Below are 144,179 nucleotides of genomic sequence, written 5' to 3'. Positions count from 1 at the left end.
AATCATGTGGATGAATTCTGTGGAAGGGATGTTGAAAAGTGTCTCTACTGTGAGGGAAATCTACACGATCTCTTGATATGTCCCGCGTACAAACAGCGCTAGGAGAAACTGAAACGTTCCCTACAGGGACGGTCTAAGCGATCTTTCGCAGAAATGCTACAGATAGCTGCGCTAGCGGTCTCTACAGAAATCTACACTAACTTGTCTACTAAAGAAGGCGACTCTGATGAACCCCAGAAGACATCTTCTGCTGTGCCTAGAAGCAATAGATAGAGGAGAAACATTCTCTTTCCTAAACTGCGTTGTAAATGCCAGAAGGTGTCTCTTCGAGGTCTTCCAAAAATAACTACTCGTGGAAGTGGTAGTACAGCTTCCTAAAAACCGTCAATATGAAGATTTAGCTGCCCCTATTATTTTTCTTATCATTCTTAGAAGTACCCTTTTCTGCCTGTACCGTACACCAACGATGGTTTTATGCGACTTCAAGCTGACACGAAACATCTCTATCGACTGAGTTTTCAATAGAGACGCTGTAGCTTTCATTCGAGACTCGATTTGAGAAAGTCGAGTAAAACATTTCTGAGAAGCAGATATGGATTCAAATCAGAAACTTTATCATTTTCCCGAAGCTTGCGAGTCCGTTGAAGGTACCCAAAGGGGTCAATGTGGGTTTGATTTGGCATCAGGGAATAGAGTGATAAGCGACGTAAATACAGTCGTGATTCGATGGTTGGACACTTTTTAACTAGACCGCTTTTTAGTTGGACCTCCGCTAGTTGGACCATTGTCCAACTAAAAAGCATCTGAATGCCAAAATCTTATGTCAAATTTACTTTGCCAATCAATCTGACAATATTTAGAGATGTGAACAGATGCATTTACACTGTCAATATCTCTTCTGGAGAGTTTTTGACATTTGTCTGACGGTCCAACTAGCAAATCAAATTCGTTAGTTGGACAAGGCTGTGGCCCAACCAGCGAATCACGACTGTAGATGGAATCAATATTTTGATGGTATACAATATTTATTAACATTGTTTTGTGTTGCATTTGGCGAGATCTTTAGCTACTTTAGGATATTTGACCCGAATCACAAAACATATTCACCAGCAACCGTGCTTATTGGAAGGAATACGAAAATTTAATTAGAAAAATACTTTTATTTACTTGATTTATCTCTTGGCTTGTTAATGATCAATTCTGGAAGATATCGTGTGCTTTCAATTGAAAACAAAAATCAAATTTTGATAGTGTTTTTGGAGTTAAAATAGTTGAAAAGTGAAATAAAAGTTTAGTTTGCATCGAACACAAGAGAGGAATGCGAGGTCGCGGATAGTGCATTTGGATAGAAAATAGTTCCAATTATCTGTTTCAACAACATAACCACAGACTAGCGGACAAAACACTCGAATACAATTCTCCGTCCGCTTCAACGGTCATTTTAAATATATTTTTAGTTGGGACTGTGGTCGCATTTGAGATTAGGGCGCCAAACACGGGACCTACAGCACAAACATCACACACGTAACGCGGTGTGTTGCCGATCCGCATCTGAACCGTGCTGCAAAATCATCTGGAGAAACCCCAGCCGGCGTGAGGAAGACCGCCCGACGTCCCAATACATGATGCTTCCTGATGAAGACTGTGCGAGTCTCTAATCCTTACCGATAATTCACCCCCCCCCCCCCTGTCACCTATATCCCAAAACGTATGTGCCCTCTGTCTTTTCTAGTTTTAGTTGCTCTATATGTAACTCGTTAAGAAACGCCTAACAGTACTACTACTCCTAAAAATAATCTCTAATTAACTCCCCCCCCCCCTAATCTTACTAAAATTGAATCCCTCTATCTAATTATTCCTAGTTTAAATATGATTAAAAAATGTTCCGCTTAGTTAATAATCACTCACACACAGAAAAAAATGTCCACACCTGTATCCGACTTGACTTCCACCAATATTTCTAACCAAACATGTCAAATGGTCCTAAGTGAAAATGACAGTTTTTCTTTGTTTACTTTCTCTTTCGCTAATAACTCGTCCGTTCATACGTTTGTTAATTAACTCTTAGCTTAATATACTAGTCGAAATCAACGTTTTTCGATATATCCTGTAACAATATTGAAAAGTTTTATGTTTTTTACACCGTAATAATCGAAAGAGAAAGTAAACATAGAGAGGCTCTCATTTGCACTTAGGACCATTTGACATGTTTGTCGAGGTTTGATTGAAATCGGCAAACGAGTGGAATATATCCCAGTAAAGTTCAGTCGGTAATGAGCCGGAATTCCGGCATGTTCCAGCTTGCATTCCGGCTCCAGTGACACAACCGATTCTAGTTAGAATCGGTTGTGTCACTGAAGCCGGAATACTAACTGGAACCAGCCGGAATTCCGGCTCATTTCCGGCTGAACTTTACCGAGATAGTGCATTTCTTGACAAAGTTTTTTTGCATGGAAGATTGCATGCAAAAGTTGCGGCTTGGTTTTATGCTGTGGCCCCCCATTATTGGTCACTGCACAGTGACGTTATGCATTAAATGTGACAGGTGGTGGTCCTATCATGGGATTCACTAGTTGGACCGACTGACAAATGTCAATAACTCTCCAAAGAAGACGGCAGTGTAAAAGATTGTTAGAAAGATTGTCAAAGTAAATTTGACATGAGATTTTGGCGTTCAGATGCTTTTTAGTTGGACAATGGTCCAACTAGCGGAGGTCCAACTAAAAAGCGGTCAAGTTAAAGCGCTCTTTAACTGGACGACTGTATTCGTATTCTAAAAATGATATATTGGGAAGCATTTGAAATACATTGGGAACCATGTTTTTGGAAGTATAAATGTTGTCTAGAGCGCCTTTCAATTAAATTGTGCTATTCCCTACTGTGGGAAACTGTATATGAAAGATCTAATAAGTGAACTAATTATTTGTTTATCAATTACTTCTAGGGTTCTCTGAATCAGTAAGTAGTTGTGCTCTAAATTTTCTTGGCAATTAATTATTAGCACTAAGCTTATTTTAATGGAATCCAAATTTGTTAAGTACAAACTCTAAACAAAAGGACCAGCACTTGTCAAATTTGTGAGGTTAAGGTATTTCATACAATGATCAATTACCGATAGGCAAACAACCGTCTAAGAGCGGTTGGTTTCAAAATCGTCCAATAAAGGACGTTCGTTGGACCAATTTGGACAACGTCCAAATAACCGTTCAACAAACGTCCATCGTTGGACTCGTGTTGAACGATTTTGAAACAATTTTTTAGACGTCTCAGTGGAAAGCCGGTTGCATACCGCGCGGATGCAGACCTGACACAGAATGCAGATTTTCAATACACAGTACTGATTTCATAAAAAAAATTGACAGCCATTTGGTGGACCCTTTCTGCAGCCGTTTTCATTAACAATGGTACTTTCTTCAATAAATTATTGTGAAATGAACCATAACATTTTCCATGTTCAAAATTTGGAACCGGTAAATACACAGATTATGTCAAAGCAATAATTTTAAATTTCCTTTTAATGCTTGAGTTTATTAAAGACATTATTTCAAACTTATGAATGCTCATCAATTATCAAAATTCTTTTTCTTCATTAAATACAGACAAATACAGATTTTGTTACAACAAGCTTTTCAACAATATCATCTGGCAGCTCTGCTGGGGCCTCTCGCATCAAAACAACCCAGTGACAACTTGACAGATAGTGCTTGTTTCATATATGTACCACCAATTTGATGGTGGCACTAGTATGCCTTCTCTGTACGAGTACCACGAACAACAACACGAAAAAGTTTCAAGAGAAAAGCGTGCTTCGTTGCGTGTGTTATGAACGCCGTCAATGCGGCTAGAACAACATTTAGAAAAAGCGTATTCTAAAATGTGGATAAAGAAAGCCATTATTAGAGAACAAATTTATTCCTGATTGGAAACCGTCAGCAAAGTTACATAAATCTTATTATAAATTTAGCTGGAAGTCGTTGTTTTTTAGCAACCGGCTCTCTTCCTTCCTAAAAATGTTTTGGTTTTCTTGTTGTGTGAAGTTTGTAATCGGTAAATATAAAACCATATAAATAGAACACCAATATAAATGAAACATAAATGAAAACATTCTGGCCAATGAAAGTAAATCACCAAGCTTAACAATTCGTGAACATGCGATGTCTTGATTCAAGTTCATTAAGAAGGTCAAGAATTCTAATATTTTGATCGGGAGAATAAACAATATATGTAGGATTTTCTACACATTTAGCAAAATTGGTTTTGAATAAAATTTGTGTGCTTTTATCAGAATTCTGGCAGCAAACCGGCAGTGCTCGGTTTCAGCAAGAATGCTGCCAGGAATGTAAAATTTTGTTCGACTCCGGCCAGAGTTTTGTTCGACTTTTGCAATAATTCTGTCCGGAAGATGTTGCGATGGTTTTGGTATGGATCCCTTCAGAGTTATTTTAGCATTTCACTCGGCTCTACCGGAGGATTTCATTCTTTAGATGTTGATTAGTTTCGGAAGATTTTCGGAAATCCCAACATAAGTGGTAGTGGCTCGATTTTGAAAGTAATCTTCTTGTATTTCCGAAAATCGATTATTTTCTTTCGGATTGTTTAAATTCCAAATAGCATCTATGTTTCTGTTTAGATATAGGGGAATGGGGACAGTTTCTAATGTGAACAGCGAAATAAATTTGATGTTAGAAATGCTTAAATTGTTTATTGTTTAGATATGGAAAATTGTAAATGGGATGAGCCTGTTTCAAATTTTGTTCCATTCGAGCCGCCATGACATCACCAAATCACCACAAAATTTGCTTATGAGTCCAATATATGGGAGCTGTCAAGTTGTCCCCGGACTGCATCAAAATGTCAATCCACTCCTCCGTAAAAACAGGGTGACCAGCAAGACCGAGTTTAGGACTGCTACCGATTATCAGAAAATCAGGCGGGACTGCCGATGTTTTTTGCACATTATTGTTGCCATAGGGCGCCGCCGACTCTAGAACTAGTTTTTCGCTTCTGTTAGGCATAAAATCCTACAAATCCAACAATATTAAAAACCTACCAAAACATTTAGTGAATCCAGTGAAAATAAAAAGATAAATCTAGTCACTCTGTGCATAAGTTTTGTTTATCTTTTGGCACAGTTATGGAATGAGTTCTTGAATGAAGAACTTTTGCTTTCAGCACCAGAGCGAGTAAAGGCGCTTTAACTTAGGCTTATTAGCCATGGCAAGGAGTAAATCCCTCTGACCCATTCCCAAGGACCAAAGGAGTGACATTAACCTTCTTAGCCAAGTCATTCCCAACGATATATCCCAATATCCTATAAACTGAAACGGTCGGTACGGTTGTCCACTAGAGATGGTCGGGTTCGGGTTTTTGGACCCGAAACCCGGACCCGACCCGAACCCGACGGGTTTCGGGTCGGGTTTGGGTTCTGTAAATTTAAGCTTCTCGGGTTCGGGTCGGGTTCCGGGTTTTCAAACTTCAAATTCTCGGGTTCGGGTCGGGTCTGGGTTTATGAAATTTTGAACTTTCGGGCTCGGGTCGGGTTCGGGTTTTTCAAATTAGGAATTATCGGGGTCGGGTCAGGTTCGGGTTTGAACAAAACAACCCATCCATTTCATGACACTGTTTGCGTCTATACACAAAACGCAGTCTTTTTGTAATAGTGAATTATGCTTCGAAATACGAATGGATGACACATATAACCGTACCAAATGTTAGCACCTCTGAATCGCTAGAATTCGTCGTATTTTCTGGTGCTCAAATATTGTATTTTTTCATTCTAGCATAAAATTCCGTCTCTTCAGATTCGCAAACTGCCTGAATTATTTAATTTTTTAAACGAACATTGATGAAAGATCATTCAACAATACGTGTTTCACATCTAAAATCTCTTTGCGTATTATTTTTCATGATAGTTATAATAAACCACGTCAACAGGAATTTATCGGAAAATATCGGTTCAACTTTCTATAATGGAATATAAATTTCTACAAGTACTTTAAAACCGATACTTAGGCCGCGGCGACTTTTTCTCTACGTAAACGGTTTTGTGGGGTACATTCGTACCCCAGAACGAAACTCGCTCTAGTATGTCTAATTTTTATTAAATTTATAATTAAATTGGACAGTTTTATTCTAAAATCATTCGTAAAGTAACATGTTTAAAAATATTCTTGTTTTGGCAATTTAATTAGGTAATATTTCATTTTGTATAGAACAAGTCTTTAAAATACGTCAACATTCTCTTTTTTTCTTCATATTGCTATAACTCCGGTAGTTTCAAATCGATTTTGACCATTTATACGACGTTGTAAAGCTTATTAAATTTCCTTTTGAACAATTTTTTTTCAAAAACCGGTCAAAAAGTATATTTATTTCGATGCTTTTTTAAAACCAAACGCCAATACAAACGTTAAAAATACAGCAATATGCAGTAACAGAGATGAAACAGGAAGGCGTCGAAGAAAAAGGTAGAGCCGGTGCATTGTACGTGTATATAAAGTAAGTATGTTCCAGAGCCTGGGCTGCAGAAGATAACGAATCGAATGATGCGTCTTGCATACTATATACAAATCATATTCACGAATGTATTTTGACTCTTTCATCCGCAAAAGCAAAAAATACGATCCAAACGCATTTTCTAGTTACTTTGCTATAGTGCTTTGTTATACCAAATAATAGATACTATTATTCGGCTGAGTTGGAACTCCTACAACTTTACACAAGTTTCTCGCTTACTATGTATCGATATTTTGCTTTTAAAAAAAGATATAATTTTTTTTTTTGAATTATGTGCACATGACAAAACACTAACGCAAACGGTTTTGTGGGGTACATTTGTTCCCCAAACAAACATAAGGCAAGCACTGTTAAATTGGTCAAATGAAACAAATAGGTTGTACCTGCCTTCACGGAAGTTTAATAATCAAATTGGTTTATGATAAAGATTTCTTGCAATTCTTGCAATAAACTGTAACGGAAAAATAAGGATTTGGACTCATAAATTTGGTGGTACTTTGGTGTCATTATGGCAGCTCAAATTTAAAAAGGGCACATTATTTTTTTAAAAGCAGATAGTTTAGGCCAAATTTATTTTCTAGAAACTGTCTTTGTTCCATCAGACCTAAACCTAGCTTCACTTCCGCCAGGTTTCGTTGTTCATGACACTAATATGGTGATGGGATAATAGCACCATTATCAAATCAGTGGTACATATATGATACAAGCACTTTCTGTCAGATTGTTCCCGGGCTGAGCTGTTGCAGGATCCGGATTCCTTCATGAAAATACATGAATTTCCACGAACTTAACGAAATGATCGCAAAAATTTTGTGTGTTCTGTTGAAGCCATTAACGGATTTTTAAGTTTGGAGTCGTTCTGAGAGCTCCATTGGAGATGTCGAAGCATCTCTATTGGCGCGCATACCGTATAATCTGAAGCATAACATAACGTCAGAAAATGATCGATACCCTTCGATGCAGGTTTGACCGTTCCAACCAGTAACGTGGGTGACGTCATGTAAACTGTCGAATACGAATTGCCAATTGCCATAGCTTAATTTCTGATAAAAAATCTTAATTCTGATAAAAAATCAGAAATTTTGGTTAATTACGACGGGCAAGGTTGTTGGAAACTGTGACCATTAAGCTTTCTGTTTCCCCATGAGTTGGCCGCCGATTTAACTTAATTTCCGGTTAAGATATCAATGATTTATCAAGTTTCTCAGCACGTTACAAATTTGACGTTCAATAATAGTTAATATAAATGCGGATTCTACTCGGTAGTGATTTGTTTTTCCAAATGCAGATATAACTCAATGCGTATGGTGCTACTTCAGATTCGAGTGATTCTACTATTCTTAGATGAGTCAAGGGTCAAGATCGGGTGCCTAGAATTAAAAATCTTCGAGAACTTTGGTTGATTCACCGTATTAGCAAGTTGGATTCGGATCGGGCTTCTCAAATTTTAAATTTTCGGGTTCGGGTCGGGTTCGGGTTTTCAAATTTTAAAATTCTCGGGTCGGGTCGGGTTCGGGTTTTACAAAATTTTCATTCTCGGGTACGGGTCGGGTTCGGGTTTTTAAGTTTTAAAATGTTCGGGCTCGGGTCGGGTTCGGGTTTTTCAAATTTTATAATTTCGGGCTCGGGTCGGGTTCGGGTTTTTAAATTTTCATGCGCTCGGGCTCGAGTCGGGTTCGGGTTCGAAAAAATTGAAACCCGACCATCTCTATTGTCCACGTTTCTTCCTCATTCAAGATTCAAAACGATTCGTTAGTTAAATTAATCATTAAATGAATAAATTAATTGCCGTATAGTTTTGAAACACCTTTTAACCCAACTCTGCACAGTAGGCCTGGCCGTTTTAATATTTGCGACAAATTACACATAATATGCTTCAAATATTAATGTTGACAAGAAAAACACTAAAGAATAACTGCGGTGTTTTCCAGGATGCTTTTCAATGCTGGCTGTGTAAGGGTTAGAATAGAATAGAATAGAATAGAACAACTTTTGTTTTCAGCACTTTTTTAAAGTAGTTCAACATAAATGAATTTTTTTCTTGGTTGCAGAAGGTGTGAGTGGTTGGTGATCGCTGACCGGTAATCCGTGTAAAAATGGCAAAAAAAGTGCGGGTGGATTTGATTTGTGTGGATGTGCATGCTTTGTGTGAATGTGCACTAGCTCATATTTTATAATAATTATTGATGTTTAGGGAACATTACGATTTATTTGAGCAAGATAACCAAGATATAAAGGTGATTTGTTTTGCATTTCGACACCTCCTCCTATTGGGTAAAATAAAGTAATTAAGTAAGGAAATAAGACAAAATAAGAAGTTACTACCCCATCCGCTGTTCACAGATTCCGCTTTATCGTAAATGTACCGAAGTTTAATATGAAACCGTTCTCAGTCTTTAGATAGCGCTTTCCATTCATCATGTGTGAGATCACCAGCCTTTTGAGTTTTATAGGGCGTACTGCCCAGATCGTATTGTCCACCAAGACATATCCTGATGTTTTTCCTTGCCTACTAACACAATTCCTTTCCCATCATTCTCGTAGAGAATAGCCTTGGTCGATGTCGGCGTCGTTATTGACCAGTTTATTAAAGTATTGAATCAGTAAACATGCACAGTGAGAATGCTTTATTTATCCCAAGTAACATTCTGTTGGTTCGTTGTGCATTTTTATTCATTCGGTCAATCACGATGTGCAACTACGTGCAGTCTACTTAAGCTAAGCTAAGCCAATGATCAATTCTGTGTTTTGTAAATGAAAAATAACAATAACAACAAATATTCAACGAATTAGGAATTTTTTTTTGAGAATATTAAAGAAAATCAATGAATATGGCAACTTTGTCACTAAGCAAAAGGTACAGATTATGGTGTTTTATTTTGTAGAACAGTGTTATTTTTTATAAATAGCATAAAATATCAAAAGATTATCTAGCAAAAACTTAAATCACTCATACCCCATTAGCAATAGCTATTCACTTTCTTCAGCAAAAATACGCCCCTATGTTTGGTTCAACTATTTGAATTGTTTCCTATATTTTTAAAATTTTGTAAATACCCAGTTTTTAAGAAAAACTAATGAAAAAACACCAAAAATTAAACTTTTTACCAACTTTTAAAGGCTCTGCCACTCTTATAATCCACAATTTGTACAAACTAATTAACCAAACTTCTCCATTTGGATCTCCAGAAAAATAAAAAAATTCTGAAAAAAATCTAAGACAGTTCAGGAGCACTTCAACAAGCATGAATTTGATATTTTACCCAAAATCGGCCCATTTTACAAAAAAATCAAAATTCGCCACTAGTAGGGAGCGTTTTAACAAATTCACTCCAAAGAAGAAAGTGGTCCTGCTACCCAAACTTTTCATTTAAGAAGTGAGCCCGATGACTTTTTTAACATGATGTCATTTTGGGACACCCTAGTACAGATTCCATAACACAGGCTTTTCCGCGGATAGGAAGGACGGGATTAAATATAAAGAGTCCCGTTAACGTGGTATGTAAACGGCCTCTTAAGTGTTTATTCAAATCAGTGAAACAGTTTCATATGATTTTTTTCGGTCCCATCTTAACGTGAAATAGATATTTTAGCTGTTATAATACTTGGAGTCATGTAAAGCCTTTAATCCAGCATCAGTATCATAACCGGCAAGAAATATGTAGGTATCGCAATAGGATGACAAAACTTTTGCAATAACCGGCCTAAATGTGGCTCTAAACAGTTTTAGCGATAGCCCGTAATTCACTACCAAACTGGTTAGGATCCCTATTTTGAAACCGCCATTCTGTCAGCCAATTTCCCGCCAGATCCTACCGCGTCATCCGCACATGTGCGCTATTTTGAAACGCAATATCAATATGTATCGACAGCAGGTGTAGTAGCTTCACACACAACAGTGTACCTTTCCGCCGGGTCCAACCTGATAACCTCCAACCATTGAGCAACATCGAACCAGCATCCGAACACTGCTACTACTGGTGTCCCATTTCATTCGTACAGCCCGAGAGACAGATCCCATCGGATACTATGAAGTTATAAAGCGATAGCCTGCCGAAAAACCACCTACCGGCTAGCGATGGTATTGAACTGGAAACTGACAAACGGCCGGACCGGAATGGACGGGCGGTCAAACGAACCGATGGCGATTGGCATTTTTGTGATCAACATCGATTCCAGCGAGAAGGAAGAAAAGCAGCAATGATGGTCCAATTTCACGCGTTTTCTGCTCGCCCAGAAATCCACTTCCCGATTTCACAATTTCCGCTCGGTCGGTTGGCGGCGGCGCCGGTGACGGTTTGGGTCGAACCAGTTGCGTATACATATGGTGCTCTGGTTTTGATGGAATTTGTAGTCGAATTCAGTTTGGTTAAATGGTTACTATTTAAAGAAAAATTGAATCCCTAAAAACCAACTCCCAAAACTCCCGCCGATAATTTTCCGGCTACGCCATTGAGTGGACGGGGAGACCACTTGGTGAAAATGGGTCTCGGCGGACGTGCCAACCAACAGACAGGACGAGAGTTTCAAATTAATTTTTCTTCGATTGTGTCTATTTGTCGTTACTGATGCTGGCACCAAATCAAACAATGATTTCATGGGCACACAAAACGGTCCGTTTAGCCGGAGGCAAACAAAAGATGCTCCGAGTGGGTTGATGGTGGGGATTCAAAAATAGCGTCGCGGTAAATAAAGATAGAGAAGAACTTGGAGAACGACTTTTTATCTTGATTTAGAGTTGTTTTTGAAGGAAGTGGTAAATGGACAAAATTAAAGCTGTTTAATTCTGTTTTCGAGTAGTTGGAACAAAAGGTCTCCGATTGGCAGTGGATCTACCTCCCAGCTAAATTCAACCGGACTTTCCACACCCGGTAAGCATTTAGAATTTGACCGACTTGGCAAAGTGATTTGTGCTGTTTTCTATCTATAAGAACCAGATTAAATCAACGAGATAATACGAGGCGCTTGTGATGCAAATCGGAGTGTGCCTGAATATACAATTCTTATTAAAGTGAAGTCATCCAGATTAAGAGGGGGGATAAAATCGAGTTAACAAATGTTCCGCTTTTGAGCGTTATTTGAATGACAAAACTTCCGCTACTTAAGGTGATATTGTAATGGATCGGGCCTGTTCTGACTGGAGAATTTCTCCGTCAAAGTTCAAACAAGCTTCTTGGCAAAGAATTCTCCATTAGATTTTAATAACGATAGCAGAAACATGATACTTTCAAATATTTCCACAAGAAAAATCAACAAGAATGACTCTGACTGTAGAAGCTTCATAATACCGACTGCTTTATGGAGGGTGGCGATCCACCAACAAATACAGGGTGTTACGATCATAAATTGGCCAAACAAGAATTTGTTTTAATAGGTTAAACTTTTTGTTAAAAAATCAAATTATTTATCTTTTGCAAGTTCAATTCATACAGAATAAATAAAAAATACTCTATCACGCTTCCTTTTTTTCCATTTGGGTTCGTTCTAAGCGTGCTCAGTGCGCTGAAAGTCAAGTCTTAAAAAGTTATGCGATCTGAGGTTTCTGGGGAGTACATTGATATTGATTTGTGAGAGGCCATATGGAGCATCAATTTGGCCAGTCAATATTTTTCCTTCATATCGAGCAGATGACAGCGATCGATGTAAGGTGAGTTACGCCGCGGAAAATTTCTAAGAGTAAAGCGGATGAATCTTGCTTGCACTCTGTTTCAATTCTGTTAGTCCAAATGCTCGTATAAAAACACCAAATGGCTGCTGAAGCTTCCAGAACAGATCGTAAAAGTGAATAATACAGTACCCGCAAACAATTTGGATCAGTAAACTCGCTAGCGATTTTTATTATGAAGCCATGATTTCTATTTGCCTGTGATATATCGTGAGAGTGGTCGGTAAAGGCTGGGTAATGCGTAAGACAGAGCCTCTTCCCAGCAACTCTTATCCCTCCCCGTGGTACTGGCCGGGAACTACGAACAACCTTAGGGAAGATCGGGTAACCAACCCCGGTGGGAACTTTGGTCATAGGCTTACAGGGAAGGGTTTGCTGCTGCAAGCCTGAGCGCCTGAGCGTCTGATCTCCATGAGGAGCGGTTCAAAACAGCGTTTGTTCCAGAGGGGGAACAACTTGACAGCTCCTATACAAATCGTTGAAACCACTTTATTTGGGTCTGTGGGTCTAAAATGGCGGATCAATTTTTATTCAAGAACAATTTTTAAAAAAAAAGCGTAAACTTGTTCACAGTGAAAATTTTCTTGTTCAATTTTTTTTACTTTCGATAATTCATTTTTGAAGACTTTTTGGGCGTTTGGTGTTGTTTTGTTATAAAAATGCATCTTTGTTCCGATGCATTATTTTTAAATGATTCATGATTTTTTGGAATCATCAGCATACAAACAAGTGGCGCTTATACTAGTTAGTGAGCACCTTTTTTTAGTCTTAAGATATTAGTTAGTTATATTTGTATTGCAATGTAAAAAACACACACAATGATACTGGACTGTTTTGCTCCCTCTCCGATAAAAAATGAACTGTCATCACTTCTGAATTTCGTGGAAACCTTTGCACCGTACATGTCGCAGCACCTATCAGTTAGATGCTCTACCTTCAGAAATAAACAGTCGAAGTCAATCCTGCCTTTGTTAAATGCGAAGTGAAAAATGATAAATGTATTTAAAGATTAACGACAAACTTTCGAGAATTGTCATATGCGAAAGATATTTCAAGGGCAATGGGAGAGGAAAAAGTTCACACTAGAAATCAAATCAAATCATGCATTTTATATTTACATTCGGCACAATTTGTAATCCTTAACTTGTTTGTATTTATCTTAAATTATTACGCTGTTTTGAAATGATAATCTTGATTATCTCTTCCGAATGTAAATAAAGAAAACAAGTTCGTAAAAGACGTCACGAAATTATTTTCTCGCATAGAAATTTACAGTATCGCAATTAGTGGACGGCGTTCTATGGTGGCGACATCATTCGAAACACGGTGGTTTCAAGCAACTCAGGCTAAACGTCAAGTTGCGGGAGGGTTGGTTTGTTCCCCATGTTAGGGGCGGCTGATCATCGTCCGAGTGCCAGTGAAAGACTCTAAGCTCACCTTTGCCCTATGGTTCTCCAGAAAGTTAGGGGGTTGGTGTCAGGCCTTGCGAACCCAGCCGTAAAAACCAATTGCAGCGAAAAGTCAACAAGATAAGAATGCGAACCGATACCAATGGCGACGACGACCACTGCGACGAAAAGGGACTAACGATTGGAAGCTCGGAACGTGGAACTGCAGATCTCTCAACTCCATCGGGAGCACCCGCGTACTCGCCGATGTTCTCAAGGACCGCGGGTTCGGAATCGTAGCGCTGCAGGAGATGTGTTGGACAGGATCCATGGTGCGAACGTTTAGAGGTAATCATACCATCTACCAGAGCTACGGCAACACACATGAGCTAGAGACAGCTTTTATTGTGATGGGAGATATGCAAAGGCGCGTGATCGATTGGTGGCCGATCGACGAAAGAATGTGCAGGTTGAGGATCAAAGGCCGTTTCTTCAACATCAGCATAATAAACGTGCACAGCCCTCACTCCGGAAGCACCGATGTTGACAAAGACGGTTTCTACGCGCAGCTCTATCGAGAATACGACCGCTGTCCAAGCCACGACGTTAAGATCATCATTGGGGACTTAAACGCTCAGGTAGGCCAGGAGGAGGAATTCAGACCAACGATTGGAAAGTTCAGCGCTCACCTGCTGACGAATGAGAACGGCCTTCGACTCATTGATTTCGCCGCCTCCAAGAACATTGCCATTCGTAGCACCTTCTTCCAGCACAGCGTCCCTTATCGTTACACCTGGAGATACAGACGGAATCGCAAACTATCCGTCATTAATCATGTAACGGTACCGACGGCCACCTCGGTACGATCTGGAGCGACTGAAGCAACCAGATGTCGCCACTGCATACGCGCAACACCTCGAGGCAGCGTTGCCGGACGAGAGAGAGAGAGAGAGAGAGAGAGAGCTCGACGTGGCCCCTCTAGAGGACTGCTGGAGGACAGTAAAAGCAGCCATCAACAACCTAGCTGAAGACATTGTCGGATACGAGGAACGGAGACGACGGAACGATGGGTTCGACGAGGAGTGCAGAGCGGTTTTGGAGGAGAAGAATGCAGTGCGAGCGGTCATGCTGCGGCATGGAACCCGACAGAATGTGGAACGATACAAACAGAAGCGGAGGCAGCAGATATGCTTCTTCCGGGAGAAAAACCCCGCCTGGAAGAAGCGGAGTGCGAGGAAATAGAACTGCTGGACTGTTCTCAAGATACACGAAAGTTCTACCAGATGCTCAACGCATCCTGCAAAGGCTTCGTGTCGCAAGCCGAAACATGTAGGGATAAGGACGGGAGCCAGCTGACGGACAACCGTGAGGTGATCGAAAGGTGGAAGCAGTACTTCGACGAGCACCTGAACGGCGAGGAGAATGTAGCTACAGATGACCAAGGCAACGGAGGCTTTGACTACGTCAGTGCAGTTGAGAACGGGAATGAGCCAACTCCCACGTTGAGGGAAGTTAAGGATGCCATCCAACAGCTCAAGAACAACAAAGCAGCTGGCAAAGATGGTATCGCAGCAGAACTCATCAAGTTGGGCCCAGAAAAGTTGGCCACTTGTCTGCACCGGTTAGTAGTCAGGATCTGGGAAACCGAACAGCTACCGGAGTGGAAAGAAGGGGTGATCTGCCCCATTCACAGGAAAGACGACCATCTGGAGTGTGAGAACTTCCGAGCGATCACCATTTTGAATGCCGCCTACAAAGTGCTATCCCAGATCATCTTCCGTCGTCTATCACCTAAAGTAAATGAGTTCGTGGGAAGTTATCAAGCCGGCTTCATCGATGACCGGTCGACAACGGACCAGATCTTCACCGTACGGCAAATCCTCCAGAAATGCCGTGAATACCTGGGACCGCATCACCTGTTCATCGACTTCAAGGCGGAATACTACAGTATCGGCCGTGACCGTGGACGAAAACAGCTTTCCCGGGAAGCTGACTCGACTGATCAAAGCAACGATGGACGGTGTACAAAACAGCGCAAGGATTTCGGGTGAACTTTCCAGTACATTCTAATCTCGACGGGGACTGAGACAAGGTGATGGACTCTCGTGTCTACTATTCAACATCACTCTGGACGGTGTGATGCGACGAGCCGGGCTCAACAGCCGGGGCACGATCTTCACGAAATTCGGCCAATTTGTATGCTTCGCGGACGACATGGACATTATCGCCCGAACATTTGGAACGGTGGCAGACCTGTACACCCGCCTGAAACGCGAAGCAGCGAAGGACGAACTGGTGGTAAATGCGTCCAAAACAAAGTATATGCTGGTAGACGGAACCGAAAACAATAGGATCCGGCTAGGAAACAGCGTTACGATCGACGGGGATACCTTCGAGGTAGTAGAGGATTTTGTCTACCTATGATCCTTATTAACGGCTGACAATAACGTGAGCCGTGAAATCCGAAGACGCATCATCAGTGGAAGTCAGGCCTACTATGGGCTCCAGAAGCAACTGCGGTCAAGAAAGATTCAGCCCTGCACCGAATGCACCATGTACAAAACGCTTATAAGACCGGTGGTTCTCTACGGGCACGAGACTTGGATCATGCTCGAGAAGGACCTGCAAGCGCTAGGAGTTTTCGAGCGACGGGTGCTAAGGACAATCTTCGGCGGTGTGCAGGAGAACGGTGTGTGGCGGCGAAGGATGAACCACGAGCTCGCTGCATTCTATGGCGAACCCAGTATTCAAAAGGTGGCCAAAGCTGGAAGGATACGGTGGGCAGGGTATGTTGCAAAAATGCCAGACAACAATCCTGCAAAGATGGTGTTTGCTAATGATCCGGTTGGTACAAGAAGGCTAGGAGCGCAGAGAGCACGATGGGCGGACCAGGTGGAACGTGATTTGGCGAGTATTGGGCGTAACCGTCGTTGGAAAGCTGCAGCTACAGATCGAGTATTGTGGAGGCAAATTGTTGATTCAGTGTTATCATGAAATTGGTGTTGAACTAAATAAATGAATGAATGAATATCGTGAGAGTAATGGTTTCTGAATGTCAGTTGCGAGTCCAGGAGTACACCAAGGAGCGATTGTCCGGCGATGTCGTAGCTCCAGAGAATTGAAATTTTTCTGTGTTTTTGTGTCCTGTGTTTTTGTGTTCTGTGTTTTTGTGTCCAAATGCTCTATAATTGCGAATTTCATTCGTAATTATAGAGCATTTGGACACGCGGGGAGCCAACAAGTGGCGAATTTAGCAGTTCCAGAAAGCATCTAGATATCGTTGAAGTTCGATACAGTCCTCTATTGAACGCACAATGAGGAATAGTTTGAGATCGTATACAAGTTTGCACCCTAAAGGTATTACATAGCAAACGTCATCGAAGTATAAAAAGAAAAGTAACGGTTCGACATTGCTCCCTTGAGGTGCACCCGACAAGTTGATGAAGTTACATGATTCGTTACTTCGTAAATTCACAGACAGAGTATGATATACGAGATATGATTCAAGCCACCTTGTGAAATTTGATGGAGCGCCCAGCCGCTCGATCTTGGCCAGAAGAAGAGAGTGGTCCACACTATTGAAAGCAGCTTTAAGATCAGTGTATACATTGTCTACCTGTGGCCCATTCTCGATGTTTTTAATGCAGTGCGAGGTAAATTTGGCTAAATTTGTGGTCATTGATCTGCCTGCAAAAAAGCCCTGTTGGACCTTCGATATATATGCTTTGATCTCACGAGAGAACATATTTCCTATTAGGCTCTCAAACAACTTTTATCCAGTGCAGAGCGAGGTTATGCCACGGTAATTCGTAATACTTTGCTTATCGTCTTTTTCAAAAACTGAAAACATTACCGATATTTTCCAACAAGCGGAATACACTGATTCCGACAGCTACTTACTTACTCCGACGGCGATTGGTTGAAAATTAGTCGTAGAGGTGTAGGTTTTCAGTATAATAGAAATAATTCTACCTGGCCTCAACGATGTAGGGGACTTTGATTTGCTTATGGTAGCTAGAATCACGGTGTCTTTTTTCAACAACTTTTGGGCAAAAAAAATCAGCATCACTGAAACTTCAGGATATGAAAAAAGGAACTATCCCCTTTCATTTCCAACCAATTATAAAATGATTCAGGCGGACCTGCAAGCGCTGTATATCTCGTAAAGTTGAACAAGTGACAATGTGGTCAACCAAATATAAAATAATCTGTCGATGGGTTTAGAGCAACATTTTTTTTAATTTTTTTTCGTGAAATCATAGGTTTTATATTAGAACTAGTTCACATATCTACCCCTAGATGATGCTTTAGACATTCGAACAACACGAAAAGTGAGAATCTGATAGACAATTTAATTGTCTACAACTTCGTTAACAACTGGAAATCGATCTGAAATCATCCGGAAAAGTTGTTTAAGATTTTGACTAGGTTTTGTCTAAGTTAGTTTAACAGGAGCCCCAGTGATTTTTAAGTCAATTTCCACTCACTTATTTTATATGTCAATAGTTGTGTTTAGTTGAACAGTGCATTCAGAGGAATTGGAGGGCCTGTGAAGCTTTTTCAACAGCTACATCCACATCAATCGCGAAATTTAGGAAAGTCCAGCCTTCCAGTCGAATACCTGTGTTGAGCTATGAAGCATGCTCAGTAGACTGCCCAGAAAAATAATGAATTTTTGAATACGCAATCGGCCCACCCCTGAGTCGATTCCGGGTCCCACCAGGAGTACTTGCACCAAATTTGAAGCAAATCGGAGAAGTCTAGCTACCGGACCAACGTACCAGAAGTTTGTATGGGATTTTTCGACAATTTACATGGCGAAAACCCAATAGTTCGCATTTTTGCTGCTAGGTGGTACTGCGTGCATCGTATTATCAAGTGAAAAGTTAGTGTTGGCGCCCTCTATGTGATAACAGGTGGAACTAAAATTTGCTAACCAACATATGACTCGTATTATTTACTATAATTCTTCTGAACATACTATTGAGCTAAACCTAACCATTATCTCACAAAAATGCATAGTTCGTGTGAATCGAGTACTGATACACAACCATGCACTGCTAGGCCCCATGCAAAACTGACTCAGACATCACTTCGTTAAATGTTTAATAACTTCTTTTAACAAAGCTGAATTCACTAGCAGTCTTCGACAAAGTTGTAGACAATTAAATTATCTTTCTTATTTTCACTTACAGCACTGTAAGTGAAAATAAGAAAGATAATTTAATTGTCTACAACTTTGTCGAAGACTGCTAGTGAATTCAGCTTTGTTAAAAGAAGTTATTAAACATTTAACGAAGTGATGTCTGAGTCAGTTTTGCATGGGGCCTAGCAGTGCATGGTTGTGTATCAGTACTCGATTCACACGAACTATGCATTTTTGTGAGATAATGGTTAGGTTTAGCTCAATAGTATGTTCAGAAGAATTATAGTAAATAATACGAGTCATATGTTGGTTAGCAAATTTTAGTTCCACCTGTTATCACATAGAGGGCGCCAACACTAACTTTTCAACGGTAAGTGATAGAAATTAGGTGTCTTCCACAAAGTTGTAGAACAGGCATTTTGCAATAATTCTTCCGAACATTTCGATGCTCTATCTCTCTTCTATGAAAAGTTAGTGTTAGCGCCCTCTATACGGTCACAGGTGGAGCTGAATTTTTCTAAGCAAAACATAACTCGTATTATATGCTATATTTCTTCTGAACATACTATTGAGCTAAACTTAACCATTATCTCACAAAAATGTATAGTTCGTGTGAATCGAGTACTGATACACAACCATGCACTGCTAGGCCCCATGCAAAACTGACTCAGACATCACTTCGTTAAATGTTTAATAACTTCTTTTAACAAACCTGAATTCACTAGCAGTCTTCGACAAAGCTGTAGACAATTAAATTATTTTTCTTATTTTCACTTACAGTGATAATACGATGCATACAGTGCCACCTAACGGCGAAAATGCGACCAAGTGGGTTTTCTCCATGTAAATTGTCGAAAAACCCCATACAAACTTCAAGTACGTTGGTCCGGTAGCTAGACTTGTTCGATTTGCTTCAAATTTGGTACAAGTACTCCTGGTGGGACCCGGAATCGACTCAGGGGTGGGCCGATAGGTGTCATTTTTTTCCTGTCACTCTAATTGCTCAATACAGATATTCCGTCCAATAAGGTATTATTCGCCCTCGAAAAGGTTGATTCAGAAGGGTCTGGGAAAGCATACCCGGAGGGAGTAATAAGTCCAGGTTGGTTATAATCGCTAAAAAGTAGATGTGCCGAGTTGGGTTCAATGGAAGTTGCGATGCCTATGTGCTTCGAATAACTGCTACATCACTTGTGGACTCGGGGGAATATTTATTACACCCACACAGATATTAGTATCGAGACCACGAATATTTACCCAGAGTTGTTCGAGATTGTGAGTGTTATGTTTACATTGGGATGAGCGTCGGTTAGAGACAGCAATGAGCACACCACCACCACGTTTCTCCTGGTACTGCTAGGAACGCGTAGTGCGTAGTCCTCTCACGTTCTGATGGTAGATTTTAAGATGTCGCTGCAAGTAGCCTCCTGGCGTTTAAACGATTGAAAATTGAGTGGCGGTGGTGGAAGCAAATATCTGTAATCGGGGTGAGTTTTCAACGGGTGCAGCATCTGTATATCCCTCTTCGGAAGAATATATACATTCATTGTATTTACCTGAGCAAACGAATACAGAAGTTCCATGTTCTTGGAATTGATCCGACTTGTTTAGAGCATTGTTATTTAACCGGAAAATGACGCTATCGTGTCCCTGAAGTTCCGTGGTAGAAAAATGGTTGTCGGTGACGGAGTCAAGCTGATTCAATTGTAGACCAAATTCATATTTCACCATATCTCGAATAGTTTTGGAAGGACATATACCCTCCTCAGCTTTACGCGACCGGAAAGTGTTCGGCAGTGACATCGTGATACTTTAAAATTCTATACGGGAAAAAAATTCGAGACGTCTTTTACAAACTTTTCTTCTTTGTTTACATTGGGACGAGATCATGGTAATCATTTCAAAATAGCGTAATAATTTAATGTAAATTCAAATAAGTTAATTCGTCATTGTGGTTCGTTCATATCATGCTTACAAAAAGTGCTGAGTATAAGATGAAAATTGGATGAGTTGATTTGAGTGCGCTTCTGGTGTAACGGGTGTTCAATGAAAAATGAGAATGATTTCAATACCTTTCTGTAATTAAAGTAAAGAGCGTAAATTTTTTTCTCTCCAAAATAATTGCTCTCTGGACTTCCTAGAAATGGGTGGCATATTTCTTTTCGCTTGGGAGCTGTCAGTTAAATCGAAGATGGCATTGAAACAGCAAGCACTCCGCGAGCGTGTTGTACGGTTTTACGAAACGCATGGTCATCGTGGAAAAAATCTAACGATAGACACCTTTCGAAATGAAAACGTGCCCGTGAGTACAGTTTACCGGATCCTGGCATCCCAGAGTGTGGAACGGAAGGCCGGTAGTGGCCGGGCGGCGAAAATAATGACGAAGAAAGCGTTGAAAAAGCTGTTCGACAAGGACGGAACGAGTTTGCGTGGCGCGGCCGAAAATATCACTGCTCCCATACCTTGATTTACCGAACGGTCAAGATGAAGGCAGAAGCGGATCCAGAAAAAAAATCGGAGGGGTCCGAAATTTTGATTTTAAAATGTTCATTGTACAATTCGTGATAAGAAATGACCTTATTTAATAAAAATCAGTTTTGGTGGTCGAATCTGGTCTGGAATGATTATGAGTTTTGAACGAATTAAAATAGAAAGTAGGGGAACATGGGGAGACTTGACCAGGTTTTCAGCTAAAACTGCATAAATCTCTAAAAAAGCCTTCAATCCCCCAAAAATCATTCAGATATAATGCACAAAGTTATTGCGCGTCTTCATGATTTTTTGCAGAATTTTTAATTTAATTTTTGAAAAGTTACAAAAGTTTTTCTGTGATCGTTTTTCTGGTCAAGTCTCCCCATTGCGGGGAGACTTGACCAAGGCGTGGGGAGACTTGACCAAGAGAATTTTGAAAAATCATAACAAAAAATAATGACATAAAACATACTGTAATTATTTTTTCCCTATTGTCGAGATCCTTAGGTAGCAGTAGAAAAATATAAAAGGGTTGCATTTGATAAATTTTGATGTTTTTAAATGCATTTCTTTTTAAGGATTAACTGTACTGCTTGCATTGCATGTTCATACGTCACGAAATCAGTCCTACTATTGCTAACTTTTCTTACAAATTTTAAAATATAAAGACTAATGTTTGGAGTGGGATTTTTTTATGGCGTGATTAACATTAACAGTAGATACCAAAGCATAATAAATATTAGGAATTTTGTATCTTTCTTCGGCTGATCGCCACTTGGTTAAGTCTCCCCATAAAATCTTGGTCAAGTCTCCCCATCATTAGTTATTGCGTTCAATTTCATGCGAATTCTAGTAATAACTATTCCAATGTTCCAGTTTATGTAAAATCATTTCACTGCTTCACAAGGATTAAGATGGTGTATTAGTCCTTTAATAGTAATAAGTAGTCGAGTAGATATGTCCATACAAAGTTTGATAAAAAATTACATCATTTAATGCAAATTTATTAATCACGTAATATTTTCTGCAAGGAAAGGATTTTTTACTCCAAACTTTCAAAATTACCTTAAGGGATCGAAACAAGCATAAAAATGTTTTTGAAAAAAAATTAAGAATCGAATAGAAGACGCCATAGCCGAAAATAGAATTTTGCGCTTGGTCAAGTCTCCCCATGTTCCCCTATTTTCAAATTTCTCAACGAGTTAAAAAATTTCGGAGGGGTCCAGACCCCCAAGACCCTCCCCCTGGATCCGCCACTAGATGGAGGACATCATCTGTCGGAAGAAAACTCTATCCCCGTATACACGGACGAGCAGATAGCGATCGTGAAATCGCAGTGCCGGTGGATGACGAAGAACTATCGCAGGACGTCGTTCGTGCTGGACGACGAAAGTTACTTTCCGCTCTCGAAGACCCACATAATAAGAAAAGACAGCTAATATTCCAGCGACAAGTCGGCCACACCCCCCGAAGTAAAATATAAGTTTAAGTATAATTTTGAAAAAATAGTTATGCTCTACATCACCATATCGGACAGAGGGATTTCAAAGCCGTGGTTCAAGCCGACCGGTCTGGCCATCAATCAATAAGTGTACCAGGAGGAGTGTCTTGAAAAAAAAAATTCTTCTGCCGTTCTTAAAGGAGCATCATGCGGATGGGAAGTACGTCTTTTGGCCGGTCTTCTCATTACGCCAAGAAGACGCTGGAGTATCTTGAGAAAAAAAGGGTACCGTACGGGCAGAAAGAAAGGAACCCGACCAACTTGTGCCAGTGCTTGAGGGACCATCCATAAATGACGTAGCATTATATGGGGGAGGGGGGAGTATTGTATTTTATGATGATGTGTGACGACAGGGGGGTAGGTGATCTTGTCATGCTACGTAGCTTTTTTAAAGGGGAATAACTATCATCGTTTTTTACTTTTCTTTTTGAAAATTTTGCGAGGACAAGGGGGGGGGGGTAGAGTTACCGTCAAGCTACGTAATTACCAGTGGGGTATTTAGAAGTTTGTGACGAAATGCTACGATGGGGGAGGGGGGGGGGTGTTAAAAATCGCTCAAAAATGCTACGTCATTTATGGATGGTCCCTCAGGATTTTTTCGGTTCCCTCAGTGGCCTAGTATAGTAAAATAATTGGCGGACCAAGGATACGAAGCAGTTGACCACCAGGATCCGGAATTGTATCCAGAAGATGAACGTCAGTGCCGTCCAACGTTCTTGTGAGAGCATTGCGACTAAGTTGCGTCGTTTGAATGACCAGGACCCCTTCCCCAATATTCCTTGACGTTCTTTTTAAAGAATAAACTTTATGTTTTTAATAAAAAAATACTGAATTCGTTGATTTTTTTGTATTTAAATTACATGACTGAAAAAATTCCCGTTAGTGTATAGGGGAACCCGGGGCTATTCGGACCTACTTAAGCAAATCGCCCTTTTAGGTGAATAGATGTGAAAAAATTACCAGTCGAAGGTCCTAATTGTTAGTTTGAAACCTCAGCTACATTTTGGTACCATGAAAGGTTCATTTGCACCACAGCAGCGCTACGCGACAATTTGCAAACTTCTACGTTTTTCAATCCGTCATTTTTCTTTAATTGTTTTACAATGGAATTATGTTGACTTATGAAATATTTACAAGAGACACTCCTTAAGAAGAAAAAAAATAAATTGCTTTACAAAAACTTGATCTGGTAAGTCACAGCTGTCGATTGGCGGCCCATGTATTTTCTTTGCTGTGGCGTGTGCAATGGTGTGCGCAGCCGCAAGCCGCTGAACGGTGGTTGACGGAATAGAGTGTCTGAATAGCCCCGTACGCTCATTTCGCATAGAACTGGTGAGCGTCTCGAAAATATCTGTTTTCACCCAAACAAAAATCATTCCATTAAATAGAAGCCTCAAGCTTTCCAAAATACTTACTTTTTATTTTCTTCACTTTTATTTATTGCTTTAATCGCGGTTTTATCATTATAATAATTTTTGTTCTGAGGATTTCAAAAAAATGAAACACGTTGTATTTCCTTTCTACAAAGAACAAAGAATCAAATTCAGCTCTGAAAAATAATGTTTTGGAATAACGGTTTCACGAATATGTACGATAGTCAGAAAGTCTTGCTATTTTCTGAGAAATCGAGGGGGTCTGAATTACCCCCACTGTCTTAATAGCCCCGGGTCCCCCTAATATAAGTTATGTTTTGGCTTGAAAATTTTAATTTTAAATGTTGCCGCATAGTGGGCATCAATATTAATTTTTCAAAAATAGAAAAGAATACGGACGTGCTCAGAAGAATTACTCTAGAATATCTGTCCCATACCTCTGTAGAAGACATCAAATTTCTATCTCTCCTCGTTAAAAGGTTAATATGGGCGCAGAAAATTTTAGTTCCACATGTCACCGTATAACATGTGGAACTAAAATTTTTTAACCGAAACATGACATACTATATACCAAAATGCTTCTAAACATAATATTCGGCTAAATCTGTCCATTATTTCACAAAAATGTAGAGTTGATGGGAATTGAGTTCTGATACACCGCCATTGCTAGGCCCCATGTAAAACTAACTCAGAAATCACATCGTTGAAAGCCTCTTCCAACAAAGTCAGATTGGCTGGTAGTCAGTGATAATATGATGCATGCAGTGCCACCCATCAGTGAAAATGCGATCTGGTGGGTTTTCTCCACACAAATTATCGAAAAATCCCATACAAACTTCAGGCAAGTTATTCGGGAGCTAGACTTGTTCAATTTGATTCAAATTTGAAGCAAGCACTCCTGGTGGGACTAGGAAACGACTTAAGGGTGGGCCAATTGAGTTTACGAATATTCATTATTCTTCTGGGCAGTCTATTGCTACCCACACATCTTTAGAATAAGGGATGTAAAGGTTTTTTTAATGAACGATGAAAACAAATGAATCAAGTTAAAGTTCACCAACTTTCGATCCTAATACCCTTTAACGCAAATACCAATCCTATTCGTTAAGCTCCAGTTGAAAATGTGAAAGGCTTATGGGATCTTCTTCGCCTATTTCCAGCACAGAATATTCATCATAACTAAGCACTCAAAGCCGCAGAAACCTCATTCACTCTAGCGACCAACAGAAACGACGAAAATAATTGCACTCTGGCTCAAAATGGTGAACCCCAAGACAAAAGGCGAAATTTTTCATTAAGCCTTATGAAATACCTTGAGGACAGTCGGACTGGGTTGGGATCGTTTCTTCTTCTTCTTTTTATTCATACAGTATGAATGTTTGATTATGTTTATAGAACGGGTACTATCTTACCGACCACCCACCACCCGTTTCAACAACGGGACCACACCACTAACTGACTGCCCAAATGGTGGTGCGCCAGCCTCTTTCTGTGTCACCGCGACCCACCAGAGTTTTTCAGTGGATGCAAACGAGTATGGCCGCGATGGCGCAATTTGGGAAAATGCCCTTATGAATATTGCAGAGTGTTTTCGCAGGTTAGGTTGGATAAAGGAACGGGCTGGGCTGAGCTGGGATTTGAGTTACGGTTCTACGTTGGTATGCTGGCGTTTTTTTTCAGCCCTACGATGAAACGGGCATTTATGTATATCAAATTGCGTTAATGGGGACTCGCTGTTAATGTACGTATGAAGACACACATACACACATAAATGGGCTAGAGAATACTGCACAAATGTAGACGATTTTAGAGCAATGAAAACTGTGCTATACAATTATCTCTCGGAAAATTTCGGTGAAAGGTTGAGAAAAGTTTGAAAAATTTATTATGATGATTAAGTTCTTCTTGCTATTGGAAGGCAAAATTCTCCATTCCATTATTTTAGCGAATATAACTTAAGCGGGTTTGTCGGAAAGCTATGTTCTGTTGCAATCATAGCTGCATTCATTGGGTAAAAGGGAAGGGAATTCATACACGTAGTCTCAGTGGGGAGAGGGTCAGGGATGCCACATTGAAATCTGTGTTTGCGTTACGTTGCGTTGCGTAAGCACGGTATACTTCGTAGATTGCAGACTGATGACTCTCATTTCCAGCCAGACTACTTGAGGAGCATTGTTTGGGAATAATGAGAATTTATTTTTGTGCATAAGAAGTTTGAATAGTTTATTGACTAGGATACGTAAATGTTCGCAATGAGATGGTGTTTAACCTCTGGATAACCGTTTATCGAGAGTTTGTTTCATCGAAAACAACTTGAACTCCGGACAGCCGGCTGTCGGGACTGTTGTCGACAATATAAAATGGACCATAAATTATTGATTTAATTTAATTGATTTATTGACCTAAAAGTGAGCCAATGAATATGACAATAAAACGTATGTTCTTCGTGCTGGTATGACTGCTGCGAATTGATAGCTGGCTTCTGATTCTTCTCGAGAAACTATCAATTCCCATTTTTTTCACTCAGACAATACCATGCGTATTCCTCACGCACATTAAATTCCCAGTGGATTAGTTCCCTATTTGGTCAAATAAACACTAAACAAACAAATAAATTAGTTTGCTTTGTCCAAAGAGATGTCAGCTAGATTGGCATCAACCGGCGGATACGTGTTCCCTTGCAATACCATCAAATCAAAGTACATTTAAAATTACATACGACACGCTATGTGCAATTCTGAATATAATGAATAATAATAATATAATTATTTGCAATAAAATAAGATCAGAAAAATTAGTTGAATAACCAAGGTAGTTCATTTTCAAAGATAGCACTGTTGATGAATCACCTTACAAAATAGGTGATAAGGGACGCGGACGAAAATAGTTGACCACCGCCGATGCCACATTGAAATCTGTGTTTGAGTTTAAAAAAAATCTTCTTACCATCTGTGATGCAACCGGAAAATAATCTGTGCATAGATTCCAAAAAAAATTGTGAAAAATCGCAATATTCCTAAAAATCTGTGTATATCTGTGAAGCTTTCATCAAAATGCCAAAAATCTGTCATCTGTGATAAAGAATCTGTGACCAAAAGTTATGAAATGAATCTGTGACATGACGGAAAAATCGGTGGATATTATGACCCTGGAGGGGGGATTTAGACACGTAGTCTGATAGCGGGTTATGCACTGTTGGACGAGCCCGGACTTAAGTCCACATATGAAGGTAGCACAATATCCGCGAAATTTTAGGTTTTTTGAACGGAAAATAAATTTTTGGCAGCTTTTAGAGGGTTGTTTTTGCCTAGTTTGATCATAGGAACTTTTTCGAAAACAGTTGGTTTTTAAGGATTCATTACTTCAACAAAACTGTACATTTGAATAAATTACAATGTAAAAACACCAAAAATAAGCCCATAGTTGGTTTATTTATTGTTTTGATGACTGTTTGTTATGATGTTTTATTTATTATGAATTTCTAATCCCATTTAAGAACAACGACTCCCGCGATCACACTATACTCATTCGGAAGCTTTTAATTTTCTCTTTAAAATGAGCCAATATTATAAAAAAAAACTGCCAATGAAGACGCATGCCTATTACTCCTATCAATGTAATCACTTTACAGCTAAAATAATGCCAGAAATACAAGCACAACTTTCAAATAACGTTGAGAGGATGCTCTGCTAGGCTTTCACTAGTGAACAAAAGAGAGGAGCTGAGAGGAAAGAGTGGTTGGTAAATGGTAAAAGTATTCAGATAGTTTAAAATTCAGGTATGTACGGGCGTAGGAGCTTCGCAATCGCGTGTATCATCGCGAAAGACTCGATCATTTGCACGCTAACGTGTTCGATCGCGTGTGGGTTTGTATGTCGCGTGTGCCAACGTGTATGTAACTTCGCATGTATAAATTCGATTTTATAACCATTAGCCTCTCGCGTATTCGCGTGTTTTTGGATGATCGATCGCGCACCGTAAATCTGATGCTTAATTTTCGGTGTATTGTTCAGGTGCTAGAAGAAAGTGTGAGTTCTTCCATATCACTAGACTTCCCGGTCATGCCGCCATGGAACGTGTTGTCTAGTGAATATGAACGGATTTTTGATTTGTCCTAAGTTGCTAGAACAGAGACTAAAGATTTCCGGACGTGACCGATTCATGATCGCGCGAAGCCTTTAACCTTCTTCAGGTTAAACGAGAACTTTTGTAACGATTAAGGTGTTAGCGGGTCATATTGACTTCGATTTGAAACCCAGTTTAAAGACATGTTTTAGTCAAATCTATATGAACTTGTACCCAAATTGTTTGTAAGACTTTCAATTTTCAGTTTCTGGTAAATATAATCATTTTAACCTGATTGACCAGTGGGAATCGGTGCCGAATGGGGTCATGTTTGGCATACGTAGATGTATGCAGAACCGTCATCATAAATCGCTGGTTTATTGATAGAATACTAATAATTAACACAAACAAACGTAATGAGAATGTATATATCAAATTTGTACATAATACTACAGATCTTTCCAGAGAACTACAGACTTCCAGATCCAGTTCCGGATCTTCCGGAAGGTCACTACGTTACCAATGGAGTCTTCACTTTAGTCACAAATACGAATTTATGTGAATGATTTTCCGAAAACTATTTTCGAAAAAATCCAAGAGTTCTATGACAAGGTTCATGAATCGGTCTGTTCCACATCTGTTCCAGATCTTCCGAAATGTCATTATGTAGCCAAACAAAAACATGTGTAGGTTATAAATACGAACTGATGAGAATTCAAGAAACACTAAAAAAAACCTGGTTCTAAGACCAACTCTAAGAATTGATTAGTTCAGCGAGTGTTTCGGATTTTCCGGATGGTCATTATGTGACCAATAAGATCAATTTTTCACTCGAAGCTACGAATTTATACCAATTCAACGAGAACAAATGTTTTCGAAAAAACTTCAGAATTCTAGAACTAGATTCATGAATTAGCCAATTATACGAATGTTCCGGATCTTTCTGACGGGTGATTTTCACGTAGAATCCAGGGTCAGTATTTGAATCAAAGTATTGATATCATTTTAGATAGGATTTTACATAAGCTTTCTAAAATATTAAAAAGCTTTGCGATCAGTTTCATTGATGGACCACAGTGTCGCTTGTTCAGTATTTATTGTACCGCCGGAATCGGTATCGGAACCGTAATGCGGAACACCCAAGATCGGTCGTATCATGTTCAAAACTGTCATCTGTATTTTTTTTAATTTTTTTGTATGTGTTTATTGTTAGTATTCTGTCAATAAACCTGTGTTTTAGAATGACGATTCTGTATGCATCCTTGTATGCCAAACATGATCCCATTCCCACTGGCCAACCAGACCAGAAACGGTAATATTTACCAGAAACTGAAAATTAAAACTCTAACAAACAATTTGGGCACAAGTTCATATAGATTCGGCTGAAATTGTGTTTTAAAACTGAGTTCGAAATCGGGGTCAATATGACCCGTTAACACCGTATTCGTAGCTTGTTTTGTATAGCCCTTCAGGAATGTCCGAAAATTCTGAACTCTATTGAAAATCGTTGCTCTCCATGAAAGAGGAAAAGTCAAGAAATTCAAAACTTCTAGGTGCAAAATTTAAAAAGTTATCACAGTTTGAATGTTAATTTTGGGTCATATTGACCCCAACACCTAAAGAAGGTTAAGACAGCGTTTTCAACTTCGTAAGTACAAAAACGCTCACCTTATTACCGGGGTGCTATCAAGTTTGCGCGATGGCATGCGTAGGTGTATGTATGATCGCGAAAGACTTAAGCGTTTGTATGTTAACGTGTTTGTCGCGTGTACTCGCATGTATGTGACTTTGCGTGTATAAAATAGATTTTGTAACTGTGTGGCTATTCACACGCGATTCTTAGATGGTCACGCGGACCGTCATTCTGATATTTAGTTTTCGGTGTACGGATCACATTCTGACAGGGAGTGGGTCAACCCATATCACTAGAGATGCCGGTCATGTCGCTATGGAACGTGTTGTTCGGTGGATATGAGAGCTTTCTTTTTCTTTAATGGTCCAATTGAAGGCATGGGCCTAGTAGACTGGTGGTACCGAGGATAGACTTCCGGAAGTGACCGATTCATAGTCGCGCGAGCGCGTGAGTTTGAAGATTAACGCTTGATACCGCGTTTGAAAAGGAAACGTGCTGAGACATTCACTTTATCACCGGAATGTTATCATGTTGGCGAGAACGCGGGTGTAGGTTGCGTGGATGATCGCGAGGGGCGCAAGCATTTGTATGTTAACGTGTTTATGGCATATGTGTGACTTCGTGTGTGTAAATTAGATTTTATAACCGGGTGTACATTCACATATTCGCGTGTGATTTTAGATGATCGCACGCAAAACAATGAATCTAATACCGTAAACCGGGGTGACACTGATCACTTTTCGAAGTAATCATTACATATTTTTAGACGCAACTCATTTTTTACAAGTTTAATATTTTTAAAACATATACTGATGTATGGAGAACAAGATTGGATGGTTTTACCTAAAATTGTCCGCTTACAGCTATTTTTCCAAAAATGATTTCAAGTTGAAGTCCGTTTTCGTATTCCGGGGTGACTTTGATAACCTGCATGTTCACCCACATTAAGTTATTGATGTCAGTGTTTTTCATTCAAATGTTCGTTTAAACTAATTTTGGAAAGATACTCATTGTTAAATAGATGTTAATTGGTATGACACAAAGTATGTCAATGTACTGTAAAATTCGAGTAACCAAAATTGTATAATTGGTGTCCAACTAGAATAAAAGATTCTGAAAACCTTTAAATCTGCTAAACAAATTTATTTCATTGCTTTATCAATGTACAAAATGTTTCATCCAGTTTAACACGTTGGAATATTAAACAATAAAAAAATATTGCGAATTTTAGCTTAAAATAATTTGAAATAATTGCCAACTAGTTTCAGAAAAAAATGTATTTAAAATTAACAAACTCTTAAAAGTAAATTTGACACATCCCACTCTAAAGGAAAATAAAAACTTGCTTGTAAATTATTACTCTTGCTCAAATCTGAGATTTATTTGTTTTATAAAAAATAGACACTTTACGAAGCTTCGTAAAAATAAGGTAAAGTCAAATGTCGGTTTTTTGTAGTTTTTGTACCCAAAAACCGAACAATATACTCAAAAAGTTTAACAAATCAGTATTTTATAAGTTTAGAGTAAAACTCATTTCATATTAAAATGATTCGGTAGACTATTCTGGTTTAATGAGCGATCTACGAAAAAAGTTTCGAGTGATCAAAGTCACCCCGATGATTAAAGTCACCCCGGTTTACGGTACTTAATTTTCAGTGTATGGTTCAGATACTAGAATGTCGTCATGGAACGTGTTATCTAGTGTATATGAGCGTCATTTTTATTGGTCCATCTACAGGCATGGGGCTAGGCTGCTATGATCGAGGGTAGAGACTACCGGACGGGACCGATTCATGATCGCGGCCGTTGAGCTTGAATTGTGCTCTATACGACGGATTTTGCATGAGCTCCTTATAATTGATTTTTTTGGTTTTTCGTTTCATTTGTGCAAACTGATACCTCTCTTTTTTCCATCGCGTGACAATTAATGAAAACATAATTTTTTTTATAAAATTTTTGCGCGAGATCTCAAGAGAAAGGCGTTGTAAGCAAATGGCAGTCAAAAGTTTCCAGAACCAACCACAAAGAGCATTGTACCGGATAAGAAGACGCATAATAATTCTACATTCGTGTAGTTTCAAATGTTTTTAACTTGGATTTTTTTGTAATTTTTTAATCATGTTGGGAAAATTTTGTTAAAAAATCAACATTTCAATTTTAACAGGCCACCTGATATAAATTTAGCCTGCCTTGCTATAAGACCAAAAAAAAATTCCTGGAAATTCCAACACTCAAGAATGTTCTAATGAAAAGTTTTATAATAGAATAAAAAACAAAAAAATCAATGAAAAAGGATAAATATAAAAAATCAGTTTTTTTCTGAATTTGCGTAATCAGATAAAAATATGTGCGAAATATATTATTTCTCTTTGCGTCTCGCCAGGATTTGATAATGGATTATGGCTCATTGATGACGTGAACTATAGTGCATTAAAAATATGAATGGCCTTTGCGATCGGTCGATGGATTTCTATTGTTTGTGATATATTTTTCCACTGTAGGCTTTATGTTTAAAAACAGTTTTTATCTCACCTTTGATTTTTTTTAAATCCATTGTATGATATCTTATTCAGGACAATGTATGAATTCTTACCTAGATTTTCACCAAAAAATACTTTTCCCATTTATAAAAATCTTATCATAGTATTGGGTGAATCTCTAATGGATTTTATATAAAAGATGTAGACAAACAAAAACTTCTGAACATCTTCCGAGCAACTTCGAGAATCAAGTAGAAAATAGAAAATCATCTTTTGGGGGCAGACATAGCATAGTAGGTAAATCGATTGTCCTGTACGCAGCTCACCCGGGTTCGTTCCCCAACCTCGCACATAGGGTTAAAGAGTTTTCTAAAGAGATTTCTCTAACCCAAAAAAGAGGTGAATAACCCTTAGGTTAAAATATCTATAATCAAACAAAAAATCGACTTCCAGTAAGAAAAATAATAATAATGCTTTTCGGGGTTTGTGATTGGTCCAAATACATTTGGAAAATATAGTTTGGAAAGAAATCAATTTTTTCGCTATTTATAGCATCCGAACAATCGGAGTATTTGATGCTAACCATAGTCGAATGCATTAAAGATTTCCAGGGTACCACTTTCCAGTCACGCTACGCACATCTATTTCCCTCGATTGCATACTTCCAACGAGAGCAACTCTTTCCTCAAAAATCGACGACGCCTTGCAGGTTGTCTACTGATCACTCTAGCGAGTCTCTCTCCTGCGCGCTACATGCCCAAACGCCTTCGGACCTAAACGTGCATGTATAATCCGTACAGCTCGTTGTTCATACTTCAGGGCCATTTTCCATTTTCTCTTCTTTTTCTTAGTATTTAGTAGTAAATAATTAGTAGTAGTTTGGCAGAATTTATATTTAGTTATCTTCGACTGATCTGTGATCGGCGTCTATTCCAAAGTCTTCCATGAAGCCAATAAGCATGTGATTATGGTTTCGTTTCTTCGTACACTGTATCGTATCGTATTTTCGAGTGCATCTCCATGCTTCAATATATTTTTTCAATCTGATTACCAGCCCGCAAGTAGTATTGTGATAAGGCAATGGTCCAATGGACAAACGGTCTTCTCGTAACCCGCTGTGGTAATCACTGACAAAACATTTTCTCCATGGGCGCGGTTTGCTAAACAGAACAAGGAAGAGTACCTTATAGGCGATATTGAGGCGCGTTATGTCTCAATTATTATCACAGTCGAGTCTGTAGACAAGCCCCTGTCATGTCATGGTTTTTTTTGTTATTTCGATTATAGAGGTTTTAACCTTAAGGTCATTCGCCTCTTCGGGTTAGAAAAATCTCTTTTGAAAAATTTCTAACCCTATGTGCGGAGTCGGGACTCGAGCCCAGATGCGCTACGTACCAGGCAATCGATTTACCAACTACACCAGTTATGATCGTCTTTTTCAGCTGCTCTTAGCTCACTACACTATCCCAATATACAAACAGTGCGAGTAATAAGCCCCTTGTCGGATTTTTCTCATGTATTGCTCGTTGGGGAATAGTTGGGGAATAGTAGGGGAGACCGGGGCTAGTTGGCGGTGTTTTTAGTTTTTAATTTTTATCGCTTTGATGTATGTAGATCTTGCAAAATAGAACACGCGGCATGAAAGAGCAGACTGTTGGCAACATCTCTAATTTTTTTAAAGTGATGTATTGTCTCCATTTTTAGAGACCAAAATATGTGACGCGGAAAACCCGCCAACTTAGCCCGGCCGCGGGGTAAGTTGGCGGTGTGTGAGTTTACGCCAAAAACTAAGCAATCAAATGGAGATTCAATTACTTCAAGGGTCCTTTTGGAAAGTGCTGAATGTCTTTACGAGAACACTGTACATTAACCGACATTTGCTATTATATTTCAGTTTCAATACCTCGGCATTTTGACTTTGACGCGTACTGCCTATTCAAAAGCAAATTTTCGAAATTCTTCATGCAATTGGCCGGAATAAATGTCTCCTACATTGGCGAAATACCCAAGAAATTTTTTTTCTTACTATGGAGTGAATTCCAGAAATAAAAATTTTTAATGACTTTTTTGCACTGTAAATAGTACCGCCAACTTACCCCGCGTGCAGCACCGCCAACTTACCCCAACCGCATATTTTATTAAAAACTATATAAACTTTTATAAACTATAACTTTTTTGTGGATAGAAGTAATATCTATACGGATACTGAAAGCTCTTTTCACGCGCTATCGAAAAATATAATCATTCGGGAACTAGATAGAAAATCGCCCTAAATAACGCAAAGTACTTAAAATTTTAAAATTTGAATGTTTACTTGGTATGCTTGAAAACACAATATCACCCACAACTTCCACCAAACAAATCGTTTTGCAACAAAACCACATTGGATAACGGGTTTCGCATAACTTGAGGTACACAAGAAGAGACAGCGCTATATGTCTAATAGAAACAGAGAAAAAGGGATTCCGCCAACTTACCCCAACCGTCAACTAGCCCCGGGCTCCCCTAAGCTAAGCATAACATGAGGGATCTATTTCTAGGAATTCGCAATACACATGCTTGCGTTACATTCACATAACTTGCAATGAATTTATGCGAATGCAATCACGGTACATCGAGGATTTCACAGACGCGCATTGTGTACCCGAGACACATACGTGGCAGGATTAAATTTTAGAGTTGTTCCAAAACTTCGAGTAGGTAACTACATTTTCGCTTATTGCCGAATGGGTAGCTCTACCCATACTACCCACGTATTCCGCCGGCCCTGCACATCGAACCAGTTTCCTCCTGTTTTTTTTCCGATAGTCATGTGACTGCTGAACAGATCGCCTTATGAATTTGCTGATCATTCCTCAGATATTCAGATGTTTCAGAAACATTTTTTGTATGAATGAAAATTCTAGTTTCAATGTATAGGTTATACGCTTGGGGAAAGAACCCAATAGTTATGGTGGCAGATATTATCATGATTTATTGCATCGACAAGACAAGATAAGATCACACTCAAATAAAAATATAAATTAACATGAAAATTATAAACTGATTAAAACCGTTTTTTAAAGATGCATCCTAAAACCCTATTTTCACATGTCTCTTTGATATAATGAAGAGTTCTTGCATTTTTCTTTTTTCAACATTAAATTAGATTGCTCAGTAGAGAAAGTTATGAAAATTTAGAGCCACAGTACTCAAGTGAGAGCAAAGATTTAGAATATACAAATTGGAAAACAAGGAGTGAAAGGGTCATTAGGAACAGGCTTAAAATCTTCCGGACTAATCTTTTGTCTTCTGCTGGTAGGGGTTGAACTTAGACAGTTACAACGAATTGCTCAAATCTACCAACATGTATCACGGCAACAGCAGAGTCATCCCTCTTTACCATGAGAACCGACATATTTCCTATCTGTATATTCCAAACCCTTTCATAACTATAATTTTTATAACTTTTCCTACTTAGTAGTCTCTAGCTAATTTAATGTCGTTAAAAGGAAAAAAGATATAAGTAGAATATGTTGTTGTCTAAACTAATAACATCTATATAATTCCTAAAGTTTTTCCAAGATTATATTACTGTTAAGTATCAGAAGTAGGGTTCGTCGCGGTTGCGGTAATTACCGCAACCGCGCGGTATTTACCGCACCCGCACCGCAAAATCTGCGGTGCGGTAAGACACTTTTTCCCGCGGATGCGGTGCGGGAAAGAGCTTTTACCGCGCGGTTTTACCACAACCGCACCGCAAAAAAACAATTGATAAAGCTATAATTTCGGTTATTCTAAATTTATAAACGAACTGCTATTACGAAAGAAAATCTAGCTGTGTCCGAAATATTTTGACGCTATTATTTTTACGACATATTTTGGACACTAGTTATTTTATACTTCTAAGTAAGACTTCACAGACTAACCATTTCAAATACATAAAATACAAAATCCAAATAGAGACAAAATTATTAGATCATTTAAAAACAATAAAGTTTTACTCTTAAATTCAATTTAAAAGTGCATCACTTCTTCCGATTTCTGTTGGAAATCGTTGAATTATGAATCGTTTCCGATATCAATTTTTCAACTGTGAATTTTGATTAATTTGAAGAAATTAGAGATAAACTAATTATGCTGGGACTTAAACACAACCCAAAGAATATAATTATCTTCATCAAACCAAACGAATTTGAAGTAATTGGCAGTAAAGGATACAAATGTATTAAATCGTCCAAAATAAGGAGGGGTCCAAATTAGGATGATTATTCTATCATTCGTTCATCAACATCGTATTTCTATCTTCTTTGATTGTTGTGTAAATTCAATGTGAGTCAATGCAGTTAATTTTATTGGACTCTCTCAAAAAGTATGCTATATAACTTTTTTAGCGTACTTCCATCCAAATTTACGATAGTTTTCTACCAAATTAAGTCCTAATATTTTTCAGTTAACCCTCCAGCACTCGCGCGAATGGTTCCCCGAATGAGCAGCCGCTGTTGCTGAAAGAAGATTTCGCTAGAGTTTCGGAAGGAAAATACAACGGCGCGTGTGCTGGAGGGTTAAGACTATTTTGTAGCTTTTTTGAAACTATTTTTGCCAAATGCCACATCGGTTGACTCCCGTCCACCTTAATTGAAGTTTTTGCCATTGGCTCTTTGAGAAAATATTATAGGAAAATACATTAAATGCTAGAACTTTCTAGAACTAGCCTTTAGAAAATTACACTTCATATATTTTTAAAGGGAGCCATCTTAGTTTCTGAATGAAAATACATATGTTTCTTGAAAAATGCGGAAGTTAGAGTTTTGGGATATTTTGTCCATAAAACCCCCTATTTTTAATAACATTTCTGCTGTATGTTACAAATCATACATTTTTAGCAGTTTTTCTAATGTTCAATAATTCTGTACCGGTTGAGACTGGACTCCTGATTAGATGTAATGTATAGAGCAATTTTTTTCGTCAAATATGGCGTCGTTCTTATTGATGAAATACAATGTTTTTATTTCACTGTATTGGAATATATGCGCTACTATATAGAAGCACTGGTATTTCGACTTTAAATTTTTTTTGTTGAAATTCCTTTAAGAATGAAAAGTGGTTTTTACTACGTAAATGCGAAAATCATCCATTTAATTTTCATATGTCAAACACATTGAAAATATGACAATTTAAAGAAAAAAATACTTAATTTCTTATTACATTTTTATTACATTTTCATTACATTTTTTCAATTAACTGGAGGGTTGCTAAAATAAAAGTTTTCCTATTACTGCAGCACAACGTTTTTGAATTATAATGCTTACATTTTAAATGTACGGAGTTTTATTAATAGAAAATGCAAAAGTTGATTTTTTCTTAAACATTACATTCTGAGGAGTCTCTTAAAGTTAAATTTCGTGTAAATAAGAATGAAATTTTATTATATATGGTTATACAAATGAACAATTTTTCAACACAATTTTTAAAAATATAAAAATTTACCGCATTTACCGCATTACCGCGCGGTGCGGTGCGGTAAATAAAGTGCGGTTGCGGTAAGCGGTGCGGTTTTGATATTTTTTTGCGGTTGCGGTGCGGACAATCCATTTACCGCCCACATCCGCACCGCGACGAACCCTAATCAGAAGAAAGTTGAAAGTTTCGTTTGTTATCGCTTTCCATGTAACGCCTTCTGGAACCGCCATATATGCCTTTACAGACTGCATTAATCATTTGCAATTTAAAGTTTGTAATTTTTAGACAAAGCAAAACATGAAATTGATCACCAGCACTCTTGTATTTTGAAGTCGGTAACCGAATCTTTGCTGCAGTTTCCGCTTCCTCTCAGCCACGTTATCTTATTATCGATAGAGATTCCTGGATTCAACGAACTTGCGCCAACTGTTGATTTTATTTATTTATTTCGTCAATCGATGTAGACTACAGATTTCCTTAATTACTAATGTGTATATTTCGTGAATTTGGTATAAATGAAGCAATTTCGGCTTCCACAGAATCATCCTCTTACGCGTTAGAATTTCTTTTGTGTATAAAATATTGTTTTAGTGTCAGTTTAGACATTGTAAAATCAATTGAGTCGCAAAAGTGATTATAAATAGACATCATTTGATTTACGGGGATATATTTTGAATAGTTTGTGCGAAAAGAAGTTATTGAAAATATATTTCGATTTCGTAGCTGTCGTGATGGTGCATAAAAGTTCAATTTGGATAAAATTTCAGCTGAATCGATACGATGCGAAACGATATCACGGTGTTCCTAAAACCGTTATTAACTAAAAAAATGACCATAAATTTGGCATACGGCATTCGACAGATATAGTATCCAAGCATCTTCTCAGTGAATTTCAAAATGATCCATCGAGGGATTCGAGAGATATGGCGATTTGAAGTTTTATGATACGTTTCATAAGGCTACCAACAAACACCCACGGGTTTGGTCCAATCTCTATGACCAAAAAAATATTTGTCTACTTATTTAGTACATGGCATTCAAAAGATATAGCAATCAAGTATATCCCCTGCAAGTTTGGAAATATTTCATTGACGGAATCGAAAGTTATAACGGTTTGGATGTGGTATGCGGTCATAGATGGGTTTTCTACCAGACTTCAAGCGTGAATCCATGTTTGTCCATTGACTATTTAGATCGTTTATACGTGTCGCGATTTTTAAAGGAAACCCTTGCGATTTAATTACATAAATATAATGTACAAATGGTGTTATTTATATGGCGCACTGAAAAAAAATGAAAATAGGGTTGTCTACCAAACGTTAAATATAATGTGTAATTTAAAAAAAATAGATGAAAGTTGGAATGTTTACTTCAAAAGGCCATATCTCAATGGTATGTTGACTGATTCTAATTATTTTGTCATTATTGAACAGGTAGACGTTTCATCGTTAATTTTCATCTAGAAGAATATAAAATAGAGTTGGCTACTTCAAACAATAGACAACTTAATTATTCTCAACTAAATGTATTATCACTTTTTAGTAAATATTTTTATATTCAAAACGACGACCTATCAATTTCTATACATTAGTTGAATGCAACGAACGCAAACTACAAATCATGGAAAAATAAAACCATAAATTCAATACATATATTCAAAAATATGAAGGTATTTGCTGATTCAGATCAATTTATGTTATGATACGGTTTTTGTTGGAAATTTTGTACAATCGTGATTCGCTGGTTGGGTTGACAGATGTTAAAACTGGGGGATGTTATTAGTAGGGGGATCAAAGGGGATGTTATTAGTACTAGTTCATCTGCTGATATCTCTAACTATTGTCAGTTTTATTATCGAATTGAATTTAACATGAGAATTTGACATTCAGATGTCGACAAGGGACCGACTAACAGAGGTCCAACTAAAAAGCGGCTCCTGTTAAAAATTGATCGACCAACGAATCACGACTGTGTTAGTTTTAACATTTCATATATCCATAATTTGTAGTAAACAGCAATTGCAATCAACTAGTATATAAAAATTGATAGGCCGCTATTTTTAATACAAAAATAATCACTAAATAATTATAATACATATAGTTGAGACCAATTATATTGTCTATTTATTTATGTAGACAACTCTATTTTATATTCTTCTTGAGGAAAATTAACGATGAAACGTCTATCTGTTCAATAATGAAAAAAATTATTAGAATCAGTCAACATACCATTGAGATATGGCCTTTTGAAGTAAACATTCCAACTTTCATCTATTTTTTTTTAATTTACACATTATATTTAACGTTTGGTAGACAACCCTAATTCCATATTTTTTCAGTGCACCATATAAATAACACCATTTGTACATTATATTTATGTAATTAAATCGCAAGGGTTTCCTTTAAAAATCGCGACACGTATAAACGATCTAAATAGTCAATGGACAAACATGGATTCACGCTTGAAGTCTGGTAGAAAACCCATCTATGACCGCATACCACATCCAAACCGTTATAACATTCGATTCCGTCAATGAAATATTTCCAAACTTGCAGGGGATATACTTGATCACTATATCTTTTGAATGCCATGTACTAAATAAGTAGACAAATATTTATTTGTTTATAGAGATTGTACCAAACCCGTGGGTGTTTGCTGGTAGCCTTATGAAACGTATCATAAAACTTCAAATCGCCATATCTCTCGAATCCCTCGATGGATCATTTTGAAATTCACTGAGAAGATGCTTGGATACTGTATCTTTCGACTGCCGTATGCCAAGTTTATGGTCATTTTTTTAGTTAATAACGGTTTTGGGAACACCGTCGATATTGTTAATGAATGAGAGCTTTGCAAATTCGCGACGCTCCTTTAATGTTTGAATATTGATAAGCAATCAGCGTGCTTCATAAGATGGCAGAGGGAATGCTGTCCAGCCTAATTTACGAAGGGCAAATAATAAAAACTGTTTTTGTACCGATTCTATTCATGTCTGCTTGAAAAAGGGCACCAAATAATACTGCAATATTCCTATATCGACCGAACATATGCAATATATAATGTTTTCCCAAGTAGCAAATCGCAACTAGTTTTAATCGTTCAAGTACAAACTATGTTGCAACGAGAGAACAATACAGTTATTTTTGTTGCACTGGTTAAACATAGATAACATGAAGGTTATTTAATAACATATTTTGTCACCAAATAGTAATTTATGTTGCCAGCTAGAACATGTTCATTAATGTTCCGAACTGGTTACTGATGCTGCAGAGTTTGTTGAAATTTAGTTGTGATTTTGATTTTGTTATATATATTTTGACAATTGCACAGTTGTCAAACACCAAAATTCTTACTGAAACGTTTCAGTTTACTAAGTCGTATTCGTGTTATACGTATGTATCCGTCACATATCATCATTACGCCTTTCAGCACAAGCTCACACGTATTAATAAAATACTTTCGCAACATTGAATCCACTAGTTCACAACTAATACTTAGCAAAACAAAAAATAAGTTATATTTTTGTCGGCATTGCATTGCGAAAATTCACCGATGACACTTCATGCGCTCCACTTGATATTATAGAAGCATTGAGCTGTACGGTGGCGCCAACTATAATATGTTCGGTGCATCGGAAAAATATAAACAAATGGCATGTATGTTATTGCTGATTTTAAACGAAGTGATTAAATTCCTTCAACACTGATTATATAGAAAGATAGTAGATAGATCGGAATGAGTAGTATGAATTTGAGATATACCGCTTACTTGGAGTACCTTCCGGAAACAATAGAAAAATTAACGTGATCTCAGGAGTACTCCTATTTAGCAAATTCCTTGTTTAATATGTGAAGCATCTGAAAATGCTAGTCCATGAAATGCAAATTTTCAAAATAGATTTTTTTTGTATTTTTTTAGTTGAATGACATTTTGTCTAATAATTCAAAAAAAATCTTGAGAATTCCTCCCGAAAAGGGACCGTTTACAAAGCACGTTGACGAAATACCTGCATTTTTGAACCTACTCTCCACTCGTACGCTCAAGTAGGCTTTTCCTAACAAAATAAGTCTTTAAAAATGTTCCACTGCCACATTTTTAATGGGGATCATTTATTTGACAATTAGGATTATTTGCCAACTGAGTTGATATAGAATCCTTAACTTTTTTAATTGTTGCAGCCTTCATGAAAAAATCTACGCTTGAATTACGTTTTGATATTTTTGATAATTTATATAAAAAATTACCTTATTACGAGGTTAATTTTTGGTTAAATAGGTATGAAAAACAAACAAAACTGTATTGTCTGTATGATAAGCATCCTGAGGAGATCATAGAAACTATTCTATCCTGTAAAGTGACTGTGTGTTTTTCTTCAAAAATAATATTAAGAACTGCTTGTTTTCACATGTTGCCGCAAAAGGTTTGGAACACCTTAAAGTTTCAACAAGCTGGAGTAATCAGTTGCAATTAGCGATTTATTGAAACCAAGTTCGAAAGGTGAACCATATCAAAATAGGGTAATGTCGATTGACTACTTGCTCTTGCGCTGCAGAGCCATTCGAATTTATGAGGTTATGTAAGTCTCTCATCTACGTCGACAAACCTTAAACAAATGATGAGCTAGATTCCATAATTGAATACGTTACTCACATTCTTCAGTCGTTCTCGAGAAAGTGACTAAAAGGTGAACTAGGGAAAGTTTGGTTGACCGGACTGTCATTTGTAATGATTCAGGTGATAATTATAACTGAAATAATGAAAAAAAAACCTGTTTTAATCCACCTATAGGTGCAATTGTGCCTTTCTCATTTCTCCAAACTATGATTTAATAACTGGTTCGTACAATATAACATTATGGAAATGTCTTTCATTCTTATTACACTTGGTAAGTATATATAAGAGCACCTTTTTGCATTCATCGAGGTATCGGTTTGAATCGGAGTTTTTTATGTGATCGCACTCCACAACCCGTAACTCCGGAGCTGGAAGTCGGATGGAGATGGAATTTAATATCAGTTTCCGGGGACGCAACACCTTTCATTTGAGACTAAGTTGATCAAATCGTTCTAGCCATTTTCGAAAAACCAATATAACCGTTATTCTGAATTTGGATGCTTCCGGATCCGTCGATGGTGGCCAGTGTCGCCAAAGAGACTTTGAATGACTGTTGGTGACCTAGATACAAATTCAACAGTTATGTTTTCATTTTGGAAAAAAATCACCTCACCAATTCATCGCAGAATTCGTTAGAATCGAGATTTGCTGCGTGATCGTACGTATCACCCTGTAATTCAGGAACCAGAACTCGGATCCACACAAAATTCAACAGCAGCTGATGGACCTTCCATTTAAAATCAAGTTTGTCAAAATCGGTTCAGAAAATTCCGAGAAACCGATGTGGACAAATCAACAAATTTTGTTTTGTAACCATACTCTTCAACTCGTAATCCGGAACAAGATGTCGGTTGAAAATGAAATTCAATAGCAACCTATGAGAATAGTATACCTTTCATTTGAATCTTAGTTTCTAAAAATCGGTTCAACCATCTCCGAGAAACCGATGTGGACATTTTGTTAACAAATCCGCACATACACACACATACATACATACATACATACATACATACATACATACATACATACATACATGCACACATACATACGCACATACAAACACACATACATACACACAGATATTTTGCGATCTCGGCGAACTGAGTCGAATGTTATATGAGACTCGGCCCTCCGGGCTTCGGTTAGGAAGTCGGTTTTTGGAGCAATTGCATAACCTTTCTATATGAGAAAGGCAAAAGAATAGTATTTAATTACCTTAATCAGCATGAGTTCAATGTTATCTTCATGTAATTATATTTTGAAATGTTGGTGGAATGGGTTTGAAAGTGGAGGGAATGGGGGGTTAGTAGAGTGAGAGTGGAGGATGCGTCAGAAATCCTTCATCTTATTTCGGTACACGGGGTGGATGAAGGAAATGCGGGCGTGAGGGTGGTCCAAGGGGAGGAGAGTGATGAAGGAGGGAGATGTAAGGGCAAGGCGGGGGGGGGGGGGGCGGCGACGAAATACTCAACTGCATATTTTGCCTTCCATTTGAGACTTGGTTTGAGAAAATCGGTTCAGTCATCACCGAAGAACCGATTTGACTTTAATTGTGGAATATGCCCGGAATTCCGGACTTCCGGAATCGTCGATAGTGGACAATATATTCAAAGAATGTTTGATTGGCAATCAGTGATCTAGATCTGCGATTAGAAGTAATTTGGTGACCATTTCAATAGTTTTTAGCCTCTGAGGTATTACGATTGTACCGATTTATATGGGAAATTCCAGTGTATCCTTACTAACACCCCTGTAACTCCGGAAGCAAGAGTCAGAACCGAATGAAATTCAGCAGCAGTCAATGGCATTACTGTATCTTTCATTTGAAATCAAGTTTGTAAAAATCGGTAGAGAATTCGTTGGGGAATGGGTGTGATATTAGCTTAGGAACTTGGCGGGTTCCCCGGGGGCGTCATGAACCGTCATAGGTGGCCAATGTGGTCAAAGCTGCTTTGATTGATCATTAGTGATCCAGACCCGCAAACTAGAGTAATGTTACATCAATTTTAATATGTTTTACATCATTTTAACATCATGGTGGTACCAGTTTATATGGGAATTTGCTGTGTGACCGCACTCTTCAACCCGTAACTCCGGAACCGGAAGTCGGATCAACTAAAAATTCAATAGCAGCTTATGGAAGCGTAATACCTTTCAGATGAAACTAAGTTTGCGAAAATCGGTTCAGCCATCTCTGAGAAAATTGTGTGAGTTTAAATGACACACACACATACACACACATACATACACACACAGACATTTGCCGATCTCGACGAACTGAATCGAATGGTGTATGACACTCGGCCCTCCGGGCCTCGGTTAAAAAGTCGATTTTTACAGTGATTGCATAGCCTTTCTTTATATGAGAAAGGCAAAAAGGATGATCACATGCCAACTCAAATAGTCCAAAATAAGAAGAAAAGCGCTAAGAGCACCCTTCGATCGATAAATTACTAAGGATAAAAATAATACAGCAATCAAATACGCTCAGTTCCTATTTGGTCGAAAAATATCAAAGTTGCGAGTAAATTTATTTTTCAATTTGTTATCTCGTGGTTTACTCGCGAAACATATGTGTACCACTGGTTGCGCTATTTCCAATTTCAGTTCCTGTAATCATTGAGTCCTTATTCCTATCCATTAATTTATTATAAGATACACAAGTATAAATACATATGATTTACCGTTGGTTTAAAATAGCTCCTATTTTAGTGGAAATTGTTTATTTTCATTGCGTTTTGTAAAAATATTTCCCTGTGCTTCTCATAGAAGTATGACCCAATAGTTTAACTATTGGTATTAATGCTACTACTGCGATAAAATAAAGATTTCCTTTTAAAATTTCTAGTTACAATCATACATGTCACATGTTTACATTTTTCCGATACACCGAACATGTTATAGTTGGCTCCACCGTACAGTTCAATGCTTCTATAATATCAAGTGGAGCGCATGAAATGTGACCGGTGAACTTTCTCAACGTAATGGAAACAAAAATTCAACTTAATTATTATCTTGCTGAACTTTAGTTATGAATTGGTCAATTCAGTGTTGCAAATTCCATTCATCAATACGTGCGAGTTTGTGATTCAAGGTATAATGATGATATGTGCCTGATACGTGCGTATGACAAGAATACGACTTTGTAACTAGAACGTTTTCAGTAACAATAGTATAGTACAGGGTCATATTAAGGAAAGGTATATTTGGATGTGAACTAAAAATTGTTCGATGGAGACAAACCGTATGCTGGAATGTAGTTGTTCACAAATCAAAATCTCTTTTATTCATTGATATAAATATGTTAGAAAAGCGAATTGTTTCGCATTCACCAAAATCACATCCTAAATTTGGCCCTGGATGGCTAAACAGCCATGTTTCTTATATGCATCATTTTCTAATGTATTGAAAATAAAACCTCAACCGGCTCATAAATATTCATAAAAGTCTACCGTTAAAGTGATTTATGTTCCTGATTTATGATAAATGTGTGATTTCATTGAATAATATTGGATTTCTAATATGATTCGGTTTTCCCCTTGAAAAAAATGAGTTTTATATTGTTGATAATTTGGTTTCACCAAGAGCGCGTGAAATAATATGAAGTGAAATAAAATATGACTCGTTAGACTCTGATGCGCAGTAAAATTTTATGCTTCATTGGCAATTTTTGATATGAAGAATGACACTACTGTTCAAATTTAAATAATCAACGTATATTTTGACTTTGGCTTCATTTTCATTTCCACTGGTAGCATAATCTTAACATATTTATAAGAAAAATGGTATGATTAAGTAATCTTGTTGCGACCTGCATTCAACATGTTGACAACAATATGTTTTCATTTAGTTATTCTCGCATGGTTATTCCAACGAAATGGGAACAAGTTTTTACTGTTTTGCTCAATCATAATCATGTTGAAAATCGGCCTAAAACTGCGCTTTTTGGATCGCACAGAAAGTTAGATGTCAGTCACAACAGCACCTATTTTTTGTTGCCAACTGGTTGTGAAATAGTTACTGAAACAAAAATTGCTACTTGGGTGGTGAAAATAATAGTGTAGACTCCACAGTAAAATTGTAAATTACACCCCACACCCACACTACAAATACATGTGAATAAAAAAGTGTAAGGAAAGTGAAAGTTCGAGATTTTTGTTCTTTATCCGCGTAGCCCTTGATTACCCGGTAGCTAGCCGACCCTGCGATACCAGCAATAGAGTCGGTTCTGCCGTAGAGCCTTGTTAATCGTAAAGGTAACAACCGACTCGATCGTCACTTGGGCTTGGAACAGCAAACCATCCACACGACTTTTGGTAAACCGGATCGAAGCAATTAGTACGAAAAAAGTTGGAATCTTATAAAAGTTTAAAATTATCAACTGTAAAATTGTGGAAGCCTTCATCTTTAAGGAGCTTTCATCGCACTGTAAACCACGGGGTCGCATTTCGGATTGCGGTTTTCCGGAGGTAAAGCAACCGATCCGCGTGCTTCATCGTTTCAACATACGGCACGATCGAGTGAGAAGTGCTCGAGTTCCCGAACCAGCCTATTTCCACCCAGAAGGCCATCAAGGCTCCGGTAAAGCATCGCCTTGGTCCGAATTGAGGTCATCGGAACCAGAAACCATTGAGGACGACGGCAGCGGCAGGTGCGCAACGGGCCCACGCACTTTACACCCACACAATACCTGTAAGTAACCACCAGTGTATCAAAGTAGGGCTTTAGGAACGTTAGGGACTTGAGGATAGAGTGCCAAATAAAACGACGGTTAGAATTGAAAGTGATTTTCCCCTTTGCATTTTGAGAAACCACACGGCGAGGAATGTGCCGACCAGGGATGCCAACGGTACCGATAAACTACATTTTTTTCGGTATATTTACATTTGCACAAGCCGTACAGCCCGCTACAGCGACGCATCACTACAGCTCTTGCCAGACCGGTAACCAAACCGAGTACATTTTCCCGTACAGCAGTAGAATACATTTTTGTTTTGTTGCTGTACTCCGACTGCACGGTGAGAGTGTGGCGTAGTAAAGTTTGTTCTCTCGCTTTGTACATTTTTCTCTGCATAGTCAAAAGGAGAGGCCCGCACACGAAAGCGTTGATGCCGGCCGTGGCGTAAATGAGCCGCATTAATTATCGTCATTTTTGAATAAAAATATTAAAAAGATTGAAAATATTAAAAAATGTAAAATAAGGAAAGAGAAGCTGTACCGCTCGCGTCTGGTGGCTGTACTGGGGACAGTAGTTTTTTGTCATGTTACTGCTTTGCGCACAGGTAGCCGTACCGCGCTGGGCGTCCTGTAGTAGCGAATGACAGCAGCATCGAGAGAGAAATGAGAATGTAGGCAGAAAAATTACAGCCGCAGAAAAGGTAGGCATTTTGCATCCTTGGTGCCGACCCTGGGGTTAAGGTAGAGTTCCGTGGGACTGAGCGGGCGGTAACGAAGGAAGTTACATGTGGAAAATTTGTATTTCGTTTTGAAATGTATTAATAACTTCGGCATTTCTTATCTCCAAATAATGTTTCATATCGTCCGCATAAATTAGTATTTTCAGTTTTTTGAGAATGAAGGATATATCGTTCACATATTAAATAAACAATAGAGGGCCTAAATGAGAGCCTTGTGGAACTCCTGGGGTGACTTTAATTGGATTAGATTGCTTTCCTTTAAATTTAATTATTTGCTGACGTTCGGAGAGATATGATTCTAACCATGTAAGTAGCCCAAGCTCAATGCTGATCTTTGTCAATTTATATAGTAACATTGGGATGTCAATGCGATCAAATGCTTTACTAAAGTCTGTATAAAGTGCCTCCACGTAGTTTCCATTATCCATTGCAATCAGTGTATAATTAATAAAATCTAGTAACTTAGCAGCCTCCCGTGGAATGGTAATCCGAAGCACCTTCTTCCCTCGCAAAGATATCCACAAAGTCACCTGGAGATCACCGGACCAAGTAACAAAAAATCAAATCGACCACGTTCTAATCGACGGTAGATTCTTCTCGGACATCACAAACGTCCGCACTTATCGCAGTGCGAATATAGATTCGGACCACCACCTGGTTGCAGTATGCTTGCGCTCAAAACTTTCGACAGTGCATAGCTCTCGTCGAAGCCGAACGCCGCGGCTAAACATCGAGCGGCTACAAGATGGCAGAGTGGCTCAAGAATACGCGTAGCAGTTGGAAGTGGCACTACCAACGGAAGAGCAGCTAGGCGCAGTTGCCCTTGAAGATGGCTGGAGAGATATCCGATCCGCCATAGGTAGCACCGCAGCCACTGCACTAGGTACGGTGGGCCCGGACCGAAGAAGCGACTGGTACGACGGCGAATGCGAGCAGTTAGTCGAAGAGAAGAATGCAGCATGGGCGAGAATGCTGCAACACCGCACGAGGGCGAACGAGGCGCGATATAAACAGGCACGGAACAGGCAGAACTCGGTTTTCCGGACCAAAAAGCGCCACCAGGAAGACCGAGATCGCGAAGCGATGGAGCAGCTATACCGCGCTAAAGACACACGGAAATTCTACGAGAAGTTGAATCGCTCGCGCAGGGGCCACGTACCACAGGCCGACATGTGCAGAGATACAAACGGGAATCTTCTCACGGACCAGTGTGAGGTGATCCAGAGGTGGCGGCAGCACTACGAAGAACGCCTGAACGGCGATGCAGCAGACGACGAGGATGGCACGGTAACGCACCTGGGAGCACGCGCGGAAGACATTACACTACCGGCTCCGGATCTCCAAGAAATCCAGGAGGAGATTAGCCGGCTCAAAAATAATAAAGCCGCTGGGGTTGACCAAATACCAAACGAGCTACTAAAACACGGTGGCGAGCCACTGGCTAAAGCGCTGCTCTGGGTGATTACCAAGACTTGGGAGGAGGAGATTTTACCGGAGGAGTGGATGGAAGGTGTCGTGTGTCCTATCTACAAAAAGGGCGACACCCTGCTGAACGCCGCCTACAAGGTACTCTCCCAAATACTATGCCGTCGACTATCACCAATTGCAAGAGAGTTCGTGGGGCAGTACCAGGCGGGTTTCATGAGCGAACGATCTACCACGGACCAGGTGTTCGCTCTTCGTCAAGTACTGCAGAAATGTCGCGAGTACAATGTGCCCACACATCATTTGTTCATCGACTTCAAAGCCGCATACGACACTATCGATCGAGATCAGCTATGGCAGATTATGCACGAGTACGGATTCCCGGACAAACTGACGCGATTAGTGAAGGCGACGATGGATCGGGTGATGTGCGTAGTACGTGTCTCAGGGACGCTCTCGAGTCCCTTCGAATCACGCAGAGGGTTACGGCAAGGTGATGGTCTCTCGTGTCTGTTATTCAACATCGCGCTGGAAGGTGTGATAAGAAGAGTAGGGATCGACACGAGTGGTACGATTTTCACAAAGTCCGTTCAGCTACTTGGCTTCACCGATGACGTTGATATTATTGCACGAAACTTTGAGAAGATGGAGGAAGCCTACATCAGACTGAAAAGAGAAGCCAAGCGCGTCGGACTTGCCATCAACACGTCGAAGACAAAGTACATGATAGGAAGAGGTTCACGAGAAGAAAATGAGAACCGCCCGCTTCGAGTTTGCATCGGTGGCGACGAAATCGAGGTGGTTGAAGAGTTCGTGTACGTGGGCTCACTGGTGACCGCCGACAATGATACCAGCAGAGAGATTCGTAGACGCATCGTGGCAGGAAATCGTGCTTACTTTGGCCTCCGCAAGACACTTCGGTCGAACAGAGTTCGCCGTCGTACGAAGTTGACCATCTACAAGACGCTGATTTGACCGGTAGTTCTCTACGGGCACGAGACCTGGACCATGCTCGTGGAGGACCAACGCGCACTTGGTGTCTTCGAACGGAAAGTGCTGCGTACCATCTACGGTGGAGTGCAGATGGAAGACGGCACATGGAGACGGCGAATGAACCATACCGCGAAAATCGGACGACTACGGTGGGCCGGGCACGTAGCCAGAATGTCGGACAATAGCCCGGTGAAAACGGTTCTCAATTGCAATCCGACCGGTACAAGAAGACGTGGCGCGCAGCGAGCACGATGGATCGACCAGGTGGAAGACGATTTGCGGACCCTTCGCAGACTGCGTGGCTGGCGACGCGCGGCCATGGACCGAGTGGAATGGAGGAATCTTCTGTATACGGCACAGGCCACTTCGGCCTTAATCTGTTAATAAATAAATAAAAAGTTTGTTGAGGTCGAACGACTTTTGAAGAAGCCATGCTGGAGGTTGGAAATTCTGTTTTTTATTTGAAGAAATATTTTTTCGTTAATGATTGATTCGAAAAGTTTCGGAATACAGGAGATAATGGTTATCCCACGATAATTACGTACGTCAAATTTTTTGCCAGAATTATATAAAGGCACTAAAAAAGATTTTTTCCATATTTTAGGGAACTGTCCAGATTGCAAAGACATATTAAACAGCCAGAACAATGGGGCAGTTAACTCGGTTGCTAGGTTTTTCATAAATAATGGTGGGATTCCATCAGGGCCAGAACCTTTTGATGCATCTAAATGTTTTAGAGAATTGAAAATGTCTTCCACTACGACATGATTGACACTAATATCCAAAGGAAAATCGGGAAGAAAAGCGAAATAATCGCGATCACGGTCTTGTTCAGAAATAGTCGTATATATTTCTTGGAAGAATGTTGCAAATAGGTTGTAGATTTCTTCCAAGCTATCACATACGTTGTCATCCAAGTGCATTTTTGATGGGAAATTGTCTGATTTTAATTTAGTTTTGACGTAGTTGAAAAAATTCTTTGGGCAAGATTTGATCTGCTGTTCCGTTTTTGAGTTATAGTCCGCAAGTGCAGAATCTATGGCCATATTTAGTTTATCGCAAATGTCAAAATATTTTTTCAAGTGCTCATTATTTTGGTTTTTCTTATATAGCTTACGGGCTTTTTGCTTCCTATTTTTCAAATTCTTAATTTGTCTATTATACCAAACGGGTGGCTTCGAGTTGTCGTGTCGTCTTTTTTTCTTAATAGGCACCTCTTCAGGAATTATCTTGAAAATAATTTTGTAAAATACGTCCACGGCGGTTACAATATTTCCTTAATTTCTGAGGGTATTTTGCCAGTCTACACTACTTGGTTTCCGCCTGATATTGTCATAGTTGGCTTTATGGTATCCAAAGACTTCCTCAAAGTCATAATCGCTGGGTTTTTGAATTTCATGGATGAATAAGGAAAATTCAGTAGCAGTATGAAATGCTTCATTTTTCCACAAAGGAGAGATTGAGATACACTGAAGTCTTCCTGAAAGTTTGTAAATAAAAGATCAAGATAGCAATTCTGTCGATTTTTACATGATTTATTTGATTTAGTCCTATGCTAGCAGTTTTGTCGAAAATATACTGAAATGTTTCGTTTTCTCCCACGACTGGGATTAAAATATGTTCGTTTTCAGAGTCCGGAATAAAATCTGCGTTGCGTTGGTTAAAGTCTCCGTAAATGTGTGTTATCGAGGTGTTCTAAGATTACATGGCTTGCTTAAACAAAATGAGATATACAGTAAGTTGCACATGTTTCTCGTATGCCTTCCACACTATAATCATAGTTATTAAAAATTTTGAAAAATTCCAGAGTACTAAGGGGGGCTATAGCCAATGACCAAAGCTTCCAATAACAAAATTCACTGTATTCAACAAGGTATTGATTTGAAATTTGTAATCACTGGATTACATCAATATTACTAAAATAAAGTATTATACCTGATTCAGGTATTATTCAAGCATTGAAAAACGTTTCTTCAATACCTGCTTAATACCTCAATGAGGTATTAATAATCAATTAATACAAGATTTTGGTATGATACCATAAAATAGTATCCTCGGGTTATTGGCCAGTTATTTTCTCCTGGTCGGGTAGGATCACTAAATCAATAACAACTAATGCATTGATCCGTCGATAGAGATGGTCGGGTTCGGGTTTTTATACCCGAAACCCGGACCCGACCCGAACCCGACGGGTTTCGGGTCGGGTTCGGGTTCTATAAATTTAAGCTTCTCGGGTTCGGGTCGGGTTCCGGGTTTTGAAATTCGAAATTCTCGGGCTCGGGTCGGGTCCGGGTTTTTAAAATTTTGAACTTTCGGGCTCGGGTCGGGTTCGGGTTTTTCAAATTAGAAATTGTCGGGGTCGGGTCGGGCTCGGGTTTTGAACAAAACAACCTAACCATTTCTTGACGCTGTCCATACACAAAACCAGGCTGGGTTTTTTTATACTTCGTGATACGAATGGAAGACACATATAACCGTACCAAATGGTAGCACCTTTAAATCGCTAGAATTCGTCGTATTTTCTGGTTTCTCAAATATAGTATTTTTTCATTCTTGTATAAAATTCTGTCTCTTCAGATTCGCAAACTGACTGAATTATTTTATGTTTTAGAAGAACATTCATGAGAGAGCATTCAACAATACGTGTCTTGCATCTAAAATCTCTTTGTGATTTATTTTTAATGATAATTAGTAATAAATCAAGTCAACAGGAATTTATCGGAAAATATTGGTTCAATTTTCTGTTTTAAACTATTAATTTCGACAGGTATTTTAAAACCGATACGTAGGCCGCACAGTGGCCGGAGGCTGGCCAAAACCTCAAAAATTTATTTTTGAAATATTGATATTTTATATTTTTCCTAAATTTCTCATGTGTTGAATGATGTATATTCGAAATTTTATGATCATTGGATAAGAACACGATTTTTAACACGAGTTTAAACGTACCAAAGTCCGGATTTTTTAATGATTTTCATTTCCGAAACCACCATTGCTCTATTCACTTCAAATGCATGTTGCTCTTTTGATTTTGGTTCGATTTTAGCACAACTAGTTTCATTGTGTAGAGGAACTAAAGAACTTGGTTAGTGAGTAAAATACATTTGGTAAATTTGCTTGGAACTATGACTTTTTAGTTTAAATATGTTTAAGGTGGTCAGATCAAAAATACTTTGTTCACTAATGTATTCTGTACAAATTTCGGAATCATTTCGGAACGGTCACATAGTATACATTCTATGTGAAATTACCTCTACTTTTCGAATATCATGGTCTCGTTCTGCGCCTAGGTGCGCAAAAAGGTTTAAAGAGATTTTGAAGCTTTGTTGCTGATATGGAGACACATGGTGTTTTGTGTAAAATAGTTAGACAATCTACAGTAAACCAACACGTTCAACAATGGTTTTTAAGTAGTGTTCTTCATTTTTTATGATGTTGTTGACATTGGTGAACAGTAACGGAAAATCTATCATGAAAACGGGATCATAGTTATAAGAAAGGTTCAATGACACTGTATGGAAAAATGCATTTAATATTTTACGACTTTTGACATCAAAAATGAGCTCAGCACCTCAAAATTAGCTGAAATTGAGATTTTCAGCCAAATTAGGTAACATTTGAGGTTTTGTCCGACTTTTGCTTGAAGAGCCGCCACTGTGGGCCGCGGTAAGAGTAAACGCGTAAAACTCAGTTAAAGCGTACAGCAAATAGTGTCCAAAGAAAAGCGAGTAGAAATCTACGGAAAGTAGAAACAATAGAAACCAATCTATTGATCCGAAATCAAACAGTGGGTGTTGCGAGTGCACTTAATGGTAGTACTTTTAGCTACATATTGAATAATGATTGTCCATTAACCCTACAACGGCTTTTTCTCTAAGTAAACGGTTTTTTGGGATACATTCGTAGCCAAGAACTAAAATCGCTCTAATATGTCTAATTTTTATTAAATTTATAATTAAATTGGATAGTTTTATTCTAAAACATACAATTTTTCACAAGTTTTTCGCTTATTGTGTATCGATGTTTTGCTTTAAAAAAAAAGATAAAATAATGTCTTCGGAATTATGCAAACATGACAAAACATTAACGTAAATGGTTTTGTGGGGTACATTTGCACCCCAAACAAACTTTAAGCGGGCACTGTTAAGTTGGTCAAATGCAACAAATAGGTTGTACCTGCTTTGATAGAAGTTTAATAATAATCAAATTGATTTATGATAAAGAATGCTTGCAGTTAAAATAAACTGTAACCATTGACTAAAAATGACGTTGTAGCCCGGGGACGATTTCACAATTCCCATATATTGAAACCACAAATTTGGTGGTACTGCTCTGGTAAATTACCATAGCCAACATGTGATAAATTATACAAAACTGCCTTGCCGGAATGGTTTTACATTTCCTAGAAAAGAAATGTATAGAATTCGCTTTTGATACAAAATTAGAAATTTTGGTTAAGTACAACGGGTAAAGTTGTTTGAAACTGTCACCATTAAGTTTTTTGTTTCCCCATGAGTTAGCGACCGATTTATTCTACATTTCAGTTAATATATCGACAATTTTAAGTTTCTCATAACATTACATATTCGACGCTCAATAATAGCAAATAAAAATGCGGATTTTACTCGTCAGTAATTCGTTTCGCCATAGGCAGATATAATTCAACGCGTATGGTGGTACTTCAGATTCGAATGATTCTACTATTCTAGGATGAGCCTAGGGTGCCTAAAATTAAAAATCTTTGAGATCTCTGGTGGATTCTCCATATTAGCAAGTTGGGTTCGGATCGGGTTTCTCAAATTAAAAATTTTCGGGTTCGGGTCGGGTTCGGGTTTTCAAATTTTAAAATTCTCGGGGTCGGGTCGGGTGCGGGTTTTTCAAATTTTATAATTTCGGGCTTGGGTCGGGTTCGGGTTTTTCAATTTTCAAGCTCTCGGGTTCGGGTCGGGTTCGGGTTCGAAAAAAATGAAACCCGACCATCTCTATCCATCGATAAGGAAATTTAATCATAATTTCGTTGTTTTTTCGTTGTTTTAATGTTGTAAATATAGGGGAGAGTGAGAACACTCGATCCTTGGGGATATTTGATTCCCTGGCCATACCTCCTAATCTACACGCATAAAGTTATCATAATATAAGAAGAAAATGAAGTATTTGGTCGTTTATGATGTTTAAAAAACAAATCTGATGTATAACGTTTGGATTGGAAAAGTTGTATAATATTTTAGAAAATATGTGTTTAAATCCATCTCAAAGATCTTTTCACAAATTTTTTGAACGACTGTATGAGATCGTCGAACTAATTATTTATGAATATTTTCAAGTACGGTTACTTTCTAAGGGCTTTTGCCTAGAAACACACATTTTTCGAATAAAAAGTTTTCCAACACATACGAAAACATTGAATTTTGTTCACCTCATACAACAGGTACGTTTGATCCCTGTAACACTGGGTATTCTTGATCCCTACCATTAGTTCTCTCAAACACTTTCAAAATGTAAAAAAATAGAAAAACTTCATTTTCATAATGTACCTGACATTATTAATTGAACTGAAATGTTTTTTCCGTGAACATATTATGGCATAAGTTATTGAAGGTAGAAAAAGTCAGTTATACAGCACTGATGTACCGCAAATAGTTGTCTTGGCTTTCTACTGTGATTAAAGTTTTTCGTGCATCTAAAAAGGTAGTCTTATTAATTAATTTGTCAGTATAGGTGGTTAGCTGAACTTTGATGTCTATAGATCATAGTGTGCTTTGTTTCTTTAGCCCTAGTAGGCGGGGAATCAAGTTACCACACGTATTTACAAAAACCTCGTTTTGGCATTCATATTGTTCATATTGCTGACGGGACATAGTATTCAGATTTACATATTATCCATAGCTCTTACAATTCGAATTGACTATAAGATGGCGTATTATGAAATTGAAATTTTTATTTCATTGAAAAGTTATGAGAAAAAAACAAAAGTGGGATCAAGCGTACCCACTCTCCCCTAACGAATTCTTCAATATCCAAAATAATATCAAGCAATATAATTTGCAATATTCTCTCCCAATTCCAACAAAATGAGTACACCGTCGAAGTTAGACAACGGTAACGTCTGAGGAATGATCTAATATCCGCCGCCATGAAATAGGATACGGCACTATAGTAAGAAGCATTTCCATTTCCGAGATGGGTTCTTCGATTAGTCTCGCCTCTCTGGATTCGGTAGAATTAATGTCTCGCATCACACCCCAGCTCGAAATCCACGCCCTTAAGAAAGTGGTCCGATTTCATCAATATTTACCCTCCACCCACCCTCGCGACTTCGATTGTCGGCAGTTTTCTCGTTTGCCGAGGCGACGCCATTAGATGGAAAAGTCTCTAAAAGCTATCCAAGAATCGTCGATACCAAGTAGGTCCAATTTATTTCATCACGTGCTCTATCATTTTCGTCGCCACAGATACGATTTACACGATTGGCCAGACGGCCACACATATGTACTTAGTTGAGTAAATATTAAAATCTTCTTCATCACTTACCTCGGCTGAAATCATGGACAAAGTAACGATTCCGCTGGGATACATTAGTTCCTACGATATGTTTGGCCTTTAGGAACAGATTATTATTCCCCAGATGGTCGGAGTGTCCATGTGTGCTCACCACCCAAGTGATGTCATCGGGATTCAGGCGACTTTCCCGCAGTCCTGTGTCATAAAAAGAAACGATAAAGGAAAAAAATAAGAAATACAGAACACGCACCAGAAGAAAGTAGTAAAATAGTCTTATGGTAGTATGAGTAAGGATTTTCTCCCCCTTTCAATAACAGTTCCGAGACATGCCGCCAGATATGAAAGAAAATGCGAAGACTCAAGTGTATTATGGGGGAAAATGAGAAACGAAAGCGTAGGCGATAAATTGCAAAGAAAATCCCATTCCCGAGTTTCCCTTCAGAGGCCTAAAGTAATACACGATGGGGAATCACGTAATTTGAGCATCCATTCGAACTTCTATCGATTTTCTTCTCCGATGCTCATTTTAAACCAGCTCTATTGGACGCTTTGTCTGCTTGTCGTGTTTTCCTTGCAGTTTCCTTTGCACTCTACAGTGACGTTGTTTTTGCCAAGCAGGGGAAAACACCGCCGAGAATAACATCCGAGAAAATCTCGACTCGTACCAAAGTTAGCAAACAAAAAAAAAAGCTTTTCCTTGCTCTTTCTCTCTCTCCCATTCTCTCCGACACCGTATCTCTCAAAGATCACCCGCGCACAAAAATGTCGGCAAAAAGGTACCGCACAGTCACAAACACAGACAAACCGTGGAAATCCCGACAGTCGAAGCACACCAGTGTACTAAGTAAGAACGGGATGGCAAGCTGGTAGTTTCAGCATACGAACGAACGAGTCGGAGGAAAATCGATAATCACGCATTTCCATAAATCGTTCTCTCTAGGTCGCATTTGCAAGGTCTAAAACGTGGCGCTAGTAGTAGCAGCTGCAGTAACGAACACCCTAGTAGTTAGCCACGGTTCACACCACACAGTTGTTGGTGTTGTTGTTATTGTTGCTGCTGTTGTTGGTTCGCTTGAACTAACTGCGCCATCGAGACTGAAAATCACAAATCATCACGGTTTGTGGCAATAAATCAATTCCGGCAAAATTGCACTCACTTCGAGCTGTCTGTCACGATCGATCAATTTACATAATATCGAAAGCATCGGTTCGTGGCCGGCGTGAGTTCAGATTTAATAACGCCGCTTTGCATGGACATGTTTTGGCCACCGCTTTGGGGATTTGTTGCGGACTGGGTGGGAAATTTTTCCGCGAAAGGAAAAGTACAGAACACAACCAGTCGCTGAAACGTTTCTCATGTTTGACTGCCGTACGGCGAAGGACGAACGGTGGGCGAGGGGTCCGGTCTGCATTACAGCCTGATGTGTTGAATTAAATATTGGTTGTGGAAGATTGATGTTTAGTTTTGTTCTTTTTTGTGTTGTTCAAAACTTTCAGCGCAGTCCAGGGAGATTTCAAATGTCAGATTAAACTATATTAACAGGCAATTTAACAGTTTGCTACTTCACTTTATAAAATATTTGGCAGATGAATTTTGCAAAAAATAGTTGTTTTTCGTGCAGGAGGGTACAATACCTAACTTAAAATTAGGTTTTAGCGTTTCAGATTCTCTTTATCAGTAACTAGGACCATTGGCACCAAGATGGTGCTAATTACTGATGAGGAGAATCCGAAACGCCAAAAACGAATTTTAAGTTAGGTAACACGAAAAAAACAACTATTTTTTTGCATAGTGTTTTGGTTCGCAAAGCAAAAAAACCGAGGGACAAGCACCAAATCTTCAATACGACGCAGTGTCAAAAGTAGTACTTAATTAGTTACTTTAAGTACCAATATTTAAAAAAGTACGTGTCAAATTCCCCTCCCCAAGGTTTAGGGGTTTGACGGTGTTGCAAACATCATCAAGCATCAATTGCTTTAAGATGGGTATTGCATTACGCCTCGATAGTGGTGCATCGACGAGACCGAAAGGGCTTATGGGTCTTTTTATGTTATATGTCTTTTCATACTCTGCACCAGCGCATACCAACGCTAAACCACTGGCCTATGCGTGGTGGCGTGGCCGACTAGCGGATCGCCGTAAATTGACTTTTGCTGTGTACCATGTTTGCAAATATTGTTCTATTGGTGGTACTCGTGGACGGGGCTCACGGAGGGAGTCATTGTGTGTCCATTTATCGGTCGACTTCGTCATCGTGCATATACTAATTAAATTAATTTAATAATTAAATTAATTTAATAAAGTAGAATAAGTAGAAACCTATTAGTTGTAGCTTTGTGATAATCGTAGTTTTTCGTACTACTGTACAACTGTTATGTGCTAGTCGTATGTATATCTATGTATGTATTCGTCTGAGTATTTGTGACAGTTGGGTCAGGGAATGGATGCAGAACTTACGTATATGAGAGAATAGTGGCTAATACCTCTTTTGATCAATCTGAGCATTTGGTTTTATTCATTGGGAAAAGTCGGGCTGGATAAATTAGGGTAAAATAGATTTACCAACGCACGTAAGTCATCCATTCCCGGCCAGCATAGCATGATGAAAGTCTAACAGCATGCAATTGTCGTTAATGATAAATATACAACATTTGTTGCATTTAGACGAGTTTGATTGCATGTTACATGTGTTTTTCTATTCAACTTCATTGGTCTGTTTCTTTTGTGCATCTATTAGTTTGCTTTTCCATTATTTATGTATACCAAAATAGTATTGTTCAATTTATACATTTCTAGTCAAGCTCTTTGCATCTTTTTGAACATTAAAAATGTCTTACTCCACTATCTGGGGCTAGGTGTCATTCTAAAATCTAAACTATCTCCCATGTAACGAAACTATGTAAGGTTTGCACGCTTATAACTCGGATATTACTAGATGGATTTTAATTATTCATACACCAACCGATTCAGAAACACCTAACTTAAATATTGGTAATAACTTAATATCTCCCCAATAAAAGTAGACTTTTGGAAATGGGTAAAATTAAAAAGTTCACGAAAAACGGGAAAATTACCATTCGTGAGGCAGATTTCTCAGACACAGCCGTCAAGAGAGGGCAGCTTAGTTGCTCAATGAAACACGAAAAGTCATAAATAGAAGCAACGCATGTCCGTTTTAATCAGTTGTTGCTCTTATCCCATACGAGCTACATCGTCTCCGGGCGATGCAATAAGCGCTATCGATTTTCGGTAACGTTGGCATTTGCACACACTCGCACCTAAGTGACTAAACCATATACGGTTAGTTTATAAATAGAGGTGACGCGTACCCGTTTGAATCAGTTTTTGTTCTTATGTCGAACGGGTAAGATCATGGCTGCAGCGTCTGGGCACTACAATAAGCGGTAGACGCTATGCATTTTCGGCAGCGGTGGCCGTGTGCGGATTTTTCGGGTACCAGCACGGTGTCACAGAATGATTTGCAAAGTGGGTGGGCGGGGTGGTTTGGATTTAATTCAATACGGTGTGTGCTGCTTAAGAGTGTTGCGTTTGAAAAAAATAAATTTTTATGCATGCGTGTGCGTTGTAACTTGTTAATCCATGTTTACGGCGCTTTGTAGCTGCGTAGGGTAAAGAGCCTATTGGTTTTCATGTTCCATATTTCGGTTATGTTTTTTATCAGTAAGGCATCCGACAACGTGCTTCTGTAGTTATTGCACTGTTCAGCAGCGTAGTATTTTATATAGGAGAGTACACTCAGGTTTTTTTACGCGGATTTTGAAATTTACGCGGTTTTCATTAACGCGTTTTTTTAAATTTACGCGGTTTTCATTTACACGGCCTATATCCCCTGCGTGAAAAATCTGAGTGTAATTGCATCGGAAACAATCACATTCCCAGCAGAACTTCTTGCTTTCTAATTTCAAACACTTTTGTTTCGTACTGCACACAACGGAAAATTTTAAAACAGAACTTACCGTCCCAGCAGCAGTTTAAGCGGGTGTTCTTTTTCGATTCAAATTCAAGCCATGTCTTAAGCGTTACTGGACTTAAAATTGTTTTCACAGTTTATCCAGTCAGAATATCTGTCCTACCCTATGAATTTAAAGCACAGTTCTAATTGCGTTTTAAAGTATACAACAAATAGAACGGTTGGGTATACTAATTTAAATTTTAAAATAAATCTGTTTTAAATTATGAAACAAACCGCTGTACTGAAGATATAATTATATCAGTCCTATTACCACATAAAACACCTATATAACATAAAACGCTGCAGAATTGGTTTAATAATACAATGTTTACACTACTGAGTTATAACACGTTTTAATAAGTAGCAACAAGAAAAATGTCACCAAGATAGCATAAAAACCCGTTTTAACTGGTAGTGCGAACGTTGCATAACAATGTAATTTATCAAATAATTTCATTTTTTCCACCACTAATCGATCAAGAAATACTTAAACTTAAGATTGTTTACTTAAGTTCATTAGTACATTATTGAAAATTTAAATGAAATTTCATATTTCATGGAGAATCTGCATATTTCCGTTGGCGGGCGTGAGCTTCCTCATCACAGCTCTCAATATGGAACTTTTCTTTTGAATATATTTTCTGGACAGACCAGCCTATTTTTACTAGATGGATCAGCCAAATAATGCCAATCACCTAGTGAGATACTTGATTAATTAATAGATTACCGTTAAAAGACCTTCAATAAATTATGTTTTGATGGGGAGGGTATATAGCAAATTGTAACATATGAAAACAGGCGAGTGAACAAGAACGTGAGTCGATATGTGTGATAGATAAAATTCATTTGCACGCTCTTGAAAAAAGCTACATTTTTAATGTCACCGTGGTCGTGTCCTGTACACAACCCTTTAATTTTTTTTTCTTTATTCGGCATGTTATGATTCCTTTTATTAGTATATCTCTACTGTACGCTATCTATACTCATATAGGTACAAACGCTCGTGGCCTTCGCGATAACACAGGCCTGGCCACGGGCGCGACCATGCAGTTGCAGTAATCCACATATACTTGCGCCCGCGATTTCGCCTACATGAAAACACCCCGGTAGTTAAGTAAACGTGGCATCTTTAAACTTCCAAACGCAGTCTCAAACATTAACCCACCACTCGCGTGATCATGAAACGGTCACGTCCGAAAGTTTTACCAGTCTGGACTAATGCCTTCAGTTGAACCAATCAAAAAAGTGACGCTCATATTCACTAAACAATACGTTCCATGGTGACATGACCTGGAACTCAAGTTTCCCCATAGGGAAACGGACTACCATCTGCGATTTTATTTTGCTGGGCTGTTTTCTCAGTGTTTGTATTCTGGTTGCAATTGAAAATCGAAATATTGAACTTGCGCCTTTTACTTTTTTCCCTATTTATAGAGTGGGCAACTAATGCGCATTTTGTGTACATGTTAGGGAATCAAGTTGCGCATCTCTCGGAAGTGATTTTGCGTTCCTCCCATAGTTTACAAAATTTTGCAGTGAAATATAGTATATTTAATAGGAAATCGAAGTTAATCGCTCGGTAGGTCGTGTCTCCTGTTGTGTTATGTGTTGGTAGGCAAAAATATCGTTGGAATAGTGTAATTTGACGTAGTGATTTTATCGTCACATCACAATTATTTTACTATGTATGTGCGCGACTCGAGCAAGCTACCAAAAAAATGTTCCCACTTAGCATCGACAGCGCCATCTGAACTTGACTAGTTGATGCAACGATTTCACTGATTCCCAGTTAAACTCATTCCGGAACCGGTTTGGATATCTGAATGGAGTCAGTACCCGGTTAAAAAATGCGGACGAAGATCGTCAGGCCATTTGAATGGTTTGACGTTTGAATCAACTCGCCTGTGCTAATTGCCCCTAGGAACAAATGCTATTTGCGAATGCGATTTAAAGGTAATTTCAATACTTAGACGACAAATTTTCTGGCGGCTGCAATGGACTTGGTTGTTTTTGCATTTTTCAAACGTGGCGGTTAGTGTTATCCACATTATTCATATTATTTATCTTATTAATTCAATAATTTTTTTTTATTGTTTTATTCATGTTGTTTGTTTCATTTGTTTAATCATTTTATTAAATTGTAAGTTTTTTTCCCAGTTCATATATTGTTCAGTTTCTTCATTTTATTAATTCGATTTAGTCAGTTCTTTTAGTTATTGGATGACAGTTAGCTTGAAACAATTTAGTTTACTCTCTTAATTTCATAACTTTTTTAATATTGTCTGATTTTCATTTGAGCTAATTTGATTTTTTTTTATTAATTTGATTTATATGAATCATTCTATCCATTTTATGAATAACTTTTTTTTTGCTTCATAATTGTTTTGATTTTTGGTTTGTTTTGTTATTGTTTTTTAATTTATTCTGTTTATTATACGTGTTATACGTGCAAGACTCGAGGCTGTGCTTGTCTCACATATAGTTGCTTGCCAGCTTTGCGTGCGTTTGGCAATTTAATGAATAATACAACAGTTATATGTATGAGAGGTGTCTCATCCCACTGATGGGTGGATTAAATCGGTTTTATGTATACATGTGTGTATATATGTGTATGTGTTTATGTGTGTATATGTACATATAAATGTTCAAAAAATGGTTGCATTATACACGGGATTGTTTTGTAGTGTACACATATAATCTATTAATGTGAAAAACTGATACTTCTGGATAGAAGTCAGATCTTCCTCCAATTACAGCTCCTTGGAGATCTCCAATGGAACAACTTACACAAGTCCAACAGACAGTGACACCAGACTAGGAGAAACGGAAGCGCTGAGGAAAAGACGGAGTCTATCGGTTCTTTTTTATTATTTCCCCTTTTCTTTCTTAAATAAGCAGGAATTCAAGAAATGTGGATGAGAGTCAAAGGGGACATAAATGGGAGATAGAAATGAAGGTAAAAAAGTGCAAAAACTGGTAAGTTTTCTAGTACACATGTGTTATGTTATATATACAAATTGAACCAATATACTAAATACGCGTCGATTTCCTGCTTAAATGGAATCGAAAGTCTTACTGTAATGTTACAATCCAATTGATACAAACATTACAGTAAGGCGGGGCTAGTTGATGGAACGATGACCTCGGAACATGTCTGGCACTGTACACGAAATGGGTCACCGGAAAGTCAATTGAGCTAACACCTTCTTAAATCCGCGAACCAAGTTATTTGCATGAATGTTTAAATACATGCAAACATCTTTTTTCTGTAAATCACTACCAGCTAGTGGGAGATAGGAAGGTTAACACACACACACACACACAGGGAAACGGACTACCATCTGTACCATACACTAAAGATTCATGGTCCGCGCGCAATCAAACAAGAATACACGCTACATCATTACAAAATCAAAATTATACACGCGAAGTCACACACACGTGACAATCACGTTAATATACAAATGCTTGAACCCTTCGTGACCATCCTTGGCACCTACACCCGCGATCTCGTAAACATGATAACATCTCGGTGATAAAGTGAATGTCTCAGCTCCTATAAATTTTCAAACGCGGTCTCAAGCGTGAACCTAAAAACTCCCCCCTCCCGGTAATAAGGAGAACGTTTTAGCACTCACGAAGTTTCAAACGCTGTCTCAAACACGAACCTACAAACGCCCATTTTCGCGCGCTCATGAATCTGTCACGTCCTGAAACCATTACTCTCTGTCCTAATAACTTAGGTCCATACATTCAGTGGGACCAATCAAAAAATAAAGCAAATATCCACTAGACAACGCGTTCCATGGCGACGTCACCAGGCACTCTAGTGATATGGAGGATCTCACACTCTTTTAGCATCTTAGCAATACACCAAAAGATAAAGTATTAGGTTCACGGTCCGTAATCCAAGAACACACGCGAATATGCGAAAGGCACAAGGTTATAGAATGGAATTCAAACACGCGAAGTTACATACACGTTAGCACACGCGACATACAAACGCACACGCGATCGAACACGTTAACGAACAAATGCTCGAGCTATTCGCGATGATACACGCGATTGCGAGTCTGAACCGTACAATGAATATCACATTCAGAATCACGGCCCGCTACAATTGGCCCAATGCAGTGTATTAGTGGGCGACATTGCCTGTCTCGTCTGCAAATTGTAGTATGTGATTCTGACGGGGAGCCCTTCCAAGAACCTAGCTCTACAGCTCCAGTAGGACAACTCTCGAAAAAAAAATTTTTAAAAAAGTACGTGTCAAATTCATTGTACTTTAATTACAGGCAAGTTTTTAAGAACAGCGCCTTCGTACTTTAAGGGCCGATTTCTTCACCCTCACTTAACGCTTAAGCCAGGTTTAAACGTACTGGTGAACATGGTTTAAAAGTTAAGCGAGGGTGAAGAAATCGGCCCTAACTGCACATGGTATTTTAATTATGTCAATACTTTAAATATTTTAAGTACTCACACATCAACATAAAATCGCTAAAAACTAATTTTAAGGATGAATTCTATTCTGCACTAGATTTCTAATGTTTATTTTCGAACACAAATTTTCAAACATTTGCAAAACCTTTTTTCAAATATTTCGTTCAGAATAGTTGAAGTTATTTCCCAAATTTCCAAAGGGTGTGTCAATAATTAATGAGACGTTTTAGATTGACTGGTACAGGCACGTGCGCAGAAAATTCTCAAGAAGGGGGGGGGGGTTGATTTTAACGTTAATTAACGTTTATTTTAAAAGAAACATAAGAAAACCCTAAAACTTTGAAGATTTTTTCAGAGACCTTGACTTAGTCTATTGTGAACCAAACGGCTCAGCTCAACAAATTGGGTCAATGTTTGTTACCGAGAAGGAGTCAACAAAAGCCACCGCTGCATAGTGGTCGGAAACCCCAAAAACGCGAACTTAATTCACTAGAGACCAAACCATCGAATATATTCACAGGGTATCTTTGGAAGAATTGTTTGTAAGAATATTCCCCACAACCTGATTAACTTTTTATGCCGACGAGGTAGAAAGTTGGTGTCTTCGACAAAGTTTTAGAAATGCTCGTAATGAAGAATTTTGTTGAACAACTTGAACTTGTAGGACTTAATGTTATCGATTTACAAAGCGTTTTATCCACTGTGACATTTCATGCAAACCATGTTACAAATAAATGTGGTGGCATTAAAACCACATAATATTGTTGAAGACTGTAAGTAAAAATACTTATTCGTTTCAAAGTTATTGAAGATTTTAGCATTTTTTACCAGCAATTACAAAATTTTACGAAAAAGAGCCGAATTTTTTTTTCGTACATTTTTATATGAAAAAAGTAAAAAAACAGGGGGGCTTCTCTTTTCGGAGGGTGAGTTCATCCGAGCGTCTGTTAGGGGCGGCTCAAAACAGCGTCTGTTCTCCATGTTAGGGGCGGCTGATGTATCGTCCACGTGTCAGCGTGGGACTCTAAACAGAGCTGACACGATGGTCCTTCGGCGATACAGGGGATTGGGGAAGGCCCAGCAAGCCGCCCTGGAAAACTAACCGTTACGAACAATGCAGAATAAAATACGAATCGGAACAATCGGCTAAGAGCTACGCGACGAAATAAGGACTACGATTGGAAACTCGGAACATGGAACTGCAGGTCACTCTGCTTTCCAGCTTTCGACAGGTTAATCTACGACGAACTTCAACCACGCAACTTTGAAGTCGTAGCGCTGCAAGAACTTTGCTTGTCAGGGCAAACGGTATGGAAAAGCGGGCATCGGGCGGTTACTTTCTACCAGAGCTGTGGCACCACCAACGAGCTGGGAACCGGTGTTGTAGTGCTGGGTAGGATGCGTCAACGCGTGATGGACTCCGATCAACGCAAGGATGTATAAGTTGAGGATCAAAGGCCGTTTCTTCAACTACAGCATCATCAATGTACACTGCTCACACGATAGGAGACCCGACGAAGAAAAGGAAGCGTTCTACGCGAAACTAGAGGAGATGTACGACGGCTGTTCGGAACGGGACGTGAAAATTGTCATCGATGATATGAACGCTCAGGTAGGACGGGAGGTAATGTTTAGACCGGTAATCGGGCCAAACAGTTTGCACACCGTATCGAATGACAACGGCCAACGATGCGTGAACTTCGCAGACTCCCGTGGCATGGTAGTACGAAGTACCTTCTTCCCCCGCAAAGATATCCACAAGCCACCTGGAGATCACCTGACCAACGCACTGAAAAACAAAACGATCACGTTCTAATCAACGGGCGATTCTTCTCTGATATCACCAACGTTCGTACCTACTGCAGTGCGAATATAGATTCGGACCATTACCTAGTTGCAGTACCCGATCAGAAACACATAACAGAAATATTTCAAAACTATAACTCGCATTGTTACTTGTTATAAATTTCTGTTATTTTAACTACTAACGAGACCTAATTTATACCACAATATGTTACAAAAATGTGTTCTGTTATAATCTTGTTATTTCATTCTGATCAGGTATGCATGCGCTCAAAACTCTCGACCGTGCACAATACTCGTCGTAGTCAGACGTCAAGGCCCAACATCGCCCAACTTCGGGACGCCGGGGTTGCCCAAGACTACGCACAGCGGTTCGAAGCAGCACTACCCACGAAAGAACAGCTGGGTGCAGCTACTCTTGAAGATGGCTGGAAGGAGATCCGTTCCGCCATAGGAAGTACTGCTATAGCGGCACTAGGTACAGCGATTCCGAATCGAGGAAACGACTAGTTCGATGACGAATGTAAGCAGTTAATAGAGGAGAATGCAGCACGGGCGAGGATGCTGCAGCACGGAACGAGACAGAATGTGGAGCGATACAAACAAGCACGGAACAGGCAAACCTCGGTCCTCCGGAGAAAGAAGCGCCAACAGGTGGAACGAGATCGCGAAGCGATGGAACAACTGTATCGCGCCAACGACACACGGAAGTTCTACGAAAACTTTCTTACGAACGAGTGTGAGGTGATTGAGAGGCGGAAGCAGTACTACGACGAGCACATCAACGGTGAAGTAGCAGAGGACGCAGGCGGTATGGCAACGGATCTTGGAGCACGCGCAGAAGACGAGAGGCTGCCGACCCATGATCTCCAAGATGTCAAGGAAGAGATCGGTCGGCTGAAAAACAACAAAGCTGCCGGTGTAGATCAACTACCCAGCGAGCTATTAAAATACGGTGGTGAAACATAGGCTAGAGCGCTGCACTGGGTAATCGCTAAAATTTGGGAGGAGGAGATTCTTCCGGATGAGTGGATGGAGGGGATCGTTTGCCCATTCTACAAAAAGGATGACAAGTTGGATTGCTGCCACTACCGCGCGATCACACTACTTAGCACCGCCTACAAGGTCCTCTCCTAAATTCTTTGCCGCCGATTGTCACCATTTGCAAGGGAGTTCGTGGGGCACTGCCAAGCGGGATTCATGGGTTCCCGCGCCACCACGGACCAAACATTCGCGATTCGGTAGGTTCTGCAGAAGTGCCGCGAATACAACGTGCCCACACATCATTTGTTCATCGATTTCAAATCGGCATATGACACAATCGATCGAGATCAGCTATGGCAGATAATGCACGAGTACGGTTTTCCGGATAAGCTAACACGATTAGTCAAAGCGACGATGGATCGGGTGATGTACGATGTTCGAGTATCAGGGTCACTCTCGAGTCCCTTTGAATCTCGAAGAGGGTTACGGCAAGGTGATGGTCTATCGTACCTGCTGTTCAACGTTGCGTTAGAAAGTGTAATAAGGAGAGCGGGGATAGACACGAGTGGCACGATCTTCAGGAAGGCCGTCCAGCTTCTTGGCTTCGCCGACGACATTGACACGGAACTTTGAGGCGATGTCGGAAACGTAAATCGGCCTGAAGGCTGAAGCCAGCAGGATTGGACTTGCCATCAACGTTTCGAAGACTAAATACATTAGAGGAAGAGGTTCTAGAGGCGACAATGTGAACCTCCCATCCCGAGTTCGGATTGACGGTGACGAAATCGAGATGGTCAGGTAATTCGGGTATCTGAGCTCACTGGTAACCGCCGACAATGATACCAGCAGAGAAATTCAGAGACTGATCTTGGCGGGAAACCGTGCCTACTTTGGACTCCGGAGGACGCTCCGCTCGAACAAAATTTGCCGCCGTACGAAGTTGATTATCTGCAAGACGCTGATTAGACCGGTGGTTCTCTACGGCCACGAGACCTGGACTATGTTCGTTGAGGACCAACGCAAAGGTGTTGCGTACCATCTATGAAGGCGTGCAGATAGAAGACAGAACGCGGCGCAGGCGAATGAGCATCAGCTGCTGGAAGAACCATCCATCGCGCATACCGCGAAAATAGAACGTTTGCGGTGGGCTGGACACGTCGTAAGAAGGTCGCACGACGACACGTTGAAGAGGGTTCTTGAGGGCGACCCTACAGGAACAAGTAGATGGGGCGCACAGCGAGCACGGTGGATCGACCAGATAGAGGACGACCTGCGGACCCTTCGAAGACTCCTAGGTTTTATTTAGTTATAATTTATTTAGTTATAATTGATATCAACAGACACAGTGTGGTCCTAATGATAATTTCTTAATCTACTTAATAAGTCTAATTGTAATCTGCTACGTGGAATGTGAAAATCAAACTCGGATGACACTCTGTTGAAGGTCCGCTGCAAACCAATGATGGCACCGTTAACTCCATAGTTAGTCCGGCGAAGAGGTAATCGGAGGAATAAATTATTGCGAAGGGCGCGAGGGCGAACGTTCATATTTATCGCAGTGAGAAGCTCGGGGCAGTCAATTCGATCTTGCAAAATATCCGAAATCGTCATAGCACGGAATAGATCCCGCCGCACTTGCAATGTATCGAGTCCAATAAGCAAACACCGGCTTTCGTAACTTGGCAGCTGTTGAGGGTTGCTCCACGGCAAACCGAACAAATCTTGCTGTACTGTCTCAATTCGATGGACACCGTTAAGATAATGAGGGTTCCACACAACTGAACAATATTCCAGAGTTGATCGAACGAGCGAGCAGTAGAGAGATTTCAAGCAGTAAATATCTGAAAAGTGCTTAGATATTCTCATTATGAACCCCAAACAGCTTGATGCCTTTGCGACAATATAGCTGATATGCTGTTTAAACGTCAGTTGTTCATCGAGAAAAACTCCGAGATTTTTGACACAATTCGCTCTGTGAATCGTGGATTCAGCTAGTCAGTAATCGAATCGAATTGGCGTTTTTTTCCTCGTGAACGTAATGACCGTACATTTCTTGGGGTTTAGGGTCATTCGGTTGAACTCGCACCATTCCGCAAAGGTTACCAGTTTGCGTTGAAGGAAAGCTGGTCGTCGGCGAAAGACAACCGTGGTCCTTCTAAACCAACGTTGACGTCGTTGAAATACAGAAGAAAAATCAATGGCCTTGCGGAATATCAGATGAAGCGAAGAACTCTTCGGATACACTATCACATATCTTGACTGCTAAACAACTACCTTTTTATCACCTTTTTTGTGAACTGGAAACATGAAGGAGGAGTTCCAGAGTTCGGGAAATACTCCGATTGTTAGTGACAATTGAAACAAATGACAAAGAGTTTCAATTAGACCGGCAGAGCATTTTTTTAGAATAATAGTTGGTATACCATCTGGGCCTGCCGAGATTGAAGCCTTCATTTTGCCAATCGCCAGGTGTACCATATTATTGTCGATATTGATAGAGTTCAAAGACTGGTATGATTGAGGTACATCGAGAGCCGGGCGTGGGTCGGTGTCAGTTTCTAGTTGGAGAAAACACTCGCGAACTTTTCAGAGAATAGTTGGCAAATCTACTGTAAACTAGAGCACATACGTCCTCCATAGCTCATCGTTGAAGGCAACCCGGATTCCTTTCTTTGTTCGTTTACATGCCTCCAGAATGTTTTAGGTTCGGACTTCAACTTACGTTGCACGTTTTACAAGTAATCGGCATGGCAACGCTTCGATGTCTTTTTATAGACTTGGTTAACATGAACGTAGTGTTGTCGCAGCACGTAGCCCCCAAACTTGGAGTACTACTTTAGTCGCTTTTAACCGTCCCTGCTCGGCAGTGTGCTTAGATTGAAGGCCACTTCTGGATGCTTAGATTGAAGGCCACTTCTTTGGGGGTACAGAGCGATCGATAGAATAGCTCATAACATTGGAGAAGGTCTGCACTGCAACGTTGACATCATCGTTGTCGAGAATTTCAGTCCAGTGAATATTCGACAGAAAGTCAATAATGCTATTATAGTCGGCTTTTCTAAAATTATAGCTCACGGTGTCAGAAGCATTGCAGTCATGCTTCACTCGAATCGCTTCAAGCACTATATGCAGGGGAGGGTGGTGTCTAACAGTCTTTACCAGGGGGAACGATGCTGCGGTAACTTTTGGCGCGTAGTCAGATTTATTCGAAAAACAGAGATCAAAGATTCTGTCGTTCTCGTTCACCACATTATTCGTTTGGCGCAGCATATTTACACTGCAGCAGTCAAGCAAACTGGTGATACCAGCATGAAAAGATGACAGTTCGGGATCAGCGAACATATATCCGTCAGAAGCAGAGCGCCATTTTAATCCGGAGAAATTGAATTCACCAACAATCATGATCTCATCAACCGGGCTTGCTTGAGCGAAAATCCGTCCCAGTGACTCAATATGTGAATCAATCAATGTCGAATCGCGAGTGCGGTCCGGTGGAAGATAAACCACGCAAAGAAAAAGTGCGTAGCCAGCCAGTTTGATTCGCACCCACACCTGCTCGACACAGACTCCCAAAGCATCGTCAATTAGTTGTGCTTTCAGTCGACGATGGATAGCCACAAGTACCCGCCGCCGGTAGCCTTGAGACTGTTGCGTGAGCTGAGATCAGTACGGAAAATATCGTAGTTGGCACCAAATGCTTGCACTGACAGAGTGCTATCGCTTAGCCACGTCTCTGTGAGGGCGATTATGTCGAAGCATTCATCCGAACTTGCTACAAAATAATCGTCGATTCCTGAATTCATACCGCCGGCTTTCTGGTAATATATTTGTAGGTTTGAATGCCGCGATTGACTGGAAGCGAGGAGCTGATCAATGCTTGCATTAACCAAATCAGGTTCGTACTTGCCGTTGGTATCGATTTAGAAGACCCCTTCACCACTCCTGCACACAGGACCGGGACGACTGGTGAACGCTGGCTGTAATGGCTCGACTGTGGCAGGGGGTTCAAGGGCTTCCATAGTGCTAGCTGCAGTGCGTCCCAGGGTTCAATGAGTCATACCGGCATAGCATAGAGTGCTTAGTCCTTGTGTGATCGTTGTAGAGCCGAATGTGATATGAAGAGACGTGCTCGTTACGATGGGATCAAAATTTTGTTTTTGACATTAAAGATTCACAGCGGCGGTAGAGTTGTGTTCATCAGCAGACTGTAAGTGATATTTACATTGAGGGCGTGCATCATCTTGTATTGCTTCGGAAGGACATATACCCTTCTTGGATTTACCTGACACAGAAGAAGTCGCCGATTCGTCAGGTAGACCGAGATCGAGCGCAGTGGTACAAGAAGTTGGACAGACGAGTTTATCTGGGACAGCTTGGCGCTACTGTCCACCACCAGATGCAGCAGTCCTGATGATGGTCGTCGAATTTTTTGAATTGGTGACAAATTCACGGAAGTTCTCCGGCCAAGTGTCTTTGGAAAGGGCCTTATCCCTGTATGATTTGCTAACGCCAACTTTGAAAGTAATGAAGCTCAGAGATGAGAGATCCTTGTCCTTAGGAACTAGACGAACTATTCTCGGTTGCAGATTCTCCCCCAGAAATCTTTCACAAGGGTAGAAACTTCACCATCCGTCGTGCTGGGATCGAATGCTGACAAGTAAACCCATAACAGCTCCTCAGGTGGTGAAATTGTTTTTATTGTTTAAAACGCAGCTTTGGATCCACGAATATTAGGAATTTTTGTTTTGAGCGAATCATCTTCGCGTTTGCGCTTAGGCGTGTTTGAAACTGGATTATATTCAGCAATTCGTTTCCAAGGCGTTATAGTTGGGGATAGCGGTTTTGAGTCAACTTTAACCGAGAGAGCTTTGACGACATCTTTCAAATCAGCTATGTCATTCTTTATAGATTTCAGAGAATTGTCGTCAGGCACTATGTCGCAACAGCGCGAAGCCATTCTACGGAAATTAGCATTTGAGAATAAGTCAGCACAGCCGTTGCACATCCAGAATGGATTCTGTGGGTGGGTTCCCAGGATGTCACGAACATCATAATCCATCTTGACGCATATCATGTGGAATTTCCGCAGTATCCACGACATGTGATTCGATCAGATCATTAACCACATTCGAGCAGTTGTTACAAACCATGCTTTTGATGTAGAAATAACGCCTAGCAGGTATGCAACATGCGTAGGAAAAGGCTAACGGATAACGTGCGTCAATGGAAGCGAACTTGCACGCAACGTGCAGCAACTCAGCTACCCACCAGCAGATGTCACTTTTGGTGAAAAAATTGAGCGTAACGTATTGTGCAGTGATAATGTCAAGTGAAAACAAAAATCACAAACAAAAACTATCACTTTCACGAATCAACACAAGCAGATATAATCGCGCTTGAAGTCACGAAATTTCAATGCACTCGTACTACCGAATAACACGACAAACAGAAAAAACAAGAATAAAAAGAATCGCGAGTGTAAAACACTAAAAATGTCAAAAAAACTATTAGCTCTACTGACGACCGGAAAATAGCAAAAAGTGATCTCTAACAACTGTCAAAGTTTTCAAGTAATTTCGCAATTTCTTTCCTCCAAATTTGCACATCAAATTTTCACTGTTTTTCGAAATAAACCGATTATAAGTAGGACTCAAATGAGTCAAAATATTCTTTATTGTCTTAATTTTAACAATGCAAACGAATTTCATGTCAATTTATGCATTGGAAAAAATATGCAAAATATGGTGTCGGGGTAAAATGGGAAACTTTCTTTGGGGTGAAGTGGGATATGTCAAAAATAGTTAATGAGGCAGCATCAAGATGTTGTCAATTAAGTAGTTCATGTGGGGGCGGGCATAGCATAGTTGGTAAATCGATTGCCTTGTATGTAGCGCAACTGGGTTCGATTCCCATAAGGTTAAAACCTCTATAATTGAAAAAAAAACTACAAGGCGCAGCCCTATGGGATTGCACGAACTGTAGACGTAGGATTATACTACTTCATGTAAAATATTTATTATCTTAGTACATTTAGAGTTATAATAAATCAAATATATTTTTTTAAGCACAACCAATCAACATCGAATATTACATATTGAACCAAACCTTTTTGGTTTGGTTTGTAGTATGTGATCGAATCCGATTAAACTTATTTGAGAAGATCTGAAGAAAGAAGACAGAAAACCGTAACCGGACTAATATCTGGAACTAAATATTTATAGCACAAGACTTTGTAGTATGTACGAATTAGCAGAATCAAAATAGGATAGGCTGAGTGGAAATGAATCACGTGAATTGGAAATGAAAAAAAATGATGCAATTTTTTTTTCGTCTTTGCACAACGAAAGCACAAATTGCTATCATGCAGGTTACGCATGCAACCGCTAACAAGCATAGATGCCACATTGAAATCTGTGTTTCGGTCAAAAATATATTTTTACCATCTGTGATAACTGAAACAGGAAAAAATCTGCGATAAATTTCCGAAAAATCTGTGAAAAAATACAATATTTCCAAAAATCGGTGAAATTTTTATCAAAATGCAAAAAATCTGAAATCTGTGAAAAAGAATCTGTGATCAAAAATTGTGAAAAGAATCTGTGACATTACAAAAAAATCTGTGAATATGGTAACCCTGCTAACAAATTAGATATACCTACATTCGCCTCAAACATTGAACCCTTGCGCATATAGCAAAAGGAGTCAAGGCTGATGATGACGGGTAAACGTGTTTGCAAATGAAGCTCGAATGCACAAGCGATTTTATGTATAAATAATTGTGTTCGAGATTGTACATACAAGTGCGCTGGAAACGAGCACAAAACAAAAGAAAGCATAATGTTTGAACGGACAAGTTCAGTCGCGTGTTGGACGGAACTGGGTAACGTACCTACACAGCCAGTGTAACGGATTTTTAACTCAGCTACACTGCCTGTGAAAACACACAACGCAGTGATCTGCTCCGCCTTCCGTTCAACAGGCAACTGAGCTTGTCCGGCGAAATTCGTTCTTTAAATAGTCAATGATGACGTCATTCATAGAAGCGTAGCGCGCTAGGTACACAAATCTATGCTATATTTCACCCTAAGGAGGAAAATTTGGTAAAAACCAAAATTTCTCACTAGGGTGAAAATTTGTTGGTAAAAACCAGTCTTTGTACAGGAGGGCACAAATCCTTATTTCATACTATGTTGCTTTTCGGCTTCGCCTCTTCAGAAACCGACACTAACGTATTGTCGGAATAGATTAGCGCCGGCTTGACGCAAATCCCTTAAAACTAAAACACACTATGTGTTTCAATCAAACGACTGATCAAACGTGATGTCCCGTTCGAGCAGAAGTTCTGTTTATGCCGATGAGACACAAGTTTCGGCTTCACTTGTGTCTCATCGGCATAAACAGAACTTCTGCTCGAACGGGACATCACGTTAGATCAGTCGTTTGATTGAAACACATAGTGTGTTTTAGTTTTAAGGGATTTGCGTCAAGCCGGCGCTAATCTATTCCGACAATACGTTAGTGTCGGTTTCTGAAGAGGCGAAGCCGAAACGCAACATAGTATGATACACAAATCTGTCGTGCCGGATTTGGGAAGCGCTATCTTCTGTGTGTAAATGCGCGATATTTTGACTAGGTTGTACATTATTTAAATTTTTAATGCCATGATACCAAAAATCTTTTGGTTTATCTGTTGAATTCTATTCTTAGAAGTATTTCGGGGCTCTATGCGCAAAAAAAATGAAAATTTATCGTGCGACGCCTGAATTATATGCGTTTAAAATTGGACCACTTTTCGTTACACACCATTTTTGTAGAATTTGCAAAGTGCACCCCCATATCGAAAACAAGTCCTACGTCAAAAACCCAGTCTTGAGAACAATTAATGGTAATCGATTATTTGTTAATAGTCTCACAGCATAGACAGCACACTGAAGATCACGCCGAATTTATTTAACAGTATTAAGATAGCTACGAAAGCGAAAAATGGTTTAATGGAAACTACTTTCAACGGGGTTTATTAAAATTTTAACACAACCCATCAGAAGTTATAAAAAACTTCTGCATTCAAATTGAAAACCTAAACTGTATTCTACTTCGCTCCGATTATGTCTCTAATGTAACCTACCCTTTTTTTACTTTGAAAAAATATTTTTTGAGTTTTTAAGCCAATGCCGATTTTAATTGTAAAACCCAGGGAAAGTGGATTGCGCAGGATTTACATTTTCTAGCGGAAGAACATTAGTGCAATCCTTCCCTCGGTGGTTACCAATGAAAAGTATCATAAGCTATTTGTACAAAAAATATGAAGCTAATTCGATGCGGTTTCTTCCCACGGACATGAATCCAACGATCTACCCTAAACTACGACTTAAAAAAAAAACACTTCATTGATAATAGCGTATACGTAACACCAAACTCCGAAAACAATGAAGAGATAATGCGAACATTGCATCCAAACTCGAAAGAACCTCGAAGCTCTACCATGGAAACGATGCCACAAACTCCAGCCACTCTAGATGATCCCATTCTGCTTCTACGAGAACGAATCACGTGCCACATACAATAACCCAAATACTGCTATAAGCCTGCCATTGTCTACGAATCCATCCATTCTGATTTTCTATAGAACTCCAAGTTTTCCTCCCTTGGATTGTTAGTTGGTTTGGCTTTTTTTTCCTGCAAATATACGCCCATCTGTAAAAGCTGCACAGTGGATCCCTTTCAGCGTGCTCTCAACCGTTGCATAATCTTCAGTCGTGCGAACAAAGGTCCTTATCGCATAGAGCACACCGCACGAATCAACCACAACCACCGCCAATAATGCCAAAAAGTGAAAATGTGGTTTGAAGCTTGCTTGATTACGGCCAGAGAGGGTTGGTGCGGGGAGGGAGGGGGAAGTGATGCAACCACCTGAATCGGAGATGGAAGAACACAAACGAAAACCATTCCCAGCCATGGGTTCGGCTCGCCGCCCGCGCCGTCCTGCTTTAGCCACATAGCCCCAAAACGTGCACGCAAACAACGAAACAACTAACAACACATTGCACAAGTGTTCCACGGCACGTTCTACCATGAGCAACGGGAAATCCGGTCGGAACTCGAGTCCGGTGGCCACTATCAGAGCAGGTAGTGGCACTATTCATGTTGATGTTCGTTTTGAAAAGAGTCAGTGTGGTAGGGTGCAGTAAATTGGTTGGAAATTGCCAAACTTGGAAATAATAACTGCGAACGTTTCAGGTAGTAGTTTTTTCTCACTTTTTCTATTCTGGAGCTTTATAAGCGTTTTCACCGTTTATGTGTTATGGGTTTCTCGACTACCAAGTCAATTGTTTTTGATTAATTCTATTATTATTACTGAAATCTTTTTAAGGAACTCTATCAGTTAACTGCTTTGGACATAAATTGTAACACTAATGTATATGGAACGATGCTAAAACAGAAATGAAAACAACCGTTACCGACTACGACATACTTTGCATCTTGATCAAAGGATACATTTATATTCCTGGTTTATCCTTCAATCTTTTATTTTATTCCAACTGTTTCGAACTAAACAGCGGAAGCAATTTTTCGAAACGTTTCCGCTGTTTAGTTCTGTGTTCAGTTCCATGTACCCGCTAAACGTTGACGGAAAATAATCATTCTACATTGTTGTTCCCGTGTATTCGTCGTGCACTTGGCAAACTAATCCGCCTTTCTCGCATCTTCTCAAACTTCCGCAAGATGCCATTCTTTTGAAAATGAAAACTTTTGCATTTTGGCTGATCAAATTCCAACGAGAAGAAACATTTTCAACCGGTTGGCATTATTAGTTTCCCGTAGCTTGGTTTTATGTCACTCAGATGTAGTCACCGGTTTCACGGCAAGCGCATAACGTCTTCCAGCTGTTAGCAAAATTTCTGCTCACCCGCTGCTGCAGTGTCTTTGATTGGAGCACATAATTTTTGGCCGGAAAAAGGCCCTCGGATGCAGAGGCTCATAAGCTGTTCCACTTCATTTGCAGTAAAACGAGTTGCTAGATGTCCCAAGTATCGTATACTTTCATTTTCATAAACACACTTATTCGCAGTACTTTCCCAACGTGTGTCCTACAGGCACTGGCGCGCGCACACACACACTCACCCTCACACAGTCGCAGTACCACATTTTCTACTGCTCTGATCCCTGAGGGCGAATGCAATTTTCACATCCGGACGCACACACAATGGAATGGCCGGAACATGCTTCTTTGTGCCGGTGAAAAGCTTCCATATGGTGTAGGTATTCAGTTTCAGTAAGGGATGCATCTTGGCACGCTCATCTTTCGGAGCTAGTTATGCACAAAGCCTACCTAGCAGTGTGTGTGTGGGATTATTCACGTAAGTCGGCGTCGTGGTTGTTTCATTGGAGAATTAGCAGGGAATTGAAGTAAATAAAACCAGGGGGTTTAGGACAAATAAATGAGCGAACATTATCGGATTTGGTTTCATTTATTGGCATCTAGGTTTCTAACGTTAACCCGTTCCACAGTGCACAGTGGCACGACTTAGAACAAAAGGTGGTCTAAAGTCCAAACTTTGCCGTATCGGTTCAAATAGGACGATTTTATGTAATTTTGGTACGCTGAATTCGTTTTTGACATTAAAACATTTCAAAAATAAGCGTTTACTAATCATTAGGGTGCCTCAAAAATATTTTTTTTTCGAAATCGTTCTCAAAATTTGTGTATATTAATTTTCGTGTGCTAAATCGTTTTTGATATTAACACATGCAAAAAAAATCATTATACGTTAGGGTGGCTCAAAAAATTATTCTGTTGTGAAGATTCAAAAATTTGTTTAAAGAAGTTTTTGTGCGCTGAATTTCTATTTTAATTATAAAAATAGAAATTAACTTTACTACTTATTAGAGTGGCTCAAAAGTAAATATTTTGTCTTTTATGATGATTTTTTTCAATAATTATTTTGGAATTTATTTTCCATATTGAAACGAATTAATGGACATCTCATTAATGTCTCATTAATGACTATTTTGTTTTTACGGATCAAATAAGATGTGTTCGACTAATTTTGGAACAGTTAATTCATTAGTGGGTTACTTGATATGAAAGCTACATTTTCTATCCTTTTCAAAACAAACATTTTGAGCGTCTTAGTGGAATGTTTTATTGCATTCACTAATCAACAAGATGGTCAACAATTTTTTTTCGTAGGTGTTGTTTTAAGTTACTTAGATTGCTTATTTCATATCTTAAATAAAAATAAATCCAAAACCCTTTTTTCGTGTATATGGTTCATTTAAAAATGGTGTTATTTTATTTGGATAATATCGCATACCCTTAAGCTATATCAGTGCTATACAACTTCGGATCAAAATACTCTCACAAAACGACTAAAGCTCAACTGTATTCACTCTATTTGACAGTTATTGCGCAAGTTAGCAAGAAATAGTTCCAGAAACATTTTATAACCTATTTCAGATGGTTGAAATTTTTTACTGATTTTACTGCTCCTTACTCTTGATCACTAGTAAAACCCTTGTTCATCATGCTCTCAATACTATTCGACAGTTGTGCATGTATTCGTGTCATTATTCTAGCTATAAAATGATTATTCAAATTCAATATCAGTAATAACCATGTGTCTCCATTCACAGTTTTTTTAAAATTTGACTGCTTGTCGCAAGTTTTCGCAAAACTAGCATATATTCATTGTAAAGAGAAAATTAAAAGCTTTCGAATGAGTATAGTGTGCTCGCGGGCATACACGGGCGTCGTTGTTGTTATCGCATTACAAGTTCGAATTCAATAAAAATTTATGACAAACAGTTATCTAAACACTAACTAAACCAACTAGTGACTTATTTTTGGAGATTTTGTGATGTAATTTTAACACACGGATAATTTTGGTGAAGTAATGCAATGCATAAAATCAACCATTTCTTTGAAAAACGAAAATAACCGGATGTAGTTCCTATGGTCAAATTATGCAAAAAACACCTGAAATATGCCCTTAAAAAATCTGCCAAAAATTCATTTTGCGTTCAAATCACTTAAAATCTCGCAAAAATGTCTCTGATGGCTCAGCTGATAAAAGAAAAATACTAGCGAGAATATCGCATAACACTCATATATGAACTTAAGTCCGGGTTCGTCCCATTGCATTGTGCAGTGGCATCTGTTCATACAAAGTTGCGTCAAAATTATTAAAATTGGTCTATGTGGCTAAAACTTGTGGTATTAACTAATTTTGGGTCGCTGAATCCATTTCTACTATCAGTTTTGAAATTCCATATTTCATTTCTTTGACTATTTTTATGTAAACCCATTTGAATGCGTTGGTCGTTAAAGGGTTAATACGAACATTAATCATAGTAGCTAATAACATCAGATAGCAGAAAACTACTAAAAATCACTAATTTTTGAGTAATATGATGTTGTTTGGGCAACCAATTTGTAAGGAGATTAATGAGCTACAGGGCGTCTCCATATAGTTTTTTTCAAAACACAGATATACCAACTTCGGTGCAAAAAATGCGCAAGATGAGCCCTGTATATCTTGAAACTACACCAGATTTTGAGTCAGATTCATAATAAGTGACCCATGGGAGACCATCTCAAAAATTGGAAGACGTATAAAGATAAATTACTGATATGATATGAAATTTTTCAATTGGGTTTTTTTTATTGCAGAACAAACGTACATCAGTTTGGCACAAAAATTTCTCATCTACAGTTAAGCATATTCATTCTTCTTTACAATGAACTTAAAATTGCTCTAATCGGCTGTGTAGTTCTTGAGATATCGCCATTTTAAATTCTCAGGTACTAACAATTCTAATGAATCGAATTGAACAGAAATCCTCGACATCACTTGCTTCAACGACATGTTAAAATTCATTTTTTATCCGATTATAGTAAAATTTTGAGATGCCTTTATTCAAACTGAGAGAAAAATAAAATAAATATTTACAAAAGAATTACAAGACATTGATTTTTGGGGTTTTGTCACTCGTCGTGCCACTGTGCGTTTCATTGTGTAGTATTAATTCCGATGACTGGAGATACTGAATTTAATTTTGAAATGTTTCAGAAACTAAAAATCTTAAGCATATGTTCTCTAGCTATTGTACATCGACGAATTATTGATTTTAAACTTGTTTTTTATCATTTGCTTACAAGTTACAATTTAATCTAATTACAACCAGGGCTGGCGGAATACGTGGGTAGTATGGGTAGTACTACCCACTCGAAAATAACCGGGAGGGGAATTACCCACTCGAACGATTCGAACAAACCTATATATCTCGCACACAAAATGCATGCATCCAAAGTTCTCGATGTACAGCAATTTCATATTTTTTATTGAGATGCAAATTTCTTTGCTTTTCAATTTAAATTTCTTGAAAATATGGGATAATAATTAGGATTTGTTTGAAATTTGGATTTTTTATATTAACACAAACTTTTTGACCCAATTGCGATTTCATTTAGACTAAAGGATGCTATTAGAAATATTTTTAAAGACTAAAAATACAATTTATTTATAATGATTAATAATTGAAACAAGGAGAAATAGTATTCGGCTTTTTATAAGAAAGGATTGATTCCAACACCAAAATAGCACTGACCGTATAAGGAAAAGTGATGAAAGTACGGACAACAATGACAGGGAAAAGAAAAAAATTAAACATACAGCTTTTTGGCAAACAGAAGATCACTGTCAGGGCATCATGTGCCGGATCGTCGACTGGCCTCCTTGGATCCACTGGGAACTCTTTTGGGACCAGATTTCCAGGTAGCTGTTTGCATATCAACCAAAAAAGAGAAGAGATAACTAACTTTGGATATCTATCGTGTTTAAACATATGTATATGAGAGACATATAAGGCGATCGAGGATGGCCAGCATATCTCAAATTGGAACGAGGCCAACAGACAACAGGTTTAATGTCGCGATAACAGTATAATGACTGGACATGGCCCGAGATATCACCCGAACGAAGTTACTACCCTTATCCATCCTCTTGAACTAAGATATGTTGATCCCTTTGGGATTCCGCTTACAAGAAATACTGAAAAACTCGTTGAAGCCGAGCAATCTTTCATAAATATCACCTTCTAATGCCTAAGTATACGCCTTCTCAATGCCCGGAACGAAGCGAAGGCACTCAAACTAAGGTAATCTGGTATGATTTTTTAGATAAAGTGCTCAGAAACTCCCAAGTTTTCCCCAGGAGTGCTTTCCATGCTCCATCGAACGGAGAGTCTCCTTGGAACTGTAACGATGTAGGCATGGTCGTTGATAGGTAGACATAAAACCATCAGTTTAGTGGTAAAATGTTTGCAGCACAGCCTCTTTTATGATCACCCTCACCACTACAGTCATAATAATTTGCATAGAAGCGATGCATAGCTGCCATCATCTGATGAACGTTACGGTGATATGCGCACTAATCGATCGGAGGTGGAATCGAATTAACAATGTAGGATCTAGCCACCAGACGAAACATGGTTTCTCTCGTTAATCCGTCGACGAACCGGTGCCAATAACCGCGTTTTTTAGCTTTCATTCAGTTTTTCATTTACGTTTCCAACGACCTTTTCGACCTATTGGCCTACAGTTTTGACAGTACAGTACGCTTCCACCTGAGCAATTTCTTGTTTTGATTGGATTGTTTCGGATATAGTGGAAGCGCTAATTGAGGTTAAAGTTCAACGATAAACCTAACGCACTTAGCCGCGGTGATGGTGTAGGAATTCGTAACATTTCCACAGTATTCAAGATTGAAATTGTCGCGAATATCATACAGTAAGATAGATCGGTTATCATCGTGAAGACAACCGCATGACATACCGTGTTAGCTGCAGTCTTCTAGAACCAGATGAGGGGCGATGTATATTAGACTGGCCCAAAATGGCATAAATCTCGAAATCAAAACCTTACCCTCCAAAATGAAAGTTTGGGTCCCCAACAAGCTTTCCTGAAAATTTCAGCTCATTTGGTTCACTGCAAGGGGTTCCGCAAACTGCTCAAAGTTTGTATGGAAAAAAGAGACCAAATGTATGGAGAAATGCATCAGTTTCACATTTTCAGCTCTAGGTGGCGCCGTAATCGATGAAAGTCTTTCGTGTGAAAAAATAAGAATCTTCATGTAACAATGAATGGACTCGTGAAAACCGGAGGTCAATCTGATGACAGCAGACAATGTTATAAGCGCGCAAAGTTGAGGATGTCATGTGGTGCAGTTGGGGTGGCTCTGTCGAAAGTGCAAAAAAAACCCTTGCTTATGAACGCACGAATTACATGAGGTAGGAACACTTGATTACATGGATTACAACTTCTAATAACTCAAAATGCGGGCTATTTGGAAGAGTGGTATCTTCGGCAAACTGGACAAGTATGTCAAGGGCTTTCCGGTAAAAACATGAATAATTCAGAATTCTCTCACTAGGTGGCGCTAGGGCGACTGAAAATGCCCTATACTTTTTTTTAAATAATGCTATAGCTCGTGATCGGGAACACTTGGCTGACCGTAGTCTTCTGCAAAGTAGATCATAAGGTCAAGGGCTTTTCGACAGAAAACAATTTAATTCAAAATTCTTCCTCTGGGCGGAGTTAGAGTGCCTGGAAAATTCTAACACTCTTTCATTTTATATTAGGCCATATCTCGTGATGGGAATCATTTAATGGGGCGGAGTGTTCGGCGCAGTAGTACAATTTCTAATGGTGAACATAATTCTCGTACTAATCGACAATTTTTTTTCTTTTTGGCTTATTCTCTCTCAAGTGAAAAGATCAGGTGGAGATGTAGAGTGGTTTTTTTCTAAACATTTCAAAATTGTCACCAGAATTTAAAAAAAACACACATCTATTTTACATTTATTAATTTTATTGTGCTACAAAACCTTCCTTTATTTTAGTTCGTGTGGTCTCCGGAAAAGTCTGTCTATGCTGCTGCACTACTTGCAGAAGAAATTGCAGTTGATCTTCATTTTTCGTCAATTTTCCAGAATACTCCTGGATCACGTTAATACCTCGTTCCGCGCAATCGTTCACTACTAGGAATGCTTTAATTTTTTCCTGCCTTCTAAAAAATCTGCTAATTGATCCCATTTTTTCGGATCTTCTTGAAGGAAATTCGCGGATATTCGGGTAATTTCGAAAAAATTCATTGAGTTTTGAGAAACGCAGCTTGACAACTCGTATGACTTCAACTCGTCTATAGAAGAAATATCCAATTTTATCTTACGTGTGTCCTCATTTTTACGTAATTTTAAATTTGATACCATTTTATGCTTCTCTTCGATAGATACTTCTGGATCGTAAAGTGCCATTGTTACTAGTTCTTCACTAAATAAAACAAATGTTTCGCTCACCGCGAGGCAGCCGTTTGGTATATATTGTTTGTATGATCCGAATAAACATCTTTTAAACTAAGTAACTTCTTGCCCACGTTAATATCATTTCGAGCCGCTGATAGGGAGTAAGGGGCGTTAAACCACGAAAAAATATAAATACGCAAAATAAACAAACATATAAGTGGGATACAATCTCTCTCATGATGGTTCATTTTAAATTGATCTCTAAAGAGTCATATTTTTAGGCAATAAATTGTTTTTGCCATCCATCTGGCACGGCTGTGCGCTTCAGGTAGAGAAAATTTATTTTTTTTTGTCGCTAAGGAATGCTAAAGCGATATCAAGCAATTCTTTGTAGTCATTTCGCTGCTGCTTGATCGCTGACTAGTCTTTTAAAAATCTTATTATTTCGTTTTTTTCATCGCCAAGCTCTGCTACAATGCTGGCATCTACCATATTTTCGTGAAACGACTGGTCCAACGCTGACCACGCGGATTTGAATTTAATAAAAATATTCCACTCTACATCTCCACAAATAAATAAATAAACCACTCTACATCTCCACCTGATCTTTTCACTTGAGAGAGAATAAGCCAAAAAGAAAAAAAATTGTCGATTAGTACGAGAATTATGTTCACCATTAGAAATTGTACTACTGCGCCGAACACTCCGCCCCATTAAATGATTCCCATCACGAGATATGGCCTAATATAAAATGAAAGTGTTAGAATTTTCCAGGCACTCTAACTCCGCCCAGAGGAAGAATTTTGAATTAAATTGTTTTCTGTCGAAAAGCCCTTGACCTTATGATTTACTTTGCAGAAGACTACGGTCAGCCAAGTGTTCCCGATCACGAGCTATAGCATTATTTAAAAAAAAGTATAGGGCATTTTCAGTCGCCCTAGCGCCACCTAGTGAGAGAATTCTGAATTATTCATGTTTTTACCGGAAAGCCCTTGACATACTTGTCCAGTTTGCCGAAGATACCACTCTTCCAAATAGCCCGCATTTTGAGTTATTAGAAGTTGTAATCCATGTAATCAAGTGTTCCTACCTCATGTAATTCGTGCGTTCATAAGCAAGGGTTTTTTTTGCACTTTCGACAGAGCCACCCCAACTGCAGCACATGACACCCTCAACTTTGCGCGCTTATAACATTGTCTGCTGTCATCAGATTGACCTCCGGTTTTCACGAGTCCATTCATTGTTACATGAAGATTCTTATTTTTTCACACGAAAGACTTTCATCGATTACGGCGCCACCTAGAGCTGAAAATGTGAAACTGATGCATTTCTCCATACATTTGGTCTCTTTTTTCCATACAAACTTTGAGCAGTTTGCGGAACCCCTTGCAGTGAACCAAATGAGCTGAAATTTTCAGGAAAGCTTGTTGGGGACCCAAACTATCATTTTGGGGGGTAAGGTTTGAAATTCCAAACTTTGCACTTTTTTCATACAACCTTGGGCCACTCTAATGTATATGGAAACAATGCCGATAAGTCGGCCTGCAATTCGGACTTGACAAGCGACAACTTTAATATCTGCCAAATAGATTGAAATAATAGGGTATGTTGATCTCTAAAAACGCTCCGTCACAGTGTTTTCTTGGCCCTGGCGAATGTAGAAGATCTACGTTTGAAGTGAACCAAATGCATTGTGTTAAGCCTGAGAAAATGATAAAATGAAATATAGGGACACCTGGCGTTTTCAATGTCCCATGTAGAAATTCCTGCTAGTTTCTAAGATTTCCGAGACTAGGAGCCACTTACTTCGGTTTTGTAACAGCACCTATCAAGGGACACTCTCAGGCATTTACGAGAAAACTTAGGAAAGGAAATGATTTGCCATGTTTCGAGAATGTATAGGCATATTAGAAGATGTTAACTAAATGATATTGTCAGACTCTCGCTCTTTAGTGAACATTGGAGTGTAGAAATTAGTCGTGGCCGGTGGCGTAGCCCTCCTTAACATTTCTTCTCGGAGCGTTCCGTAAAAGAATGCATCATTTTTTCCCCGCATAATTTATATGCGGGATATGTCGAGAGTTCATGCGGAGTCTCTTCATAATAGGCAAATGTTTCATGATTCTCTCTACATTTTACACCGTACCTTATTTTGGCAAATGGTAGCTGTACATCTGTATGGCCAATTGTTTTCAATGATGGCATGCCTCGCGGTAGACGAGCCTCGTTCAAAAGAACAAAGTTTGGAAGAGCTAATCCGGCGAAATGCTCGGAATGAGGCTGATTGACAATACATTGCTCCCTAATACTCCTTTGCTGTACGCAATTGCTTGCAAACTAGAATTTCCACTGATTAAAGCAAACGGTTCTTGAAGAAGCCAACCCCGTTTTCGCATTAAAGGCCCTTGTTGGAGACTACACCATCAATTTCTACTTCCCTGGCAGGTACGTAGACAGGATACTTCGTGGTACGCGTCCGAGTGTTGTTTAGTTTGATCACGCGTATATCGATAATGTTTAATGGTTTACCTTCGGTTCGAAAATGCACCATCCAGAGGGCGGTTGTATTAGATGAATATAGTTTCTATCGAAAAGAGCCTCATCGGCAATATTTTAGAACCTTTTTGTCGGCATCCAACGAGAAAAACAGATCGAAATGGTGAGTTAAGCGAAAACAATTGTATGAAAAAATCTCCCCAGAGGCAGGATTCAAACCTGCAACCCTTGGGACTCCGGCCGAAAAGAAGATTTTATAGGAGGGAACGGAAAGTTAATGCAACTAAAATAAGAAGGAAGGAGTAATTGGGACTTAGCTGTGGAACATTTGTAGTGTCAGTAATCAACAACCATATTTTCGCTGAGCAGTCGGTCATACAACCCATTCACAGAGGCTGTTTCCAATTAGCCACCAGCTATTATCCGGAAATTTTCATTTTCACTCACACACACCATGTCTGAACTTTCGTCACTACGGATAGAAATCATTTCGAATCTTACTACCCACTCGGGAAAAAAGTGTTCCGCCGGCCCTGATTACAACAATGGATATTTTACAGTTTAAAGTATTTATGGGCAAACTGAACATGACAGTCTCTGGCGGTGCTAGAAAAGGCAAGATGTTCTGAACTACACGTTTACAAGGTGTAGAAGATGCTAAAACGAAATGAGTAGAGAAATATCCAAAAGATGTTCAAACGAAGAGAATGTCGAATTTTGCTTTAAATCTTCTGATCTGGCAGGCAATTTGTGGATGCGTAAACAAGGATCAACTTCTATTTTCTTGATCTGGCGTTACTATTACCAGTTCTGTGGCATGATATTTTCAATTTAAATGAAACTACTTTCAAAGCTGGCCCTGGCCTGGCCGATAAGATGGTAAGGTGATGGACCCAAAGTCACCCATCGTATCCACGAGCCCCAGCCAGGAGAAATTCTTAGCGAACAGTAGTAGCGTGGCACTAGCCCTGCACTCATCCTGTATTTTAAAAATCGGCTATGAGTCTGTCAAAACAATAGGTTATCTTTCGCTACGGAATGGAGGTACGTGATTCCGCGCGTCTAAGGCGTAAGGGAAGCTAAATTTGCTACGAAAAATCAATCAAATTCGATAGAGTTATATAAAAGGTACTAAACAGTGGCTAGCAATTTTATCATGTTTCCATCAGAATCAGAATTGGCCTCATACCACTCCAGGACACTTTTAGAATAGTGGCATGATGCCAAATCTGGCCAAAACAGCGAAGCTTCGTCGTGCTGCTGCAAGAACGGCAAAAGGCGCTTCTCGAGGCACTCAGATTTATAGATCTCGCCATTTACTGTGCCCTTTGTCACGAAAGGCTCACTCCTCAGTCCGCAAGAGCAGATGGCCTGCCAAATGAGATATTTGGAGGCGAACTTCGACATTTTCTTCTTCTTAAATTTGTCGTCCACATAGAACTTGCTCTTGCCGGTGAAAAACTCCAACCCCGGAATTTGCTTAAAATCGGCTTTTATATACGTTTCGTCGTCCATCACACAGCTGCCATATTTTGTCAGCATCTTCTCGTAGAGCTTCTGTGCTCGAGTTTTAGCCGTCGATTGTTGCCACTCATCGCGGTTTGGGAAGTTCTGTACCTTGTATGTATGTAGTCCAGCTCTCTTCTTTGCATTCTGGACGTAGCTCTGCGACATGCCGATCTTTTTAGCCAAATCACGGCTTGATACGTTGGGATTTGCTTTAATCATCCGCTTCACCTTTCCCTCCGTCTTTTTGTTTTCCGGTCCCGGTTTTCTTCCAGCTCCTATGCCGTGGTCCAACGTCAACTGCTCCTGGAACCGCTTCAACACTCTGGAGACGGTTGAATGGTGAATGTTCAACATTTTTCCCAACTGCCGGTGCGACAGGTCAGGAAATTCCAGGTGTTTGGAAAGAATTTGTTCTCTCGACTCGCGTTGGTTCACCTCCATATTCGTTGAAGCGAAAACACGACTTCGAGTTTGACAGCATGTAAACAATACACATCAATGAGAATGTGCAAAATTTGGTTGATTTTCACCCAATGGTAAAAAAGTTATGCCCATAATCACGTTCCACCTGGTCCGCCCATCGTGCTCTCTACGTTCCTCGCCTTCTTGTACCAACCGGATCATTAGCGAACACCATCTTTGCAGGATTGTTGTCCGGCATTCTTGCTACATGCCCTGCCCACCGTATCCTTCTAGCTTTGGCCACCTTTTGGATACTGGGTTCGCCATAGAGTGCAGCGAGCTAGTGGTTCATCCTCCGCCGCCACACACCGTTCTCCTGCACACCGCCGAAGATCGTCCTTAGCATCCGTCGCTCGAAAACTCCTAGCGCTTGCAGGTCCTCCTCGAGCATGGTCCAAGTCTCGTGCCCTGAGAGAACCACCGGTCTTATAAGCGTTTTGTACATGGTGCATTTGGTGCGGGGGTGAATCTTTCTCGACCGCAGTTTCTTCTGGAGCCCATAGTTGGCCCGACTTCCACTGATGATGCGTCTTCGGATTTCACGGCTCACGTTATTGTCAGCCGTTAATAAGGATCCTAGGTAGACAAAATCCTCCACTACCTCGAAGGTATCGCCGTCGCTGTTTCCTAGCCGGATCCTGTCGTTTCTGGTTCCGCCTACAAGCATATACTTTGTTTTGGACGCATTTACCACCAGTCCGACCTTCGCTGCTTCGCGTTTCAGGCAGGTGTACAGGTCTGCCACCGTTCCAAATGTTCGAGCGATAATGTCCATGTCGCCCGCGAAGCATACAAATTGGCCGGATTTCGTAAAGATCGTGCCCCGGCTGTTGAGCCCAAGCTCGTCGCATCACACATTCCAGAGCGATGTTGAATGATAGACACGAGAGTCCATCACCTTCTCTCAGTCCCCGTCGAGATTCGAATGCACTGGAAAGTTCACCCGAAATCCTTAATCTGTTTTGTACACCGTCCATCGTTGCTTTGATCAATCGAGTCAGCTTCCCGGGAAAGCTGTTTTCGTCCATGATTTTCCATAGCTCTACGCGGTCGATACTGTCGTATGCCGCCTTGAAGTCGATGAACAGGTGATTCGTTGGGACCTGGAATTCACGGCATTTCAGGAGAATTTGCCGTACGCTGAAGATCTGGTCCGTTGTCTACCGGCCATCGATGAAGCCGGCTTGATAACTTCCCACGAACTCATTTACTTTAGGCGATAGACGACGGAAGATGATCTGAGATAGCACTTTGTAGGCGGCATTCAAAATGGTGATCGCTCGGAAGTTCTCACACTCCAGATGGTCGCCTTTCTTGTGAATGGGACAGATCACCCCTTCTTTCCACTCCTCCGGTAGCTGTTCGGTTTCCCAGATCATGACTACTAACCGGTGCAGACAAGTGGCCAACTTTTTCGGGCCCAACTTGATGAGTTCTGCTGCGATACCATCTTTGCCAGCTGCTTTGTTGTTCTTGAGCTGTAGGATGGAATCCTTAACTTCCCTCAACATGCGAGTTGGCTCATTCCCGTCCTCAACTGCACTGACGTAGTCAAATCCTCCGTTGCCTTGGTCATCTGTACCTACATTCTCCTCGCCGTTCAGGTGCTCTGCACTCCTCGTCGAACCAATCGTTCCGTCGTCTCCGTTCCTCGTACCCGACAATGTCCTCAGCTACGTTGTTGATGGCTGCTTTTACTGTTCTCCAGCAGTCCTCTAGAAGGGACACATCGAGCTCTCCCTCGTCCGGCAACGCTGCCTCGAGATACTGCGCGTATGCAGTGGCGACATCTGGTTGTTTCAGTCGCTCCAGATCGTACCGAGGCGGCCGTCGGTACCGTACATGATGAATGACGGATAGTTTTGGGCGCAATTTAACCATCACCAGGTAGTGGTCAGAATCGATGTTAGCGTCACGATAGGTCCTGACGTCGATAATGTCGGAGAAGTGCCGTCCATCGATCAGGACGTGGTCGATTTGTGATTTCTTCTGTAGCGGTGATCTCCAGGTGTAACGATAAGGCAGTGCTGGAAGAAGGTGCTACGAATGGCCATGTTCTTGGAGGCGGCGAAATCAATGAGTCGAAGGCCGTTCTCATTCGTCAGCTGGGGAGCGCTGAACTTTCCAATCGTCGGTCTGAATTCCTCCTCCTGGCTTATCTGAGCGTTTAAGTCCCCAATGATGATCTTGACGTCGTGGCTTGGGCAGCGGTCGTATTCTCGATCGTGCTGCGCGTAGAAACCGTCTTTGTCATCATCGGTGCTTCCGGAGTGAGGGCTGTGCACGTTTATTATGCTGATGTTGAAGAAACGGCCTTTGATCCTCAACCTGCGCATTCTTTCGTCGATCGGCCACCAGCCGATCACGCGCCTTTGCATATCGCCCATCATAATAAAAGCTGTCCCTAGCTCATGTGTGTTGCCGCAGCTCTGGTAGATGGTATAATTACCTCTAAACGTTCGCACAATGGATCCTGTCCAACACACCTCCTGCAGTGCTACGATTACGAACCCGCGGTCCTTGAGAACATCGGTATGTATTCAGTTTATTCGAGGTATTATTCGTGCAGAACTCGAAACTGTGTTCATCCCACGTCTAGTTGGATGCCTACGTCGCATGAGTTCTACAAACTAATGAATGATCCATCAGTGATACGAGCTTGAGCTTGTGCGACCACCCCTGGCTACTACTCCGTTATCGATCTGGACTAGCTGAAGTTGTACAGAGAATAAGTAGATAATTTATGCTTGGGAGTAGCGAAAAATCTTTCAATGTGCAACTCCTGGTAATCCTAAAGTGTTTATTGATCAATCCCGCGCCCGCCAGGCCCGAACGTAGATCGCGGAAGGAAAGACAAGGAGCGGTTAGTCCGATACTTGCTTTTGCTAGAGGTCGTATACAGGGTGTTTGGTTCATGGTTAAGAACCTCTCGAGGGATGATTGACTGTCATATTTGGAGAAAAAAATCGTTCTACACATACTATGAAATCTCAAACGTTACTAAGTTATTGAACTTTTTATGTTAAAAACTTAGTTGTCTTAAAATAGCTCTAACTCAAAAAATATACTTTGTATTTCAAATCATTTAGATCCATTGGATAGGTGAGAAAATTTTCCACTGAAAAATGTCCTCAAATGTTCAGCTAATGAGGTTAAGTAATCTTTTCACAGTAATTTATTTAAAATTTAACAATTTTGATCGATTTTTCGTTCACTTCGCGAAAATCTTAATAGTTAACATAACTATTTTAATAATTCAAATAGTTAGTCTTGAAAAGTTGTATAATTTTCGTTGACATGATACACTTATCTTGTTTTGTTTTTTTCATGTGTTAGGGTTATTGAACTTGGATATTTTTATCTCATATTCACTAATACTAGCTCTTATTGAAAAAGTATGGCACTTATTGTACCTTTTCTTATTTTTATTCGAAAGCCAGGAAAATTTTGCAGAGAAAAATGTATTAATACCTTTCAGTTAAGTGAATTTAGTATTCTTTTAGAAGTTAATTAGTTTAAAGTTAGTGTTATTATTTGCATTTTCGTTATTTTCTTAAAATAGTAAATAATAAACTTCACCATTATTATCATGGAATGAATGCATCTCAGCAAGTTCCACAATTCCTCCTTTGACTCCATTCAATTATCTCTTTTAGTTTCGAAGCAAAATCGTTTTTATCTTCTCGTTTCATATGCAAAAACAACGATTCCGAACCCACTGCATTTGTGATGAGGCCATGCTGTGTTAACTATTAAATTGCAGCGAAATGAAAAGCAATAGGGATAAAGTGTCAAATAACAAGTTGTAGAGAATATTAAGGGGTACCAAATAAACAATAGTTACGATAAATTTAGTTGATTAATAATTAGAATAATTACAAAAATCACCAAAAAAAAACGCAAATTTTGTGTTATACTACTAGAAAAAAGTCATGTAGTACACTTAACTAAAAGATATCTGTACATACATCGAAAGGAAATTTTCTCAGTTTTCCAATGAAGCCCTGATAATAGCGATATAAAGCATATTTTTTAGATTAGAGTCTTTTAAAAACTTGCAAGTCAATTACAGGAAAAGCTTAGAAGTCAAATTACAAGGAAACGAGAAGAGATAGGAATGTTATGTTGAGGAACAAATTATGAATCGCCCTCAAACCTAACTTTTAGATAATAGATATTGCTATAATCATAATTTATTATTTTGAGAAAATTAACAAAAACCTCATCAAAAACACTAACTTTTAACTATTTTACAACTAAAAGGTAATTAAAACTAATTATCTGAAAGATATGAGAACATTATTCAATAGAAAATTTTCTCACCTTTCCAATGGCACTAAATGATTTAGAATACGGGGTATACTTTTTGAGTTAGAGGTGTTTTAAGATAAACAAGTGTTTTACACAAAAAGTTCAATAACTTTGTAACGGTTGAGATTTGATGGTATGTGTAGAACGATTTTTTGCTCCAAATATGACAGTAAATCACCCCTCGAGAGCTTCTTACTCATGAACCAAACACCCTGTACACTACTGCGCACACCACAAGTAACACAGTAGGAGGATATTTTTGCTAGTAAGAGTATAGAAGTTGGATCACTTCTTCTTTACCGACGCCAGAGAGGTGACTTCACTATCTGGACTACATATCGATCCACCAAACTCGTAGATCGGAGACCAACGGCTGTACTTCCCTTCCGAAGGAAGACGTGACCACAGATTTTTTCACCTCAGAAAAATCTCAATGACCTCGGCTGGCATTGAACCCAGGCCAACTGGAATGAGTGGCGATCACGTTTACCACTCAACCACCGGCACCGTCTAGAGAATGATCCATCAGTGATACGTGTAAGAAATGTCTCGTCTCACTTTTGGAGAGTTAAGTGGGTTTTTTAGATTTTGAGTTTTTGAATTTTTGAATTCTGTGAAATTGAACATTTTTCAATCGGAAATTTTACGATGTATGGAAAAATATCACATACCAATAGTTGCGTTTCAGAATGAACTCACCGGAAAAAAATATATTGGTTGTTTCGTTATTTGTGCGTTGTATTCTGCAAATGTTATAAGCAATTTTTTTTAATGTCCGACCATTTCTTTTTTCCGAAAACATTTATAATTATATTGAAAAGATTGGGTAAAAATTTCGGAAGAGACTTCGGAGTATTTTACGAGATATTTCAATTATAGCCGGCTAGGAAATGTAGTGAAAAATTGCCCCAAGGCAGTTTTTCACTACATTCCATAACCTGCTATAACTGTTATATCTCGCAACGTAGTTTGAGATCCATTCCAAATTTTTTACACAATCCTTTCAACATGACTATTAACATTTAAATAAAAACATAAGCAAAAAATGGTTAAACTGTAAAAAATCAATTTGTTTATAATAACAGCAGAATACATAAATTATATATCAAAAAACAAATTTTTCGTAAATTTTTCGGTAAGGTTATGCGAAAACCCAACTTTTTTTTATTTTTCCCATTATCAGTAATTGAAAAATGTTCAAACTACAAAAGTTCAAGAAAAGAACTCATAACTTGAAAAAAGACATTTTCAGCCAAAACAAAAAATACGTGTCAATTAAGACTTTCGGTGATATCCAACGGGGAAAACAGATCGAAATGGTGAATTACACGAAAGCAATTATGTGAGAAAACAAATTCTCCCTAGAGGCATGATTCAAACTTGTAACCCTTGTGACTCCGGCTCAATGCGTGGCAATTATTTTTAGCTAAGAAATTCATAAAAAATGGAATGAATTAAAATTTTGGTTGCGAATCTGACGTGACGCTAAATAACCCAAGTAAAAGACTGTTAATTTAATAATTAAATTGTGCTATGTCTGAACTAAAAAACCAGTTTTAATCCACCTAGCGGTGCAATTGTACCTTTCTCAATCATGAACACGAGAATGTTTGCGTTGTTTGTATTCATTAAAAGTTTTCAAATGCATATATTACATTTTATTATTATACATGACATGACAAATATACAAGAAAAGAAATCATTATTCGAGTTCAAAAATTTTGTAAAAGAAAAAACAGCCACGGTAATATTGAACTGAAAAACCCGTTTTAATCCACCTAGTGGTGCAATTGTGCCTTTCTCATTTATCCAAACTGAATGAAAAACATTGACATCAATAACTTAATGTGGATGAACATGCAGGTTATCAATGTCACCCCGGAATACGAGAACGGACTTCAACTTTAAATCATTTTTGGAAAAAATAGCTGTGAACGGATAATTTTAGGTAAAACCATCCAATCTTGTTCCCCATACATCAGTACATGGTTTAAAAATATTAAACTTGAAAAAAATGTGTTGCGTCTAAAAATATATAATGATTACTTCGAAAAGTGATCAATGTCACCCCGGTTTACGGTAGGTACAATGAATCGACAGCTACGAACTTGAGTTGCTATGTGTCGACGCTAAAACAGTTGAAACCAGCGTCGGATCCAGGAGGAGGGTTCGGGAGTTTGGACCCCGCTAAAAATTTTCAACTTGTCAAGAAATTTTAAATTAGTCTCTCAACTCAAAATCATTTCAAACCAAATTTTTCATTGGTTTTTCAGACCCACTAGGAAAGTTTGTTCTAGAGGAATTAGAAAATTTTATTCGCGTGGTGGGGTACTTGCTGAAGGAAGGGCGGTTTAGGGAAGGGTGGTGAGTGACGTGCCCCTCACCGTATCCCCCTAACTACGACCCTGTTAAAATACAGAAAACCTACGCAAGTAAAAAAAATGGCCAGGATTAGGTTGACGATGTTCAGAGTGATTGCATAACCTTTCTATAGGAGAAAGGCAAAAATGTGAATTTGCTCTTAAACCCGTAACTCCGGAATCGGAACTCGGAATTTAATGAAATTCAATAGTAGCCTATGGGAACGTGGTACCTTTCATTTGAGACTAAGATTGATGAAATCGGTTCAGCCATCTCCGAGTAACCGATGTGCTTACATACATACGCACACACACAGACATTTGCCGAATTCGACGAACTGAGTCGAATGGTATACAGGGTGTTTGGTTCATGGTTAAGAACCTCTCGAGGGATAATAGACTGTCATATTTAGAGAAAAAAATCGTTCTACACATATCATTAAATCACAACCGTTACAGAGTTATTGAACATTTTGTGTAAAAAACTTTGTTGTCTTAAAATAACTCTAACTCAAAAAGTATACTTTGTATTTCAAATCTTTTAGATCCATTGGATAGGTGAGAAAATTTCCATTGAATGATTTCCTCACATGTTTCAGCTAATGAGGTTAAGTAACATTTTCACAGTAATTTATTTAAAATTTAACAATTTTGATCGATTTTTCGTTCATATCGCAAAAGTCTTAATAGTTAATATCACCATTTTAATAATTCAGATTGTTAGTCTTGAAGAGCTGCATAATTTGTTCTTTGATATGATACACTTATCTTTTCTTGTTTTCATGTGTTTGGGTTATTGGACTTGGATATTTTTATCCCATTTTCACTAATACTAGCTCTTATTGAAGAAGTATGGCACTTATTGAACCTTTTCTTATTTTTATTCGAAAGCTAGGAAAATTTTGCAGAGAGAAATGTATTAATACCGTTCAGTTAAGTGAATGTAGTATTCTTTTATAAATTAATTATTTTAAAGTTAGTGTTGTTATTAGCATTTTCGTTATTTTCTTAAAATAGCAAATGATGAGCATCACCATTATTATCATGAAATTAATGCCGCTCAGCAAGTTCTACAATTCTTCCGTTGACTCCATTCAATTATCTCTTTTAGTTTCGAAGAAAAAACATTTTTATCACTTCGTTTCATATGCAAAAACAACGATTTCGAACTCACTACGTTTGGGGTAAGGTCATGCTGTGTTAACTATTAAGTTGCAGCGAAATGAAAAACGATAGGGATAAAGTGTCAGGAAACAAGTTATAAAGAATATTTAGGAGCACCAAATGAACTATAGTAACGATAAATTTAGTTGAATAATAATTAGAATAATTGCAAAACTCTCGAAAAAACGTTAATTTTAAGTAAAAAGTCATCTGGCACACTTAACTAAAAGATATTTGTACATACATCGAAAGGAAATTTTCTCAGCTTTCCAATTAAGTCTTGGAAATAACGAAAGCATATTTTTTAGATTAGAGTCTTTTAAGCACTTGCAAGTCGATTACAGGAAAAGTTGAGTAATGGAATTACAAATAAACGAGAAGAAATAGGAATGTGATGTTAAAGAACAAATTATGAATCGTCCTGAAACCCAACTTTTGGACAATAGATATTGCTATAGTCATAATTCATATTTTGAGAAAATTAACAAAAACCTTATCAAAAACACCATCTTTTAACTATTTTACAACTAAAAGATAATCAAAACTAATTAGCTGAAAGATATGAGAGCATCATTCAATAGGAAATTTTCTCACCTTTCCAATGGAAGTAAATGGTTTAAAATACAAAGTATACATTTTGAGATAGAGGTATTTTAAGATAATTAAGTTTTTTACACAAAAAGTTCAATAACTATGTAACGGTTTAGATTTGATGGTATGTGTAGAACGATTTTTTTCTCCAAATATGACAGTCAATCATCCCTCAAGAGGTTCTTAACCATGAACCAAACACCCTGTATGACAGACCGTCGCTGTTGTGCTATCTTATGACAAACGCCATTTTGGGGTAAACTGAGTTAGATATGCCACATTACTTGTCTAAAAAGGCTCTACAAAGTGGCGTTTACAGAATTTCGACATTCTGCTTGGTTACTGAGATATAGCGAGAAACGTGCTGAGAATTTTTTAATTTTTTGCTTCAAATGACTGTGTCTGGAGATTGGCTCAAGTTATCTTGATGTATAAGATGTTTTTATGTGTAAAACTATCTGAGAAACACAGTGGCATAATCATTTTTAAAAGAAAAATACGCTAATTGTAAGAAAAATGCAGTTTAAGTTTTCAACTAAAAATATAGCATATTTGGCAACACTGTAAGCAAAAATAACTATTTTTTCAAAATTCCCTGACTCATTTCCTTCAAAATTAGGTTGACGATGTTCAGAGTGATTGCATAACCTTTCTATAGGAGAAAGGCAAAAATGTATTGAAAAAAACCTCATTTTACAATGTTGTTAACGCACTTACTGCTAAAAAAAAGCCGAACAATCGGGCAGTTCATTAAAAAGTGACTTGAATATTTAAAATTTCATCTTTTAATCACCATAATGGTTCATCCTGTGCAGAAACGCCTTCCGAATAAGTACGTACATGCTTCAATTTTTTGTTTCAGGTAAAAATTACGGGCAGAATCTTGCGCAGAGTTTGAGTTGTCCACGGCGAGCTGCTGCGCAAGATTGTTTATAAATCCGTTTTTGTTGAATAATCACTTGTTTAAAAATACGCAAAATATTATTTTTTCTCCTGTTGTTTTCATGTTAAAAATCCTAAGAAACACTTTTATGAGCCACTAATGAGGAGATGCCCTTAAGTCACAACTGTGGTTAGTTTCGCGTCCTTGTGTGTTATTACGCGATTTTTACAGCATTATGACAAATTTGTACTGATAGTGCTGAACGCAAACCACTAACTGCTGAATTCTTCATATATTTATATCTAAGAACGATAACAAGCTAGGGTAGACCAAACAAATCTTTCGAAAGCTAAAGTTATGGTGCAACGGCACAAATTTCCTACACAGAAGATGACGAATTATTTTAATTAACACAATTCCCAGCGATGCCGGAGGGAACAAGAAAATTTTAGCAAATGAGTTTCAGCAATAGATTACGGGCCAAACTCAATAAGAGAGAGTAAATTTGAGTAAACTAATTGAAAATTCGGTTTCTTCGGGGCCAAATTTACCTCGCCTTCCTTGACTGCTGTACCAGCAGCACTGCAGGGACTCGTTGAAACACGATTTGCTGATGTTTTTGAAATGTATGCAAATTATTAGACCTGTGGGAGGGCACGCCATACGAATGTGAACCGTCGAAGAACAACTGTAGTTGCAACTATTACCACAAACGTTATGAATTATGCAATCCTTTAACTTTCGGTTTGTTTGGGCAATCCAGTCGTTTCCGAGCGGAGTCTAACCCTGTAGGAAACAAAACAAGCGATTCTGTTGCGTAATTTGCGAAAATCGTACATCAGGTTCTGCACTTACCAAAACCGCACAAGCTTTTTGCTGAAAATCGCTGTAAGCGCCACTTATGGCACTTTGATTTTGGACGGTGTAATCGGCGCTACACTCATTTAAACATGGGTGTAATCAGCCAGCCTCTTTTTCGCACAACACCTGTATAGCCCCAGGAAAAAAAAACGAAAATGCTGCTAGTTTTGCAATGCAAATTAAAAATTTCACCAACAGCTAATGGAGTGCGAGGGGTCTACCGCAGTGATTTAATCACCCCTGTTGGTTTTCAGAAATTATTAAAAAAAAGGTCAACATAGGCTCACTCCGAAAGATGTTAAATTTGGGCTCATTGGGTTATAGCGGTAGCCGGCGCCTAATATCGGTAGCTAATTTTCCCCTTCCAAAGTAAGGCTAATGTTCGCAGTTACCTGCTGTATCGCACTTTCAGCTACAGGTCTTAAATATGGATATAGTCCCTGTTTCATGGCAGCATAAATATGCATAGCTTTCCGTTTTGACCTTTGATGTCAGCTTTTAGATGGCAGCCAAATAGAATATTTGGCAATAACCTTACCTCCTATAGCAAACGCAAAGGATCACGGTGCCAAAATGATGGCCCTTTTTTCCTTTCCCAACTCATTCAAACTGCCGGATCAACAGGCTGCTAGATACTTAGGGGAATTATGGTTAAAACCGACACTTTAAGCTTAACACTTTTTATAGGTTGGCACAAAACCAATAAAATTATAATTTTAATGCACAATTCTTCTTCAGAAAATTCTTAACAAGACTTAATTTTTTCAGCGCTTCTAAAAATTAATTTCATTAAAAATTATTGGTTGTAAAACTTGGAAAACAAAGTAACTTTTGTAGACACTGCGGGTAAAACCGACACCCTATAGGGGTAAGATCGACACCCCCTTTAATTTATTTTCGCTCCACTTTATTAAAATCTTTATCTTTATGAAAAATGAGATATACGCGTGATTAATAAAGTGTGAGTATGTATGATGCAAATATGTGCTTTTTATTGCTTCATCATGTAGTGAGGGGAAGAAAGTTCCAAATCGTAGTACTATAACTAAGAGCATTTTATGCTATAGGATTATTTATTGATATGAGTATTTCCAAATAATCCTTGCGCACAACATTGCAACCTCCAGTGTCATTTTATTTCGTAAGAGAAGATTTGCAAGCGTTCTACGTTCTGCTAATTGGATTCATTAACTTATAAGTGACACACACACACACTTCTTAGTAAAACTATCTTTTGCAGATTTGATTTTTCGGACTCTGATCTTCAACGGTCTATTGGGGTATACATAATATCATTGTCTCATTGTGATAAAGTTCTTCTATGACAAACCAGAACACTAGAAATTCAGTTTGATGAGCTTTTTTCCGAAATAGCAAAAGCTTCGATAGAATCAGATGAGCAAAAATTCCAATTTTTGATTTTTAAAGAGACTTACGAGAAATAAACACAATAAAAGTATTTCTGTGTATTTCTGCTAATACTATAGTGTTCTAATAGGCTAATTGAAGTGTCACAAAAATCCTCAGTATTTTGAAATGAATCGCAAGTATACACAACCATCTTAACAGCGTGTCGGTTTTACCCTAACCATAGGGTGTCGGTTTTACCCCAACAGCGCACATTTTTTTATAAAAGCAATTAAAAATATTGAATTTCTCGAACTCGTCTTCAATGCACCTAGTTGATCATAGGAAAGGCCGATAATAATAGGTACTGAAAAATGGGGTGATTTGAAAAGCTTTTATTCGGTTAAAACCTTAAAATCAACCAACGAAATTTTACATCCAGACGAGTATGAACGCTGCTGTCGTATGTTTTGTTTATTTTTATGACATTCGGCGCACTAACGTAAATCCAATTTTTCTTCAAATGCTCTACATAAACGTACTAATAATAATGTATCATTATGAAATGAATAAAAATTTGATTTCTAGGAAAAGTTGTGGGGTGTCGGTTTTACCAACAGTGTCGGTTTTTCCCACAATTCCCCTACTCTTTTTTATTTCAAGCGCTAAAACAGATTACCATCGGGCTCGTTCAACCCCAACCGAGCGATGATTTATCGCTTATGGACACGGGCTTTCAGTTCGTTCGCTCTCGATTAGCAGGTTCACTAATGGTCCTTGGAGCGTATCTGCGGTCTCTAATCAGTAATCAATTATGTATGTGTGTAGTTTCTCCCGAGATTGTGGCGCGGGAATATCCTCATCTAAAAGTCATGTGCGTTATTGGTCAGCTCGGTCGCGGAAGCTATCGTCAAATCCACTGATTATAACCGCGGAATTGCCATGTGGTTATGAATAGTTTATGTGTCGCCCCGCACCAGGGAGCCTTCAGGCTTCGATTGTGCCGTCCCGGGTGAGGTTTATTTTGATTATGTTTTAATTAAATTCGTGAGAAAATACATACCGCATTAATCGAGTTCGGTGACAGAATTGTTGAGAGGTTGTCAACGCTGAATAGTTGGTATTGTGGAAAAGGATTTGCCTTGATAGGTTCGTGCACAATGTAACAGAAAAAAACTACGCTTATTTTCCTTAGGGGACTAAATTGGGGTTGACCTCCGAATTTATGCATTTGGCATGTCGAACTGTATTCGTCAGTAGCAGTTGCGTCAGATGACTGGGTCGCTAGCTAGGCACTAAATCCAAAAATGACACTTCCGTGTACGGTTGAAATAATTAGCCGACGCCGATGTCTAGATGGTACAGAAATTCTGATTTTTTAATTCTTTTTTTCACCACTTTTGCCCAAGCTGCTGGTCAAATTCACAGGCTGATTTTCCAGTATCTGACCCTTAAGGTTCAAGTTACCTTTTTTAAGCATGTGTTAGATTTGAACGCTGGGTGGTATTGGTAGGAAAAATTGTGTTCAGCTTTGCCACCAGATTATCGATTTAAACCATTTCAAAACTCTAAAAGAAGAATATCAGCCGATTTATTAGATCACAACGATTCAAATCATACAAAATAGCTGCTGGAAAAACTATCGGTTTCGCTAAATAGTGCTTTTGAAAAAATGGCTGTGATTTTTTGTCACACTACCACACCGTACTGGGGTACGCAACACAACTGCGCAATGAAAAAACCACAACCACTTTTTCGAAAGTACCATTCAGCTAAGCCGATAGTTTTTCCAGCAGGTATTTTGCATGAATTGAATCGTGATGATCTAATAAATCGACTGATATTCTTCTTTTAGAGTTTTGGAAAGGTTTAAATGGATAATCTGCTGGCAAAGCTGAACACAATTTTTGTAACGCACACTACCAAGCCTTGAGGTAACTTGAGCCTTAAACTAGCATCCCAGGATATTTTTCAGTGTTCAGTTTTGAGACATATACATTTTGTTTCAAGCAGTTTAGGGGAGTTCCTCCTTTCTTACTGCCATCTAGAAATTATGACAATACCAATGTTGAACATTCCTACTTCAGTGGCAACCCACTAAATTAGGTCAAAAATTGACGGGGCCCCGGTAGGACCTAATGAACGACAATAAATGTAGTTCTAGGCATTCATTGATGTACAGTTCTTCCTATTGTTGGTTGAGATGAAAAAAGGCGGTCTTCCGACCAAGGGTGGCAAAAAATCAATACTGAGGCTCGTTTTCCGAATTCGATCAGCTCCAAGAGCAAATATAATCGACTGATTCCTTCAACCCTAAAATGAGGCTCACTTACTGATGGACTTCCCGCCCATCACTGAGCGATAGAAAATAACGATCATAGAGGGATAGAATTAATACATCGCTCACGCATCGCTTGTCGTGCCATCAGTAGATGAGTTGTAAATGTATGGCTCAGTGATAGAAAGATGAGCGATGTTATAAGATACTATTTTTGAGCATCTGATGTAGATCTGATTCTCATAATGATAGAATTTTATTATAGAATGAGATGTATGTACAATGGATGACGAAAAGAGAAGGGAAATAGATGTTTACCGCCATTTTCAAATTCAAGATGGCGACTTCCAGTTACGCAAAATCGCCTACAATCCTATTAATATGAATATTTTTGGAATGGGGTTGATGAGTACACGACGGAAATCGACGTTTGGTGTCGTTTTGAAATTCAAGATGGCGTCTCCTTGTTTTATCAGCCGCTGTGTTTATTTTAGACCGACGGAATGGGGACACAGTTAAACTTCGATATACATCTCGGTTTAAAAATTGTACGTTATATCGAAGCATGCAAAATTCTCACAGAATTGTTATCTATGGTACTTTATTATGTAGAATTTTGATAACGAGTAACTAATTTTGAAAATCTTACCCACCTAGTAGTGTGAAACAACTTTTCTCTTAAGAATATTATAGTGGTTCTATGAAAATGATGTCACAATTACTTCTCTTACTTACAATAATTTTTTTTTTCGATTATAGAGATTTTAACCTTAAGGTCATTCGCTACTTCGGGTCTGAAAAATCTCATATGAGAAATTTCTAACCCTATGTGCGGAGTCGGGAGTCGAACCCAGGTGCGCTGCTTACAAGGCAATCGATTTACCAACTACGCTACGCCCACCCCCAGTTATAAGAATTAACTTTATTGAAAATTTTCTTATTTTGACTCATTTCCTAATAATTAAATAATTAGTCATTATTATTATGTCTGGGTTTGTAAAGTGTTTCTTAATATTCCCACCGCTTGCACCTCATCAAATAAAAGCAATACACGAACTTATATCATTATAATGGATTATAAAGATCCACTTGTATCCACGAGTCAAGAAATTTTGAAAACATATTTCAGTCCGCTAACCGGTTTCCTAAATACCCCAAACCGGTCGTAAAACGTACACAGTAACTAAAATTATGATCTCTCACTCTTATTAATTTGATGTGACACATAATAGGATTCGAAAACACTTTTCGATTCTAGTAACCAGATTCAGGAGTTTCAAAAACCAGCAGTAAATAAAGCAGTACAATAGTTCCAAGATGCAGCCTCTATAACCTATTCTGATTATTTGGTATAAATTTCTCTAAAGGGGGTATTCCAGTGCAAAATTTAAAAAATGATCTTTTTTATTTTTGCATATTTTGCATCTTTAGACAAGAAAAGAAAGATTCAGAAAGGGGTTTACTTGAATTTAATCTAGTTAGGCTCTAAGAGCTCTTAATTTTTTCTATACAGTGTTGGGTAAAACATGTGCAAACATGTACTTTAATGTCATCACTATAATTATAATTAATATTATAACTATTTGTAGTTTTCAAGGAATTGTATGTGTTATTAGCGTCATGAAGGCAGAATAACATTTGTTTAACAGTTTTGTTGTGAAACGTAATCTTTTCCGTATGTTTTTGTACTATTTCACAAAAAAACCTAGCGGAAAGGAAAAGTTACACTTGTTTTGTCCAAAGAAAAAATGCACTTCGCATAATTTTTTTCAGTGTCCCGTCGTTATCGAATTTTTTGCCCATATAACGATATGGAGTCAAATTAGAACTGAACTTGAACTTGAAAATTGAACCACCAATTATGCAGCTTTACTTTGCTTCGGTTCGGTTCAAGAACGATTGAGTTTACTGACGCGATCTAATAAAGTTCAGTATTTGTTACACATGTTTTACCCAACACTGTATAAGGCTGACAATCGGGTCAAAACGCTGATAAAACCAGGGGTAGACAAAACTTGGGGCTGATAAAATCGGGCCTTCACTGCATCTTGAATTTCAAAATAAATCCGAATCTTAGGTTGCGAAACCGGAAGTCGTCATCTTGAATTTCAAGACGACACAAAACATTGATTTCCGTCATGTACTCATCAACCGCATTCCAAAAATACCCATGTTGATGGGGTTGTTGACGATTTTATGTAACCGGAAGTCGCCATCTTGAATTTCAAAACGACATCAAACTTCGATTTCCGTCGTGTACTCATCATTCGCATTCCAAAAATACCCATATTGATGAAGTTATAGAGGATTTTGCGTAACCGGAAGTCGCCATCTTGAATTTCAAACAGACACCAAACATCTATATCCGTCGTGTACTCATCAACCCCCTTCCAAAAATACCCATATTGATGGGGTTGTTGACGATTTTACGTAACCGGAAGTCGCCATCTTGAATCTCAAAATGGCCACTAAACATCGATTTCCGTCGTGTACTCATCAACCGCATTCCAAAAATACCCATATTGATGGGATTATAGAGGATTTTGCGTAACCGGAAGTCGCCATCTTGAATTTCAAAACGACACTAAACTTTGATTTCCGTCGTGTACTCATCAACCGCATTCCAAAAATACCCATATTGATGGGGTTGTTGACGATTTTACGTAACCGGAAGTCGCCATCTTGAATTTCAAAACGACACCAAACATCGATTTCCGTCGTGTACTCATCAACCGCATTCCAAAAATACCCATATTGATGGGGTTGTTGACGATTTTACGTAACCGGGAGTCGCCATCTTGAATTTCAAAACGACACCAAACATCGATTTCCGTCGTGTACTCATCAACCGCATTCCAAAAATACCCATATTGATGGAGTTGTTGACGATTTTACGTAACCGGAAGTCGCCACCTTGAATTTCAAAACGGCACCAAACATCGATTTCCGTCGTGTACTCATCAACCGCATTCCAAAAATACCCATATTGATGGGGTTGTTGACGATTTTACGTAACCGGAAGTCGCCATCTTGAATTTCAAAACGACACCAAACGTCGATTTCCGTCGTGTACTCATCAACCCCATTCCAAAAATATTCATATTAATAGGATTGTTGTTGATTTTGCGTAACTGGAAGTCGCCATCTTGAATTTGAAAATGGCGGTAAACATCTATTTCCCTTCTCTTTTCGTCATCCATTGTACATACATCTCATTCTATAATAAAATTCCATCATTATGAGAATCAGATCTACATCAGATGCTCAAAAATAGTATCTTATAACATCGCTCATCTTTCTATCACTGAGCCATACATTTACAACTCATCTACTGATGGCACGACAAGCGATGCGTGAGCGATGTATTAATTCTGTCCCTCTATGATCGTTATTTTCTATCGCTCAGTGATGGGCGGGAAGTCCATCAGTAAGTGAGCCTCATTTTTAGCGATGAGGATGCTTCCGACCACAGCTGCAGATACCCTGCCAGATCATCAGCTCACCGTCAAACTTGATCGCACAAACAAACTTCTGTCCCGAAAACTATTTGCAGTCCAAATTGACAGATGTTTCATCGTGCATAACCCTATAACGTTGCACTTGCGTTTCCCACCCTAGAACGTTGCACTGGGGTATAAATGTACCCCACGCGGTTGATCGCAATTTTCGCAGTAAAAATGCAAACAAAAGGAATGTATAATACATCATTTTCTTCGTTTTTTAATTGCAAAAACAGCTGTGTAAGAAAAAATACGGAATTTATTGAATCTCTGATACAAAAATTGGTTTGAACAAAAAAAATTGAAAAAATCGTGGTTTTGACTTTTTTCACAAAAATTACTATAACTTTGCGAATTTTCAACCGATTTGAGTTGAAACTAGTTTAAAATTTCTTAAGTTGAAAATTTTTGGGCAGGGTCCGGACCCCCCGGATCCTCTTCCTTGATCCGCCGTTGGTTTTAAGCGATGTTTCAGTGTCGATACATAGCATCTCAAGATCGTGGCTGTCGGTCCATTGTATGTATGCGCAAATCGTACTGAATATGTAATATACATTTCCACCATTGTATTGAACATAACCAGCCATGGAATCGTAGTTTGGACAAATGAGAAAGGCACAATTGCACCACTAGGTGGATTAAAAGAAGTTTTCTACTATAATCATGTCACTCAGATTTTCTTCAGATCTTAACCAGTCGGAAAGACAAGTCCAATGAAAAAAAATATCCATTAAACAATTCAAACTTTCAAAACACATGCGTATCGTTCCGTGTCGAAATACTGATAACATGTACAAACATGTGTACCGAGCATAGAAGCTCGGAATCAGCATTCAGGTTTTTCATGTTTGAACATTGACGTTTGCAGCAGTCAAAAATAAAAACGATGTTTCTTCGATTCGGTTCGTGTCTAGTGTTCGTGATGAATAGTGCTTTGTTCGTTTATGTCCTGTTTCATGTTGTCATAAAATGCCGTGTCAAAAATGCTGATAACCTGTACAATAACGTGTCTGAACATGTATGCGTAGCAGGTGGGAGTATCATTGGACATTTTTCGCGTTTGAGCATTGATCTTTTCAGCTTTCAAAAAAGTGATGTTTCTCAGATTTTGGTCGTTATATACAGCGCTATGTTCGTTTTTATCGCACTCAATCTTGTCATTAAATTTTATCTGTTAAATTTACTGTTGAACATTGTTTAAGGTACGTTGACATTAATACTAATCGGAATCTGCTGTTACCAGAAGATGGTAACCAGTAATAATACAAAGTACCTTTACATTACTGCGATTACTGCCAACTGTTTTTTGGCAAGATTTTTTTAGTTTTTCATGTTTATTAGTTTGCTTCAATATTTAGTATGTAATTGAGTGAGCTGCCAATACGAAGCTGTGTGCTATTTTTAACATAAAATTACTTGATAACTTTATATATACGAGATACATCAATACGGTATTTCAGAAAGTTTTGTATTTTAATGACAAACACCCTTCTAGAACATATCAAACTGTAGGTACTATTGCTTGTGGCAACAAAAACTGGATTTGACCCGCACTGCGCAATTATCAATTTCTTTCATAGACCGGTTAGCTCGGCTGGCCTGTCTAGGAGGTGACCATCTTTATAACTTGCTACGCATAGCAAAATCAAAACAAACGAAAAATTTATTGCAATTGGCTAATGTTTTTTTCCGCTTGCATACCTGTCGTTCCATCAATACAATCAATTATGCAGTCGGCGTTGTACAGGTAACGTTTTTTTCAATTTGTTTCACTAAAATTTCATTGCAACCATCTCTGAATTACAGATTGGCGTTGTAAATACATTGATTTGTAAACAATGGACGGAGACGAACGGGTGGAACCCCAGACGGAACATAGTGATTACAGTATAGAGGCATTGGATGATGTCGATATTTCGTCATTTTCTGGAAATGATCATGAAAACGGAGATATTGAGCCACAGTCGAAAATTCAACGAATGGATGTGATAGACATTCAGCCACCAGAAAACGAATCCGAGCGGGAATATAACTTATCTCTAAATGGAGTTTTCTTCAAAAGACGATTTGTGGGCGAAACGTCCGGAAGCCAAGTTACTGCTCGTATTATGTATGGGAATACGGTGAATGATATTCTTCACCATATTTGGGATGTAGCAAAGTGCTTCATCTCTCGCGAAGTGATTATATGCGAAGAACAAGGGTCACAACAGGCAGCGTGGGCTAAGGCAGAGTCTAGTTTTGAAGACCTTTCAAAGTTTGTCGTGCTGCAAGACCCCCAACAGAAAAGGCGAGTGAATGTCGACAAGCTGGACAGCAAAGCATTAATTAACTGGCGTCACAAGGAGATTAGGATACACGTACACATGTATTCTACTTCAGTTGCATGTAAGTCACTATGGGATGTTGTGGATAAGCAACTAGTGCGCCACCAGAATGCGGATCGCGCAGGAGCCCCAAGTAACCAAGCACTCACAACACTTGCTGAAGAGCTACGGAACAAGCATGGTAGCTGTCTCACTGGCCACTCAAGTGCTTGGAAACTGTGGGCTAACTATATTCACACAGGACCCGCTCATGAAAGAGATCAAAGACTATCATCACTGCCACCAACCTATCTACTAAAATTTTTCCGTTCGGTTCCTGTATCAGAGGCTGTTCGGATGAATAGTATACGCAGCGGTCTCAACGTGGCCAACACGATAAACGATAGCTTTGCGGCGGAATTGGATGAATTGGATTCAGAAGTAGAGCAGCTAATATCGCTGGGGAAACGTCTCAAATCACGTATCCAAGCGATGAGATTACGTTGTGCTACCAACTTAAGCCTCGTATCATCTATGCAGGAATCAATAAGGCCAGAAGAGGATGAATTAAGCAGAAGCTTGGTCAGTAAAATTTCGGATATGCCAGATGTAGACCACTTGTAGTTTAATAAAAGAGATGTTTTATTTTCATTGTAAGTTTTATATCTGAACTGTTAATAATAAACTATCCATGAGATGTACCGTTCCACTAGGGTGAAACAAATACCAACAATTAGTCATAAGCTGTATCCAAATCAAATCCTAGTTCTGTCATGTCTTGCGATAGACCAATTGAAGGATCGAAAATACCCCCAGGAAGATATCCACAATGTTTATAAAGCTTTGAGCAATTATATCCGGAATAGGCAAAAAATGTTGCTATTGCAGTATGTGACAAATTCTCATTGGAATTTTCTTCATAACGCTTTTTCATGTTTCTTTTTGTTATTCCGAAAATTATCTCAATTGAATTGAAAAAAGGGCAATATGGAGGTAGAAACACAGGTAAAACTCCAATTGATCTCAGATACATAACTATGTGTTGGTCACAATGGATTCGTGCTCCATCCATAATCCATATTGAATTAAATCCAAGATATCGACGGACTGCTTCGTGATTCAAAGCAAAGGATTGGCAACATTCGAAGAATATTTTTCTTGTGAAAGTACCTTCTGTTTCGAAGCTATCTAGCATACCCTCCATCCCAAGAAAACAAAGGAAAGATACCCGAGGCCGCCTTACAAATTCTCCCCGAAATATAAGTTTTTTCCCCTTGATTCCATATCCACGGTTTCTAAGCATATCTCTGCTATCTAGAGAAACTTCATCTAAAAATACAAGATGGTAAATATCCCAATCGATAGCATTCATCTCTGCGCAGAAACGAAATATCTCTTCTTCCTTCACTTGAATGGCTCGGCGTTCCAGAGTTTTCCAAGATAATCCTTCAGCATGGAGAATCCGGCATATACTTGATTCACTTATGGTCCGATAAAAGTGGCTATAAAACAGATCTCGACATTCGCTCAAAAAAAGAACAGGGTTTTCCATGTACTGTTCCACGATCCAGTGCCTATGCTCAGATTTAAATTTGCGGAATACCTGCTCGCGTTGCTTGCGAGAAAGTATGCCTTCCGTCTCGTAATTTTGAATCCAGGTGCTTATCGTAGTTTTGGATTTCTTATAAATAATGGATAGCCTGGCCCTCGAGATTCCCAAGAAGTAATATCCATATAGGCAGTGATATTTAGTATTACAAGTTGCCTGACAATGTTGCACATTATGTAAAATGATGTTGGCCATATGCTAGAAAAAATAAAGACCACTTATGTCTTGATCCAGTCACGTATGCTAACAGAACTGCCAACCAATATTGAATAATATGTAATGCAAGGAAATGGTACCAGTACTTATTCGATTGCTCCAGCAATGTTAGGGACAATCTAAAAAATAGTAAACGTTCTAAATACTGTATATATTCAACTAAAATCTGCTGAAAATGTTATTGCGATAGATGTTAATTTCAACTGATGTAAACAAAACCAACTGTGAAGTAATAAATAATGCAAGTGTTTGACAGCTCGCAGTTTTCAGTAGCAGTTTGATGACTCGCACTTTGAAAGTGCGGAGTCCAGGTTGGTGGGAAGTGCGCAATACAATGGTAGAGTTCAACTCGAGCGATAACATGTATAGCGCACGATAAAATTAACTGCAGCAGAAATTGCCACTCCGTGCGGTGTGCAGGCGGACACTGACTCCCACCGATCAGTGTTGCCACAATTAAATCTGTACCGGGAGTTGAAAAATCTTTTCCATCTGTACTCTTTCATAGAAAAATCTGTACCGGATCCCGACCAGGAGAAAATAACAGCAATAACCCGAGCATACTATTTTTTGGTATTCATACCAAAACTTGGTATTAATTGATTATTATACCTCATTGAGGTATTAAGTAGGTATTGAGAAAATATTTTTCAATACCTGCTTAATACCTCAATGAGGTATAATACTTTATTTTAGTAATATTTATGTATTCCAGTGATTTTTACAAATACCAAATCAATACCTTATTGAATACCTCCATAGAGTGAATCTTGTTATTGGAAGGTTGAAAAATGTTTTATTATTCTTCAGGTATTATAATAACTCGTTTCATCATCAAATAGTTATTTGTAGAAGATTTTTTTTTTTTGGTATTTTACCTCTTATGTAGAGCTCATTAATACCATATTGTGGTAAACAGTCGTTGGTATTGATACCTAAATTTAGTATTCCGCAGTTATTTTCTTCTGCTCGGGATTATGTACCCAAACAATAAGGTTGTTTTGAAAAAATCATTTTTCTTATAGATATTTTTCATTCGGGGAAATCAACCAGACAAGAAACTAATTAGAATTCCGAATGAGTTTGACTGGGTAATGTCAATACAGCGCAAATTTGTTAGTTGGGTCACGACTGCGCCCCAACTAGCGAATCGTATCCGTTAATTGGGGCAACTGACAGCTGGCAAAAATTACCCGAGGGAAACGCTGATTTTTTGTTTTCTTCCAATAAAAAAAACAAACTGAAATATTTTACGGTTCACAAAAGTTGGGTGTTTTTTTCAGTTTAAAGTTGATTTTTGTGGCAAAGTATGTCATTAGTGTTCTTTTTTCCATCAATTATTTTTTTGATAAATTCCTGTACATAAAACAGGAAATGGATACACCGTCGGAAAAAAAGCCGATAAAGCGCAAGCTTACTACGTTGCCACTAGCTAAAAATCATTGGATAATGTGATTGAATACATCAGATATGACCTTCAAAAGTTAGTAAACCTACCTCTCTGCGACACAAACTAATTGATGCTAAATGGAAAAAGGGAAACATTTAACACATTTATTTCACTAAAAACATTCCGGAATATGAATTCAAAAAATAATAAAATTCCATTGAATTTCAAACTATGCTTTTTTCCTAGATCGCCACAGAAATCAACCAATAAGCCCCTTGAAATAGATGACATTCAAACGTCAATCAGTTTTTGACTGTCAGTTTTGACATAATAGTGTCTTTCAGTTGGGGCATGCCCTAGGGGCAGATCACTTGTGATGCATTTTTAAAAATCAGCGAAATTAAATGCATTTATTTCCATCAAAATAGAAATTCGTAATGCATTTTGCGTTGCGTGCAATGTATTTTGCGTTGCGTGTAAGACGTCAAAACCCTACAACAAACAGCCCTACATTCAACAAAACAAAAGCTCAAATTCTCTCTGCCACTTTGTGTGCAGTGGCGGCGAGAAGCTGAGATGGGGCAGGTAATACATTTAAATAGGATGCAAGAAACCTGCTTGCAGGAATTCAAATAAAGCAGGTCAGAGTAAACGTAGGTACTCCGAGAAAATTTGCTCGGTTTTCACTTACACATTATCGCTTTGATTTGCTGGAAGCAGGTTTCTCGCATATCACATTCTAATGTCAGCTTCAATTCAAGCTCAATACCAGCACCACTTCAGATTCATGCCATCACTACTGCCTAACTCAACGTATACTTGCTGTTTACCGGGATTTATCGCACGGTTAAAATATTTTACCTAGCTGTCATGTAAAAAAATCTGTACCAATCTGCACTTTTTTACAAAAATCTATAATCTGTACCGTACAGAATCTGTACCAAAAATGCTTAAAAAATCTGTACCTTTCTAGATAAATCTGTACTTGTGGCTCACTGATACCGATATTTTCAGGCCAGCCATATACTTCAATCGTTCAGTTTCAGAATTCTTGAGCGTTTTTTCAAAACGTCATATCTGCAATGAGTTACTCTCTTTGTTTATTTTCTCTTTCGATTTTAACGGCGTCACTATAACACTTTTCACTTATTTTACAGTACAGATCAAAAGACGGTGGTTTTAACTAGCATATTATGCAAAGAGTTGAGGGATAAATGTTAAAGTGACCGAATTATTAACAGAAGAGAAAGTAAACAAAGAGAGTAACTCATTGCAGATATGTCGTTTTGAAAAAAACGCTCAAGAATTGCGCACGAAGATTTGGATAATTTTTCCGAACGAACATGTTAGCTGCCGAATATGTTCGATGGCACTCATTACCTCACTGCATCGGCAATGCGGAACGCGTTAAAAAATTTTGCGATTTCCGATTCTCTCTCTCTCTCTCTCTCTCTCTCTCTCTCTCTCTCTCTCTCTTCGTAATCGCATACGGTGTGATGCGGAACGAATTGTGTGGGTCTGTATCTTTTTAACGAGAGCGTAAACCCCCGACGATGTATAAGGAAACAAATTCATGTACGCTCATGGCAGTGAGCGAGTTTTCCGCACCTTGGTCAGTGCACAGCGTGTTTTTTTTGCCAAAAACGTGCGATTAATTATTTACGTCAAAACGGCTAACTTAAAGCTTATAAAGTCTATGGAGGAACTAATGGAAATCCTTCGCTTTTTTTGCTAGTACAGGTAATCTTCGATACAAGATACCCTCGATAAAACCGTACCCTCGATATAGCGTCACTTGATATAACGTATCTATTTTTTAATTTATTTTTCTGGTCAAAATTTATCTTCAATTAAGCTTGTATCCCATATTTAAAAAATTCAAAATGTTATACACAATCTTAAAACGTACTAATTGGGCTTCTAATGAGCATGCTAGCAATTGGCTGCTTCATTGAAGGCTATGAGAGCGATTTTTCCAGTTTCATTTGCGCATTATAGTAATTTATTAAAACCAAACAATTTGGGTCATCAAATTTCATCAACCTTATGATCTACGCAACATATTGAAAGTAATGCCGACACATTCAACTCCGATTTCGGATATTCCTGAATTCAGTTCTCTGAACTCATGATTGTTTTGTCTGTTTTGCATTGATGTTGCCATCATGTGACGCATGAAATGACGTCCCCTTGACGATCTACGAAGAATCCAATGATATTTATCAAAATTTTACACCTGGTTTTTGAGACTCCTGAATCCGGTTACTAGAATCGAAAATTGTTTTCGAATCCTATTATGTGTCATATCAAATAAATAAGAGTGAGATATTATATTTGTGGTTACACGGACAACTGTGATTAAAGTTAATAAATTGCTTTTATTTGATGAGGCGCAGACGGTTAGAATATTAAAAAACACTGTTTGAGCCCAGACAACTAATAATAACAAATTACTTAATAATTAGGATAGGAGTCAAAGTATGAATATTTTCAATAAATTTAATTCATATAAGCAAAAAAATAAATTGTGGCATCTTTTTTATAGAACCACTATAATTTTCTTATGAGAAAAGTTCTTTCACACTGCTAGGTAGGTTAGATTTTCAAAATTAGTTACGCGTTATCAAAATTCTACAAAATAAAGTACCATGAACAACAATTCTGTGAGCATTGTGCATGCTTCGATATAACGTACAATTTTCAAACCGAGATGTACGTTATATCGAAGTTTACCTGTTTTCAGTCATTGATCGCTCTAAAAGCGATTTTTTTAGATGTAAATATAGCGAGATAATATGTCCAGCAACTATTTTGTAAATATCTATGTAGTCTCCATCTTCTTTGTGTTCAAAGCTATGGTTCGCCTTTTATGGATGGCCCTTGAAACATTTTTTTCAGTTAAATATATTGCGCACTTCCCACCAACCTGGACTCCGCACTTTCAAAGTGCGAGTCATCAAACTGCTACTGAAAACTGCGAGCTGTCAAACACTTGCATTATTTATTACTTCACAGTTGGTTTTGTTTACATCAGTTGAAATTAACATCTATCGCAATAACATTTTCAGCAGATTTTAGTTGAATATATACAGTATTTAGAACGTTTACTATTTTTTAGATTGTCCCTAACATTGCTGGAGCAATCGAATAAGTACTGGTACCATTTCCTTGCATTACATATTATTCAATATTGGTTGGCAGTTCTGTTAGCATACGTGACTGGATCAAGACATAAGTGGTCTTTATTTTTTCTAGCATATGGCCAACATCATTTTACATAATGTGCAACATTGTCAGGCAACTTGTAATACTAAATATCACTGCCTATATGGATATTACTTCTTGGGAATCTCGAGGGCCAGGCTATCCATTATTTATAAGAAATCCAAAACTACGATAAGCACCTGGATTCAAAATTACGAGACGGAAGGCATACTTTCTCGCAAGCAACGCGAGCAGGTATTCCGCAAATTTAAATCTGAGCATAGGCACTGGATCGTGGAACAGTACATGGAAAACCCTGTTCTTTTTTTGAGCGAATGTCGAGATCTGTTTTATAGCCACTTTTATCGGACCATAAGTGAATCAAGTATATGCCGGATTCTCCATGCTGAAGGATTATCTTGGAAAACTCTGGAACGCCGAGCCATTCAAGTGAAGGAAGAAGAGATATTTCGTTTCTGCGCAGAGATGAATGCTATCGATTGGGATATTTACCATCTTGTATTTTTAGATGAAGTTTCTCTAGATAGCAGAGATATGCTTAGAAACCGTGGATATGGAATCAAGGGGAAAAAACTTATATTTCGGGGAGAATTTGTAAGGCGGCCTCGGGTATCTTTCCTTTGTTTTCTTGGGATGGAGGGTATGCTAGATAGCTTCGAAACAGAAGGTACTTTCACAAGAAAAATATTCTTCGAATGTTGCCAATCCTTTGCTTTGAATCACGAAGCAGTCCGTCGATATCTTGGATTTAATTCAATATGGATTATGGATGGAGCACGAATCCATTGTGACCAACACATAGTTATGTATCTGAGATCAATTGGAGTTTTACCTGTGTTTCTACCTCCATATTGCCCTTTTTTCAATTCAATTGAGATAATTTTCGGAATAACAAAAAGAAACATGAAAAAGCGTTATGAAGAAAATTCCAATGAGAATTTGTCACATACTGCAATAGCAACATTTTTTGCCTATTCCGGATATAATTGCTCAAAGCTTTATAAACATTGTGGATATCTTCCTGGGGGTATTTTCGATCCTTCAATTGGTCTATCGCAAGACATGACAGAACTAGGATTTGATTTGGATACAGCTTATGACTAATTGTTGGTATTTGTTTCACCCTAGTGGAACGGTACATCTCATGGATAGTTTATTATTAACAGTTCAGATATAAAACTTACAATGAAAATAAAACATCTCTTTTATTAAACTACAAGTGGTCTACATCTGGCATATCCGAAATTTTACTGACCAAGCTTCTGCTTAATTCATCCTCTTCTGGCCTTATTGATTCCTGCATAGATGATACGAGGCTTAAGTTGGTAGCACAACGTAATCTCATCGCTTGGATACGTGATTTGAGACGTTTCCCCAGCGATATTAGCTGCTCTACTTCTGAATCCAATTCATCCAATTCCGCCGCAAAGCTATCGTTTATCGTGTTGGCCACGTTGAGACCGCTGCGTATACTATTCATCCGAACAGCCTCTGATACAGGAACCGAACGGAAAAATTTTAGTAGATAGGTTGGTGGCAGTGATGATAGTCTTTGATCTCTTTCATGAGCGGGTCCTGTGTGAATATAGTTAGCCCACAGTTTCCAAGCACTTGAGTGGCCAGTGAGACAGCTACCATGCTTGTTCCGTAGCTCTTCAGCAAGTGTTGTGAGTGCTTGGTTACTTGGGGCTCCTGCGCGATCCGCATTCTGGTGGCGCACTAGTTGCTTATCCACAACATCCCATAGTGACTTACATGCAACTGAAGTAGAATACATGTGTACGTGTATCCTAATCTCCTTGTGACGCCAGTTAATTAATGCTTTGCTGTCCAGCTTGTCGACATTCACTCGCCTTTTCTGTTGGGGGTCTTGCAGCACGACAAACTTTGAAAGGTCTTCAAAACTAGACTCTGCCTTAGCCCACGCTGCCTGTTGTGACCCTTGTTCTTCGCATATAATCACTTCGCGAGAGATGAAGCACTTTGCTACATCCCAAATATGGTGAAGAATATCATTCACCGTATTCCCATACATAATACGAGCAGTAACTTGGCTTCCGGACGTTTCGCCCACAAATCGTCTTTTGAAGAAAACTCCATTTAGAGATAAGTTATATTCCCGCTCGGATTCGTTTTCTGGTGGCTGAATGTCTATCACATCCATTCGTTGAATTTTCGACTGTGGCTCAATATCTCCGTTTTCATGATCATTTCCAGAAAATGACGAAATATCGACATCATCCAATGCCTCTATACTGTAATCACTATGTTCCGTCTGGGGTTCCACCCGTTCGTCTCCGTCCATTGTTTACAAATCAATGTATTTACAACGCCAATCTGTAATTCAGAGATGGTTGCAATGAAATTTTAGTGAAACAAATTGAAAAAAAACGTTACCTGTACAACGCCGACTGCATAATTGATTGTATTGATGGAACGACAGGTATGCAAGCGGAAAAAAACATTAGCCAATTGCAATAAATTTTTCGTTTGTTTTGATTTTGCTATGCGTAGCAAGTTATAAAGATGGTCACCTCCTAGACAGGCCAGCCGAGCTAACCGGTCTATGAAAGAAATTGATAATTGCGCAGTGCGGGTCAAATCCAGTTTTTGTTGCCACAAGCAATATGTACAAATGCCGTACTTGCGATGTAGACAATATGTGTAGTAATGTACATTGGTTTAGATTTGTTTGGATTTAGCTTAATTTTCAATGTTCAGGCGCGTTCGGCTCCTTCCATGCGCTACATTCGAGAGGAAACTGCAGTTATTGATATTAGTCTGAAAGGATTCCGCTGGCAGGAGCAGTGCTGCCAGGGACATTTTCAGTTAGCAGTGAAAATGAAATTTGTAGATATTTTCGTTATATTGCATTATTATTGAAAACTGATAAAAACACATAAATGTAGACTTTCTTTCTCTATCTTTTCTGTGTTATGGGCTATTGAACAATTGGGCAGGCCATAGCACTCTGATAGAAGCATCACTCTTGATAATCAGAGGTTTTTAGTGTTTCTTGATACAAACAAATCAAAAAAAAGTTTAGCATGAAAGCTTTCGAGTGATCGGTGGAATGAATTTGTTTATAGACATCATTCAAAAACCGGGGATGGAAAACATGTGCAACTTTCGTAGCCATATATTTTTCCAATCATAATAACTGGCCAACAACATTTCAATCCACATGTTTTAAATCACAATATTTTCAAATCGATTGGAATCTCTGAATCGGACAAGATCGATTGAGTTTGAATCTAATATTAATAGTAGACCCCATGTTATATAATACTTTCAGTGAAAATTGGTTAAATCTCACGGTATAAAGATACTTTCCTAAGATTCAAATTTGAAAAATGTTACATGGTTAATTTTACGAAGATGCGAATTTTAATCCAGGTCGCAATTCTATGATTGTGAGTATTGTGCGAATTATATTAGACCCAAAAAAAAATGTGAAAAGCCTTCAGGCAGCACAGAAAAGCTGTTAGGAAAACATGGAGTCTCAAACCGAATTACATCTTTGAGTTTATATAAAAAAATTGTATGTTTAATAATGTTCTTGTGTGGTGTCAGATGGAAGAAGTGATGACAATCCTGTAAAAGCTTAGCTATCTGCTGAGAATGGTGTTCATTGCGATAACTGGGGCACTTACGACACAAAACTGCGCAGAACTGAAGAACTTATAAATACTATCAATTTGCACAGTCTTCGGCTATCTTTTCCAAGCAACTGGATTTTTGCAAAGATTCTAGGGGAATTTTATTGTGCTTCGGAAAGTAAACATTGAATAGTAGCTTATTACTGAAAGAGAAGCACATACCACAGAGAACAGACGTCCATCTTTAGCGTTCAACTTGTGTAAAAATCACAAACATTGTCGAAGCTAATTGGGCTCCACCCGGTGCGTTACTGTCGTCATATTTTTAGTGACCGAGTTCGATAGATTGAAAATGGAATTGTAATGCCTGAAGATATTTAGGTTTGAAGAAAACCATTTTTGTTGTAAAAATCACTTTCAACTGTCCAAACAAAAGGTTCTTTTGAAAATTTTCTCCAGAAATATTTTTATTATCCAGTGTAGCGCATTTCTCTGTTGACTCCTAAAGTGCACAGACTCTGGGTCTTACTATAAAAATTGATTCCGTCAGACACTAGTTACACTGTTACCAGTTATATTATACATAAATAAGACATTTCTATGCATTGTAATCAATAAATATAACACGTATAGCATAAAATATAGTTAACCTTTAAATGCATAACGCTGTTTTAAAACAATATTACGCAAAACATCTCAAAATTATCACAGTAATGTATTGAAACTATGAAACAATTTTCACAAAATTTAAAAAAAAAAATATTTGGTCCTTTGAGGGTTAATATGACTCTCATGTTTGGAAATAAAGTAAAATGTTTTATCAATTGATACAAAAATATCTATTGCACATTTGTAAAAGACCTATTATGTACAACAATAATATTGCCAAAAACGGAACCCATTTGTTGCCAAAATCTTAGTGTACCGAAAAGGGAGCATTCAAAAATCGGAACGTGCCAAAAACGGAATCTTACTGTACTATCATTGAACAGCCTCCAAGAAACATAAAACACACATATCGTCAATACTTCCTCCATTCCATTACACGTTGAATAACCTTGTCAATACGCTCCAGTATTGACAAAACAACTGAACGTGTAAGGACTGCTAATATGGAACACAAACTAGATCAAACATTCTTCACTAGTATATATGATAATTGACAGCAGGAAACACAAAAAGCACCACAAAAAGGATAAGCAATCAAAACATCGGGAAACAATATTTAGAAATCGTCGTACCCGGAACATTACGTTCCAGATCCATTCTTGATCGCTCATCATTCCAAATTAGATCCACATGACATCACTGTGAACAGCCTAGTAAAAGAAACCGATTCCACGCACCCCGGCTTGGCCACAAAGTCAACTTACTGTACTATCATACTACAAATTATACAAAACATCAAACTGTCTTGAAAACAAAAACTCCAAAGTCTGTTAATGATTAGCGGCTCTTAAGCGTTCAATAATCCATTGTGGTATAACAAAGTTGGATTGACGATGTGCATCAAAATATTGAACGCGTAAAGTCCGCTATTCATTTATACCTATGTGGAATATCAACGATATACAATGGGACAATCTGCTCGCTTAGCAAATTACAAACACGCACATGCACTCGACTGACACTACAACACTCTATCGATACAAAACACCGCGGCTGCATCAATGCAAACAATCGCAAGCACCGCTCCCGCTCCTATGCGGTGGGAATTGAATCGATTTTCGATTTAGGCGAACATAGATCGCGATCCAAATTTTTGAGGAAGAATCGCATTGCCGAACGGATCCGCTCATCATTGTTCGGATACAATTCCGAACATGTATCGGAAAGAACCTAAATCGCAGCGATCCAAGGTGAGCGTAAGAGAGAAAAAATACGAACATGTGATATACCATATTCACTTGGCTTTGGCCGATCGGGCGCTCAACAGATGCACACTCATAAACAAGTAAAACAGAATAAAGCATCGGAGGTAGGTGAGTGCGCATGAGCTTTGAGTGAGCGTAAAACGATGCGATTCTTCTTATCCTTGGCACTGGCCAGAATTTGCCATATTTGCTAGGAATCGGCGTACAGCCAATCTACATAAATAGGTCAATAAGGGTCTTTACAAAAAGTTTTTTTTTTTTTGCATTTTTCTATTCTAAAACATATTACAAATACTTTCCCAAATACCTTTAATGGAATACGCATTAATTTAGTTTGCCGGAAGCTTGGAACATGGCTGCGCGCAGTTTACTATAACTCGCATCCGCTGGTTTCCGAAAAGTCGTGGTTTTGCAACTGGTTGGCAAGATATCTCAGAGACCAATTTTTTAATAGACTTGGAACAATTTGGAAAATGTTAAAAAAAAAACGAACCGCTAGCTTCTGACAGGAGCTTTTTTGACATGAAAAATGTATTGCTCCACTATCTGGGGCTAGGTGTCAATCGAAAATCAAAAATATCTCAAATTTAACGAAACTGTGAAATTTTTGCACGCGTATGACTCCATTATTACGAGATGGATATTAATCACCAACCGATTCAGAAACGTCTAACTGGAATATTTTTAACAATTGAATATCTGTACAACAAAAGTGAAAGTGCATATTTCAGGCAGTGTCGTCAATAGGAAGCATCTAAGTCGCTCAATTAAATACGAGAGGCTATAAATAGAGATGCCCCCGGGTTCGTTTGAATCATTCGTTCTTCGTATACCAAACGAGCAACATCATGTCTATTGCAAGCGAGTAACATCATGACTAGCCAACGAAAAGCGCTCTCAAAATTGGCTCCGCCACCAGACATGTTTAGAAATCGCACTGCAAATTTTTTTTCGGGGTACGTTTGAACGTCGTAGAAACCACAAGCATTTTTCCGGCGGTGACCCGCTCGTTAGTCCCTAGAAGGACGCTCCCCACCAGAAGTAGACAACGGAAAACATGGCCACTTTTGTCAGTTCCGTAAATTTTGAATTTTTATAAATAAATGTGAGTTTTAAGTACATAAAAATTCAAAAGTGGTGCGTTTCTTCAGTGATTACTCTTCAAAATTTTCTTCTTACAGCAGAAAATCTTTAAGATTTTGTTCATGAAGTAGGAATCAGCTTTTACTGTTTTAGTGGTATGGTATTAGCGCATTTCCCCAAAACTCCACGCGGCCTCCTGGTCGAAAGGAACGGCCGCGCTTCATGAAACACCTCGCTTAGCCAATCTGTCATAATGTTGCAAATTTGCATAACGAATGGCTGAATAAGTAAACAAGTTGTTCCAAAAATCAGCCCTGCTTAATGCATCGTTTTGTGAAGGTTGAGTATACCAGATGCAAGCGGTGCCAAATTCATCACGTTCAGTAAAATTCAAAAATTTATTTTAGATTACAGAATTGATAAAATTGGTTTAATGAACTATACTTATCAATCAAATTCTGTTTTAAAAATTGTCTTTGCGTTTAAACCAAAATGGGAGGCTTGTTACTACTGCAAATAGCAAATACAAGTACTAGTTACACAAAAAACTTGCTGGCAACCTTAGAGCGGCGTTTAGTAAGCAGTTGGTGCGGCGTGTACGTTTCGGTGAATGTCTCAATATTGAATAATTAATTATGAACAAGATTTTCACTTGATCAGTTCACGTACAAAAATTCGATTTGGTAATGACATGGAGGAAACCGTGACTGAAGTTCACAAAACAAGCCAGAAAACTCTACTTATGAAGGCGTTATATAGGCGTTACTGAAGGGAAATTGAACATAAATAAAAACAGATGAATTTTGTTTTTGTTCCTGTTTTCGTAAATTAAAAACGTTTAAATTCGATTTGCGACACACTTTCTCATGACCCTTGCAAATGATATGTTTGCCATATTAAATTTAAGGAACAAAAACGGGATTGTTCCAGACTTCATGACTCTTTATTCACGATTTTGGGAACATTTTTTTCCGTGTAGCGATCAACGTTTTGAAATGAGCGTTAAGTTTCCTCAAAAAGTTACAGGAGGGGAAGGTCAATTATTAGATATAGTTAAACATATCTACTCTTTATTCACCACTATCCTGGAGGAATCTTCTAGGATACCCACAGAAAATCAATGGATCTCTCCAAAGATCCATTGATTTTCTGTGGGTATCTGATGGTTCTCTCGCGTGTGTAGGGCACACCAGAATCACATACGCTTACACTATTTCCCGAGTAAATCTACCACTATGTCACACATGCAACAGCCTGGTTGACAATCGAGCATATACCCGTCAACTGCCCTGTCTACGAGGACCTCCGTCGACAACACGATGTATCACCATCCATCAAGAATATTCTTGGAAATGACCCGTCACGAGAGGAGAAACTGCTGTCATTCTTATAAGACGCCAACTTGTTTGCAAATATTTGTAGAGAGAGGAATGTCATGATCACACCAGGACCTGGTGCGCATCGTAACTCAGAATAAATAAAATAGACTAAGAAAACAACCTACTCATTGTCACGAATGACCATTTCCGTTAAAGCTTACAAATAAATTAATAAGTAAATAAATATAAAAATAATAATTTAGGAGTTTTCGCTAACAGTTCGAGAGCGAAAAAAACAGAGACATTTCCGCTCCTGATGATTCGTTTTGGGTATATGAGGTCGTTTACATTCGGCCAACTGTCATTGGGGCAAATTTTTCTTTCAGTCTAATAGTTTTCCCTTCAACGACCCATTCGGCAAAATCACATTATATCAAAACCACATTAGGCTTTTCATCACTTGCAGATCAGCTGTAGCTTAAAAACAATCATACGAAAAAATACAAGTAGAAACACAGGAATCGATGGAATTACCCCAGATGCGAATAGAACAAAAGTGGGCACATGCTGAAAAGCTTTTTGCTTGTAGATGTACTGCATTCGAAGTGCGTCATTTCACCATTTATTATCTTTGCAGTAATAGGGGTTCATTCTCGACATGTACAATTGCATGGTCTCGAATCCAAAAGATAATGGAATCTTATGGAAAAGTTATAGAAACTTGTCCGTGTAGTTGCGCTCCTAAGTTTTTGCATTTAATCCAGAAAAAACGCCCCTAACGTGATAGTCACTACTTACCCACTTCCAATGTTGGTTCGCAAATAAGTATGAAAGTACCATTACTTTTGTTCTACTCAGGGTTGCAATCGTTGGCGACTTAACATTTTTCTTCATAACATGTATCGACCGCAGTGTGATTTATAATTAACACTTGAAACAGTTTTTCGTCTAAATTTGATTCTTTATTCGTCGAAAATGAGTAGCTACATAAAAAAGTTTACAAAGGAAAAAATAATAAATATAGTTAATAAATGATTCCAAAAAGTTATCAAATAAGTTTCTTTTATGCGGCACTTATCGAAACTCCAATAATAAAACAAAAATTAAATTTGAGACAAACGCTTCCTTCCCCAAAAAATCAAGACCACAAACGCAATAAATATTCATCAACCAAACGGCTCTATTCGGAGAAGCATTTTGAAATCCGTCGACCCTGAACACCAGAAATGAGCCCACCGAAGAAGCCTTCCAAAACACACCATTCGATTTCGTTTCGTGCCAGTGCCTGTTGGTGCTTCCCCCAGCAACCATCATCGTCGCCTGGCGCTACTAAATTACTGTCGAAACTGATTTAAAAAGTTCTGCCATTCCGAATCCGACCGATAAACATGTTTCTACACCTGCACAACAACGCAACGGCAGGCAAAAAGGAGCCAACAAACAGATTTTTTCCTCCTTCCAAAGTGGGCTCTCGGCCAATTTTCCATGTACAGCGACTCCAACGACGACGACGTACAAGCAAACATTCATTTTATAACATTACCATAAGTTCCTTCCCCCCCGAAATGCGGTGCCAGTAGCGCGAACCCGAAGGTTTGAGTCATGCTGGTTCATATGCAGTAACCCGTGTCAGTCGGACGAGGAGAATGCAAAAGGAAAGCGTCGAGCACGAACCATTTCCCCGTCAGACAAGGCACAGTAAGTGAAATCAGTGGCCGTTTTTCACCTGAGGCCCAACCTGGGCCGAACCGCAACCGAATCCGATGATGCTGGACAGTTATACGACGACTTACCCCTTACCCTCTCAAATGCAGGACACTCCTTTTTCAGCGTTTGAAACATAATAGCGATAAAATAGCATGACGTTATTGCTGTTTTCTGGAATGTTTTCCGAGCGTGTTTTCCAGAAAAACCGCCCCAGTACATATATGCATTTGGAATTTGTTTTCAGACCACTACCGACCGCCGGCACCGTGGTTCGAGGAGCGTGGTTCGAATATAATTAATTTCGTGTACTTCGCAGATACCATCAGCCTTTGACCTTTGCAGGTTATGCTGGTATATGCTTGAATGTGTTACAGTTCAGCATAGGCTAAAAACTAGCGTAAAAATTAATCTGCAGAAAATCGAAAAGTGCCAGGGAATGCGAAACGATTCACATTTTATAGGCGTTTTGGAAAAAAATCGTTCCGTAGGGAAAGGGAAGAGTTTGCGCTGGTTGGGTACCGGTATCGAACGAAGGTTGCATACTAATGGCTGTCAAGTATTTGTTCCCCTACAATGAGAACCTATTACATATATGTATGTCAGCAGCCCAAACGACCCATGAGACGTGATCGAATATAAACGTGTGATCGATTGAAGATTAATATTCCAGTGGTAAATGAAAACTCGGAAAAGGTTTGTCGAGCTTTTATCCCAGATTATGGCTGCTAGGGCTGCGTGTTTCAACCACACCATGAAAATTTCCGAGATTCTGTTGTGTTGTTCCAATATATCTTTATATAAAGCGACTCGAGAAATTCTTATTTACGAACAATTGTAATTTTTCTTACGATGGGATTTCTTAGTGCTATCACGTTTTAAGCATTTATCACTTCATCTAATATTTTTTCGTGTTGAATTCTCTAGTTCATCTCTACTCATGTTCTACACCTACATGCCCCTTATTAAAAATGATTGCTCTGAGATAAATACGACCGAAGTTGAAAATTTTATTCACTAATATTTTGGGAGAGACATTGTCAAAAATTAAACTGTTCAAAATAGGATAAAACCAACATTTCCAATACAATCAATCGATTTTTTTTTTCACGTTTATGTTCGATTTGCGTTACTTACAATGAATTATATTCGGGTTTTAATTAAGAAATTCTACACATATCAGTCCCACATGACCCATGCAAATGATACGTTTGCCATACACTGGAACAGATAACACTGATAATGAGCGGTGCGTTCCAGTGCGAACCAGCTTATGTAAAATCAGATTAGCTTTAAAACCCATTCTGTTCATCAGCAATTAGCACACCTAGAAAAAAAATCGTGTAAATTTACGTCTCCTGTCTCTGACATATACGGGCTTTAAAAATGACACAGGTTTACGTTTGATTGTAATTTTACAGCACGTTGAATTTCGCAAATCGTGTAATTTTAATTTTTTTAATACACATTTGGCATTTGTTTTATATGTTGATAAATGAAATTTTATGGAATTGTGCATGGAAAGTACATCTTTCACGTAAAATTAGTTTATGTCCATTACGAGGGACCTGATGATGCAATCAGCAGGAGCAGCTTTAACCACTCCCTCTGATTACCGATTGATGTCCTTCGAAATCAACACGATTCCGGAAGGGGTGGGCGTAGCGTAGTTGGTAAATCGATTGCCTTGTACGCAGCGCACCTGGGTTCGGGTCCCGACCTCGCACATAGGGTTAGAAATTTTTCATAAGAGATTTTTCTAATCCGAAGAGGCGAATGACCTTAAGGTTAAAACCTCTACAATCAAAATAAAAAAAAGAAGAAAAAACGATTCCGGAGGGCGACTAAAATGTTGCGGCTGGCTGCATCTTTAAGTTAAAAAGTTAGAATGAACGGTTCGATTCTATAGCTTCAGTATGTGGGAACCTGTGTCTTTACACGTTTCTTTAATTGAACGTGACCTTAGATAGTAAGGTTTCGTTTCGATTATCGATCACGTAGCGAAGCATCGTTATGTTTTGGTATTTGTCATGGAATAAAAAGAGAATGATGATCAGACATCAGGAAAGCACCGGAATTCAATAGTCACAGTGTTTAGCCCAGGTACCACTACTTGCGAACTCATCTCAATACATCAGCAAAACCAAAAAAGGAACTGTTTCCTTTATTCCTCAGAGAATGCACATAAAAAACAGTATTCAATTGTTTTGTTGTTCGCTTCGCGCTGGCATGGATAACTGACCACTGAGTATCGTGGTCATTTTTTGTCGTGGAAATAGACTGCTTTTACAAGACCGTTCAATATTAAAAGAGCTAAAACTCTTTTATTAGCGTTGTAGAAATCATAATACTGTTAGGGAACACATTTTTTAATACTATTGAAATTCATTTGAAAAAGAACGAATTTCACGATGGGGTGGGCGCAGCGTAGTTGGTGAATCGATTGCCTTGTACGCAGCGCATATGGGTTCGAGTCCCGACCCCGCACATAGGGTTAGAAATTTTTCATAAGAGATTTTTCTAACCCGAAGAGGCGAATGACCTTAAGGTTAAAACGTCTATAATCGCTATAAAAAAAACTACAAGGGGCAGCCCTATGGGGTTGCACGAGCTGTAGACGTAGGACTATACTACTTAATGTAAAATATTTATTTTTTTTTTACGTTTTAACGACATTCAATTAGCTAGAGATTACTGGGTAGGGAAAATTATGAAACTTAGAGCCATAGTACTCAAGTGAGAGCAAGGATGTGAAGTAAACAGATCGGAAAACTAGAAGTGGCAGGGTCAAACCCGCCACGACTGTAAGAACAATGACAATAGTCTAATAAAAATCTATCCCGGCATTCAAAAGGCAAACAGAGATGAACAGCAGCAATCATCATTAAGATTGATGCTAATCGTCGACAGGTTTTCAGTGGTGATCTTGCGTGGCTTAATTTTTGCCGGTTGTCACGGTAAAGATAAATACGTCTACCTTTATCAGGACACATGTTAGTGAACTCGGGTGATTCGTAGTTATTCTGCCTAAGCTCGACCCTCATTAACAGAAGGCAAAAATTAAGCCCGTACGATATTAAGCCTGTTCTAATGACCCTGCCACTTCTTGTTTTCCGATCTGTTTACTTCACATCCTTGCTCTCACTTGAGTACTATGGCTCTAAGTTTCATAACTTTCCCTACCCAGTAATCTCTAGCTAATTGAATGTCGTTAAAACGTAAAAAAGAAAATATGACTAACATAGTCGAAATAAAAAAGGACAAAAGGAAAATATTTATTTTCTTAGTAGATTTATAGTAATAATAAATCAAATATTTTTCTTACGTATGGTTTAATCACAACCAATCAACATCGAATATTACATATTGAACCAAAACTTCTTGGTTATCAGGTCATTTCATTTATAACAGGTAATCGACTCCGATCAAACTTATTTGAGAAGATCTGAAGAAAGAAGACAGAAAACTGTGACCGAACTAATATCTGGAACTAAATCTTTATATCATAAGATTAGCTAACTTTTCGATTGTGTGTGGTAAAAAACCCCGGATCAGTGAAGAAAAATCAAATTTTAGACAATATAATCACATTTCATGTATAGACCAAGCATTCTAGTTATATTTTGCCATTATTGTAACTTTCCTAAAGTACGCATACAAATATAGCGAATGCAGTGGTCTTAATCATATATCGAAACTATAAATATACAAGAATCGAAAACAATTTTATATATGCACAAGATGCGTTTTTGCAACGGTCTTTCAGTAGCAGTGTATTCATTCATAAATGGGCTTTGTAGTATGTACCTATTAGTAGAATCAAAGTACTATAGGCTGAGTAGAAATGAATCACGTGATGGGGAAATGAATCAATGAATTGATCAAACGTAAATAATAAACTTTCGTTGTGCAATTTAGTAACAAATTAGATCTATCTACCTACACATTCGCCTCAAACATTAAACCCAAGCGCACAAAGCAAAATGAATGAACGCTAATGATGATGGGTAGAGCGGAAGAGACAACTAATACCACGACACTATGTTAACCGTGTTTGCAAATAGAGCTCGCATGAGCAAACTATTTTGTGTACGAATAATTATACATAAAAGTGTGCTGGAAACGAGCACAACACAAAAGATAGCATAGTGTTTGAACGGACAAGCTCAGTCGTATTCACTGCGTAGCGTACCTCCACAGGCAATGTAACGGACTTCTAACTAAGCTACACTGGCTGTAAAAGCACACAGCGCTGTGATCTGCTTCGCCTACCGCTCAACAGGCAACTGAGCTGGTAGGCGAAATCCGTCAGTTTAAATAGTCGATGATGAAGTCATTCATAGAAGCGTAGCGCGCTAGGTACACAAATCTGTCGTGCTGGACTAGGGAGGCGCTATCTTCTGTGTGTAAATGCGCGATATTTTGACTAGATTGCTCATTATTTAAATTTTTAATGCCATGATATCAAAAATCTTTGGGTTTATCTATTGGAATCTATTCTTAGAAGTATTTCGGGGCGATATGCGCAAAAAAATTGAAAATTTATCGTGAGATGGCTGAATTATATGCGTTTAAAATTGGACCACTTTTCGTTACATACCATTTTTGTAGAATTTCCAACGTGCACCCCTATATCGAAAACAACGACGTAGTCCTACGTCAAAAAAAACCTACAAGGGACAGCCCTATGGGGTTGTACGAATTGCAGACGTAGGACTGCAATACGTGAAATATTTAATTTCTTATTACTGGCGGAAACGCGCATGAAGAGTTTGATAAAGGACAAAAAACGTAGCTACTGGCGCCGGTTCGTCGACGGACTAACGAGAGAAACATCGATGAGCACTTTTTGGAGTACGGCCCGGCGCTTACGAAACCGAAACAGTACTAATGAGAGCGTGGAATATTGCCTCGATAATTGGGTTGAAGCAAATGGCTTACTGTCAGATACACAATTTGGCTCCCGCAAAGGCAAAGGGACGAACGATTGTCTTGCGTTGCTCTCAACAAAAATTCAAATGGCTTATGCTAGCAAAGAGCAGATGGCATTAGTTTTCCTAAATATAAAGGGGGCTTTTGATTCAGTTTCTATCAAAAGTGTCAATCTCTTTCATGCTTCTAATTCAACTGTATTCTTCGACATATCCATGAAAGACGAGATTCGTGGAATCCCGGATCACATATGTCCGCAAGTGATCCCAAGCATCTTTCATAGTAAATTTCGAGAAGTCGACTGCAACAAGATGTTTTACACCGACGGGTCAAGCCTCGACGGCTCCGCTGGCTCCGGTATATTCAATCAAAACCTCACCGCCTCATTCAAACTCAATGATCCTGCTTCAGTTTACGTCGCAGAACTTGCTGCTATTCAGTATATCCTTGGGATCATTGATACTTTGCCCACCGATCATTACTTTATTGTCTCGGATAGCCTCAGCTCAATCGAGGCTCTCCGTTCAATGAAACCTAGAAAGCACATTGCATATTTTCTGGGGAAAATCTGGGAGCGCCTGCGTGCTTTGTCTGTAAGATCGTACAAGATTACCTTAGTTTGGGATCCCTCGCATTGCTCCATTCCAGGTAATGAAGAAGCGGACTCTTTAGCTAAGGCTGGCGCTTTACAAGGTGACATATATGAAAGACCAATTAGCTTCAGCGAATTTTTCAGTATTACTCATCAGAGAACCCTTGAAAGTTGGCAAACTTCATGGAGCAATGGTGAACTGGGAAGGTGGCTACATTCGATAATCCCTAAGGTATCGACGAAACCTTGGTTCAGAGGGATGGATGTGGGTCGGGATTTCATTCGCGTGATGTCTCGGGTCATGTCCAATCACTACTCGCTGGACGCACATCTCCGGCGTATTGGGCTCGTGGATAGCGGTATCTGCGCTTGTGGCAACGGTTATCACGAAATCGAACATGTTGTCTAGGCATGCGCCGAGTACTGTTCTGCCAGATCTCAACTATTCGATTCCCTTCGGGCCCGAGGAAGATCACCCAATGTCCCGGTTCGAGATGTACTAGCAAGCCGCGATATTCTCTACATGTCCCTTATATACACGTTCCTCAAAACCATCAATATTCAAATTTAAATACCCCTATCTTTTCTCTTATCATTCCCAGAAGTGTCCTCTTCCGCCTACCGTACTCCAAGACGAGATAAAACATCTGTCGAATGAACCAACAACACGAGATCTACAGTACAACATCACACGCGCAACGCGGTGTGTTTCCGATCCGTACTACGAAATCGTCTGGAGGAACCCCTGCCGGCTCGAGGAAAACCGCCCGGCGTCCCAATACTTGATGCATCCGTTCGAATCTGTAATCCTGGCCGTTGATTCCTGATGCCGGAAACTGAAAGTTTATATCTCCCCCCCCCCCCTTCCCCTGTCAGCCTTGTCCACCGTCTCTCCCATGTCTCTGATACACAGATGTACGACTTCACCCCCTTCTCCCCTTGAATATCTTCCCAACACTTATGTGCCTCCCTATCTTCTAGTTTTAGTTGATCAATATTTAATCTCGTTAAGAAATGCCCAACAGTACCACTACTTTAAAATAGCCCTAATTAATTCCCCCTAACATTGAACCACTCTCTCTAGTTATTTCTAGTTAATAAGCTTGTAAAATGTTCCGCTTAGTTAATAATTAATTTCTCCAACAATCTCCCTTCTAAAAATCATAAAGTGAATTGCTATACAAAGAACACACAAAATGACCCGTCCCCCTGATCTTACGAATATTATATTATCCCCTCTTTTATATGTATAAGTTAGCTGTGAAGTTTTTTTTAGTTTCATTATATAAAACAAAATAATATAATAATGTGTAACCCCCTAGTTTTAAGAAATTCAAAATGTAAAACAATGAAAAAATGGCACCTTTAAGCTAACGCATACGTGCCTTTTCAAATAAACAAATTGAAAAAAAAGCACGAGAAATTCGTCGCGAACTAGAAAATTGAACTATATTGGATTCAATAAAACTATCGATATCCGATTGAACGAATCGGCGATGCGTTGCTGTATGTAGCAAATTTGAAAAGGATTAAGCACCTGAGGCTTGCAGGAAACCAACCTCGAGATCTGGAAACGTGTTGTCAAAGTTCAAAGTTCGAGTTGTTTAACAAAAAGTCTTAGACTGTGCCAGAGTAGCGATTAAGTCCTCCACCCTCTAGTTCCCACCACCGCCTCTAGGCGGTCTCTATAACAATCTAAATAAAACTACTAAAACATGATTGTATGTTGTCATCCGCACTAGCATATCTTCCCAACGCTCACACTTTTCATACGCACATATTGTTTGAATATTCGTAGCTTTCTGTCGAAGGCAATTGAAGCTTAAAGTTGAAAAGCCTAGGAAAACGTGGAAAAAAAACTATTTTGTGTTTAGAGGTAATCTACGTTAAAAACATTTTAACTATTTTTGGAAATTTCAGCAGCTAAAAAAAATATTTTTGAGTAGCCTGTTACTAGCATTTCACTGTAGATGTGAATTGGTGTAGTGGAATAATTCGGAAGTTTAGCTTTTTTGGTGAAATACTTTACCCGCCTAAAGGCGGTGTTTGGTATCTGAGCAAAAAATATTTTCAGTCTTTAGTGATTACTTATCGTACCGAAACTAGCATTATGTGTAAATTTAGCAGAAAAGAAAAATGTTTTAAAAACTTTGGGTGAATGCTGCTGTTAGAATATGGATGTCCGTATCGTTTAATGATATTTAGAGAAGTCTGGGGTTAGTTGGCGGAATCTTTTTTTCTCCTTTTTGTGTTAGACATATAGCGCTGTCTCTAGTTCTGCACTTCCAGTACTGTGTAATACATTATCCAATGTGTTCATGTTACATTACATTCTGTTTCGTACACGTTGTAAGCGATATTAAGTTTTCAAGCGTATTAGAGTGAAGAGCCTATTTTGGTAGTCTCACCATTTCATTAATTACTCGGAATACAGGTGATGCAATGCGTATGGATTTGCGCCAATATCTTTGCTTTCTTCTTATGAACGATTATGATAACAAAAATCGAGTTGCCATTTGAACCAATGCGTTGAACAAAGATTGTTAACTCCGCTCTAACCAACGGCTTCACATGGTTAGGGCGAAAATAGGCTCATTAGATTTTTCGATAGCGCGCGAAGAGAACTTTCCGTGATTGTATATGTAATATACGTAACCACAAAAAAATTAGTTTTTTTTTCTATTTGTTTACTTCGCAATTACACCAGAAGAATTTCCAAAATTCACTTCTGAAGACGAAGTGTGTGCCAAATTTAAAATACCGGAACATTGAGGCTGAAAAATAATAAGAAATATCATCTCACGCGGTGATACTTTTTTTTATTAATAGCCCGCCTCTTACCCCCACACCAAAAAGCTCACAAACGGAGCCCCCTGGTAGTGGACACATCAGTTCTCAGCGTACAAAAAAAAGGTCAGCACAACAAAACAAAGTTACGAATCGCGGGAACGCTGAGAACAAAAAAAAACAATACGAGACCGACAAAACACAAAATTTGACAAGAAGCTACGGCGAGTACCCAGCGGAAAAGAATCCTTTTAAGGGTCCCATCGTAGCTTTGCAGGAAGCTCATAATAATTTAAATTTATTTATTACTTATTGCTATAAAAATGCATTTATCAATTGTTTTTATTTAAAAAAATGTTAACCAATTATAGCTAAAGGAATAAGCTCGATTGGTGGTGAACGAAGTTTATATTAAAAATTCTCCTATTTTATTTTTTAAAATTAGTTTCAATTTTGCTTGGAAACGAGTGCGACATGTTATTTGCTTTAAATCAGTAGGAAGCTGGTTGAATAACTTAGGTCCGATGAAAGAAATGCGTCTTTGACCAAGGTTCGTGGATACTCTGGAGTATAATAAATGATTGGCTTGTCTGGTGCTGTGAGCTCGAATTCCTGTCGTAAATTCTAGATTATTACGAGCAATAGTATTATGCAAAGCATTGTGGATGTACATTATTGTTTGGTAGTTAGTCAACCCAAGCAAAGGTAAAATGTTATGGGCATTATTATTGTATAACAAAATAGTAGGGTACATAAATGGTTTTTTATAAATAATTTTAAGACATCTGTTTTGAAGCGTTTGTAGCTTTTTCAGATTCGAAATACTGGCACGGCCCCACACAGATACAAGGTAGTTCAGCAATGAGTGGATGTGCGCATAATAAAATTTTAGAAGTACATGCTGGGGAACAAAAGAGCATACTTTACGCATAGCCCCACATAACGATGCAACTTTTCTCTCTATAGATGTTATGTGCTCAATCCAGGAGAGTGTGGGGTCTAAGTGAAGTCCTAAATATTTGAAGCAGTTAGTTTCCTGAATTACAGACTGTCCCATTCTTGGGTCTGGATGCACGCCTATAGCTCTTTTAGATGAACGAAACAGCATATATTTAGTTTTTGATAGGTTCAAGGAAAGAAGGTTTTCGTTGAAATACGTCGTTAGTGTTTTTAAATCCGATTCAATGTCGCGTACAATACCCAGGCAGTTGTTATTCGGGTAGAACAACGCGGTGTCATCCGCGAAAAGACGAGGAGTCCCTTTTAATCCGAGTCTACCTAGGTCATTGATATACAATAAAAATAACAGTGGCCCAATATTACTGCCTTGGGGCACTCCTATTTCTATTGGTCTATAAGAGCTACACGAGTCTCCAATAGATACGAATTGGTTCCTATGCGACAGATAGCTACGAATAATATGATTTGCTAATCCCCTGACTTCTTAAGCAGGATTGAGTGATCCAGAGTATCGAATGCTTTTTTTAGGTCCAGAAAAAGGGCACCAACAATTCTTTTGCTATCAATTTGACTAATGATGGAGTCAATTAGTTCGGTCATTGCAATTAAAGTGCTGCAGCCCTGTCTGAACCCATACTGGTAGTTGTAAATTATGTTGTGTTTGTTCAAAAACTCGAGTAGTCGAGTGATGAGCAATTTCTCAAGAATTTTATTGAAAACGCACAATGTTGAAATTGGTCTATAGTTGCAAGGTTGGTTTGGATCACCAGCTTTGAAAATTGGAATTACTCGGGCTATTTTTAAACAGTCTGGGTACCTGCCGGTTTGAATTATTAAATTAAAAGCTTTGGTTAGGATGTTTGCAAAAGTGGTACAGTTACTCTTAAGAACACTAGCGGGGATCTTATCAGGACCACAACTGTTATTTTTTTCGAGGTCTTTAATCAAAAGGATCACTTCCTTTATGGTTGCAGGACGCAAGAAGATTGTTTCTTGGACGTGTTGTATATTTGTAATAGGATTTGAGTTGGGACTCGTGGGAATATTGTCAGACAAATTTTTGCCAATACTAGAGAAATATTCGTTGAAAACATTACATACTTCTTTAGTCTCAGTGACTCTGATATCATTGCAAATTAGGCTGATGGGAACATCCGACTTTGAACGACCAAAAATGGTAGGGGAACTGTGGGTAAGACGGACAGGTTGGGTAAGACGGACACATGGTTATTTTAGGCATATAGCATATAAAGTTCAATTGCATTATATGAGTACTCTCTCTTTATAGATATCCTTGAATTATGAAGCACTCAGTAGGCCTTGGATATTGTTAAAAGCGAAAAATTTAAGTAAACATTGATAATCAGTAGTGCATCTTCGTGCGGATGTAATTTTTACGTCTCTAATTTTAAGGTTTATCAAGGAAAAAATCATTTTTTTCGCGGATTTTTTCTTGTATTTCGATAATGTAACTCTTAAATGACATCTTCGTGGAAAATAACAGGTAAGTTCTTATACGAGTAAATAAGTGCGAGCGTTTAAAAAATATGTGTACTGGTGGGGCAAGACGGCCAGTCTTGATTAATTCTATTGATTCATCCTTATATGAATGTCTCGCGTATAGAAACGAAATTCTAGCAGTCAAACGTGGAGAACCATCCAGTTAGCTGAAGTCTCACATGTAGTAGACTGCAAGATGTACGTTAATGTGACCTAAGCTAAATACGGAATTCCTTTGGAAAAGGTAGAAGACTTTGTGCAGGTCCCGTATTCTGGCTATGCGTAATCGAGGAACTGATGTTACCAATTGCGTATTTAATATGTAACTTTCCAGTTTTGTATAAATGATTTGACTGATCATTGGAACTGATTGTAGGAAAACGGAAAAAACGATATTAGAAAATACATCATTTGCTTCAACTTTAAATTAAACCCCAAAACGTAATTTTTCACCTCGAATTGAACATATATATTAAGAAGAACCACAAACTATCCAAAACATCCGTTAGAAACAGTAAATTTTAATATTTCGTATTGTGATCATGCTTCCGGCGACATATCCGTCTTACCCCCACCATATATCCGTTTCACCCGCAGTCTGGAAAAAGTGCAGATATTTCTTTGTTTTCTATTTCTTTCAAAAAAGATACTTGTCGATTTTTGTAACATAATCCCTCTGGGCACTCGAAAGCCAACATATGGAGCTACAACATGGAGTATTTCATGTTGACAAAAACATGCTTTTACTGTGTTTTATTTGAGTATAACCTTAACATGTCCGTCTTACCCCCAGTTCCCCTATTAATATTTTTCCAAAGTTTCGAATGAGTTGTGTTGGATAGAAGGTTTTCAAAGTAGGCCTTTTTGCACCGCTTTTTCATTACATTAACTTTTTTAGTTATGTGTTGCAGAAGAGCTTTGAGGTTTTCATCATTGGGGTTATTTTTTACTCGTTTCAGATAAATACTTTTGATTTTAATCAGTGTCCACAAATCGAAATTGATCCAGGGGCAAAAAACGCCTTTACATTTACATCATCAATCAACTCGATGAACTTTATCATCAAAAGTGGCCAGATGGCATCATTGTGCCTATAGTCGTGAGTTGGCGAAATTTCCGCCTCTCATATTTAAAATTCTGTGATGCAGCCAACAGTCTGCTCTTTTATGCAACGCATTCTCTTTTACACGATCTTCTTGAATTAAAAAGATAAAACACGATCAGTGTAGTCATCGCCAGCAGACCCTGGACTCCCCTACTATAAATTAGAAGATAACAATTAAACAACCAAAGCACTAGAGAAATACTCCTTACAGTTTAGGTAATTTGCGTTCTGATGGAGTCCAAAATGTAAGCAACCATCTGCATTCGCTTATGATGAAGTAAATAGAAGAAAAAAAGTTTTTGTTTTTTATTCGCCCAGGTGCCCAACACCGCCTGTAGGCGGCCTACTTATTTCAAGGCTTCAATGAAAAATCCATTACTTACAAGAATTATCAACATTATTCTTTTTCTCATCACGAAGCCCACCTACAAAAGTTTTTTCAAGTCAAATAAAAATTTGGGCACTAGAGGGATAAATAGCTCGAAGCAACCACGAAGCACAACGGTGGATATATTATAACATGTGGTTGTTTTTCATGATTTAACGTGGGGTATTGGGTCATATTTGGGTCCTCACAACAGCTCTATTTTCATTCCAAACTAAAGGATATTTTAGTCTTTTCAGCACGGTAAGAAAAATCCGTCCCTGTCCCATTGAACACTCGAAATGGTCCCTACAAAGTCCTCATTTGGATCGAATGGAGAAACACCCGATTGTGGAGTGGATAATGCAAGGGGTTTCCAACAGCTTTGATTAAATGTCACTCTCGAAAAAAATTACCGAGATTACTTCATGGTTTTAAAGATTATTCCTTCGAAAATCCGATTAATAATTGATTACACGATTACTATAAAATTCCTCAATTACTCTGGATTACTTGGAATCAAAGTGAGTTCCTATTGGAATTACTTCAGATTATTCGATTATTTAAAGCGGAAACTGCTCATCGCTATTTTATTAACATTAAAACATTCTAGTTGTGGAAGATTATTTTCACTACGAGAGCCACAATGTATGTGAACTGACAAAAAATCAAAACGACTATTCGGATAAATAGGAAACTGTTGTTTGCTTGTTTATTTATCATTTCTCATACACAATCTTCAACAAGTTTTTTTTTTAAACTAACAATTAAACGATTTTCTTGCGTTAATTGTAACAGAAATTCAAATAACTATGCTCGCAAAGAGAAAAATACATCAGTTTTTTTGGATATCGAGGGACTTTTGATTCAGTTTCTATCAATGTGCTTTCAGAGAAGCTGCATCAGCATGCATGCCCGTAGCGTGCGGTTGGTCGTGTTGGCCACTTTAGAGGGCTAACTTTATAGAGGGGCTGAAATCTTGATCTGTTTTATAAAATAAGCAAAGATAAATTATAAATTATTGCTCGAATGTCGGCCACCTCCTTAATGCTGTAGTAAAGATCGTGAAGAAAATTATGTCGTTTATTATTGTGAAGATAACTCAATCCCGTACAGTGAGAATTGAAGTCTCCTCAGTGCTGGGAGAAGTTCCTAAAATCATAACATTCTCGGCAACTAACCTAGACCCAACCAGTACTGCACTAAGATGCAATTCTGGTTGGAATGTTGAGCCTGATGGGATTTTTGTTGTTCTTTACGTAAGCACTGTGTTTCATCTCAAATTTCCAAGACCAGGAGCTGTTTTCTACAGCTTTGTCAGCGTTTCCTTGAGCTGGCCTCAAAAAAACGATAGCCTTTACATGGAATCTCACTTTCCAACATTTTTCAGAAACAGTAACAGATGTCCCCACAAGGGAATCTTTTACTTGTATTTCACAAACATCACAATTTAACAAATTGGTCTTCCCCAGGGTTCATTTCTTAGCCCCCTTTTGTACAATTCGTTTGTAAATGATGTCGATGAATATTTTGTAATTTTTTGCACGGATCAATTTTTCCGTACCATAAGAAGAATTTGGTAAGGTGCTCTGACTTGTCAAAACTCGACGAGTCCACTAGCTTCGGCATATTCATTAAAAAAATTACTGGATTTTTGACACCCTGCCCATAAACCTTTAGTTCATCGTTACAGACAGTTTAGGTTCTATAGAGACCCCTCCGTTCGATGAAGACTGGAAAGCACTCCTCGCATTTTCTCGGGAAAACACAAAAACTCCTGAGTGCTCTTTCTAAAAAAGATTCCAGATAACCTAAGTTTGGGTCCCTTTCAACTGCTCCGTTCCGGGTACTCTAGCTCTGGTGAGCAAACTCTAGCTAAGGTGAGCGCATTAGAACGCGATTTTTAAGCAAGACCTAACTTCAACAAATTTTACCTTTTTTTTTTCTCGTCAAAGAACACTAGAAAAAGGCCAGTCTTGTTGAATAGTAGAGACTAAGGAAGGTAGCTACATTCTATTATCCCAAAAGTGTCTACGAAGCCGTGTTTTAAGGGGATAGATAAAGTGCGAACACGAAATTATTGCGACACATTCAACAGGGCATAACTTTTTTACCATTGGGTAAAAATCAGCCAAATCATGCACACTTCCTCATTGATGTGTATTGTTTACATGCTGTCAAACTCGAAGTCGTGTTTTTCGATTCAACGAAAATGGAGGTGAACCAACGCGAGTCGAGAGAACAAATTCTTTCCAAACACTTGGAATTTCCTGACCTGTCGCACCGGCAGTTGGAAAAAATGTTGAACATTCACCATTCAACCGTCTCCAGAGTGTTGAAGCGGTTCCAGGAGCGGTTGACGTTGGACCACGGCAAAGGAGATGGAAGAAAAACGGGACCGGAGAACAAAAAGACGGAGGGAAAGGTGAAGCGGATGATTAAAGAAAATCCCAACGTCTCAAGCCGTGATTTGACTAAAAAGATCGGCATGTCGCAGAGCTACGTCCAGAATGCAAAGAAGAGAGCTGAACTACATACATACAAGGTACAGAACTTCCCTAACCGCGATGAGCGGCAACAATCGACGGCTAAAACTCGGGCACGGAAGCTCTACGAGAAGATGCTGACAAAATATGGCTGCTGTGTGATGGACGACGAAACGTATATAAAGGACGATTTTAAGCAAATTCTGGGGTTGGAGTTTTTCACCGGCAAGAGCAAGTTCTATGTGGACGACAAATTTAAGAAGAAGAAAATGTCGAAGGACTGAGGAGTGAGCCTTTCGTGACAAAGGGCACAGTAAATGGCGAGATCTACAAATCTGAGTGCCTCGAGAAGCGCCTTTTGCCGTTCTTGCAGCAGCACGACGAAGCTCCGCTATTTTGGCCAGATTTGGCATCATGCCACTATTCTAAAAGTGTCCTGGAGTGGTATGAGGCCAATTCTGTCCATTTTGTTCCAAAGGATATGAATCCACCAAACTGTCCGGAGCTGCGCCCGGTGGAGCAGTACTCAGCAATGATGAAGCGGGAACTTCAGAAGAGCAAGAAGACAGTCAAAGACGAGAAGGACATGTTAAGAAAATGAAAAAAAAAACTGAGAAACTGGCACCGGATGATACTGTAAATACTTTGATGGAGGGCATCAAGCGAAAATGCGTTCAATTTTACACTCAAGGCTCCATCGATTAACGTTTTTTTGAAGTAAATATTTGTATAAAACTACCCTAAAATTTTGGTTTGATTTTAAACATTATAAGAAAATTAGCATGACATTTTCGGTGTCGCAATAATTTCGTGTTCGCCCTTTATGCATTGTGATTTGATTCATTATGCGTTGGATGCGTTGGATGCATATTCCCGGCATATTAGGCTCATGGAGAACTGGTTTGAGCCTGTCACGACGGATTATTACGACATCGAACATGTTGTCTGGTCTTGAGATGAGTATTGTCGTGCCAGATCCCAACTAAACGATTTCATTTGGGTTCTGGATGTGCTGGAGATAAATATCTTTATTTTCTAACATTACTTGATCTCTACTACGAGTCTACCAAAAAAACAAATGCTAATAATGATCTGGAAGTCTGGCCCCTTAAAAAAGACCCGTAAAGTGATCTTCCGAGTGCCATAATGGTGTAAGTTTGGGTTCATCTTCTCCCTGTCATCGTTGTCCGCTATCTCTTCTCTGTCCCTAATATGATCTCTACTACTAAATCCGCTTTGTGAATTTCTTTCAAAAGAATAGATTTTGCATATGAATGTTTTTCCAAAGAATATTTTGCACGCCTACAAAATACCAAAACGTGTTTCACCTAGTTTTATTTTTTAAATCTCGGAAACTTTCAAGTTCAAAATGCAAAAATGTTTTCAAAGTCTTCAAAACTGTTCCGAATTGCTTCCCTGATTCTAAATTAAGCTCAGTCAATATCTTAAGTCTTAAGAAATTCAATTTATATATATTATCAATATTCCTGGTTTTAGAATGGCCATTAAATTGATATAAAAAATAATTTCAAGTTGGAAAAATTTGAAGCTGTCAGTTAAAATAAACAATCTAAACATAAAAATGAAGCACTACCGAAGAACTCAAATAAATACTTCATTTGTTTCAGGAGCCAACAGTTAATGTGCTGCCATTTGTGTTCGTTGTTGCCTTGTTCTCAAATAATTGTCAAGAGATGTACTTATCTTCAAAAAATTTACGATACCTTGAAAATCTATATTCACCGCATAATTTCATACATATCTGCAACGATGTAATACTCTGCATTTTGAAATATATATTATTTCGTATCGTGCTTATCAGGAGTGATAAAAAATATAATAATTAGAGGGTAACACGTAAGTCATTTTTATGATTACTATTATGTGACAAATGCAAAAACTTGATATGTACTGATAGAATATATTAGTAAATCGCTAGAAATTAGATTCGTACAGAAAATTTTCATAAAATATGCGAATTTTTTGTAAATATAACTAATCGTTCGTAGTTCTATTGAAACATTTTTATTTTTTATTACGAGTTTTTCTTGAAAACCACGACATGACTTTTGTTGGCTTATTACGAAATGGCTTCATTAGGCAAACGAATTGTTCGCTGCTATATACGAAGGTCTTTATAATATTTACGAGCATCATACGTCAAACTGTTAACTGATTACATTTTATCTACGGTGGATTACGCGAATTATTTTAAGAATAAAGACAATTACTCTGATTATTGCTGATTACCAACGTAATTAATGGATTACCAAAATAAATATTTAATAAATAAATTTAAAAAAAAAATCAAAGTAATCCTTGATTAAGTCTCACCATGTTGGCTTATTGGAAACCCCTTGGGATAATGCATACATATTATGCGGCACTGGAAGAGACCTGCAAAGGGTTGGATTCGCCGTTTTTCAAAGCGTAAATTTACTGTTATCCGTAACCCAAGGAGGTCACATTGACTATTGAACAGTTGTCTCTTATTGATTTCAGTAAATCATTTTGCCTAGGTATTAGATGGATTTTGTCTACGTCTTGCCACTAAAAACCTTTAAAAATGTTCTCTGCTGTTTATTGTTAGTTACTTTATAAGTTTCCTGCATTGCTGAACCAAAACTTACGTTTGTGTTTAGTTTTCGTAAACATAAATTACTGTAACCTACGCTTTGTAAAAGTTTGTTGAGTTTTGCAAGCATTCCTACTTTTATCAAGAGTAGAAGGTTTATATCGACCATTGTGGTTTAAAATTAACTGTTTGTTTTCATTTGAACGTATATTGTTTTCTATTGGATCAGAGGCCCTTAAGGTTGGACAGAGGAAGGGTAAAATTCGCCAACGAAAAAAGAAGTTTTTTCCACACTGTATGTCAGATCTTCATAAAAATCAATCAACAGTACTGTAACAACATTCTACATACGCTGATTGATTTTTATGAAGATCTGACATACGGTGTGGAAAAAACTGCTTTTTTCGTTTGCGAATTTTGCGCATTCTCTGTCCAACCTTAAGGCAAATTTAAACTAAATCAGACCCCCCTAAGGGAAATTTAAACTAAATAATCCGAAAGAGTCATGAGGCTGTATCCAGGGACTAAAGAGGAATATTTTAAGAGCTTCGGTTTATTTAAAAGAAACGAAAATATATGTCCCGATTTTGTCGATATCCCCGTTTTATCAGCCAAAAATTCACCAAGGGGTTGATAAAAACTGTATTATTTACACCTCTAAAATAATTCATGACAAATACTTTTCAAATTGCCATATTTTCCAATGCGCATATTCTAATCAACCATTATTTGTTACTTTTTTATGTAAATTAATGCAATAAGCAATTGGCAAAGTTATAATCAATAAGCCCCAACGTCATTAGTTCAAATTTACATATATTTGAGCTAAAATGTCTCAAAGCATTGACATTGGTTAGCTTTTAATAACTGTCCTACTTCTTGACTAATATACTGCTTTGAATTTAATTCTAGATAAAAAGAAACAACCTTCGACTATCATGGAATTATTTAAAATAATATTGTAGGTATTATAAATGTTTGATTGTAGATCCATATTGTCTATTGCAAATCGGCAGGATTTTTGTCCACATGTGTATTGCAAAAAGTGTCCCAAAATAATCATACCCATACTTACTTTGCAAAAGTAGATCGCCATCCCAAGGGGTCATAGTGTCCACTATGATATTGCAATCGTGGCTTTTGATCAAGGTGCAGGTGCAGTTCGCAATCATCACCGAGTCGTCATCCTTTTCCATGTACGAGTAGCCCTCGTTCAACACAACGATTTCGTTCATCTTCCCGTCCGTTCTCGACGTTTCTGGCCAGCCCAAACACACACCCAACGGACCGACGACACAGTCAAATAATGTTGCTGCCTTTGTTCCTCGGCGGTGTTGGTGCTGTCGCACACCAACAACACGCAGATGACGCACCTTTCTCAATGCAGTGTAAGAGAGGGTGGTTTCCAAGATGGAAAAAAAAATCCTCCGTACGGTTTGGGCCAAAGTTTTCCGCCGATCGGCGTCACCAGAATCGGCCCCAACTGGCCACCCAGATGCCAAAATTTGACAAGGATGGGCCAGTAATAGTACGCGTAGCTTGTCCCCGGGACTTCCGGTTCAACGAAAACCGAACATTCCAGACTTCATTCCGTGCCAGCTGTTTAATCTCCCGCGAGGGAAATTTTCTTCATTCACCACTGCTCACTTCCACTCTTAAAAAAAAATCTTCACACTTTTCACTGTTTCATAGTACACATTTCACCACTCCACAACCGAAGTCCACCTTAATCCCACTAGCGGTGGGGACAAGCTACGCGCACTTTCACTTAGGCAAACGCTCACGACGAGCGACCAACCTTGACTGAACGCGAACTCGGATCCGAATTCCTCGTGAAGGCGCACCGGAGACGGATTTTGCAACGCCATCCGCGAATAAGGATATCGCACCCGAGTTCACCAACACAGCCTAGATTCGCGCGAGGCAACGAAAGTTGCTGCGCTCTACGCAAGCACCACGGTTGTTGTCGGCCTGCTCACACCCAAACATTACCTCCACTCGGCAGTCCTGCACTACAGTTGCGCAAAATTTCGCAGCATTCTCCGCTCTCGTCACAACAAAACAAACACTCGTATCTCACCACCCCCTCTCAGCAAGCAGGAGACGTACTCTCAGCGAAGGAATTTTCCAACCATGGAAACGTTAAGAAGCATTTTTCCTGCTCGTATGTGTGCGTGTAACCACCTCACAAAGGATCCCACTGCCACCCACAGCCCAAAACAACACAACACAAGAGTTCAACTTTTGCGGCTAGCGGCGTTGTTACAGACAAGTTGTGCATAATGCGGACGATTGCGGTATGTAGTATGTATCAGACGGAAAGGTCGAAAATTTAATTCATTTTTATTTGTGCATTCCGAAAACTCATTCCGAACATTTTCATGTTGGTTTGAGAAAACGGACGGTCTTCCACTCACTGATTCTACTGCATTGATACTGACTGTAACTGATGTTTGTTTCTGACAGCGATCATTATCAGAGAATATTCATGTCAGTGAACACGTTTCCACCACAGGCAAACATATGCCCCATGTGGTGGAGTTTAGATGGTGATGTGGATTAAATGTTAATGGTTCTGTTGAAATGAATCGAATCAAAACGATTTTCGTAACTTTTTTATTCAATTGAAAATTGGGGATTAGATAAAAGAGATTTTT

At 38.7% G+C, this 144,179-nt stretch overlaps 5 protein-coding genes across 5 annotated transcripts; 2 read left to right on the top strand and 3 right to left on the bottom strand.

Annotated features, from left to right (window-relative positions):
- Nucleotides 1-56,653: 56,653 nt before the first annotated feature.
- Nucleotides 56,654-143,338, bottom strand: LOC131679598 (metallo-beta-lactamase domain-containing protein 1-like). The gene is made up of 2 exons (XM_058960338.1): nt 142,598-143,338; nt 56,654-56,826 (listed from the first exon to the last, which is right to left on the bottom strand). The coding sequence occupies exons 1-2, from the start codon at nt 142,755-142,757 to the stop codon at nt 56,654-56,656; spliced, it is 333 nt and encodes a 110-aa protein (XP_058816321.1). The 5' UTR covers nt 142,758-143,338.
- On the top strand, nt 107,491-108,904 carry LOC131678884 (uncharacterized). The gene is made up of 2 exons (XM_058959302.1): nt 107,491-107,643; nt 107,703-108,904. Exon 2 carries the CDS (start codon nt 107,735-107,737, stop codon nt 108,824-108,826), a length of 1,092 nt encoding a protein of 363 aa, XP_058815285.1. The 5' UTR covers nt 107,491-107,643; nt 107,703-107,734; the 3' UTR covers nt 108,827-108,904.
- On the bottom strand, nt 108,832-110,237 carry LOC131678886 (uncharacterized). The gene has a single exon (XM_058959304.1). It carries the CDS (start codon nt 110,004-110,006, stop codon nt 108,936-108,938), a length of 1,071 nt encoding a protein of 356 aa, XP_058815287.1. The 5' UTR covers nt 110,007-110,237; the 3' UTR covers nt 108,832-108,935.
- On the top strand, nt 114,445-115,850 carry LOC131678885 (uncharacterized). Its single transcript, XM_058959303.1, has one exon. It carries the CDS (start codon nt 114,676-114,678, stop codon nt 115,744-115,746), a length of 1,071 nt encoding a protein of 356 aa, XP_058815286.1. The 5' UTR covers nt 114,445-114,675; the 3' UTR covers nt 115,747-115,850.
- LOC131678883 (uncharacterized) lies at nt 115,778-117,192 on the bottom strand. The gene is made up of 2 exons (XM_058959300.1): nt 117,040-117,192; nt 115,778-116,979 (listed from the first exon to the last, which is right to left on the bottom strand). Exon 2 carries the CDS (start codon nt 116,945-116,947, stop codon nt 115,856-115,858), a length of 1,092 nt encoding a protein of 363 aa, XP_058815283.1. The 5' UTR covers nt 116,948-116,979; nt 117,040-117,192; the 3' UTR covers nt 115,778-115,855.
- Nucleotides 143,339-144,179: the final 841 nt, after the last annotated feature.

Source organism: Topomyia yanbarensis, chromosome 2, assembly GCF_030247195.1.
Source record: "Topomyia yanbarensis strain Yona2022 chromosome 2, ASM3024719v1, whole genome shotgun sequence".
Classification (NCBI taxonomy): Eukaryota; Metazoa; Arthropoda; class Insecta; order Diptera; family Culicidae; genus Topomyia; species Topomyia yanbarensis.
This window is presented reverse-complemented; position numbering and strand designations above follow the sequence as displayed.

Excerpts from the sequence above, each read along its gene's own strand:
- LOC131678884 (XM_058959302.1), top strand. The coding sequence starts at position 107,735 with ATGGACGGAGACGAACGGGTGGAACCCCAGACGGAACATAGTGATTAC.
- LOC131678886 (XM_058959304.1), bottom strand. The coding sequence starts at position 110,006 with ATGGCCAACATCATTTTACATAATGTGCAACATTGTCAGGCAACTTGT.
- LOC131678885 (XM_058959303.1), top strand. The coding sequence starts at position 114,676 with ATGGCCAACATCATTTTACATAATGTGCAACATTGTCAGGCAACTTGT.
- LOC131678883 (XM_058959300.1), bottom strand. The coding sequence starts at position 116,947 with ATGGACGGAGACGAACGGGTGGAACCCCAGACGGAACATAGTGATTAC.
- LOC131679598 (XM_058960338.1), bottom strand. The coding sequence starts at position 142,757 with ATGAACGAAATCGTTGTGTTGAACGAGGGCTACTCGTACATGGAAAAG. Across the intron at positions 56,827-142,597 it reads TGGCGATCTACTTTTGCAAA|GACTGCGGGAAAGTCGCCTG; the intron begins GTAAGTATGGGT and ends TTTATGACACAG.